The following is a 126,808-nucleotide window of genomic DNA, read 5'->3' as shown; positions in this document are numbered from 1 at the left end:
TCATCTGTCTTCCATTTCTTTAGACAAATATTTGCAATGATAACAAACCCTATTGTTCTAACCTTTGTTATCATGTTGGTTCCCTTTATTAATGAAGTTGCCAATGTCTGAGTCCTCTCTAGTTTCTTCTTGTCCTTCATACATTGGAGGTGCTCAAGTCTTTATAAGATATTACACATGTGGACTAACTAGTGACTTATAAATAGAGCATTTAGAACATATTCAACCCGTTCTCTACCAATGTACATACTTTCGCTACAACATATGTACCAGACCAGTACTAGATGCTATGGCAACATTTAATTATATAAAATTTTGCTTTCAAGATCCGGTTTAAAACTTTTACATAAAAACTAATCCTATTTGTTAGGCATGATCAGTCTCTTATAAAACCCTGTTGAGATTGTATCAATTTAGCTTTACAGTACATTTCAAAATTGCATTCCTTCACATAATTTACCCATGACAGAAGTCAGGCTCACAGTCTTTAAGTTCCTGGATTTGATTTCTTTCCTTTTTATATATATATACTGGTTCCACGTCTGCGTTCCAACAAACTGTGGTACTGACCCAGCTATAAGGGGGTCTATAAATATAAGAAATAGTGGTCTTTCAATAACTGAACTTAGTTCCTTTAGCTCACATGGGTGGCAATCATCTGTCTTAATCCCTTTTAGGCACAACTGCACCATCTCCTATATTAGGTCCTGCAGCATTTAATGTTGTGTAAAGGCTATTGCTACCTTGTTATTATATCTTGGAGATATGATAGGCTGCATACTGGTGCCAACCACAAAATGGCTGCCTCCACTGTGTTTAGATGACAGGTCTACCTTTAAGCTGTAAATTAAACTTTTTCCTGTATGTTTCTTACTATTTTTGTTTAACAAAAACAACTTCCCTTTCTATAAACATTGGTCAGGTCAGCTTTTTAACATTGTATATATCAGCTGTTCTCAGTATACGGCAATGAAGGGATGTGTGCTGTGCGTGCGAGTGCGATGTGAAAGTTCTGTTAGACAAAATTAAGTACAAAGACAGGTTAGAAAATAATATGTTGGATTCGCCATGTTAGTTTCTGCTCGGTATTTACCAGACGCAAATCTTCAAGACGCCTGCAAACTCGACTTGGTACAGGATTACCACAACTTGGAATAACTGCTAATGTATTTTACTTTTTGCACTGTACTAAAGATATTTCCCAATCTTGTGCTTCTTTGAACTGCAGATTCCTCAACCAGAACACCAGCACCTGCATAGAAGGGGGACCCAGCTGGAGATTTCTTCCAAACATCTCATGGATTTATATTACACGGAATACAGTGACGGGAGGGTCTGCTACTGAAACTGGTCTCATTTAGATAGGATTGTTTAGACAAGTGCTCACTGAGTTTTCTCTATCGTAAATACAGCAGTTATTTGTTTGGAGAAGCGGTAGAAACGTACATTCCCCAAAACAAGATTCAAGCCCCGAGAGCCTACTTTTCATACTGTTACCATAAAATCACTAAAGAGGACTCTGTTTCCCTGTCAGAACATTATCTTCCTGTTCTATGATCAGTCATGGTCTGATGGTCTGATGAATAGATTTACTGCTGCTGGCACCTTTTTAAATAGGGAAGACTTTCACTTTTTTCTTAAAGGGCAATTTCATCTTGAAATAATATCGGTAATAAAGCTGTGTCCCGGAAATGGAGTTTCTGTGAATCCTAGTAACGGTATCATGGTGGGATGAAAGCTATGTTTTCAATAATTGTGGAAAGAAACCACATCTACAAGCATGCGTTGCAGTATAACAGTATCGGGCATTGTACCGTGTCATAATCACCAAGTTGTTAGTGTTGAAAACTGTCTGCACAGAAGAGACAGTTGCAGAGAAGGAAATATAGGCTGAATTGTGAAAGAGGAGGGGGAGAACTCCAAACTAAGGCTGGATAATTGTCTATAAGGCTGGGTACTGTCACGAGCCGTAGCGGCTCCCCGGCGCCGCCGCGACTCTCTGCTCCAGCTTCCGTCACTTCCGGCTTGTCCCGGCCGTTGCCACGGTCGGGACGCTCTCAGTCTGTATCGCCCCGGCATCCAGGACAGCCGGGCACGTGCGCAAATTAAGTAATAGCCTCAGGTGGCTAATTATCCTCCTGTGGCCAAACGTTTTCATTGGTTCATACTAGTACTTAGGGCAGGAAGGGGCAAAGCCTCCCTACCGGTTATAGTCCCTGCTACCCTGCATACTTCTCCTGCTCTGTTGTTGCTCCTGTTATTTCTATTTATCGTTGCTGACCCCTTGCCTGGATACTGACACCGTTGTTTTGCCTGTGACCCTTGACCTCTTGCCTGGATACTGACGCTGCCGTATTGCCTGTGTCCTGTTTAACCCCTGGCCTGGACCTAGACGCTACTGTATTGCCGGCGACCCTCAAAACCTTTTCCGGGATCTTCACTCCACCTCTGTGTGAACACCTGCGGTACGTTCTCAGGTTATCAGCTCCTACTACTAGAGTACAAGACCTGGGGGCATCAGAGTACCTGTGAGCGCATCTAGCTCTATGGGAAAAGCGGCTCTTATAGGCGAAGACCTCTGAAGCAGTTCTAGGAGTTGATACCTGTGGCGTGAGCCGTAACAGGTACACACTACAGGTAATTTCTCCCAATGAGGTATCATTAGCGATTTGAATGCATAAACACTGCAGAATTGGAATGACATTGTTCCACCATTTTTAGTTCAGTTTAAAAATCAAAAAAAACGATATGATGAACTTTGAAACAATAATCAATAATTATTGCAGTATACACGCTAATGTGAAATAGGGGCAAACGGTCGTTTATCGTGTGATTTCCCGATAATCAGCTGAAAACCCTGTAGAGGTTACCCAGTCTTACCCAGGGTAAACAAACTCAACAGAATTACTCACTCTGTCGTGAGCTATGTAAAGCATTGTGAATAGACTACAGGTATCAGAATCATTGATTGCTGGATCAAACCAGCACCAGCTCAGACCAAAACCACAGAAAGACTGAGTTCCCATGAAATTAGGCCCCCGTCACGATTTGCTTATGCTTTTTCAGCAAACTTTAAATGCAAACGATGTACAAGATTAGCATAATTTCTAGATATGTAGACATACACAAGTAGGTAAAATTCCAGCGCAGCATATTTAAACAAATTGAAAATGTTATTTCTCATCCAAAGTTCTGTGCAGAACTCCAAAGTTGTAGCTTTTAAAATTATTATATCCTAAAATACAAGTTTCTTTATGTGAAAGAAAAATCTGCAACACGAATACGTTGTAGATTACTTAAGAGAATGACAGTTGATGCAAAATAGCTGGTGGTGGATTTGCTGTCCAAAAGCAGTTACTGTCAGATTGAGATGTAGTGGGAGCACTGAACGGAGTTCCCGGAACTATTTCAGTTTTCACGACTGTACTAGCCCGCGGGATCTGGCATTATCTTGCAAAAAAAAAACCAAAAATCCATTCACAGATGCACTGATGCCGGAAAGAGACGCACCCTATCAGATATTAGAAGGCTCTACTTTTGTCAAGGAACCCAATGTGTGCCACAATTAAACATCTCACACCATCACCTGTCTGTATGCAGTCCCAGACTTAGACCAAACCAATGTCTGTTCAATCCCCCTACAACTTCTAAGGTCAGAGGTTGCCAAACTCCATCGGTGACAAGGTATGACGGAGTTGTGCGTTCTGATATACTTCTTTCAGAACAACTGTTGAACCTGAATGTTATACGACGGATTATAACAACAATACGTTAGACCATACTATTACAATAATGTTCAAAATCTATACATGAAAACATTTTATACATCCAAAACTTGAAGATGCACTAAAATCTAAAATACTATAAGAGCAATAAATGTTCATCTGAAACAACCTGTTTGAGTGATTTCAGTAGTAAAATGTTGATCCCAGTTCAAACTTCTTCAAAATCGGTAGAATCCTCTCTAGGGGACATATTTAACAATAACGGTATTTTTGGCACAATCATTTTCATTCCTTATCGCAATGATAATAAATGAAATATCGTGGCCATTTATGAAAAATATTCTGCTAGATCAGCAGTCACGATAAACGGCTGTCCCAGCGCACACACAGTTTACCTACCTCCTCTATGGTCACTAGCCGCGAAGTGGCCATCTTTCCGATATTGACCAGAGGAGAGAGCAGGAAGATGTGGAGAGGGATCCGAAGATCCCTCTACCGCCATGCTCTTCCCCTAGGCTTCAATGGCCAATGCCATCTTCGGATGACGTTAGCCATATCTTTGATTTTTGGAACTTGGTAAAGTTATGCTAAAAAGCATTCCCCATGGGGACTGCTTTTGTGTATGATAACAGCCCCATAATTATAAATAGCTAGGATTCTTAGTATCGTGGTTGACCCCTCAAAACGGCAGTTTTCGCGGGATTAGGACCTTCTAAAATAGGCCGACGAGCTGAATTAGGTTGCAACGAAATTCTACTAACAATGGTACTGACTTGAAACAAAGTCGTATGAAGTAAATTAGAGGCTGTAATGACCACACAGTGGCTACCAGGAAATCAGCAGATGATATTTCCCATCACTTCGTGTCTGCAAGGATACAGGTTCCGCCCGGAGCAAACAAGGCCGACGCGTTTCGTCTGTCAGACTCTTTCATAGATCTTTAGTCGAAATGCGCCACTCTTGTTTGCTCCGAGTGGAACCTATATCCTTGCAGATACCAAGTGACTGAAAATATCATCTGATCATCCCTAGTATGGCCATATTACGCCATACTAACTATCTTATCTTTACATTTACTGTGCATATATTAATTGAGCTTTCAGCGCTGTATAATTATTATTCCTCAGATTATAACACTATGTTATTGTGCAGTTGCACCAGGCCAATCTTCTTCTGCGCTGGCTGGATTTTGTTAGTGTGGTTGTCTGTTGTCAATACACCAATGATACTAGTGTCCCGGGTTAGGTAGGTATTTCCTGTCTCGGCAGGACCTCACCTGGGATCACCCCTTGTACTGACCCACTGGATTCATCACTCGCCCACAACTGCCATGGGCCCCACACCACACCCAATCAGCGACAGGCAATAAGGCACCCTCCTTATTGGAGGGATTAGCTGCGAGGGTCTCGCAGACAGATCACTGCTACGCGGCCTGTGAGATTACAGACAGATGGAGCTTGGGTCTTCTGTCCTGCAGTGAACTCCCAGTGACAGATGAAAATCAGTGTAAGACGGAAAACAGATCTTTCAGCCAGTACAAGCGCAGGCTGATGTCTGCTGTGCAAACCAGCGGGAGGGAAAGTTCTATAAAAGCAGGTTTTAGGATGCAATGTATATAAAAGGATACATAAAAAATATTCTCTTGAATTGAGTAACTCAAATAACAGTATTTTATGATAAAGCAGCACATTACATCACTGCCTGTCTGGAGTTTCTATATAGAACATACTCTTGTCACACAGCAAAGGGAAAAACCGCAGAGAAGTGGAATTTTTTTTAGAGGTTAAATAGTCACAAAGCGCTGGTCTGTTAAATATATTGTGTATTCTATCTAACCACTTGATACATACACTCTCTAGTACAGATTATACAGCACTAACTTACCCTGGGGCTCCGGTTTACGGTGGTCTGGACTAGAGATGAGCGGGCTCGGATATCTGAAAATTGGAGCCCACCAGAACGTTGCCGATCCGAGCCGGATCCGAGACAGATCCGGGTATTCCCGCCAATTGCAAAACTGAAACCGAGGCTCTGAGTCATAATCCCGCTGTCAGATCTCGCTATACTCGGATTCTATAAATTCCCCGCTAGTCGCCGCCATCTTCACTCGGGCATTGATCAGGGTAGAGGGAGGTTGTATTAGGTGGTCCTCTGTCCTGCTATATATCTCGTGCTGTGCTGTGCTGTGTCCTTCTAAGGGCATTGATATTTCCCCATTATTCCCAAGTTATAACAAATGTAAAAAAATAAAAAAAAAATAATTATAAAAAAAAGAAATTAAAAAAAAATATCCAAAAACAATCCTGCAGCATAAGTCCATTGGTACTGCAATATTACAAAGTTCACTGATTCAGCAGTATAAGTCCAGTTGGACTAAAAACAATATTGTGAGGTGTTCAGAATAGACTGGGAATAAGTGGAAATGATTGTTATTGAATGTTATTGAGGTTAATAATAGCGTAGGAGTGAAAATAAACCAAAAAAACTTGATTTTAACACTTTTTATGTTTTTTTCAAAATAAATCCGAATCCAAAACCTTAAATCCGAACCAAAACCTTTCGTCAGGTGTTTTGCGAAACAAATCCGAACCCAAAACCTCAAGCAAATCCGAATCCAAAACACAAAACACAAGACACCAAAAGTGGCCGGTGCACATCCCTAGTCTGGACATACTGTTTTCTATCTACAACGGGCATTCTCCACGTGTCAGAATCCCGACGCCACTGTGTCCCAACGAAGCAGCATAAATTGATTTTCGTTCTACACTGTTCATAGCCGATGACACGGCTGTATAAATGGCTTGCAGGTAGAATAGGGTTTATATTTACAAAATCCGTCTTTTGTGTCTATTTTGCACATTGGACCCGTAAAAAGATACACATAGGTGAAGTTTTCCATTAAACAAAGACGTGAGAGCACATAACAATATCTAGTTTATTTAAATAGATTAATGACTGGGGAGAGGGCCACACAATGTGTAGAGAGAGCAAATGACTCATTCAGTATAAATAAAGAGGGATTTAAAATACACAAAACCAAATCTATACAGTGCTTAATAACGGTTCAGGATCACGATGAGCATGGTATTTAGAATAGAAATTAGAGCTCTAGATAAAGTTTTAGGAGTCAGAGCAGGGATCCGTTGTTCTATTTTGAATGAATGTCGCTTTTTCCTAATTGTAAAGTGAATTGTTGAGCCAAAAAGGAAAAGGCACGATGTTGCAGTACCACGAATGGGCACTAGGTGGTGACAGCGCTCACACATTCATCACGGTCACTGGGAGAACATTGCCGGTCTCACGTACACTTCGGAGTTCTTCTTTAAGATCGCATATTATTGTGTATTTGAGTAACATGTAAAAATATATTCATTTGGACTCAACAGTGGGTTCTTTATACCCCATTCCTGAAATCTGCATAGAAATGATCCGAAGGACAGGTACTTAGTAAACAAGTCTATTTTTTGTGACTTGTGTCATGGACTTTTCCACAAACATTCTCACCATAACACGTATTTTATTAACACTATAAACAGGTTACAAATGTACAGACTAAATGTAACACAAGACTTTGTATTCGGTCTCAGAGTTCCGGCCACAGGACTCGGCAACTTAACATCTACTTACAACATGGAACGGAATCATTGTCAACTTTCAACCAAGTGCAAAGCAAAGGTAAAAGAGAATCCTGTATAGTATAATAATATAAGAGTAGATTTCTATAAAGCTATTGCCAAAATAGAGATTTATTTTTATTTTCCCCTCGAATGACGAATAGTGAGGCCAGTTGGCGTTTGTTTTCATCGTGTTTGGAATTGTCCAAGAAGGAAAGTCAGAGAGAAGATTGTGGAAGATACTGTTGAAGTGAAGCAGTCATGAGAAAGATCTATGGAATACCCAACACAAACCACGTCCATTTCTCGCCACGTTGAGTCTATGAAGATTAAGTTTCCAGAAGAAGCAGATGTGGTATGATTTCCATTTACCAATGTCATCCATTCCTGAGCCACTTTTGCCAAGAAAGCTAAAACGTACACGCCCAACACAGTTCCTTCAGGTCTTTGAATTCCCACTCTCCTCTAGTGAGCAGTCTTTGTCCGCACAACACAACAACACTCTAACCCTCTTCTAATCTCCATTTCTGCGACTCTTCCTCCCGGACATCAGGTCGGATCTGATTGCGCATCCCGCCCAGCACGTTGGACGTGGCTTCTGTCGCCACTATTAGAGGTTTAACAACCGCAGGTGGAATTTGTCTGAGAACTCCACCCACTGCCCCGGTCACCCCCCTATTCTCGTGTTCCCGAGCTGCCGTCTCATAGATGGTTTGAGCCGTGTCCGTGATCCCCTGGAGGAAGAGAACAGGAGAGGAGGTTTGGAAGAGCTAAGTGAATCGGATGATGTTTCATTGCAGTTTAATTTCCGTAACATTATAAGTCAGGATTACAGGATGGGGACAGGTCTACGAACTACAATGCTCCCTCCTTATCCTCCCCCTTTATAACATTACCCTTGATTATCACCAGGTATATTCTCTACACAAAATCGCACTACAATTATTAAAATGATGTTATATCTCGGTCACTTTATAACATCACACTAGCTATGATGCCAGGTCAGTTCTCTGTTCTTAGGGGGTGGTATAAGAAATTTACACTGACATTCCCTTCAATAAGGGTTATGATCGCTTGTATGGGAGCTTCCAAGCTTCGATTTATTTATATAATTATATTAACAAAATATGAATAGCATCGATCCTGCTATTGAACATATGGACCTGAAAGGAGTTTAAGGGGCCTCTATAAAGCAACAATTTGCTGGGCCCCGTTCACATTTTACGGTAGAGAAGATGCACGTCTCCTTAGCAAATGCAAAATCATTGCTGCAAATCATCCCTGAGCTCAGAATAGCTGGACAGATACCGACAGTTGTATAAAATACATCACAGGTCGCTGCAGACACAGCGGCTCCAACTTTATAAAAAGAATCTGAGTATATACAGCAAGAAGGTTTATACAGAACAACTATTACACGTTTCAGGAAGGTGTCGGAATGTAAGATATGATAATGATGGGATTTATTATAATGCACTGTAGACTTTGTGTACTGCAGAGTAGGCGACTACGCCAATCAGTTCACACTTTGGAGCCACTTGCAATGACTTATGACAGAGGACGGATCTATTGCTAGTTGAAAAGAGCATAATCCTCTTATGGTATGGAAAACTTCACATATATATTTAAAAGTAATACTTGGAGTTTTTTCCTAGTTTGTAGCCTGTATTTTAGGGTGTTCCTGCATTGTGAACACAGTGACGTTATACAAGGTCAAGCATTTGTACTAGTACTGGTGCGTTACCTCTTTTACCACGCTGTAAGCTTTGGCCACGCCTTCTCGTAGGTCGAAAGGTTGATGCACCAATCGGTGATGAGAAAATCGCTTTGCTCTTCGTAACTCGACGGGACTTGTTCCCGGAGACACCATGTCATAGGCGGTCTCTGCCGCGGCCTAATACCCACAAGAAAAAAAAAAGTCACTACCGGAACAGTCAACAATGCGATTTCACATGACCGTTAAATATAACTATATATATTTCATGCATTATTTAATTCCCATATGGATGTAGCACAAACATAAGACAGGACGGCACAGGGATGAGATACCTGGATGGTTTGCACAACCCTGTTGGTCAGTTCTAGCGCAGCCATGGCGGTGGAGGTACCAAACGATGCAGCTCCTCTCTGGAAGCCGCGTACAATGCGACCATCTTTGTAGTACTGTTCTATGGGCAACCATACCAAATCCTTCAGACCCTGAACTGAAACAGGAGAAGAAATATGAGCGACACCCATCACCCCAAACATGGTCCATGAAACAATGTGTTTCTTGCACTTAAAATGAAGTTATTCTACGCCCAGAATTTCAAAGCAACGTTTCTTTAAGGCGGCAGCCATATTGTTTGGTCAAATTCTGAAACAAGCGTTTGCTGTTTACACTGATATACCGATGGTCTGCATAGCTTGTATACGCCTTCCATTCTAATACCTAATGGAACAGCGCCCCAAGTGGTTACCATGCCACATTGCTTCTGTTTACCAAGCATCTGTTAGGGAAGTTATTAAATAAAAGTTGGATACAGATAAAATAAAGTTAATTAAAGCTAAGATCAGGTCTGAAATCAGCACCAAAACATTCCAATATTAAGATAATTAATGTATTTTGTTCACAGTCAAAAGAAGAAAAAAAAAATGTTTGTTCTTTAAAAATTACCCATTTTATTATCAATTCCTCATCAAATCAACTCCACCTTTTTGAAAATAAATATTATTTTATACAGAACAACAATTTAACTCCATCGGAAGCCTGCCCTACTATTACTGAACCCTCCGTACCCAGCAAACGGTTATTCAAGAGTTCTACAAATACATTTATTCCTTAGAATGTTCTGTTAAAAAGAATGTGCAGTCTAAAGAGAGTCACCTAGTTGGACCAAAGAATGCATGGGCCCCACGCCTCCCAAAATCCCTGGCAGCTGATTCTTCTTAATGTCCGTCAGCCATTCGTTAATGGCATAAGAGAACAATTTATCCACACCTAATAGACTACGGGGGAGGGGAGAGGGAAACAAAAGAAGATGGTAACAGTTATTTAACAAGTTTATATCTAAATGCAGATTTAAAAACACAAACGTACATTTTTGGAAAATGTTTTAATCAACGCTAAATGGATGATGGAATCACATGGAGAACTGTCTATGCATCAGCAGATCTGATTGGCCAATTTGGATGGCTTTCAACTAAGTTGACCTCACACTGCTCAGAGTTTGAGCTTAAAACAGCTGGGTTGCACAATCAAAAGTGGAGTGGGATCTGTTGGATTTTGATTGGCTGGATAATCTGATCATCTACATGTAGGAAGGCCCACCAAGCTGGGCTGGCATGCATTGCTTCATTGTCCCTGTCTTTACACACAGCCTCCAATTTGGAAATAGACATTTAATTCAGACATTGGACTGTATTTTACCCATGCCGGTAGCAAAGTCTCTTCAGCTTTAATTCGGAGCTGTTCAGCTGAGCCAGTCCTATTAGTATTCCTGTTAGTGTACCCTAGAATACAGACAAACGGTTAGTGCGGACATGAATATAGGACCTGTAGCCTAGTGTATGAATGGTGCATTACACAAGAGCATTAATCAGCATATTTCCAAGCTCTGAGAACGAATAGACCTCAAAAGTCTTAAAATAAGCCGGAGAGCCCACTCACACCTGCAGAAACACACGTATTTATATAGATGCACATTGTAAGCCATGTGAATTTATTATTTATTATAATGGTTAAATATTCCCAGTTTACGGTTAATGCGCATCTGACAAGGCAATGCAATGTAGAACAAAGGTTTTTTAACAAACGTCCGGATTTAAAAGAAAAAATAATGTACATGTAACTATGAATATGCATGTTCACCCGTTCACTCCAATTTATAAAACCTGAATTCAGGCACAGGGGAAAGGTTTCTTTCCTGTAATCGGAGCAAAAGAGAAAAAATATTGTCTGTAGGAAGTACAACAAACTTCCACAAAATGTATCTGCAATGTATAAATAGTTTATTTTAAACAGCAACTTTAGGAAGGATGCGGAGGAAGACAAGAATCTGGCAAACACATAAACGAATACTCATTTTATGGAAGCCGTACACGTAATGCAGTCATATAACACACACACACACACACACACACACACATTAATCAAACCATAGTGTCAGCATAAGTGAAACTAAAACAGGCATCACGGATACTGTCAGCTCTTGTGTCTAGACCTTTTCACTGCCTGCTAACATTGTCAATGAATTTATTCCCTTCCTAACTATCTAAGAAAGTAAACCTCATTTTTATAGGATTGTATTCGTCACCATCCTGCTTGTCCGTTTCCTGTGAACATCAATAAACTACGGTCATTATTCTGCAAAACATATCTGCCAGATACCTGTTTCTTGGCAATCTATGTCCTATTCTGAGAATCTAAGAACTTCTTTAAAGTTACAACTTGAATGTTGGACAAATTATAATTCTGTGTTATTTTTCACGGTCACATATTTACTGGGACATATTCAAACATAATTTCTGACACCAACAAGTAACGTGTAAAAATATTTATGTAATGAGATATCTAGGAGCACTGTCGTATTTTGGAGGAATTGGGTTTTCTATGCAGGCTGGACTTCCCGTGTGAAGGACTACTGCTGAGAACTGCAAGTAGCCAATCCGGTACCTCTTATGGCCGATTAAGTTACATAATGGGCTGTCAAACAATTAAGTATAGAATATTTTACACATTTAAACTCACAAATATGTATTTTCTTCATAAAGCTCCGGCAGCAGAAACACTACTGAATAAATGGGGTCTTTAAGCTGTTGGTTAACCTGAATGACAACAGACTGTGCACGGAAGGAGCAGTCGGTAGATAGAACGTACCTGGTCCATTGAGACGTGTTTTCCGTGGTAATCCAGCCTTATTGGAACTTCAGAAGTAAACCGGAACTCCCTGAACCACAGACGGAGAAAAGTTAGATGTGATCAGTAGATATAACACGTGGGTAACACAAATGTTTGGTACGTACCGGAAAAACACAGGCTGGTCACTGAATGAGGAGACATTCTCCAAATTCTCCCTGTCGTCCCAGAACTCTGCAAAAATCACGTCGCCATTTCCGACAGGCTGGTTCTGTCCCAGAAATGAAATCACCGGGATTCGCTCTTGGGAGTTCAAGTGTTTTGGCAAACTGCAAGTCACATCCGAACCTGGAGCTCTCTTTACTGAAAATACAGATGCATTATATCAGTCAACAAGTCAATAAATCAATATTACAGCATCGCCCGGTTATAGAAATACACTACAAAAGGGGCCTTTTTTCATAAAAGGTCTAAAGGGCAAAACTGCAGGGGGGGGGGGGGAGTGTGACCATAATTATGAGTTTGCTATTATTGCATTTTCTGTTGTCAGCAGGGTTGAAGAAACATAGAATTTGGTGGCAGATAAGAACCGCTTGACCCATCTAGTCTGCCCATATATTAACCTATGTTAACCTTAAACCCTGTGTGTTCCTTTAATCTTTGTAAGGATAGCCTTAAGTCTATCCCAAGCATGTTTAAACTGCTCTACTGTATTATCCTCTACCACCTCTGATGGGAGCTATTCCACTTATCATCATCATCATTTATTTATATAGCGCCACTAATTCCGCAGCGCTGTACAGAGAACTCACTCACATCAGTCCCTGCCCCATTGGGGCTTACAGTCTAAATTCCCTAACAAACACACACACAGACAGACTAGGGTGAATTTGTTAGCAGCCAATTAACCTACCAGTATGTTTTTTGGAGTGTGGGAGGAAACCGGAGCACCCGGAGGAAACCCACGCAAACACGGGGAGAACATACAAACTCCTCACAGATAAGGCCATGGTCGGGAATTGAACTCATGACCCCAGTGCTGTAAGGCAGATGTGCTAACCACTATGCCACCGTGCTGCACTTATCCACTACCCTTTCTGTGAAGTAACTTCCTCTGAACCTACTTCCCCCCAGTCTCAGTAAATGTCCTCGTGTTCTAATACTTCTCATCCTTTCACTAATGTTTCCCTCCTGTACCTTGTTATAACCCTTGACATATGTGAAGGTTTCTATCATGTCCCCCCAGTTTCCTTCTCTGCTCCAAACTATACATAATAAGATCTTTTAGTCTTTCCATGTAAGTTTTGTGCTGTAGACCATGCACCATTTTAGTTGCCCTTCTTTGTACAGTCTGTAATGTATTTATATCCTTCTGGAGATACGGCCTCCAGAACTGAACACAGTATTCTAGATGAGGCCGTACCAATGACCTATACAGTGGTATTATTACTTCTTTCTTTCTGCTGCTGATTCCTCTCCCTATACAACCAAGCATCTGACTTACCTTCCTCATTCCTTTGTTACAATACTTACCTGCCTCTAAGTTACTTGACATAGTGACTTCCAGATCCCTTTCCTTCTCAGTAGTTTCCATTAAAGTGCCATTAATAGTGTATTTAGCCTTTGGGTTTTTGAGACCCAAGTGCAGGATTTTGCACTTTTTGGCATTAAACTGTAGTTGCCGCTCTCTTGACCATTCCTCTAGTCTACCTAGATCATCAGTCATGAAGGTTGACCTTGTCCAGGGTTATAGACGCTGCATTGACCATTGTGACTGAATCTGCCCTAAATTAGTAATTGTGATCCCACATGCTCTCACCCCACTATCCAATGCCCTATCTCCATTATTTTACTGGGAAATAGGTGGCTTGTAAAGAAACAGAGAAAAGATAAATAGAATGAAAAGAGGGACTTCTCTATGCTGCCCCGTGACAAGTGCCTAGTTGCCTAATTCAATACTTTTCAAATCATGTTTTAAACCAACACAAAGAAGAGCTTGATACATGCTGGACAGTTTGGGTGAACGTGCCTTCAGGATCCGGAGTCACCAATATTTCCACTTCTGCAGAAAGACTTGTGAAAAAATCCTTCAGGAAAAACAAGGCATCCTGCAAAAATTAAAGATCTGCATTAGTTATCCAAATTGATATACTTACACCTAACATTAACGTAGAGGAGCAGATTGACAGTGTTAGTCCTAAATGCGAAAGTCACATTACCCTATTAGTAAACAATATAATAAGGCAATGACGTGTCTTATGCACAAGAGAGAATGGTGTCTTAATAGTGTTATAAATAAATGCGAAAGATGCATTTTCCATACAAAATGTAATTAAATACAAACACCCCCTCACATCTGTCATTTATTGCTTTATGAATCAAATGGAAATCTTGACAAAGTGATGCAAAAAGACGGCACTGACTTTATATAATATAGCTGGGACTACATATACAGATGCAGTTTGGTGTTCTCGTGCAAGACACAAACAATCTCACGAGTTACAGTGCATATATTTAGCTTTATGAAACAATACATCTGCAGCAGCACTACTGCCCTCTACTGAAGACATTTATTTTTTCGAAAAAATCTATTGCTGTGTTGTACACGTTACTTCACCTGGTCGACGTTGAGCCGAAGCGGCATGAGCATCACCCGCAGACAACACTCCTGCGGGGAATGGGCAGACTCTGGACGCACGTGTAAGGCTTTGATTGTAAGCTGGAAAAAAAAAAAAAGATTTTGAAAAAAATAGTCTTAGTTCATCTGCTGTGTGGGAGGATAAAACCCATAAAACGGGGGTATTCAATTAGGTTTCCGGTCCGCGTTAACGCGTATTACCGTGAAAAGTGCGCAGTATTGACGGCAATACGTTGCAGCACTAACACGGATTTTCCTTCGCATCCCTATGGGGTGCACACAAAAATCCACGTTATTGCAGTACCGTGGATGGGCTTTGCGGCCCGCTTCGGCGCGTTACCGCGGACTGGAAACCTAATTGAATACCCCCCCCTAGAGTTATTTATACCATGAAAGAGAAAAAGCAGTTGTCTTTTATTTTCTGATGCACTTTGATGCAATTACTCCGGGTGTTGCAAGAAGAAAGGTTTTGCAGAAGCATAAAGTATTACTTCGGATGATAGGCTGATTCTGGAGTCCTGTAGGCAACTATGAACCAGGCACAGGGCTACTAGAGAGTGGAGACCCCATGGGTCCTCCTACTTTATACAGTGGTGCAAAAGATCACACTTTCTGTTGTTGCTGGTACATGTTATTTATGACATTGTTGGGTTTGTACAGTTCAAGGATAGAGGGGAGAAGAAAAGAAGAGCAAGGAAGAGGGGTAGAGGGAAGGGTACAGCGTTGGACAACCAATCGTACAAGACGCTGGCTGTATGTTGCAAGCAGGACAAAGTATTTCATATTACAAACTCCACAAATAGGACACATGTAATAAACACAGACCCTTGGCCACCTTACTCTCCCGAAGTTATCGATTCCTTAATGAGGTTCAAACAAGCAATTCATACACAGAAATCAGGAAACTTTTCATCTAATTAGCACAGAAATCCAGGTGGTAATGTTACCAGTGCTTAGAGCCGAGAAACCCCCTGTGCGACATCAGAGACAGAAGCCCACGAACGGCCAGTTCGATGCCCATTAGGGTGCGGAGCTCGTTGCAAAAGCAGCCGCAGCAATAAACAGTTTGCTCTGCCCCAATCTGACCCCTATTCTGTCTTTTTACAGTGTCAGCAATGATATACGAATGACGGCGGAGGAGCACAGCCTGGTGCATAATGCGTGAGCTAAACTGCAAGCTGCCTCTCTAGTGAATGGGGGGATGGTTATAGGGACAATCGGTGGGGTCTGTGCCCCCTGGTCTGAAGGAGAGAATCTAATATACACAACTCCCCCCCATCTCTGTGCTAAGTTCACTTTAAAAAAAAATGTCATAACACTAAAGATTTGGCCGCATGCATTACACAATAATAAGATAATGTGACTGATATAGAACAGATCTCCTGGTATTGCAGCTGTTTATGTGGTTTCCTATTTTACCCAACAAACGGATGAACACGGAGCCCACTTCCATATATCAGAGGAGAAGCTGTGGTTGAACATTTGGATTATTTTGGTTACAGATTAAATCTTCCCTTTCGCTACTGTTGTTTATCAGTTGCATAAACTTAGCTGGAAACTTAACAGGTCTGAACCATTAACGAGAGCAAAGCAAAAAAAAAAAAAGAAGTAACTTTGCACCTTGACAAAACCATGTTGCATCGGAGAGGGAGGCAAATTCAAGGGGTTAAACACCAATTATATCAGCAACAACTCTAAATAGCGTCGCAACCAGAATTGCACAGGGTGAGCAGACCACAGGACCGAACCCCCGAGAGACAGATGCTTGGTCTTACCATGTTGGAGTGCGCTTTCCTTGGCATCTCCTTACTGCTGTACAGGTGGAGGAATTTATTCATTTGAGAGGAGGCCAGGCGATCTCTGATCTCTAGATCCTGGACTATAAACACCTGCCGTGACACTGGCTGCTCCAGCAGCATAGGCTCCGTCTCCGGATTGGCCTGGGGGTAAACTTCGTGCTGGAACTTTACCTACGTGCACAGACAACAGAGCGATAAGAATCACCTTATACAGGGAAAATACTTATTTTACATTTATCAACATGGGCAGGGAATAGACAGGAAATTTGGAGGGTACAAAATATAAAAGCTAGAGATGAATGTGAAGCATCACAGAGTGAAATAGCACAGCTTATGTACAATATACGCACGATAATGATATATAGGAATCCTGACCTATTACAGCCTACAAGCTGCATTGTACAGTAAGGGCTCTGTATCCACCTAGTGGCAATAAATAGTACTGCTGTATTATCAACACTTTTTTTTTTTTTTAAACATACTTAGTATGTTTTCAACAATATTTACAGTGTGTGGTGTCTGGGATATTGGGCACCTTTAATTTCCTTGACCACTCCATTGATGAGATAAGCCACTTTCTTAATTGTCACACAAACTTTAATTGAACAGCTCCCTTATTGTCTAAATTGTCCTAAAATTCGATTTTTGTATTTAACGTTAAATCCTTCTCTCTGAGACCAATGGGGGACACTGAACACGCTGGGGTATAGAGTGCAGTCACAGGAACTAGGGCAGTTTTAAATTTGCCTCCAAAAAAACCTAAGCCCCTCCTCCTCTATATCCCAGAAGCCTAGTGGGAACTTCAGTCATTTTCAAACAAAGCCCGAGGACAAAACCAGGAACAAGAGGAAGAGGAGAGGATATGGTTCTTACCTTAAAACAACTGTATTAAGAACCTTAACAAGGCAAACCATAAAGAAAAATAAATTAATAAAGAGTAAAGGGTGGACGTCCCAAGCTGTCCCTAAGACAGAGTATGCTCAAAACTTGGGATGAACAGAACCTTCCTTCTAACTCCAGACCTTTGGATGCAAAAATGTAGCATTGGTAGAACTCATTGAACATGCGAATCAAAGACCAGGTGGTGGCCCGACTCCCCTGCACAGCTAGGGTCTCATACTGTGTCGCCCACAAAGCACCCACTGACCTAGTGGAATGTGCAGACACATTTAACTTGCCCCAAACAGGGGCCTGGCAAATTACCAAAGTAATCCACCTGGCAACGGTCTGCTTGGAGGCTGGTCAGCCTCAATAGGGGACATCCTATAAAGCTAAGAGGTCTTCCGTCCTGTACTCTGATCACGTCTCGAGAGTGAAGAGAGTCCTCTGCATCTGGAGACCTACCCTGATCTAAAGCCAGAAACACAATAACCTGAGTCAGATGGAACCGGAGAACCACCTTAGGCTGAAAGAAGGCTTAGTCCAGAGAACAGAGCCCCCGGGTCCAAAACTCTTCTAGCCTTCCTGGTAAGGAACTTTAACTCCACAGAATTCAATAGTTCGAAATGAAGAGTGCTGCAAGGCTGGCATGTTTGGAAGCTGCAAATGTATCGCTCCGGTAAAAATACAACTTTTTTCCACGGAATTAATTAATTAAAAATAATTAATGGCAAATTGAATAAAGACAACATGTCCTCAATAATTTTAGTTTATTTAGTTGGGCTACTCTTATTACCCAAGGCCACCCTTGCAAAAGTCAGATTGAGCAGACACTCGCTGGGACCATCATATCGCACATTTAAGCTGACTCCTACAGGCCTCCGTACTTCCACGTTCCACTTCATTCCATTCAAGTAAGGCAGGATGGACGGAGGGGGGTTTGAAGACCGGCTCACCAACATCATTGGAATGAATTAGTTAAAATGGTAAAATATTCTCGCTTTATATCTTCTTCAAATGATTGGAGACCTTCCTGTCACTAATCCCAATTGCCACTCAGAGGGAGAGGAGCTTAGGTTTTTGGAAGCAAATTTAAATGTGCCCAAGCTGTCACCTCACTCTATACCCAGTGTATGCAGTGTCCCCCATGGATGAAAGAGAAAATATTACAGTGCTCGCTTAGCTTTACTATTCAATAACTTTTACATTTTCAGGAAGACATGGTCTACAAGCCTCAGATGATTATTTCCGTCTCACCTCCAGTCTATGTTTTGACAGCATGGAAGAGTGACGGAAGCTCAGACAGATCACTGATCTCTATGGAGAAACGTTGGATGACAGAACACTTTCCGCTATTGTGAAACCACGTGGTGCGATTTTTGGACTCGTTCAAACAAAACAAACTGACACTCGCGATCCATCGATCTATCCTCGTAATATGAACTTCCAACGTTTCACTGTATTACAGTTTACGTTGCATTTATTGTTCTTGTGCATTCAACATATTTTATTGTATGCCGTACTATTTATATGAATAAGTGAGGACGAGATATCTGGGTTCAATTGGTATACGAATGGTTAATGCTATAAAATATCTCATGTTTAGCCAACCAGGTCATTGGGTCATGCCTCATCACTAACCGACCAATCATAACCTGGCTACCGCCCCTGGTCCGCCCACCAATAGCTCCACCTCCGTGGGAATATTGAAGAGTATATAACCTGTGTTTGAGAGTACTGAAGGGTGTTTGCGGATTAGTGATTAGGAACTGAGCTGCCGTCACCTGTGTATGCTCTACCTGTGAAGAATCATATCTGTCTGTATTGCCAACTACGCAATAAACTGCGTTTTGGTTGCAACAAACTGCCTAGGTGATTTTCCAAGAACCCACTAGGACGTGCGATCAAAACCAGAACGGAGGAGAAACGTAATTCGTTAATTAGCGTATACTGATTTTCAAGTGATGTTCGGGTATAAGACTCCTTTAATGTTATAGGAAGAGAAGACACAGCAGGTCTATGTGTGGTAACTGAATTCATCACAGAATATAACTTACTTTAGTTAGCTGGATTTCCATCAGCAAATCTTGATTTCTTCCACGGCCTCCACGGACCAGGCTACTGGCTCGCCTTGTGGGTGTACTGGACGGAGAGCTATGAGGGCTCCTTGAACATAACACAAACCGTCCACATATTACAAATAACATAATTTTTATAGTTACGTTAAAACCTTTTCTCCGATTCCACTTGAGATACAGAGGGCTTGTGCTGGAGTAGGCACTTAGATTGAATCTGTAAGCTCCCCTCCTTCTATGCCCCATATATCCTTCATTTACCATAGGACAATCAATTGTTTCTTACTAACAAAGTCCCATAGGATAGTACAGAAAGGATCAACCAACCCAAAATAACCGTCCCACAAAAGAGACACAATACTTAACTCAAGAGCGCAAAAAAGAAATGGTGGGAACATATGTGTCCCTCAAATAGAATCAGAGAAATGGATTTAAGGTAAGTATCAAAATCCTGTTTTCTCTTGTATCCAATTTGGGGGACACTGCTATCTTGGGGACAGTCCTAAGCTACCCTTAGGGGAGTGTAACCTCAGGCATAGATGTGCGCAAAGTCTTCTGTTCAAAACGGCTTTATTTGGAGGCAAATATAATAAAATTTTGTGAATGTATAGACAGAGGACCAGGTGACTGCCCGACACCAATGCTTGGCTAAGACTCCACGGCGCTCCACCCAAGAATCATTCGCCGATTTGGTTTAGTGGACTGTAATATTTTCTGGAACCGGCTCTCCAGCAGTGACATAAGCTTGTGGAATGATGGCCCTAAGCCCTTTTGTAATGGCCTGTTCTGTCTTTAGTCAGCCTCTTCACAGACCATCTTAAAGAACTAGAGGACTATCAGTTTTATGCAAGGATGTTCGATCAAGATAAACCTTCAAGGCTCTGACCACGTCTAAAAATAAAGAGACCCTTCTGTCAAATTTTGTCCTAGAGTTGGGACTTTTTTGCCCAAAATATAGCCAGAAGGAATGCCATTTTCTAGATAAGGAATCTAAAGTCAACATATTCTAATGGCTCAAATTCTGAAAGCTGCAGGGCCGAGAGGACGAAATATAGGTCCTAAGGAGCTACCATCGGGACATAATGCAGCTGAAGGTGCGAGTCTCTCTCTTTGTATGAAGGACAGGATCTCATGGATAGGGGAAAGTGGACCATGATGGAGACAAGTCTCAAAGTGCCAAGGCCACCTTGTAAAAAGGAATAAAGACGCGCGACGTTATAAGGAAGAGGGTGGACACTCTTTCTTTAACACCATGCAATGTAAGTCTTCTACGTTCTGTGATATCATGGTCTGCATTACCTCCTCGGAAAGACCCTTATCCCTATGGATCATAGCTTCAACATCCATGCCATTAAAGCCAGTCTATCTGAATCTTGGTTTTAAAAAAGGGGCTCTGACTTTGTTTCATAGAGGGAGCCTCCACGGCGGTTCTGTCACCATGTTTAGAACGTTGGTGTTCAAAGATCTTCTCGGCCAATCAGTTGCTACTAAGATTACGTCAGTAGTTCTATGGGTATGTTATGGCGTCCACCTTCAGGACCCTGGTTCTCGCGCAGTACAAGTCAACCTTGTGGATTAGCCATCATATCGACCTCCGGGTGACGGCATTTCTCCATTATCTGGCGGAAAATGTCCAGGTGGATTGACTTTTCCATCCAGTGTATAATCCTAATGGTCTCATCACTAGGGGGCTCTTACTGATCATTATGTATGTTACCAGCTGTGGCATTGTCCAACTGAATACGAATTGCACTGACCTTCAGGTGTGACTGTGCCCATAACAGAGCGTTTAACACCGTTCCGAGTTCGAGCACATTAATGGGGAGCTTTTTTTTCTCTTCCTGTGACCAAATCCCTAAAGCTGAAGATCCAGAGTCACCGCTCCCAAACCCTGTAGGGATCTGTGGTCACCAAAGTCCAGTCCCAGATGGAGAAGGGACAGCCCTTGTTGAGATTTTCCTTTCTCAGCCACCGCAAGACGGACTGATGGGTCTTAGGGACGCAATTTTTCACACGGGTACCAGAGTGTGTAATGGATCTGGAGCACTTGGCTAAAATTTCGCTCTAAACAATCCCGTGAATGGAAGTGCGCGAACTGCGCTGCTTCTAAAGTGGACACCACGTTCCCAGTGAGCCTCAGGTAAGGAGACCTGAAACCTGCTTGAGGATCTGATCTTCAGGTGAAAGGACTCTTTGAAGCTTGGTGTTCAAGAGGAGACCCAGAAAGATCCTGTGTGGGGCCCGAACCAGGTTCGACTTCGGATAGTTTATCAGCCATGGGATTCGAGCGTCTGGGCTGTTATCCGCCAGTAGATCAGAAGGAAAGATATGGATGCCACTTATCAGGAATTCAATGATCTAGAGGATCACACTATGGTAAAACTGAGGAGGCTCTGATGGCCCTCCCAACTTGGGATAAGAAGATATGTATATTTTATATTCAAGGCCAGAAATTCGCCTTACTCCATGCCATTGATGAATGATCATAGGGATTTCAGGCTAATGATGAGTCGAAAGGTCATGTAAGTCTTTTGCAGCAGAAACATATTTCAGTAAAAGCCTAGCCCCTTATGCTCTTTTGGGACTAAGACAATCGTTTCTCAGGAAACAAGACACTAGATAGATCCTGTCTCTTGGAAGAATCATGGAGAAGAACAACAGGGTGGTGGCCCCAATATGTATCCTTCCTGATACCGCTTACTCATATGTCTGAAGTGGATCTGACCAATAGGTGGGCACCCATTACAGACCTTGCTGGGTAGGGAGGAAACCAGTCATGTGGTCTCTTCTTCAGGAGGCTTGGGAGCAGGACGCTTGTCTGACCAAGCCTGCTTGCTTGATCCCCTGGGGGCCACCAATCATGGCAAGGGTGTGGCCCTGTGAGGAGGACACTAATTTTCCTGGAGAAACAAAAGAAACAAATTCTCTGGGAGCATTCACAGGAAGGAAAGAGCTCTTGCCAGTAGTGAGTTAAGTAATCATTTTGTCCAGTTTTGCTGTCCTTCAAGGTGGCAACATTCAGAATAGGAATTGTGGCAAACATGAAAGGCAGGTAAGGTGTCTCCATCCTTGGCTGGATTTCCTATTGGCTAGTATCCTCCTCAGGGAGAGAGTAGGAATTTGAAACCTGTGTTAAACACAAAGTTTTCTTTTAGGTTGAAGCCAGTCGTCATCCAAAAGTTCTAACAATTTTCTAGGAGGGAGGAATATAAATTGTGCGTTTCTTCTTCCTTTAGAATGAAGAAATATCAGAAACCACGGATCCCTCGGGTTCCTGAATAATAAGGTCCTGTTGAGCACCTGGCACTAGCTCATTGACACCGTGTTTGTTAAAGGACTCCTCCTCCCAACATGTTGGGTCCTAAAAATCAGAGTCCCTTGGGAACTCGCCTTCTTCGAGAGGGGAAGATTCAGATCCGGAGTCCTCGTAGGATTGAATGTTCTATTTTTCTGTTCCTAGTGAGGGGCTGCTGCTGTAGGAGCCCCCTCCAGACCTCTCCTGGAGATTAGGTGTTTTGCACTGCTCCCCTGATCGGGACCTGGTAGCTGGGGCTGACCACCGCAATCCCCATCGATCTGCCTTAAAAGGGAGAGACAAGGGCTTTACAGGAGAGGTGCTGCTGCCCCCAGGGTGCTGTCAGTCTTTACAGCGATGCGACCGAAGCCGCTTGTAACGGTCAAGTTCCTTGGTCACTGCTGATGGATGAAGTGACCAGGCTTCCCCTCCAGGATCCATCTCACGAAGGGAGCGGGGGGATCCGACTCCCGTCACCCAGCTCCTAATCTCAGCTGTGCACTGCAGCACTGTTGACACAGAGATTATACAGAAAAACTGTATAAAGCAATTAAAGAAGTATATTAAATGCTACTTCTGCCCTAGTGTAAGAACATCCTACTAATGAGCACTTGTGATTGTCCATTGGTAGAGGGGTACAGAAGAGGAGTATTTATAGATTTAAACAGATTTTAACAAGATGCAAACTAAATGTATACTCCAGGATGAGACCTCTATACCCCATGATAGCAGTGTCCCCCAAATTGGATGAAAGAGAAATTAAAAATAAATCATTCACAGGAGATATCTGTCCTTTAAAAACTTTTGTTAATTGTCTTCACTATGCTTCAATGTGGATGTAGGCAACTTGTGGCTCTCCAGGAATGAACCAGGATTCTTCACTAGACCATGGCTGATGGGACATGAAGGAATTGCTTGGAAAATTGAAGCACCTACACTGACAATAAGACCTTCTGTGCTTTCATGTGAAGGCAGTCACTCTCTATGGCTTCCCCTGGTTGTCATTCCCTGAGCCCGGAATTAGGGTGCCCGGGAAATCTATCCTTCTTTCCTTGCACAACTACAAATGACATTAGCATGGAATGGATGGACGGTTGCTGGATTTTTCCGCTAGTTAACCAATCTCTTACGACAAAGTGTTTTCTCTAGCAATCAGGGGAAGTCATCCTACCTTTCTAATCGCTCGTTCACTGTTAATTTCTCTGGGGCCACCTCTGCTCCTCTTCCATTATCATTTGGAGTACCACAAGGCTCAGTGCTAGGTCCTCTGCTATCTACACCACTTCTCTTGGAAAACTAATAAGTTCCTTTGGATTTCAGTATCATCTCTATGCGGATGATACCCAAATTTATCTATCCTCTCCTGATCTCTCGACATCTGTGTTGTCCCGTGTAACTGACTGTCTTTCTGCCATATCATCTTGGATGTCCTCTCGCCGACTCAAACTTAATCTTTCTAAAACAGAGTTAATAATATTCCCACCCACCAACAAGAGCATACCTGACATTTCTATCTCTGTTGATAACATGACCATAAATCCCACCCCACAAGCTCGCTGCCTAGGTGGAATCCTTGACTCACCCCTATCCTTTGTTCCCCACATTGACTGTATATGTAAATCATGTTACATACATCTAAAGAACATTTCCAGAATTCGCACATATCTCACGCAAGACAATGCAAAAACCTTAATTCATGCACTCATAATCTCCCGCATTGACTATTGTAATTCCCTCCTTACTGGTCTTCCCCAAAACAGACTCAAACCCCTACAATCTATTTTGCACGCTGCAGCAAATTGATTTTCCTTGCAAATTGTTATTCCTCTGTTGAATCACTGTGTATGTCTCTACACTGGTTGCCTGTTTTCTACCGAATCCAATATAAAATACTTTTACTAACCTACAAGGCCATCAACAAAGCTACACCGACATACATCTCCTCTCTTGTCTCAAAATATCTCCCAACTCGGCAACTCCATTCTGCACAAGATCTGTGTCTCTCATCCACCCTCATTGCATCCTCCCATTCCCGGTTACAGGACTTTTTTCGGGCTGCACCCACTCTATGGAATTCTCTCCCTCGCACAATAAGACTCTCCTCTGGTCTACAAGCTTTCAAGCGTTCTATGAAAACCCTCCTCTTCAGACAAGTTTATAATATTCCTCAACCACCCTCTTAACCTCACTACATTACCCTATTACCACCCGTTACACAATTTCACACAAGATAACTACCCCTTGACCAACATTGTTGTGCGACAGGATCATTTAGTTTATGAGTCACTTTTACCTTCGCATAATTTATTTTCCTCCCTCATGTGTCAAACTCCCATTGTCCCATAGATTGTAAGCTTGCCAGCAGGGCCTTCTCACCTCTTTGTCTGTTTTACCCAGTTTGTTTATTAGTTTACTGGTGTCCCCAATTGTAAAGTACTATGGAATATGTTGGTGCTATATAAATAAATGATGATGATGATAGAGAGTAGTGCTGGGCATCAATCACACAAGAGAGCAGAACGCCTGAATCTTGAGAATGGGGACACCAAAGTTCTTCTAGTATGAAGGGGCACATTATGACTTTGGGGCACATTATGACTTTGGGGCACAGTGAGGGCACTCAACAAAAGTTCTAAAAAGGTGAAGATCACACGTAGATTACCGTAGTTCTGCATATTTCATGTGGGCATCATTTAAATAAATGCCTATATGAATGTAAAGACAATACTTACATGTAATGTTTAGCGGGGGAAGTAGAAGGGTGGGTACTTCCGAAATCTTTACCCCCATATAGATGCCAAACGAGAGAGACCTCTTTTACCACATATCGAACGATGGGAACAGGGAAATGTAACGGGGCTTTACTGGTGTCGGCTTTTCTCTCAGGAGAACTGAAATAATTCTCGTTAATCAAGATTGCGTCATCAACAAGTTTTTTCACACATGGCTCCTCGTCCTTTTCCTAAAAAAACCCAAAACAGAAGTGTGACATAATAATGATGTCACTTCCTTGCCGATATCTTATTCTGTGATGTCATATCCTGTCGGGAACATACATAACAACCCCAAAGCCAGTTATTGTGGCAACACAACTTAATATGGCCATTAATTTGTACATTAGTCACTTGGTTGTAATAGGACTGGTAAAAGCCTTACTGAAACAGATGATTTAGGAGCATACAAAATGCAGAAGTCGTCGCTTTCCAGTGGAACATCGAGAATGGCGTCACTTATAAGATGGGTTGTAGCCGACGCAAACGTGGGGCTGGATTCTTCAGACACAGTTCCGCTTTCATCAGGAAAAAGGAAGAGGTCAGAGCAAGGGGCCTCATGGAGTCCAGATTTGCCATCACAATACCCTGGAGAAAACAGAAACAGTTTTGGTTACAGTTGCCCCATTCCCACCAATGTAAGTTCTGCTCACACAATCGCTGCCTCCCCTATGGGTAGGTGACAAGTACTCTTTAATTACTAAACAAGTGATGTAAAAAGATTTGCTGGAAACAAAATCTCAAATAATACATTTAGGGGGTGGGCAATTGACCTTAAGTGGAGGAAATGCCTAATCGTTTTTTCATTAAATATGTTCAATCATCAACCCTGCATACCTGGACTTTCCATAAAACGTTTAACATTTAAATACACAAATCCCATCATTTTATTTTCCCATGACATTTGCGTGAAACAAGTAAAGAAAGTACAGACAATACCCATCCCAACTCCATTGTTTTACTTATTGATTGCGTTTGCTCCTCTCTGTAATAACCCTGTCCTTCATTTGAAAACTAAGCCACTGTGCAAATGCAATTCAGTAAAATACATTTTTTAAATGAATTGGTATCTAAAAATAACAAAAAACACAATAAAAAACAATATAGAACTAAAAAACCCCAGCAACTATCTGTATAAAGGAAGCGGGCCCGATAACGAGCCCTCACACTCGGCACTACGTAGTACGTCCGATTACTGTTACCATTCAGCTGTGGTGTTACTGGCGCGGTGTCTAGGTAGGTGTCTGTATCCTCCATGGCGTCACTCATTAGATCGCGCAGTATTTTCTGCTCCGCCTCAGCCAGCAGGGGGCCGCGGGAGCTGGATCCTGTAGACGTGTCCGTCTGTAACATAACAGTTTTAAATGAAACCTATGATCATAAGTTATGTGACTGTAGCTATTATTGAAACCAATGACCTCAGCCTAACCCCACTTCTGCATGGTCTCCCTTCCCCCCTTTTACCTGTTCTCTAGTCCTCGAACCCCTTACCTTACTCCCTCTCCCCACATTACTAATAAAATGTCCATCCCCATCCCTTGCTTGTATTCATGTTTTGTTATTTCATGCTGCTAACCGGCATCCTGAGACCCTGGTGTAGGGACAAGCTATCCCCAATAAGGACAGTATTCTATGGATGGAGTAAATGGTGAATGACAGAGCAGAAGTCATTCTTCTGTCACTTCCTACCTTCTTGGTTTTCTTCTGAGCTCCGGGAGACGTCTGTGTCCTGGTTGGTGGGTGCAGATCACCGTAGCTGGCGATATACTGGATGAGGTTCATTAACGCAGCACAAGAGTCTGAGCACGTCCGGATGTGAATCACGTCACTAGAACAATACATCTCAAATCGGGGCTTGTTCTGCAGAACACAGGACATTAGCGTGACTCCCACCAATGAAACAAACATAATCAAACAGAATATTAAATGATTCTTGTATTATAGCAAGAGAATAGTTAATGGAACATGATTACTAAAAAACACCCCTAAATAGTTTTCAATTATTAAAGGGGTTGGGCATTTATGGACACACCCCATGCCTAAATTGTGTTTACCTGCAAACAGCTGAAGGGAAGCTGTAGGTGACAGCAGGAGAGAGCTGTCAGTTGCGGTGAACACATCCTAGTTATCCAGGAAGCTACCACAGGATGTGTGTAGTGTACGTGGTCACAGATTGGATTGGCCACGGCTCCTGTACAATTAGCTGTCACATACACTAACCACGTCGGTGCAGGAAATTTGAACAACACACCCAGTTGCACTGACAGCTCTCTTCCTGTTGAACAGCGGCTCAGGTGAGGGTCGGTGGAAATCCCCTCTCATTTTTTTATTTTGTCAGCGACTTTGTAAAACAGAATCGCTTATTATCGGTCTTTGAATGTCACTCAATAAAATTACCTTTTCTCCAAACTTTACGGCCAGTATAGTCAGTTCTAAAAGTCCCATGTCCAGGACACGAACATAATCTGGAAAATGACATTTCAATGTGGTCATTGGTTTTCAAAAACGTAAAAATATATATTTTAAACAATTAGAAATGACATTCAACTACTAATCACTTGGATTAAGTTTAACTTGTTTATATTGCGTTTGAAGTACTTTGAGATTTCCAAATTCATTAGTATCAATTTTTTCCTGTTCTTACCTCGGTTTAAATTAACAGACACCGCATTGCACTTGTCAGATAAATGCAGGGCAGCCTCATCCAAGATAATCCTGCACATGGGACCATAAAGAGATGCACAGAGTGATACAATGTATACAGAAACATCAAACTTTCAATGTGCTGCAAACAATACTGCCATCTGCTGTACAATTAGATTATAGAAACTATAAAGGTGATCAAGAAGATACATGAAAATAATGTGGGATTACCGGAGGCTGGAGGAGCATTTGTCCAAGGCGACGCTGCTGGAAATACTGAAGGTCTCCACAGTCAGGAGAGCTCTTATAGGTAAGAACAGAGGCCTGTGAATTAGGACAAGCATTGCTATGTTTAATTGTGATTAACATATTGGGCTGTATTCACCAATATATAATTCAAGTGGTAATGGGAAATCCTGTTGCTGCATACATCGAAAGCTCAGCTGAATATGAAAGGCCTACTAGCAGCATTCACAAATACTATAGTTATATAGACATTCCAGCCACTATGATATATACCGTGTTATCTGGGAGGAAGTAATGTGCACTAGAGATTATGTCTTGTTCTATTAGAGTGAAAAGTCACGTACACACAGCTGGCTTCATTTACACAGCGCAAAGCGGCTGAGGACCAGTCCTAAATCCTAGTTCCTGATGTTATGTACTTCAATTTGTCCCAGTGCACCCGAACTTCCACTCCCGGACATTGGTTTACAGAGGGACAGAAATTTGCGTCTGCCCATCAGAGAAGCTGGTTGAAGTTAAGGAGATCGCTGCTAAGCACGGAGTAGGCGCAGCATGCTATTTTGCAGAGCGAGATTAAATTAGATAAAGAGGGCACGTTATAGGGGTGTTTGTGGTGGGGTGCAGGGTCGAACAGACATTTTCACTCTGCAAAAACACATTTTGCACCAGTTCTGATCTTGGGTCTTGCCCTGTACTTTTATTGGTACAAATTTTGCCTCTTTCAGTCGCAGTTCGGCAGAAAAGAGCATTTGTAGATGCCCTTATCCTATATCTTCAAACATATAAAGTGCCACATAATAAAGACAGTCCTCTCTGTCTTATGATTAATTTAAGCCATAAAATAGGCTATTCGGAGCAATATTTTAGTAGGAACATGGAAACTAAAGGATTACATGGATGTTTACACGTTTGTGCATTTCCCCCCACACCTAGACCCACCACTGGTTTAGCTGGTCCACCATCTAGACGCATCAATGCAAAGCTTAAGCGATTTCTTTGTAAATGAGGTTCAATCGGAGCTGACGTTTTATTGGATAAACCTATGTTCATGTGCATTCAGCCAATCAAAATACGAGGACCAAGTGACATCACTAAGGCAAGAAGTGTGATTCCCTGTTCTGCCATGAACTGTTATAGAAGTGCAGCCAATCATTTTACTAGGAGCCAGCGTCAGAACTTCCAAAAGTCCAGCTTTAGCCGGCATGGTCACAATCTAAAAGACACCATTAAATGTATCATCTAATTTCTATGATAATAGCTCCAACATTACCTTAACTAAACTACATACAAATGTGATCATTTCAAAATAATGTTCATGTGTAATGTATTAGTATAATTCTAGTATAATATAGTATTCGTATAATACAGCATTCTATTCAACATCTGACTGGATATTGTATCTTACAAAACCAGTTACAAGTGATATGTTGGTTATTTTACATCCAGAATTACAAAGGACAGAAGTTGTTACCTGTAGTCCAGAGCGCAGCTCCACAGGTGAATGTGGAAAGTGGTGATGGAGGTTGGTGGGTTATAGCCTAAAACTGGCTCGTCTGATATATTTAAGAACTGCAATATCTACGTGTAGAAAGGAACAGCAAAAAAATACTTATAGACTGCAATAAATACAAGAAAATTAACCTATTAACCATCACAAATTATATACACACACAATATTATATATATATATATATATATATATATATATATATATATATATATATATATGTATATCTCTATAATATAAATGCTTAGTGGCGTGTGTTAGTCTGTCTGTCTGTGGAAAAAATAAAACCAAGCTGCAGCGCCACCTGCTGGGCGGAGTTATACACTGACCTACTAAATTCTTAGTGTGTGTGGGAAAAAAAATTCAGAAAGGGCTGAAATTTGGTATACTAAGATGTTTTTAATTTGTTAATTTAATTTGTTAATTGTTAAAAGTGTTTATAAAGATTTAAAAAATATATATATATATATTTCTTGAAGGAGAAGTGACAGTTGGGAGTGGTTGGTGGTTGCCGGGGGTGACAGTGGGGAGTGGTTGGTGGTTGCCGGGGGTGACAGTGGGGAGTGGTTGGTGGTTGCCGGGGTGACAGTGGGGAGTGGTTGGTGGTTGCCGGGGGTGACAGAGTGAGAGGAGTGTGATACTCAGGACCGCTGAGAGAGATCCCTGTGTCTGGATAGACATCTGGATAGATGTTGCGATGAAAATGAAGGATGAGGTGATGGAGAAGAATGATGAGGTGGTGACATGTGGACAAAACCACGTTAAAAAAGGGCGCTTACGTCGGGAAGTAACGCTCTTCCCCTGAGGAGGCCTGGGCTAGCCCCAAATGCATGACAAGAACCTTTTTAACACCTTAAGTAGCTTGATTTGACTAGAATGCATGAGTATCATGCACGGGTTAACATATATATATATATATATATATATATATATATATATATATATATATATATATATATATATATATATATATATACACACACACACGTATACATATACACACACACATACATAAAAAAAGTTCTATAGGAGATATATACAAATGTATACACACATACTACATACAGATATATTACCCACAGTGCCCCTGGCATTCCTTTCCTACTTAAATAGAATTACATTGCTTAGCAATGTTCCTCACAGTGACTGCTGGAAGAGACACTTGGTAATGTGTAATTTTCCCCAATATACTTATTTCTGATATTCTGATGAACAGATTTATGTATCTGTGAATGCTACTAGGTTTTTTTTGTATAAGTATTTTATAGTATCAGTAAAATAAATTTGCCTTTTCAAAGGGAAGGTATCATTTAAATGTTATATTCTACATTGTTTAACATTGAACAGAACTGAACCTGGCTACTTATTTCATTGCAGAAGTGATTTTAGCTTGGAGATCTCCCTAAAGAAACAGTTGTGTATAGAAAGCACCTGGTGGAATACAACGCGTGTCGCTTTCATAACAATGATACAACCTGTTCAATGACAACACAACAGCTGCACACAATAGGTAAGAAAGAGAGCTGGACCTGATCGTGCCAGGTGTGTTCGGACTGGAGTACGCGGTGCTGAAGTGTCGCCCCTCGCAGACCCACCGCCACCAGGAACTCCTGGAAGACAGAGAGTAACGCTCACCCTACAGAACACCAGGAAAGCTGTACACCTGTAGCGGACGCTCATGCTGAAACAAGACTCACAAACCATAACACACACGTGCCAGCATGAGGGCATCATTGCGAGGAACAGATTAGCGTTAGCATTTGCCCAGGAACACTTTGTGGTGAGAAATTAGGGTGACAATACAAATATAAATGGGTTTTCCTTTTAAAGGTAACCAAACCTCCTCCATTCTCAATATTAGCACCCCCTGGGGAGATTCTGTAAGGAATGATGGATAGTAAAATTAAAGCCACCTTTGTGTTATTTTCAGATTTATCGGTCTGGATTTTCACCGCCACGGTCAGCATGCTGAGGCTGTCCACGCCCACGCCGTTGCCATTCACGCGGTTACAAGTTCCGTCTTCCTCAGAGGAATAAATTGTCGGCTCTAACCAGTGTGGTCGCGGCATGCTGGGGAGTCTGAGGTCGGCGGGGAGAACAACGCCGTCCAAAACACCTGTGCATTAAATAATCTATGTTAAAAAAAAATATAAAGGTCATTGACTAAAGGGGATATTCACTCTCTGAACTTAGTCCTGCCCTAGAGTAGCGTACAAACCCCAATGGTCAATGCAGAGGCAATAGAAAAATGAAAGATATCTCCCTCTGCTGGTCACTTGAGGTAATGCAGTATTTTTCGCTAATAAGTCACAAATATTTCTTGGCTAGGGGGAAATCTAGACACCAAAAATTCCCAACTGAAGACATCTATGAAGGACGGAAGGGTGTACCTTGATGGTAGAGACTCAGACTGCTTGCATGAAGACATAAGTAGTGTTTGTCTTCAAATCCTTCGTATTTTGTCACAGTAAATAGAGATCCACTGTTAAATTCCAACCAGAACTCTCCGTGTTTGCCTTCCATCAACGTCCCTTCAGTCTGCTGCAAACAAACACAAGTCCTCAGATTTTAAGTTATGATCAAACTATTTTATTATTAAATCACTATAATATTACATAGATTTTTATTAAATCACTAGAATACTACATAAGGATTGAACTATGTAATTAATAAGACAAATATATATTTATAAATGTGTCAATGTTGCTATTGCTGTTCATAAAAACGTGTACTTATTTTTCGCTGTCTCCTACAGAGAGGCCATGTGTAAACCTCTCAACTCAGAACCACTGCAGTGCTTTGGTCTCTCCACCATCTTCCCAAAATAACAGTGGTTCTGGTTCTCAGAAGCAAAGCAAATACGGACATAGAGGAGGTGGGAGGCATCGGCGAGACCAGAGCACTGTCCAGCCTGATTCAATCATAGAGTCAAGAGATATTTGCGGGAGTTGCAGGTAAAAAAAAGAAAAAATAAAGTAGGTGATGTTATGTCAAGTACGTTTCCTTATAAAGAGGGGGCTGATATTACCTTGACGTCTGTAAACAGAGAGACCAGGCCCTGGTTAATGTTCACCAGGACAGACAGGAAGCTCTGGGACTGTTTGCTCTGACACTCCAGTCTTTTCTTTCTGCGACAATGATAGTTTGAATCCAGGATGTAATCGTACTGCAGGGTCTCCTCTTCTGAGCCACTGTCATCTTCTGCAAAGAGACACAACACACAAAGATGCCAAACAGACTCATTTATAGCTACAGTTACATCACCAATCAAAAGAGTCAAATAATACGACACGAAAATCCATTTAACTCCTACAACTGACAATCGGATAACGTGCAATTATTATTTTTCTGCTCCCGTACTGTAGAGATAAGGCACTTACTAAAGCTGTCTGTAACACATATGATTGCTTGGAGAAGAATGCAAATTACCTTTACTAAGTGAATGTGACGAGACTAGACTCCTATACTTTTAATGGGAGCTGATTAAACCTGTATGTTGCATTCCAGGCACAATCTGAGCAATGGTATAAGAAACGTCACACACAAAGCCTGTAATATAGACAGTCTAATATATTACTTTTATGAATCCAGAGAGTATGAGGACCAAGTTGGACATTATTTTAGGAGAAAATGTTTACTTGATTGAAAGGGGCGTTAAGAAAGGGGCAGGAGGCTGGACTTCAACTGTGATGTTTACACTTTTGAACAACGCTCCTTATGATTTTGTTCCATTTGGGCTGTAGCATAGGGGAGTGGACAAGGAGAACCAATGAAAGAGATAGAAGCTCCACCAAGGAGTTCAGCTTATTCAAAACGTGACAGAAACAGTGTGAAATAAAGTTTTATGAATTCAATCCTTTCCATAGTAATGTATAAGTGAGGACAGTAAAACGTTTCAGTGCACACATTATCTATAGACGTTACTGATATAAGCCTCACCATAATGAAGGGCGGATTTAAACACGCTGTTTGCGTCTTTACTGAAGGTGTTAATCAGCTGGCTGGCGACGGAGAGGCCAATTCCACAGGATAAGTTTTCAAACGTTTCCACCGGAGAGGGGGCGGTGGGTTCCCAGAGCAGCAAATCGTTACTTATTCTAAAAACAAAAGAAAATATTCAGCGGAGAATGGCTGCATATATTAATGTCAGAAGATCCGCTATCCCCTGCTCTCTCTTCTGGAAGAATCAAACACTGAACTTAGTACAGAACACCAGCAATATAAACGGATGGCATGTATTTATTTATAACATGTGATTTGCATCTGTTAAAGCTTTGGGCTTAGTTTACGAACAATGTGCAAAAGGATGAACATGCAGCAACCCCAAGAGAAGCAAAATCCACCAAACCAAAATATAGGAGGGAAATATGGAGGGGGGGTTAAACATCATCACCACCATTTATTTATATAGCGCCACTGATTCTGCAGCGCTGTACAGAGACCTCATTCACATCAGTCCCTGCCCCATTGGAGCTTACAGTCTAAATCCCCTAACATACACACACACAGACCGAGAGAGAGACTAAGGGCAGTTTAATAGCAGCCAATTAACCTACTAGTATGTTTTTGGAGTGTGGGAGGAAACCGGAGCACCTGGAGGAAACCCACGCAAACACGGGAAGAACATACAAACTCCACACAGATAAGGCCATGGTCGGGAATTGAGCTCATGACCCCAGTGCTGTGAGGCAGAAGTGCTAACTACTGAGCCACCGTGCTGCCCTACACATAAACTCATATCTTCCAATGAACACCCCTCGAAAATCTAAACAAAACACCAACATTCTTTTGATAAGGAAGTTTGGCAGTTAGCATTACTGGCAGTAACATCACTAACTGCACACTATATAATGAACTATGGCGCAAACCACATTGATTGTTGTCAAAGACCAATCACATGCTAAGTTACACAGACAACATGGAATGATCAGGCTGTTACACGCTCTCTCAAACCCTACCCATACACAGTCTTTCCACATTCTCTTACACCATGGTGTAAAGGCAAGTTTGCCTTTACAAGCCATCGCCGCTTTAAATTTCCGACGATTTGCAGAAATCGTAGGTTCATGCATTTACCCCCATGTCTCCTCACTTTCCCCCCACTCACTATCTTACTGTACCTACACTGTCTCACAGCCTGTCTCATTGTTCCTCCTACACCTGTCTTTCCATATTATCCATAGAAACCCCCGCGCGGATAGAGGTGCCAGAAAGATAGAATCGGACACTTGATAGTTGATATTGATATCAGCAAGTGAGGCAATCTTTCCGGCACTTCACAGCCGCGACTGCAATCATGCACGTGCCACAGGATTTTACCCACTCGTCGGCTGTCATTCTAACGGCGGGTGAATTCACACACCGATGCGGCATTAGACCGAGAGGATCACAGAAGGATCAGGACATCCGGAGCTCGCTCCTTCCTCCAGGGTAAGTGCACTGCCCCTTCTTCCATCTTTGATCACTATCTCTGGATCTTCCGCTACGAGCTTCTGCACCTAGAACCTTCATTCCAGTTTACAGATTTCATTTCATACGGCAGATACCGATAGGACTGTTATATCAGCCTCTGATTTCTGCGTATTTATATCCATCGTCTGCACCTATGTATTTTTAGTGGATGATGTACCATATCTACTGCATCTCTCTGTATGTATCCACAAATAGTTACCAGTCCGGTTCACCGACAGTTTTTCTGACAAGGCAGAAACTTCAATATACATTCGTTTGCTGCCTGTCTACATGTGACTGCGTCTAATGGATTTGCATACATAGTTACATTTTTTGTCCTCATTTAGCCGTTTGGCTCATTTGCGGATTTATATTCCCTAACTGCCGATTGATGGCAACAGTTTATATCTTGTCTGACCATCGGAAGTATTACATTTGAGTATATCTCAATATTCGCTTAATTAAGCCTATAGACTGCATTTACCACTTACCCCCTGTGGAACTCAGACCGCGTGGTTTCATGTGTTGACTTTACAATTAAGCCGGCTGGCTTACAACTATAAGTAATCCGATTTGTGCACAGACCTACGGCTTTCAACACTGTATATTGACTATTTGTTTCCTGCTGGATGCAGTGTTTCAGACTCATTTTGATATTAAGTTCACCTTATTGAATAAATACCAGTACGCCGGCTGGCCTACCTGCTCACATATCATTGCCTTTTAAGTTATTTGGCTTTGTACAATCCCCATCTCCCATTTCCATCTCCTCTATCCGCGCCGGAGTTTCTATGTATTGTTATCTCTAAGGGGTTGGGACCACACCCCTACACACCATCCCCTTGGCTGCCCACACACTTATTGGGAAGCACAGAAATTCAAACTTTGGTTTACTTATTTTTCCGTATTATCCCACTACCTGCTTCCTCGCTCTACCTACACTCTCACAACCTGTTCCCACACTCTCTAATTACCTACCCTTTAGTCTTCCGTCCCATGGCTTGCTCCCTGGCTCTTCTCATATGCACTCACAAACCACAATTCTTTTCACAATCCCCTGACCTATACACCTTTATATAAGTATCACCACCAGCCATTAATCAAAACTGTTGTTTTTTTTTTAATAGCTTCCCAGCCCTGCCTGCAACTAAACACATGAACAGACAGATACAAGACATTATCCTTCACTCACCTATTATACAATTTTTCATAGAAAACTTTGTTAGGTAGCATGACGTAAACACTGGGCAGTGACAGCTCTAATACGTAATGGGAATTGCTGATGGCTTTTTCCTGGAATTCGGTCATTTCTATGGCATCTCCGGGCATCACCATCTGCAAATGAAGATCAATCAAACCATTCATTAAGCAGTCCACAAATTAGCATTAGGCAACTTATGGCTCTGCACCTGTTATTAAACTACAATTCCCAGAATGCTCTGCTATGTGGGAGGAGTAAGACAATAACATTGATGGCAGGAAGCGTAATATGTTAACAGGTTAGTGTCCAAACCATATTACTTTGTAGTTGATGCCAGACTTCTTTCACCCACCTCTTCATTCTCAAACATGACTCTTCGAGAGGAGAACGGGGAAGGTTCAGGACGCCTGAAGTCGCAGACATCTTTCAGGGAGTGAGAGGTTCCTTCTTCATCATCCTGAAATCGGCCGTCGACCTCGTCATCCTCCTCGGCAGAAACTCGCTCGAGAATGGAGTGCACAGCGATGGGATTGATTTTCAACACAATCCTTGAGACACAAAACAGAACACATTCATTGAAAGGGATATTGTACGAACCTACTGCGGATTGTAAAAATTTGTTCCATTTAAATTTGCTAAAATCTTATTGCTAAATAAAACATAAGTACTCCCATGTATGATAGATGGTTATTCAGAATCTAATAAACATTAACGACAAAACGAGTATTTTACCATTATTAGATTACAAAAATATACAGTTCATGTGGCATTTTTTAAATTATTGCATCACCTCAGCCTCATCTACCCCTATAGGGTGCAGAAAATGACAAAAAGGGGCAAAGAGGATGGTTGGATGATAAAAGGGAAGTGAGACAGTGAGTGCTGGTAAAGTTCGTGAGTTTGCTATGAAATGAAGAAGGCAGAAAAAAGGATGGAAATTAGGAGTATTTTTACAGGAAGACAAACATTTTTTTTATAGAGAAGGACAAATAAAAATTAGAAATGTGCGGTAAAGGGTCAGATTGAGGTCAAAATGAAAAAGGACAATTATGGTAGAGAAGAAAAGTCACATTTCCCAAGTAGTATGGAATTGATACATTGATATGGAAGACTCTTGTTGCTCCATCTAGAACTGTGCATTGTCCATGTGAAATGCTTTTACCCTGCAACTGAATACATTTGTCTACACACCCTTTCTTTACTGGTTGCTTCTGAAGTTTTACCTATTTAAGGAAGAACATCTGCTTTACTCAGCATGGAGTCTGAATTCTTCAGAGACTTGGATAATAATATATATGTAACCCAACAAAAAATAATAATAATAATAATAATAATAATAATGGCAGTAAGATTGACACCTTGGCCAGTCAAAATTGTCTGAAGTAGTCATGTCTCCGTCCACTTCATTGCTTTTCTTCACTACCCTGAGGAACTGGATCTCTGGTCCATCGTTCTCCTCCTGGAAGGCCCCTGGAGAAGACAGAAGACACAGAACAGAACTCTTCTCAGTTATCCAGACTGATTTGGCGTAGCGAGCAGGATATTCTACTAGAGAAAACATACCGGTTAGCTCTTTAAATGTAAGCTCCAGTTTTAACTGCTCTGGGGAAGCACCGCCAAGGATCTCGGTCTTGAATGCGACATCTGTGAACTTTAAATGCAAGACTTCTTTCTGGAGGGATTTCTTGAACCAGGGACCTCGCTCCTGGTCTGATCGCAGGTCGGGAATTGGGAAGCGTACAGCGAGATGGAGTGAGGGCGCCGAAACCAGCACAGAAGTCCGGGTGTTTGCTGGAGACCGAGAGTCATCTAGGAGAACCTCTGGAAAATCTTTGTGCTAGGAAATGGCCAAAAGAAATATAACAGGCTGAGGCTCATTGTATTGGCCAACAGATAGTTGTAAACTTTGGAATAGATACAGCTAGTAAGCATTTATACACTGAGTGATAACAAAACTATAATATATGTAAAAGGAAACATTCACTTGTTGCAGATTAATGTCACGAATCAGCGGTGTGCTTTAGCCCTAAGACTTGAAGGGTTACTAACGTATTAAGAGATTCCTTAATTATAAATATAAACTATCACTCAAAATTAACATGTGAACATGTATGTGACCGTGATATTATCGTCGATGACCCACAATCCTAGTTTGCAATCACCCTTACGCATTTCTTTTCAGATCTAGTTATGAGGTTTTTAAAACCTTTCCAATGTTACTAATTCCACTTTAAATACTGTACAACACTCGATTGTATCCCTTCTACAGCTGATGCAATTGAGTATCCAGACACATTTTATTTCTTCAGTATGTTACACAGCATTGTATATGGACATGAATGCTTTAAAAATGCTACTTACCAAACTGATGTGCTTGTTGTAGGAGGTGAAGAGGTGAGAAGCCATCATCTCCACTGTGCCCAGCTTCTGCGCCTGCAGCAAGGAGTTCAGTCTGTCCACGATGGTGATGTCCAGCTCGCAGGAAGCGGACGTCACTTGGATTTGCAGCTCTGACCTCTGGGGGGCAGAACTCAGCCGCCCAGAACTGCCCTGTAGAGGAAATACAATTATTCTAACCAGGAATACACATTGGATTATATTCAAGATATCACACTGTACATTGGGATCGCGGAGAGTGACAAAAGACTGGGGCTTAAAGGAAAACTTACATAAAATAAGGATGTAGAATTGTTCTGCTGCCTTATAGAGGAAATCAAGCACTTACTACTGCTGTTATTACATATTTACTTGTCTGCTAACTCTGGCTGGTTTCCATAAACTTTAGTAGGTATCCAACTTTTTAAAATCAAAGCTGCTACTTTTAATCTCTGGAACACAAGGGGTAGCGTGGCTAGCATTTAGCATGACTTGTGTTTAGCATCTTGTTTGCCTCCGATTCCTCACCTGCGCCCCTCTGTTTTCCGAATGTTTATAGTGCAAGTGGACGCATGGTAACGATCGACTGTCCGGATCTTTATTCATATCAAATTTCAGCAACTAAAATAAAAGTAAAATATTATTGGCTTAAAAACAAATTGGATGGATGAACTCCCTCTAGTTGTGATAGTGTTTGTAGACAGTCGTAACTGGTTGTTTTTCTACATATAAGGAGTTAATAATTCCAGTAAGCTCGATGAATCGTTTCTCGAATACTTATAATTACAGGAACCAACTAAAGAAAATATATGTCTTCATTCTACAGGAGTTAGCGACTCCTGTGTGTTTAAACTCGGACCCCCAATTCAGCTGTTTTGAGACCACTGTGGCTCCAGACATCTTTACGGGGAATAACCAGTGAGATGTGCTTTCCCACGGATGCTCAAAAGAACAAAAGGATATAATCAGTATATATAACCACTTTCTTTCATGGAGCATCCCCTGGCCTCAGTGTGCTCCCTAATTATCGACAGTGATTCTACTGGAAGAATGAACATACTGCACATAAAACCTTAGTTCCTCGACCAGTTTATCCACTACAATTATTATCATACATACATCTTCAAGATTTCCCTAGTCAGATATTCTACTTAACTAGTGACAACATAGGAAACTGCCAGGACTAGGACAATGAGTGATATGTTCTGCTGGAGACCAGATTCTTACCATAGTGGTGAAGATAACACACATCGGTCAGGTCCAATCGTTAACCTTAGCCAACCTGCTGGAGAAGAGGTCCTTACCTCTGTGTACTGAGGAGGAATAGACCGTGAATCACTGGCGAAAAGGCACTCTAGGAGCTCTGTCTGTCCGATACATACATCCGTACTGAAACTCCGCAAGCCGGACCTCTGGCGCTGTTCGTGAGAGATTTTTATTTCTGTTCCTATGAATCTATCAAGAAAAAGGAGATCAGAATATTTTATTTAGAAAAATAATAAGATTCAGGATTTTTGTATAATTCAGGATTGACTGAATAAACTTAAAATCCGAGTGGGTCCAATCCGAAAAAGCATTTTGTAAGTTTCACAAATACAGATATGGGAACCAGGAAATTATAGACCTATGAGTCTGGCAAATTCTTTGAAGAGTTTCTTGGGAATGATATTGTGAAATATATGGTAATAAATGATTTGATATGGTTTCATAAGGGTCCAGCCATGTCTAATAAATACAATTAGTTTTTATGAGAGATGAGATTTAAACTGGATGTTGGTAGCACAATTGATACGAAATATTTGGAATTTGCAAAATAGTTTTATACTGTCTCACATAACAATCTAGGACATAAGAGTACGAGGTCTAGAAGAAAAGTATGTACATATGTAGAGAACTGGCTGAAGGCTAGAAGACTTTAAGAATAAAAACTATTTATGCTGGGTAGAAGTAATTAGTGGTGTACTACAGGGATCGGTATTGGGCTCTGTTCCCTATAATACTTTTATAAATGACCTTGTAGATGGCTTAGAATGTAAGGTGTCCATATTTCCTGATGACACTAGGCTATATAGAGTTATTGGCACAGAACAGGGTAGTAACTTGCTACAGAAAGTTTTTGACAAAATGGCAAACTGGACAACCATATGGCAGATGGAATTTAATGTAGATAAATGGATGGTTACGCATGTAGGCTGCGGTAATACCTGTGCTAGGTATACATGAAATGGATTACAAGTAGGGGAAACTGAGATTACGCAAGACAAGACAGAAAGCAGACTAGCAGTGCACAGTGTCAGGCAGCAGCTGCAAAAGCAAATAAGTACAGAGAGTGTAAAATTAGGTTTTAGGTGACCTAACTAATATATATATATATATCCAAGGTCAATACAGAGATTTGTCCAACAAGCTTTTCATACGGAGGACCACAGAAGGTGAATGAAAGATCATGAGCATAGGGAAAGATTCTTTACTGTAAGGGTAGAAAAGCTGTTTAATTCCTTACCAAGGTAGAGGGTGATGACAAATTCAGAAATGGAATTTAGAAATGATTTAGGTGCCTTTTTTACAAGCTATAATTACACGGGGAGAGACATTATGGGGTGATTTATCCAGGGAATTTATCCTGATGCTATTTTTAGGGTGAGGAAGGAATATAAACTAAACTTTCTGCATTTTTAGAGCAAGGGAACTTTCATAACAAATATCAAATTTGTCTTTTTAGATTAGATTACTGTAGGTTTTGTTGCTCTGTGACAATCATTTGAGCTTCATTAGGAGTGAGAATGAAACATCAACATGCAAACCACAAGTAAAACGTGATGAGGATTATTAATACCTAAGGTGATCATGTGTGCAGGCCTCCGCGAAAATCTTCCGTAAAGAGGTAAAGTCGTTCTGGGCAAAGGTCTGTGGATCCAGCAGGTCAATGCGGCTGAAGAAGCCAATCGACAGGGGTGTCAGAGGATTAGGGCTGGATGTGGTCTCCGTCGGTGGGAGGGGGTCGATGTGAAGAACGGAGATGGACAAGGAGCCCACGGCCAGTCTGAATACAAGCTCAGGTCTAGATTCATCCACACATACAGATCGGGCTGGTACAGCTGTAATGTAGACAGAATTCTAAGAATTATATCGTATATATAGTAGCATGTAATAAAACACCTCACTAATAGGCTTAGTCCAGGTGTTGTGGAACTACAAGTCACAGCTACTCTTACTAGTACGGTATGCTGGACAGTTACATTAAACATATTAAAAACAGGCTCATATAAACACATAGGACCTTATTCAAATCTGCATACAACTAGCGGATTAAAAAAAAAAAAAAAGTGGACGGAACTAGTAATTCCGCCCGTATTCAAATCTGAGCGGATCTCAAGATGCGTTTCGGTTTGAGTCTGGTTATAAGTACGCTCTGCCTTGACATTACTCTGCCTAAACATTACTTGCCGTATGTTAACAGACGGAACAGAGTGCAGGATACACACATGCATATTTGCAATGTAATATCACATCAGATTGCATACAAAAAAAAATATGTTACAAAATAAGCAAACAACTAATAATACTATAATCATTAACAACAATATGTGTTTAAATGTGTCAGGTTTTTTTGTCTGCTTTTTAACATTAAATACATAAAGCAGGATGTACTTACACTCCCCTTTCCTTTACTGTTTTCCACCCATTTGTTTCTTGTGCCTACGTATCATACCCATTTTCTCCATGGCTGTTTTTTAGTTTTATATTTCAGATTTAGTTTCTTTTCACATTTTTAACAAACTGTTAAAACCAGTTTAACTTGTTGACTTGTGTTGTTTCATTTTGAAACTAGAACTTAATTTATCATAGCTGGAAATAGGCATTGCTACGTCTAGTGCACTAACCCAGTAAACAAAAAACAAACAATTAAATATATGTGACTTACAGGTTCTTCTTAAGCAGCTTTGGTTGACGCTGGGTTTGAATGAAGCTCCTCGTACAACTGGCTCTTCCAGTCGTAGATGTTCGTGATAGTCGCCCCACGCGATCTGCAAAAAAGAAAAAGAAACAACACTGGTACGAGTCTGGAATCAAACATGGTTAAAGGCACTCAAGCAAAGAAAGCTTTTGTGGTTAAACTGTGAGTAATATAGAACAATGCACATACTATCATCATCACCATTTATTTATATAGCGCCACTAATTCCGCTGCGCTGTACAGAGAACTCACTCACATCAGTCCCTGCGCCATTGGGGCTTACAGTCTAAATTCCCTAACACACACACACACACACACACACACACACACACACAGACTAGGGTCAATTTGTCAGCAGCCAATTAACTTACCAGTATGTTTTTGGAGTGTGGAAGGAAACCAGAGCACCCGGAGGAACCCCACGCAAACACGGGGAGAACATACAAACTCCTCATAGATAAGGCCATGGTCGGGGAAGGCTTGATCATACCTGATTAGGCCTGACAGGAAGGCTTTTGGAGGAGGGGGTTCAGCAGACAGATATATAAACAGCAGCTATCTATTAATTGATAACCTCTAGTTCTGCAAAGTTACCAGCATCTTAACTACTGCAATGAAAATAATAACAATTTTACATGAATGCAATATTCTTTTCCATTACATCTGTATGCCAGAACCACCGAGAGAGAGATCACAAAGATTATTATTTAAGGAGGGACTATACTCTGCAAGCCAAATCCTAGATAGACAAGAGAACCCCATTATAATGCTTGGTATAGATAGTAAAACTGGACCAAGTTACCGCCCTGCAAAACTGTTCCATGGTGGCTTTTTGCCTAACACCTTGATACTGCTGTGGTGGAAAAATCCCTATTTCCCTTTGAAATCTTAATTATAATATTTGGAATATCGCAATTTTTATTTGAATTGTTGGCAAAACTGTGGGCAAAACTCTCTCCTCATCCTTTTGTCTAGGATATCATCCAACTCTGCCCTTAGAACAAGAGTACTTTATCTGGGGTCTTGATTTGGCTTTGGCATCACTGGATTTTAGCCATATTGTCCTGCTATTATAGAGAGCTGCTGCCTCGTTGATAATGGAGTAAAGGAGCAGGAGATGTTAATGATTACAACAGATAGAGTCAATAAGGACCCATATGACCGGCGCACTTGGATCTCAACATATGTGCGACATTAAATCTAGCGTATAGATGCGGCCAGGGCAAAGACGCAACATACATCTACTCCTAAACTTGCGCCCAGTTTCTGCAGGTAACATACGTTGACAATAAATGAACACAGCCTGATGAGAACAGTTCAGTAGGCAGAAAGAGGCAACAGAACGCAAACGTTCTTATATGTTATACGCTAAAGTCCAAGTTCACAGCGTATAACTCACGAGCCCTAATTAGCATGCGCGCAGTGCGTCAATTTTGCATCAAAATTCTTTACATTTTGTAGATGCACTTCCGTAATAACTACAAAACAGGCTCATGTCATCAAACAAATATTGTATTGGCAGAACAAGCTGGACATACCACAGCGCCTCCTTGTGGCGATCCAACAGGAGAATTAGTATATGTGCTACTTAGTGACAGGTCTAAATCCACGGTTGGTGGCTCTCCAAGAGGGGGGAGAGAAGAAAGGCTGTGGGACATGTCCATGTCTGCCATCGAGAAGAAGACTTCTTCATCTAGACCGGAAGAAAAACGGTTTTAAAATTCTGATACAACATAAGAAAAAAAAAAAACATAGCACAAAAACATAAAAAGTGATATATATATATATATATATATATATATAGTCCCAATGTTTCCTCGCTCGTATGATTCATTGGAGATAAACTGAGCACTAGCTTCGAAGAAAAGTTGCAATTAATGAAGGAATTAATAAAGTGTTTTTCCAGCCAGACCCACAAGGTTATATAATCATATGCTATATGTGTTATTATAATTTGAGAGCTGTAAACGACCTTTGCTGTATATAGTGTAATTAAAGCAGAGTTATTTTAGGACAACAAAATGCATGGTCCAGTCCGGGATTTAAGAGATTGTTTTTTGAGGGAATTTTTATAGCCAGTTAAGTTTTGTCTTCCATGTCAATCAATGTATCATCATCATCATCAACATTTATTTATATAGCGCCAGCAAATTCCGTAGCGCTTTACAATTGGGAACAAACATTAATAAGACAATACTGGGTAATACATACATACAGAGAGGCAAGAGAACACTTTATAAATACGTTGTATTCTGTGAGTGGCTTCTACCTCCAGTCTATAAGTACACACAGATAGAATGATGCAACAGGTAAGTACGTTAAGTGTTTCTTGTTTCAGGCAAAATAGCAGTTCGAAGCCAATTGTTTACACTGTACTATTATATATTATGTCAGTCGGTGGTCTGGACACCTGGTCACTGTCATGGCAGCATCCAACTGGTCTAGAGAATGGATTAGGGGGTAAAAAATAAAATAAAATAACAAAGGAAATGTAAGCCAGAATGTATCCCCTTATACAATATTCTACAGACACATTTTGGCTTTAGCTCTCCTTTAATGGTTTATGGCACCAGTGATGGCTAACCTGTGACACTCCAGGTGTTGTGAAACTACAAGTCCCAGCATGCTTTGCCAGAAAATAACTAGCTGATAGCTGGCAAAGCATGCTGGGGCTTGTAGTTCCACAACACCTGGAGTGTCACAGGTTAGCCATCACTGGTTTATGCCATCTACAAACCTACAGGACCACGGGAAAAGAAACGGGTCATTATTCAGAAGATCTATTTAGTAATGTCTCCGGATACAACGTGGTCATGGCAGGACACGGTGGGCAATGGTCAGCTGAAACCTTCACATGTACAAGTGCCGCGCTGTGGTCCTTACCGTGGCTAGAAGGGGTTTTTGCCGTATCGCTCTCATAGAAGCTGTGATCGGCCGACACCCCCCCAGACAAGTCCTCCTTTTTCAAATACCGTTTCAACTCCATCTGGAGCCGAAACTCATCCTCCTGTTGCATTGGGCGGCTCTTCCGGTCTTTCCTGGACATTCCTACCCGGCTGGAGGTTTCTGAAAGCGGCAAATGTCATTCGGGTTACATGGATATATTACATCACATATTTATAAAATATATGGTGCAGGTGGCATCTAATTATATAGGGTAAGCCAAATGTACCGACGCTGATATGTTACTACACACCATTTAGCATATGTGTTGGGGTTTTGATCAGTTTAATTTATTTGCCTATCCTAGATCATAATTTTAATGTGCGTCTGACAGACTCAGAGCATCATTTTGTTATTCTCTATCGCCTGCTCCAAGTTTTGAACCAGTAGGGGTGAGAACAACCTGTGGCCAACCAGAGCACTGGAATATCCAAAGCAGCATGGAGTATTTCAGGAAAACAGCGATCTGTTATGGAAGGAAGTAGTGCGTTTTAGCTGGAACGCCATTACCAAATCATAATGGTCCCTTGCAGCTAATACACCATAAGAAGATTAGAAAATATACAATTGAACAGTAGTGATCTACACATGACAGGGGCAGCGACATGATGTGAGGAGGGGAATGGAGGCAGCAGGAAGCCACAGACTGAAAGTTATATAGTGGAAGGAGCAGGGTCCCCAACAGTACAGAGTATATCAGGAGATGAGTGATGTGTCAGTGAGGACAGGGCTGCATGTGACAGGGACAGTGACATGATGTGAGGAGGGGAATGGAGGCAGCAGGAAGCCACAGACTGAGGGGTATATAGTGGAAGGAGCAGGGTCCCCAGCAGCACAGAGTATATCAGGAGATGAGTGATGTGTCAGTGAGGATAGGGCTGCATGTGACAGGGGCAGTGACATGATGTGAGGAGGGGAATGGAGGCAGCAGGAACTCACACACCGAGAGTAATATAGTGGAAGGAGCAGGGTCCCCAGCAGCACAGAGTATATCAGGAGATGATTGATGTGTTAGTGAGGACAGGGCTGCATGTGACAGGGGCAGTGACATGATGTGAGGTGGGGAATGGAGGCAGTAAGAAGCCACAGACTGAGAGTTATATAGTGGAAGGAGCAGGGTCTCCAGCAGCACAGAGTATATCAGGAGATGAGTGATGTGTTAGTGAGGACAGGGCTGCATGTGACAGGGGCAGTGACATGATGTGAGGAGGGGAATGGACGCAGCAGGAAGCCACAGACTGAGGGGTATATAGTGGAAGGAGGAGGGTCCCCCAGCAGCACAGAGTGGTAGTGTCAAATGCACCTTATGTAAATATATATTTGAAAAATGCATTTATAAACTTTATAAATGCATTTTTTAAATATATATTTACATAGAATGTTTGATCTACGCCTCTTATGGAAAACCTAAGACATGAAAGGACCCATAAGGCTCAGCGATTTGTCCAGAGGTAACAGCTGTGTGATACAGGCAGCCTGACATATGTTGACCCCGCACCTATTATCACCTTTACATTTATTTTAGTGTATATTAGTGTGCACTTATTGAGAAGGGCCGTTTTCATAAATACAAATCAGATGTAGACATTTATTCCAAGAATAATGAAAGCTTAATTTAAAAACGGCATAAAAAAAAAATTATTCTACAAAAGAATGTGTTTAAATTTAAATGAAATTATACAAGTTTGCATAGATTCCCATTATGAAACATACATTAATGTTTCAAAAATAATACGTTTTAGCTAGAACGCCATTACCAAATCATAATGGTCCCCTGCAGCTAACACACCATAAGAAGATTAGAGAATATACAAGTGAACAGATGTTTTGGGGAGGGTCAACTAAAGGACAGGGCTGAAATAACAATGTCAAGGAGTGATTTATCCCACAGCCCCCTGAGCGAGGTCTGAGCTACCAAGGAACATTACAGACACGAAACGCTCTCCGTACCTGGCCCGGCAATTGCTGACAACATATCCAGCAAGAGATGAACTTGTCTCGGAGAAAGAAAGACATGAAAGGAATCCACACGGCCATCCACGTCCAGCTAAAAGAAATATATAATCGTTTTTTACAGCAACAAAGCTCTCAAATAAACCACTGTAGCCTAAAAGTTGGCCACAACCTCTTGTAAGGTCTGATTTCTGGATAACCAGATATATGTGTAATTTGTCTACACGTGTGTATGTTCAGGATGCATAGATGCGATGTTCTGCGAATGGTTCATATGATCGGAAAACATGGGGCTCAATCAGTGTTGTCAGCCCAAACTGGCCCTAAGTCCCCACGTAAGACCAAAACAACCCCATTCCTGATCAACATTTGTTCAAAACCAATCAGAATTCAATTTGGACTGGCGGAAAACTTAGGTTATGACGGTAATTTTACTGTGTCAATTGCCAACTGGACTAAATGAGCATTAGGGGATCCAGCCACATGGGAAAAGCGTGCCAACCACATCACACCGGCTGTTGGCAATCTAACGGTTTAACCCACAGTATTATTTATGACAAAGTATTTATTGTAAATGTGCAGAGTATAAAAGGAACTGACCTTTGCCCCAGGGAGTACTTCATTCTGTTTCAGAATCAGTCCCAGCTCAATCCTACCAACTAGTGTAGCGATCTGCACAGGGTCCGAGGGAGTGACTTCAGTTACACTTCTAGTGAACTGTGGATGTGGCTCAAACACCGGTTTGGGGTTCCAGCTGGGTGACAGTTTTGGCTCAGTTTCCTTGCAAAAAAAATAAATAAAATGCAAAAAACAGTAAGTTTTAGTAATAGAATTTTCAGAATCCCTACAGTGTCCAAATGCTCCAATACTAATATTATCAATAGAACTTTAGGTTAGTACAAATGAATCACATTCAGTCTTTGAACACACATTAAAGAGCAGTGGGGTCAAATGCAACAATAGAGATCACCAAGTGAGAGCGTCTTACTAAGCGAGACAGACGGAACTGTACAGACAGCGATTTCAAATCAGTGAAGCAGAGAAAAAACCCTTAACTTGATATTTCATTTTTTGTACAATGATCTCAGGACACTGTCCTTTATTTAAAAGTATAGAAGGCAAAATTCAAAAAATAAAATAAAAAGCACAATGCTAGTTTAACCCTTTCACGCAGGACGTAACCATATGTCCGACTGTGTGATGTCTTCCGCACCAGGCAGTGCAGTAATATCTTACAAAGGAACTGCTCACTGATTAATAGTCAGGAACGATAATAAGTGCTTCCCTCCTGTTATATTACACCTGCACCGCATTCACTATAGACACAAAATCTCCCCCCCTAAGGGATTTAAACATAAAAGTGTGTAAAAAATAATAATAATAAGTTTTAAAAAAATTGAAGTAACATACTTAGCCAGCATAAATGTCTAATGAAGCACACGAATTAGATATCCTTACTAATGTCCTGCTACTCCTTAAGAAGTAAATTTAGCAATATATTTGAGGAGCTACACTAATTGCGTAAAAATTCTGGCTAATATGGGCAATTTTCCCTGTAATAACGAAAAATACATTTATCCCTTTACACTATCAAAAGGAAGTGCAAGGGACTGTGAAAGTCACATGCATGGGTTACAAACTGACACACGTTATTCCTGGGATTGTGATCTAAATCATTTAGAAACAAAACAAAAAAAAAACGGCTTTGTCTTTATTACCACTTTTGAGGTTGAACAAACGGGGGAGGATTTAGCAGATGCCAGGAATTCATCCCAGAAGAAAGAAACGCCACTTAGTTCCAGAACTTTGTGAGCAAACGCTGAGGGTCTGTGCACGTTGATCCCCGAATGCTCGTCCACGGTCTCATCGGAGTACACAGTCCTGCGAGAGAACAGTCCACAGACAGCGAGTCACTCACCTGTCTGCACGGGATCACCCATCCCTACATGTACAAAGGTCGCAGCTCTTACCTTCTGATTCGAATTTCAAGTGCGGTTCCTGTTTTAGAGTTTTCCGGTATGTTTTCTATTCTAAATACGGTATCAATAAACGTGACTCTGACACGTCTCAGAACTGCAACAGAAAAATGACAACGTTAATTGAAATTGGTCAATAATAATTTTCAAGTTACTTGAGATGCGGAGACAGGATTCAGATAAATATGGGTTTTGGCAGATGTGTAGCATCTGACCAACAGAATTCAAATCCTGGCTGACCTGTGATTTTCAGGCTTATGACCCAGAGTTGTTGCTTCCTAAAGCTAAAATTAACTATATAATTATATCACCTGGGCCCCTGATGCTTAATAACAATATGCAAAACATTTTGAAATCACAACCCGCAGATCCACGCGCAAAAAAAATAGCACTTGACGTTGTACATATTCACCCTGACTACCTTGTAAATGTTTCTACTAGAACAGAATTTTATTAGCTTCATGTGGAAATCGCATAAAACTTGATATGTTGTCAATCCAAGTAAAATACATTTTTGTTAAGTATTCTAGACATGTAAAGCTTTCTGCTCTCTCCTTTTCACAACATCTGAGCTGTAGCATTACATCCCCCATCAGATTAAGGTCTTACCGGTTTCTATGGTTTCTGCAAACTTCTCAAGCCCCTCAAACGGTTGGGATGACTCCTGGTCATCAGTCTGGCTTAAACACTCCCTGGCCAGCTGCATACTACTAGTCATAAAGCTGGACCAATACATTGGCTCTGAGGCGGAACCTGTAAAACAAAGTCACTCTCAAAACACAATACAAGATGCAAAAATGCAAATACTAAATGAAAACAATAAGGCCCACAGTTCTGCAAATCTGTTATCACTGCCATTCTAACAGGTACTTGTTTAATGTTATTATAAGATGAACTGCTGAAAATATTCTCAATTACAGTACGTCATCATCTGACCGCATCCATTGATGAGAGGAAGGCCAGTCTTGCCGCTGCATTTAGGATGGACTATTTTTATAGACAGACCGAGGAGAGGAGAGCCAAATGTGGAGGGTTAAAATGATCTGGCCACTTAGGCCGACAGTTAAACACCCGGATCTCAGCCAATTTAAGTACCTATGTATGTGGCCAGTGACTCCCAGTGGCAGGATCGCCCCTTATGTGACCAACTTTAGGCATCTCTATGTTGGCCATAACATTTTTGTCACTTTTTATAATGAAGTTAGCTAAACTGGTGCCAGCTAGCACTACATGATTCCTTCCTATCTTGAACATTGCAGCAAACTCACAACGCAGGTAGCTCGCTAGGGAACACCTGCAGACAGAAGCACATCAGAGCTTATTGAATGACACTTGGATACAATAACACAACTGAAGGTGGGGGGGCTCCCTCCCCGAAACCATGTGCATCTTGATGTCCACAGGTCACTCAAACTAACTCTATTGAGCTTCTGAAACAACGCCTGTCTGCAGAGGTGATAACTAACGCTCTACAAGCTACCTCTGTTGCTTTTTCTCACATAACAAGGGTAAGGAGATACCGTGTGATAAGCAAAGCTTATCATCTACTGCTGCACGCTACACATCAGTTATGATAACAAACAAAAAACAATCCTTTATTCGGGGGGGGAATCTCTATTCATCATAGCGACAGATCTCATGTGAAAACAAAAAACGTTGCATTTCCGTGAGCTTTACATACGTAGTCGCGGCCTTGGTCTGAACACCATCTCCAGCCCTTTCACCTCCAGGGCACAGTTTTCCTGCAGTAAGGAGCCCCAAGGTACAGACAGGGTGATGGTCTGTATAAACCCATCAGTCACTTCCAACGGGGCATCGGCCGACTCCAGTATTTCGTTAAGACTCTGCAGACATGAGAAATATGTGAAGAAGCTGGTTAATCACACCTCGAAAGGAGAATTGTATCATACAAGACAGAGGATGTAGAAGAAAAAAAAGCAGGTGCCACAAAAACAAATTATTTACAAACTTTCAATATGCAAAGAATAAGAATTTTGTATGGAATAAAAGTTAGTTTGTAAAACAGCAATCAGACATTACAGTAGTTTATACCAAGACATGTGAAAACAGAGTTCATCTTTAAACCTAAAATAAATATGTCTATTTTACTTGATTATGGAATGAGAAGGGGAAGAGGTACGTGCACAGAAGCATAAATATTCAATACTGATTGGGAGACTTGACACAGTGCAGTCAATATGTCAAGTATGAAAGAGCTTTTTATTCTCTGCTATTTAAATTGTATAACCAATATCAGCCATAAAATAAATCTGTATATAAACTGGTGCTTCAATATCTGCATGTACGTACAAATACCCAATAATAGATTTATGTCAAAAAATCCATCAATTAAATCCATAAATCTTCAACTTTAGTTTGTCAGTATTTTAGCTAATGGCTGTAAAAAAAAAAAAAAAGATGTATGTTTTGTTTAAATCAATTACATAACTACAGAGAAAACCAAATGTTTACTTTCTAACTTTAGTTTGTTTATAAAAGGACTATACTGTGAAGATAAATTATTCTCTTTTCACTATTTTGTATTATAAGAAATAAAGTAACAATATACACTCAGGAAGATAATGATGAAACCGGCCCTTATTGTCGGAGCTTACGTTATATTCATAAGAGGAAAATGGTCAGTTAAGTTTGAATTTTACCTAAGGTACACTTAAAAAAGTGTACCTTGATAACTACTGTCGTTAAATGTCATTAAATAATGCCGTCACACACACTTGGTAAATCATTTAGAAGTTGCTCCCTGCTTGCTGTAATATTTCCGTGAAAGTCTAACACTCACTCATAGTTCTAACTCAGAACATTCAATAACACTGTAGTTTTTTTTATTCTAACCTCCTTTATTGGTTCACAGTGAGAGTCTACTGTATATTTCTGGGATGAGATCAATGTGTAGGCAAATTTAAAATGCTCATAGAGCTAAAACAACCTGCAGACAATCAGAAAATGCATAACAAAAGTTACTGACTAATACAACAAAACTATAGTGAGTTAAACCTGTTACCTCACAACCTGTGGATTGAGTATCTACAATATGTAGGAATAGTATCAATTATAATAGTAATTGCTGTAATATATTTCAGAGTAAAACAATTGACCTCCACTTTCAGTGAAAAATCAATAGAAATCTACTTGTGGTTAATCATATTTATGTGTTGTCTGCTATCTAATATATATTTACTTTCTGATAAAAGTTTGGACATTTTCATTCCCTTCAAAACCAGTGGTAAATGGCTGCAGCTGAGGGTATCTCACCCTGATAGATTTAATGCCAAGTAAGGGTAAGAAGAGATAGGAGAAACAGATGGCAGCTGGCAGAGGTGACATGAGTTTACCACCCACAGAAATGTGTTACTTTCCATGTATAAATAAACTATTGATTACAAATACACTTTATATAATGGTCTTATATCCGCTTAGTGCAAAGGTAGTTTTACAGTGGAATAAACTCAGTATATTTGTAAATCCTGTATGGTCAGGTTTTTGTGCTGATCAATCAGTTGAAACCAATTCCCATGGTATCTTTCAACCATCGTCTTGATCAGTAAAACAGGACATGCCGTCTTCTTCTGCTGAAACCTTTATTATTACAAAGCTACAAACAACTAGATGCATATGCTATAATTCCAGATAAATGATAACTAGAATCTGATTGGGTGCTATGGGCAACACCTCCTTTTCCTTTTATGAAGGATTCATAAATCTAACCCAAAGTATATACATTTATTTTCACCTGTCTTTAGCACAGACACACATCTGATAGAATTATGAATTTTCTACAGATAAATTGTATCAGTACACACCACCTCCCTCTGTACAGGCATATATCAGTATCTAAAACCTATTAAAATAGGTATTTATGATCCATAAACAGTGGTGTTAGAAATACATCTTCAATGCAGAATATTAACTCATGTTAAGTCTATGTAAAATAAAAAAAACTCCGTACCAAATGAGACTGTATATATTTGAGTTTTCCCATTTTCACTTGCGTTATGCTTTAGTGCTTTATTTTTAACACGTCTTTTCCAAATTTAGTGCGTCTGACACACGTCAACTCAGTTAAAAACTTTGCATACATCTAAATAGCAGCACATTGCGAACGCTTGCCTTGACTTGAACAAGATAACTTCCTGGTTTGTCGCAGACACGCGTTTAAAAAGTACAGATTAAACACATCTAAAAGCTTATCATACACCTATTAAATTCATACATCGAGGGAATGTGGTTTAAACATGATCTTTCAAAACCGCATTGCAAGTGTCAGTATGTACATAGCCTTACACACAAAACATATTCAGCTGTACGGTGTGCACACTGTCACAGCCAACAGAATCATGTGATCTCCGCGCCAAACCCGGGAATAAAGTACAGAAACTAGTGTGACCTATGTATTCACAAACATTCCTCTACTACATTTTTATTTACATAGTAAAGTGCTGTGGAATAGGCTGGAACTATACAACTAAATGCTGATAACAATACAAACAGTTGACACTATACAGATCATATACTACAAGATAAATCAGGTCAGCAGCAAAATGATCCATGATTTGCTTGTTATTTATAAGTACGCTATGCTAGCACAGTGATATCAGAACAGCTCGGATGAGAGAATATTAGTAGAGTGCAAATTCACTTGTGCAAGAAGACGACAGCTGGCCTACGACTGCCTGTTGCCAATCACTGCTCTGCAACCACGATCATAGCAATTATTATTTGTAGTTCTTACAATCTGTAAACATATATGTTTAACACATTTGTGACTTTTGTTATGAAAACCTTAGATAGCATTAAACAAGCATAAATTATATGCATCGCACTGAGGACAGAAGATAATACATTACACTAATAATAATTCAGGCATATTTTTATCTATTTTACAACTCTTCACTACTAAGGTAGAATACATCTAGTAGAAATACACATTTCTTAGCATGTCTGTATTTATAAATAGCATATTAAATGCTAGCTCTGTCATCTTAAAATACATATATGATGTATTCAGACCTGCTACCTGTACATGGAGAATACTTTTCCTCTTCTTTCTCTAAATTGTAAGCTCTTCTAAGCAGAGCATTCTCTACTACATGTACGGCTCTGCATTATGACATGACAACCTGGTTAACAAATTATAATACAGTATTATGGCACAATATAAATTATAATAATCTAAATGTAGATAATTATGTATATATCTTAGCTTTTAGCATACATACATCTCCACAAATAACATGACCATAATTAAGTCTCAACTTTGCAGTGTATAGCTCCGTTACAGTACAAAATATATAGAGTATAAAGCGTTATTTTCTCTGCATGACAGCAATAACAGAATACAGTATTGCACAATCTATTGGCATTTCATAGTGACAGTGAAAAATGACAGTAATAATAACACTACTGATAAGACATATTTACTAAAGAACCAATAACTGAACCCAGCTATTGATTGGCCACATATCACAGACCTACCCATTTATCCAGGGGAACCTTTGACAGGGAGCCGGTGCCTTGGTACAAATCCAGGGTGAGCTGCTCCAGGCTGAGTTTCTCCTGCAGGAAGTGGCCCAGGTATCTCTGCAGCAGGTACCTGCAGGCCCTTTTCTTGATGGACTCTGAGAAGGGCCAAGGCATGGTCGCAGCTGGTGTGGGCTCTCGGAGCCCCACTTAGTATGTTACAAAGCCAGCCTGTCAGTCATAAAGTCAGGCAGACACCGTCAGTTACTCTATTGTACACAGTCAGACATTTAGTTATACAGGTAACGTGACAGCTGGTCTCTTGGGAGGCCGGTTATTAGCCAGACACTGTCCCAATCTGTCACCGACACAGAAACAGTTGTACACAAAGAGATCATCAAAGAACAGTCATACAATAATACAGCCCACTCACACTCAGTAACACATTCACACACAATCAGTGTCAGTCATACAATGATACAGTCAGTGACACATTGGCATAGTTTGTGACAGTCATTAAGTGGCAAACACACAGAGTGACAGTAATATAATGATACAGTCCACTCACACTCAGAAACACACTCACACACAGTCAGTGTCAATCATGCAATGATACAGGCCACTCACACTCAGAAATACACTCACACACAGTCAGTGGCACAATCAGTGTCAGTCATACAATGATAGTCAGTGACACATAGTTTGTGACAGTCATTAAGTGGCACACACACACAGTGACAGTAATACAATGATACAGGCCACTCACACACAGTCAGTGTCAATCATGCAATGATACAGGCCACTCACACTCAGAAACACACTTACACAGTTAGAGTTAGTCATGCAATGAAACAGGCCACTCACACTCAGTAACACACTCACAGGCAGTGTTAGTCATACAATGATACAGTCAGTGACACACTGACACAATATGTGACAGTCGTACTCTGCCTGACACAGCAGTCACGATGTGCTCTGGGCCTATCCGTGCAGCTCAGCCCCTCACCCGGCGATGCTGTCAGTCTCCCAGGGGTCAGACGGTCCGGGACCCCGGTCCTGCATGTGCCCACTGTAAGCAGCCGTGAGCTGGCCCCGGTGTCTCCTAACGCTCCGGTACCGGCTCAGCTCGTTGTGGTCTCTGGACATAAACAATGACGTCACTTTTCTGACAGAAATCGGGGTATGGCAGAATCCGCCATCTTTGTTTCTGGCACCTTCTGGTCCCGTCATATAACATGTACCATAATACTGCTCAGCTCGCAGGCAGCTTGTAAGGAGCAATTAGTTATTTATCGGCAACATTTATTAGATGATACAGTATGAACATAACACCACAGACATGATGCACAGGGAGCTGTCACTGGACGCCGCAGTCCTGTTACTCCACAGACCGCGCTGACTCCGCTGTCAGCCATTTTATTGGAGTCAATTCCGTACTGTCACTGTCATATTAATCTTCAAGAAAATGGCCGCCGACAGAGATATCTGAGGAGAAGGTTGGAGACACTGTTATTTCGACTCGTCTGCGGAAGTGTCGTTGGGAAACGTTATGAGATTACCGGAAGGGCTGTACAGTGTACTCAGTCTGCGCAGTTGTCTTGGGATTTGTCAGGTAAATATCCGCGGAATCCGAGGTCTTGTGTCTGTTTCCAGTGGGGGGTGATAGAGTGTGACCCGGGGGTCTCAGCCTGAACGGGGGTTGAGAGTCTGGGGCCTCTGTATTATTTTTTGTGTTTCAATGGGAATAGTTTCTCAGGTATCCTGGATTTCTCTTTGTCAGTGGGGGAAGGGGGTTTTCTCCGTGCATGCTTTTTTAAATTGTTTAGGGGTTCCCCTCTGTCTTTGGGGAAGGGGGATCCCCTCTGCGTTTGGGGAAGGGGGTTCCCCTCTGTCCTTTGGGCAAGGGGGATCCCCTCTGCCTTTGGGGAAGGGGGATCCCCTCTGTCCTTTGGGCAAGGGGGATCCCCTCTGTCCTTTGGGCAAGGGGGATCCCCTCTGTCTTTTGGGCAAGGGGGATCCCCTCTGTCTTTTGGGCAAGGGGGATCCCCTCTGTCTTTTGGGCAAGGGGGATCCCCTCTGTCCTTTGGGGAAAGGGGATCCCCTCTGTCCTTTGGGGAAGGGGGGTCCCCTCTGTCCTTTGGGGAAGGGGGGTCCCCACTGTCCTTTGGGGAAGGGGGATCCCCTCTGTCCTTTGGGGAAGGGGGATCCCCTCTGTCCTTTGGGGAAGGGGGATCCCCTCTGTCCTTTGGGGAAGGGGGATCCCCTCTGTCCTTTTGGGAAGGGGCTTTTCTCCGTGCATGCATTTTTTAAATTGTATGCGTGGTCGTCTTAACATTGTTTTTCTATTAATAAACTTAGTAGAGATTCACTCTCTGATGCTGTCCTCATGCAACTGAATTTTTCTCACGACTGACATCTTATGGCTCAGATGATGACTGGACTTTGTAGTCTTTTCATGGGGGGCTCATATATTACACAATTTCTGACCAATTAGGTCAAAATCATGTGTGGACACCTTAATTATGACTTAAATATTATGGGATTTCAGAAGGATTGGGTTGTATCAGAGTAAAATAAATAGACAACATGGTTAATGGGGAGCTATGCTTCTTGCCCACGTGTTCCGAGTTGTCAGACATTTTGCAGAATGTCCAAAGCATAACTTTTGTCCAGCTTTTGGCAGTATTTTTAACTCTATCAAATGATACCCGAATAGATTAAAAAGTAGTGATTAACTCAGTTTGTAAATTGTTTTATCTGTATAAAAGTCATTGACCTCTATTAATGGTCACAATGGGATAACCTAGAAAAAAATATTTATATTTACATAGATTGATTCATGTGTCTGTGATTACTTTTTATCTTAACAAATAACTTGCATATTCATGAAAGTTGATTTCATTGTTTTCCTCCAGAAAATGGAAGTAGATTACAATCCTGTGGACTTGCCAATTAACGCTGTTTATGCTCAAGATTCTGAATTCCGAGATCTGGAAGGGTCAGAGGGAAAAGACATGAGGCTGGAAGCTGAAGCTGTTGTGAACGACGTCTTATTTGCCGTCGCCAACATGTTTGTCTCTAAGAACTTACCTTGCGCTCTGGACATGGCCTATATCAATGTGGAGATAAAGGAAGGGCCCAGATACTGTGTTGAACTCACGGATGCCGGCCTAAGGGTAATAAATCATTAATGGCATTAAATGCATTTCAGTTGTAACAGGACATGCAGACTTGTGTTTCTCCTTTGGGTAATCCACCTTCCAGTAACTTTAATTTATTAGCCTGTTCAAGTACTATAGCTCTATTTACTAATTAATTGCTTTATCTTTGTGGCTTCTGTCTGCACTATTCTGCCTTCTCATATAACGACATTGCTGAAAAAAGGAAAAAGAAACTAAAAATGAAAAAAAAAAAAATTACTTTTGTAAATGTTGCAGGAGGGCACCCACCAGGATAAAGTTATTTAAAGGTGCTGCTTCCAATGTGCACCCTATATCAGACTATGCATTCCTTCTGTAATCTTTCTGCTTGGTGGTCGGGTATTTTACCATAGTATTTGCATTTTAATTGTTGCAAATTGTGACACTCTCCTGAAATATATAATGATACGTTGTTACATTATCTCGGTTTATTATAGTTTATAAGTAATAGGTTTCCTGGCGACCTGAAGTCCATAGACTTCTAGTAAGAAGATTGCATCTCTGCAGAAATCTGGGGGAAGGATGTATTGGGACTATGTAATCTGTACGGAGACATATATAAACCCTTATTACCAGTGGTTCCCAAACTGGGTGCTGCGTCGACCTCCCTGGGGTGCCGCGGCCAGGGCTGGTTGTAAGTAAGGTGGATGACTACTTGGTAATTATTTTGGCTTAGGGGTGCCTTGAAAAAATTATGGAGACCCTAAGGGTACCTCGAACTTATTACTGTACAGTGTTGCCTAATCTTTAAGATTATCTTTTGTTTTTTGCTTGTCCTGTAATATGGTTTTTGTATTTCTGCCCCCTCAGGTGGTGGGTTGTGCGTTTGACCAGGTTGACGAAGGGTACCACAGCCAGTACCACGAGACCATCTACTCCTTGCTGGACTCTATAAGTCCTGCGTATCGGGATGCGTTTGGCAATGCTCTGCTGCGGAGGCTGGAGGCCCTGAAAAGAGATGGACAGTCATGATTGTAAATTGCCTGTGGAACCAACAATCCCATTCTGCATCTTGTTTTTAATGCTCCTGTCTCCGCACACGCTTATGACGCCCTCACAGTATCTTGCATTTGGAAATGTACATAGCTTTGCCATATAGACCGCTACATTGGGAAACATAGTAACCAGATATCTGCAGTCTGGCTCCCTAACAGAAGTACCATCTCTTCTATATTTGGTGATTAACGTCCAAATGTTTAAATTTTAACTTTGTGCCACGCTTTCCTGTAATGGAGAAAATATTTTTTATCCAAGACATTTGTCGTATATGAGTTAGAAAATGAATACTGTTAATATTAGTTTGGCACCTTTGTATAATGCAATATTGATGACTCTAAAAGTATTTATTGGGTGAGTTTCATTGAGTGAAACCCAGAATGGACAAGTATTGGGGTTTAGATTTGGGAACTACATAATATAGTTGTTTTACTGGGGGTACAGCTTGACCATCGGGTGCTTAGTATTAAAAACACACTTCGACCCTTCTTAACTTTTAAAGGGATCCTTTTTAAATAATAAAAATGTTTTTAAATGAGTTCTCTTAATCAGGGAATCCATGTTTTTATTCTTTTGCTAATGAATATAACAATAAATCATTGTACTAAGGTCACCTTCACACAGTGGACATATCCTATTGGTGGGCTTTACTGGTAAGCAGCGTATAAATCAGACTCTGATCGAAACCTCTTTTACTCAGAAGGGAAGGGGTTAACTGCGCTGTGAGCGACCATAAAGTGAGAATCTGGAGACGCTGCAACAATCTTTTTATCTTGGAAAAACAATGGTTTACTGAATGTTTTTATTATTCCCCAAAATATTTTCATAATCTTATATACAGAGGTAACTGAACAAGTTTGTTTTAGTCTATTTATAGGATTAATTCTCATGAAACCACCCATAGAATGTATTAAATTTGTTATAATGTCCACCTAATATAATCTACAATGTTCTTGCAAGTCTTTCAGTAGGGTGTGTGTAAGAGCAGAGACTTTGTAGACTGTCAGCTGGGGGTCACAATGTTTGTGGGGGGGGGGGGGGGGGTTTTAAACACTCCGTAAGTGTCTGAGCTCTGCAGTCTAATTTGAATGACTGAGACTAAAAATCACAAGTAGCTATGCACATAAAATGAAAAAGAAGGTAAAATATATGTTTGAGAGAGATGATGGCCTGTTCTTGCTGCAAGCTAGCCAGAAGGGTCGTCTTATAACAACAGGGTAGATCGCCTGTGACTCTTGTCTGTTGCTGAACTATAACTCCCAGAATGCTCTGGCAGCCAGTGATTAACCAACATTAAACATCAACTGAACAATCCCAGATTTCCTGCTCCTGATGCAGTTAATGTATTTTTGCATGAGGCTGTCGTTTGTGTGTGAATAAATACAACATAAGTATCACCAAGCAGAGTAACATCTGATTTATAAATGCATTTATTTACATATGTATTTGTTTTCTGATTATTTTCAATTGGGATACATTTAGGTCATACGTTGTTTGCAGATTAGAGTTTAGTGGCTTGCAGAGTGTTTCTTGACTACTTCTTTTAAATTTAATTTTGCACGTGGCAGCTCTTATTCCTTATGTACTGTAAAGGCCTAACGCAGGTCACTGGTTGGTCACTAAATACTTCTTTTATGCTATGAGAGCCTTGCAGGTCAACCTGGGGAACATCCACAGTGTCAATTAAATGCACATCAATTGGGAAACATTAAATAGATTGTGACAAATCTAAAGACCTATCTAGAGTGCATAGTTTTCAAAGGGGCTTTGTGTTGTAGTAATAAAGTAGTTTATTCCATAATAAAAAAAAAATCTCTATAGCCTCACCAAAATGACAACAGTTAAATAATAATAAAAACATTTGTATACTAACAAGTGTACTACTTAATTTGTTGTAAGGGAACAAACAACTATGCATGATTGGCACATTTAACATACATATTTGTTTTGATTTCTTTCTGTCATTTTACCCAGCAGGAGGCATGCAGTTAATTGCACAGTGATTGTTTTTTTTACTGTTTGTATGTCTGACTAATTTTAGTATATTTATTATCTATCTACATGCATGTATTTTATTTCTGTGCATCCGTTCCACTGCACTTGCTTAGTGGTGAATAATATATTCATGCAGATATTTCATTGTAAGAATTTAATGCAACTTAACCAAAGTTGTATGTTGGAATGGATAATACATCTGGCTTTTTTCTGAAATTGTAACCGTGTTTGCAAAATGAAAAAATAAATATATTTATGCAAAGTTGTTTTATTCAATTATTTTCTGTAACTTCTATATAGAAGTACAGTAACTAACATAAGACGATGAGTAGGACATTATTGTAAATAAAATCGCCCTTAGGTGTAGATTTATTAATCCTTCTAAAAAGAAAAAAATGGAGATGTTGCCTATAGTAGCCAATCAGAATTCTAGTTATCATTTATTTAGTACATTCTACAAAATGATAACTAGATTCTGATTGGTTACTATAGGCAACTTCTCCACTTTTTAAACCCGATGTTAACTGCAGCTTCATACATTTACCCCTTGTAGTTAGTATTATAAAACGTCACATTTGGGACTTATGAGACAGCGCTGTATGTGACATGGTTACGAGGCATCTGTCCCGCAGCAACATGTCCTTACACATGATGTTACAATGTTGGTGTCTACATAGAGCATTCTTAACAGCATTATAGGCCCCCAGGCGAAGCAGTGCACTGAGGCCCTACCTGCACAACCACTTGCAGGAATAAACATTTAAATTATCCATAAAATTAAGCTTATATTTATTAGTACCTTTACCAAAATCAGTGTTTAAACATTTAAAAACATGCTGTACAGCAGAGATTAGTCCACCCAAATGTTTGGACAATATAACATGAGTCTATAGGCAACATCTCCACTTTTTCAAACCTGCAGTTTAGTAAATATACCCCTTAAAGGTGAAGAAGAAAGAAATTCACCATAAAAATGGTACTCAGTTGGTAAATCATAGAGACGCAGATGGCACAGTACGAAATTACTATTATTTATTAATCAAGTGTTCAACACAAAATTTGTGAAATTTCTTTGCAGAGAATTTCTTCAAAAATTGTGTGTTGATTTTGTCTTGTTTATGTACAGTTAGTACAAGTACGTTGTTTTCGTCAAGGTGAAGATATGTGTTTGCAACAGCAAGATCGCATGTACAGATAAGAGCTGAAACTGAGGTGATTAGTCCACCTAAACGTTCTAATAAAGAGGGTTTGAAGGCTCTGACTAAATCTCTGGGAATAATGTACTGAAAAGTTGGCAAGCCTATGGGTCCCTATGCTCCATGGGCACCCGGGCAACTGCCCAGTATGCTCATACATTAACACAGCTCTGTGTTTACATATCCTACACTTTCTACATGGAGGCTGCTATGACTGTCTAGAAACCTTGAAAAACTTTCAGAAAATGTTACACAACTCCGCCATATCATCTTTAACACAGAAGTTTGGTTTATTTATTAAAATTGGGGTATGTGCAAAACTACTGTGCCCCATAGCAACCGTTCAGATCCCCCCTCTCCCCTCGTAAACAGTGATGGGCAACATGATACACCCCAGGGGCTGCACGGTGAGGACCTCTAACCTTTAAAAGGGTTGCACATTCCCCCCCCCAATCTCAGTAATAAGGTAAAATAACACAAACATCTGACAAAGCAAGAAGGAGCTGGGGCTCGGAGGGACGCCTATTGCCCATCACTGCCCTAAAGTCTGCTAAAAAAAAAAAGACAACTAGAATCTGATTGGTTGCTATGGGATACAGCACATTTGTGCAAATTACGCCATGTTATTAAACAGTCCGTAGTGGTTAGGTTACAGACACCCATGGGACACTGTGTAGTTTGGTGGTTAGGGGGCACATTGTGGATACCTTGGTGGTTGCACAGTTATAGGGGCACAATGGGCCAAGATGGCAGTCACAGGGAGGGGACACTGGCTAATTTGGTGGCTGGGGGCACTGTGTGGCTAGTTTAGCGGTTGGGGGGCACTGTGGTTAGTTTGGTTGGTGGGGGCACTATGTGGTTAGTGTGATGGTTAGGGGGCACTTTGTGGTTAGTTTGGTGGTTGGGGGCACAGTGTGGGTGGTTAGGGGACACAGTGGGGTTAGTTTGGTGGTTGGGGGGCACTGTGTGGTTAGTTTGGTGGTTGGGGGCACTGTGTGGTTAGTTTGGTGGTGGGGGGGCACTGTTTGGTTAGTTTGATGGTTGGGGGGGCACTGTGTGGTTAGTTTGATGGTTGGGGGGCACTGAGGTTATACACAGTAAGGGGCACTGTTTGGTGGTGGGGGGGCACTGTTTGGTTAGTTTGATGGTTGGGGGGCACTGTGTGGTTAGTTTGATGGTTGGGGGGCACTGAGGTTATACACAGTAAGGGGCACTGTGTGGTTAGTTTGATGCTGGGGGGGCACTGTGTGGTTAGTTTGGTGGTGGGGGGGGCACTGTGTGGTTAGTTTGATGGTGGGGGGGCACTGTGTGGTCAGTTTGGTGGTTGGGGGGGCACTGTGTGGTCAGTTTGGTGGTTGGGGGGCACTGTGGTTATACACATTAAGGGGCACTGTGTGGTTAGTTTGGTGGTTGGGGGGGCACTGTGGTTACACACAGTAAGGGGCACTGTGTGGTTAGTTTGATGGTTGGGGGGGGCACTGTGTGGTCAGTTTGGTGGTTGGGGGGCACTGTGTGGTTTGATGGTTGGGGGGCACTGTGGTTACACACAGTAAGGGGCACTGTGTGGTTAGTTTGATGGTTGGGGGGCACTGTGTTGTTAGTTTGATGGTGGGGGGGGCACTGTGTGGTCAGTTTGGTGGTTGGGGGGCACTGTGTGGTTTGATGGTTGGGGGGCACTGTGGTTATACACATTAAGGGGCACTGTGTGGTTAGTTTGATGGTTGGGCGCACTGTGTGATGGTTGGGGGGCACTGTGGTTACACAGTAAGGGGCACTGTGTGGTTAGTTTGGTTGGGGGGCACTGTGTGGTTAGTTTGATGGTGGGGGGGCACTGTGTGGTTAGTTTGATGGTTGGGGGGCACTGTGGTTACACACAGTAAGGGGCACTGTGTGGTTAGTTTGATGGTGAGGGGCACTGTGTGGTGGTTGGGGGGCACTGTGGTTACACACAGTAAGGGGCACTGTGTGGTTAGTTTGATGGTGGGGGGCACTGTGGTTACACACAGTAAGGGGCACTGTGTGGTTAGTTTGGTGGGGGGGGCACTGTGTGGTTAGTTTAATGGTGGGGGGCACTGTGGTTACACACAGTAAGGGGCACTGTGTGGTTAGTTTGGTGGGGGGGCACTGTGTGGTTAGTTTGATGGTTGGGGGGCACTGTGGTTACACACAGTAAGGGGCACTGTGTGGTTAGTTTGATGGTGGGGAGGCACTGTGTGGTCAGTTTGGTGGTTGGGGGGCACTGTGTGGTTAGTTTGATGGTTGGGGGGCACTGTGGTTATACACATTAAGGGGCACTGTGTGGTTAGTTTGATGGTTGGGGGCACTGAGTGATGGTTGGGGGGGCACTGTGGTTACACACAGTAAGGGGCACTGTGGTTAGTTTGGTTGGGGGGCACTGTGTGGTCAGTTTGGTGGTTGTGGGGGCACTGTGTGGTCAGTTTGGTGGTTGGGGGGGCACTGTGTGGTTAGTTTGATGGTTGGGGGGCACTGTGGTTACACACAGTAAGGGGCACTGTGTGGTTAGTTTGATGGTGGGGAGGCACTGTGTGGTCAGTTTGGTGGTTGGGGGGCACTGTGTGGTTAGTTTGATGGTTGGGGGGCACTGTGGTTATACACATTAAGGGGCACTGTGTGGTTAGTTTGATGGTTGGGGGCACTGTGTGATGGTTGGGGGGGCACTGTGGTTACACACAGTAAGGGGCACTGTGGTTAGTTTGGTTGGGGGGCACTGTGTGGTCAGTTTGGTGGTTGTGGGGGCACTGTGTGGTCAGTTTGGTGGTTGGGGGGGCACTGTGTGGTTAGTTTGATGGTTGGGGGGCACTGTGGTTACACACAGTAAGGGGCACTGTGTGGTTAGTTTGGTGGTTGGGGGCACTGTGTGGTGGTTGGGGGGCACTGTGGTTACACACAGTAAGGGGCACTGTGTGGTTAGTTTGGTTGGGGGGCACTGTGTGGTTAGTTTGGTGGTTGGGGGCACTGTGTGATGGTTGGGGGGCACTGTGGTTACACACAGTAAGGGGCCCTGTGTGTGGATATGATCAGCAGACACTGACACACTGACACCATCTGTCAGTACTATGAGCAGCTTTAGGTGTCCTGGCCGGTGCCTGTTGTGGAAGGACCCCTCCTAACAACCACATCGTTACCTTAGCAACCCGCGGCCATTTTCCTATCAGCGACTGAGGACCTCCCCTAGCAACCGCTGTGTGACCCTAGTAACCAGCTGACATGGCCGAGGAGGGGGACAGGACCGTGAGACCCAAACGCATCTTCATCAACAGCATCGACTCGTTCACTGCCAGGAACCTCGGCAAGGTGAGGTGACGGCGGGACTGGCAGCTGCTGCAGAACCTCTTGGGGGAGAGACCCCTCACGTCCTGCCTGTCTATGGCTGATTTGGGGGCTGCTCTGTGTATTAGATTTGTGTTCTGTAACTTTGCATCCAAAAGTGATGCAACAAATAGATTTGTACATAAATATAATACACGGTGCATCTGATTACATGGCTGATGGTGACACCAGGCTCCTGTCAGTTATCTGCACATATCCATGTAATGCAGTAATGCAGTGTATGTATCTATGTACATATCATATTATTCTGTGCACAGAGATAGTTCCAGATAGCAGACTGTGCAATTACTGCAATATGGTGCAAACTATTATACTATTATACTATTATACTATTATACTGCAAATAAGAGGAAAGGAGACAGATAAAACCTTTACACACCTGGATTAGAAAATGAGCCACTTGGATTTTATGAGCTATTATTTTAGTATAAGGCCAAATGGTTTATATTATTCCATAGGTGCAGCAATTCCGCACAATGCATTTTACATCAGTGTCCTCGATTAGTCGGATGATCTGGTGATCTTACCCAGGGCTGCCATCAGAAACCACGGGGCCCACTACTAATTAATCTGGCAGGCCCCCCCCCTCCCCATACATTTGCCCCCCTCCCTCTTCGCCACACATGCGCAACCTATCGCTCATCAGAGTAAATGTTCCACCCCCCAAAAGAATATGTTCCCCTCTCCCCCCCAATAACAGTTAATGCCCCCCTCCCCCCCAATCACAGTTAATATCTCCCTCTCCCCCTCCACAATTAAGGTCCGACTCTCCCCACTCCCTCCACAGTTAAGGTCCCCCTCTCCCCCCAATCACAGTTAAGGTCCCCCTCCCCCCTCCAATCACAATTAAGGTCCCCCTCTCCCCACCCCTCCACAGTTAAGATCCCCCTCTCTCCCTCCCCCACAGTTAATGTCCCCTCTCTCCCCGCCCCCACAGTTAAGGTCCCCACTCTCCCCCTACAGTTAAGGTCCCCTCTCTCCCCCCACAGTTAAGGTCCCCTCTCTACCCGCCCCCACAATTAAGGTCCCCCTCTCCCCACCCCTCCACAGTTAAGATCCCCCTCTCTCCCCGCCCCCACAGTTAAGGTCCCCACTCTCCCCCTACAGTTAAGGTCCCCTCTCTCCCCCCACAGTTAAGGTCCCCTCTCTCCCTCCCCCACAGTTAAGGTCCCCTCTCTACCCGCCCCCACAGTTAAGGTCCCCACTCTCCCCCCACAGTTAAGGTCCCCTCTCTCCCCCCACAGTTAAGATCCCCTCTCTCCCTCCCCCACAGTTAATGTCCCCCTCTCTCCCCCCCCCCCCCCACAGTAAATGACCCATTCTCCCCCGCTCCCAGCCTATCAGAGCCTGGGAGGCGGAGCTGCAGCATCGCTGACAAGGGGCAGCACGATCAGTCTGTGAGAGGCCCGAACAGTTCAGGGTGCCTGGACACACGGAGAGGTCTGTCTGGGGCCCTTACTCTGTCCGGGCCCCTCACAGCAGTACTGGCCGTACCCCCCTGATGGCGGCCTTGATCTTACACTAAGACTTTATAGAATTCTGCAGGGGCAAACGCAGGATTTGTAGAGGGGGTTTCCACACCACGCCGCCAGTGGGCGTGACCAGCATGCATGGGGGCGTGGCTATGATTTTAGACAGTGTTTGGCTGTTCTCCAACTCTTCCTATCCCCATAATATACATGGGCAACGCTGCGTGCACTACTGTTAAGTGCACTCAGCTCTCCCTTTTCAACTAGAGCCGTGTGAAGCGGGGGCAGGGTTCAGCCACCTCAATTATACAGTGCCCCAGGCTTGGAGGGGGGTTTCCAGACACTAGGAACCCCCCCCCCCCCCCTCGGTTTGCCTATGTTCTGGGCAATGTTTAGTGCATGTGCCTGTGTCCCGTAATGCTGGTTTTATTTGGGAAAGCGCTGGTATTGGAGACGTTTCTCCTCATTTTTCAGTATTTGTCTGTCTGCATCGCTGGAGCTTCCCTGGAAGAAGCTGAAGAAGGAACTGAGGAAGATGAGAACCAGGCTGGGCCAGAGGACGGAGCCAAAATTAAACAGAAACAGGGACTCTTCCAGATCGTGGGGACTCTGTCCAATCCTCAGGGAAAGAAGCTGAATTTTCCTGTAGAAACTTATACGGTAAAGTTTTGTTTTGTTTTCTAATGTTAAAATGTAAAATAATGATATTTTTTTTTAAAAAATCAACTTTAATGTGTAATCTTTCCAGTTACCTTAGTGTTAAATATCTTAAAATGTGTTTATTTTGGGTCTTGTATGTTTAAAGTGATTTTTTTAAAAAACATTTGTTAGCTTAACTCACTGCGATTGGAACGTAAGTAGGATTAATGGGAGCGGATCGTTGTTTACTGGGTGGTGTGAGAAGCAGCTGACACACTGACCATCAACTAAGTTATTTTTAAAGGGGTTTATCACCCCATTGTTAATATAAGCGACAGTGTTATCAAATCCACAGTACAGATTTAGACAGGGTTATGATGTTTTGGGTGTTGGAGATCTGACATTGGATGGTGCTGCAAATAACCAATTGTGTACCTCTGCCACCTGTTACATCACACCCCCTTTTCCATCTCTGGCTAGAACTCAATAGGCAAACCCAGGTTTTCGTTAGGAGGGGGGGGGGGGGTATCATCATCATCACCATTTATTTATATAGCGCCACTGATTCCGCAGCGCTGTACAGAGAACTCACACACACACAGAGAGAGAGACTAGGGTCAATTTTGATAGCAGCCAATTAACCTACCAGTATGTTTTTGGAGTGTGGGAGGAAACCGGAGCACCCGGAGGAAACCCACGCAAACACGGGGAGAACATACAAACTCCATACAGATAATGCCATGGTTGGAAATTGAACTCATGACCCCAGCGCTGTGAGGCAGAAGTGCTAACCACTGAGCCACCGTGCTGCCCTATATATGCTAAATTTCACATTGGTCACGTTCATTTCTGTGATTCACAGCCCTGGAAACTTTTATCAGGAATGTTTGTGGCTTTGGTTTTTCAGAAAAGGATTTTGTTTGCTGTAATTTGAAGCAACATATCCCTGGCCTACCGCTCCTTATTAAACTGTGCTCCACATAGTGACTATAGAAGGAAACACTCAGTGATCATATTAGTGTGTATGACATAACTACGGGAAACAAATTATTTTCTGAGTTGATTTTCCTGAACTCTCTGAATAACAATTTTCTAGATATGCTATTTAAAAATAAATATTGCAAAATGATGCAATAAAAATAAATACATAAATAAATGCTATTTAAAATGTTCCTAAAATGTTAGCAAATAACAAATAATAACAAATATTTATAAATAAATAAATGCTGTTAGAAAAAAACAACAAAATGACTTTTACCTTTTGCTTAATCTCCTATAGATAAATTTTAATGAACACGACCTCGTCACCTTCTGTTTATTAATGTATTATTTTTTTGTTAATGCTGTTCTCTGATTGTCCAGCACCATGTAATACTGTGGCAGTAGTGAACTAAAGGATGATAATATTATTATTAATAATAATAATAATAATATAATGAATGGAGTTGCTGTATAATCTACAGAGCACTACCTGTTTGTAGTCTTGGCATAAATGGCTTTTTAGTGCAGTGAGAGTATACTTGCTGACTGTGGGAATGTTCAAAAACTACAGCTGGGTACACACCTATGTAATCTTACTGCAGATGCGATTTCTGTAACGATTTTACCAGTGACTGATAGTCCTGATGATCATGCAGATTCCTGTGTACACTACTACACCATTTACCATCAGATCTGTGATCTTCATCTGTCATAACTTTCTGCTGAAAAAATGGTGATATCTGCCTACGCTACTGGTGGTGAGTGCGTACACACTTCCATATTTGCCCAACATCATTCCATCGCTGATTGTGAGTTTTAGGACGTTTATAAAACCAAATCATACGATGCGATGTGGTTTGGTACGGTAAAACATAATCATGGGAGCGTACACACTCTAGTAATATCTGACCATACGGTCGTGAATCGTGTGATCTGCACAATAATTGCATAATGTGTACCAAGCTTTACGAAATAGTGGGTGATCACTTGGGCTCCCAAGCGAGTCTGGCAATCTATCTGAAGTCGGGCCGTGATAACGCTTCGCCCAACCTGCGACAGTGATGCGATTTTGGTCATGACATTTCACCTAAAGCAGCATGTTGGCGCCGTGTGCATCTTGGGCTGCGGTGATTGAAGAGCGTCATGATGCAAAGCGTGTCGGAGCAGAATGAATTGACCATAGTATTCCCAGCTCTATTTATAGACTATACATTTTGCTAGGTGCATATTTACAAATAAAGAGCAGAATGGTGAAACAAAAGTGAAAATCAAAGATGTGTCGCCAGAGCGCCGCGCTTCCGCCAAACTGTCTGTTCTGGCGCAAAATGAATTTCTGTGAAATGTCGCCACTCTCTAGACATCAGGAACGTTACAGTCTTCTGCTTTATTTTTAGATCTCCAATAGAGACGAATTATTGAGCCATCTTCTGGAGAGTGATGTCATCGTTTACAACATTACCGAGGACCCGTCCCAAATTGATGACGCTTCGTGGGCAGCATCTGGTTGGTGGATCTCTCATTCTGCCTAAGTCAGCTCATGCAGAGGAATTTACAGTGGTTTTAACTATTTGTTAAAATGTCATATTTTGGGGGGGAAACTTATTTGGTTTAAAAATCGGATTTAGGCGTGGTTTAAAAAATGTAAACAATTATGAGAGATTAACATTTAAAAAAAAAAAAAAAAAATAGTGTAAGAATGTACAAGTTGGTTTATGAACTTCATTTCTTATAGGGGTGCGTTTGACAACACGATTTTGCTGTACCAGCGTGATAAAAGCTTCTTATCACTTTTGTGTGCTGGTAGGAGGACCCTGCTCAGTATATTAGGAGAAAACTGAAAAGTTTTAGGGGTATATTTACTAAACTGCGGGTTTGAAAAAGTGGAGATGTTGCCTATAGCAGCCAATCAGATTCTAGCTGTTGTTTTGTAGAATGTACTAAATATGTACTTAAAGTGGTGGGAGTGTGTTATGATCCAACTCTCTGAGCCTGCGTGAAATGTGTGTGACAAAGGGTTAATCAAAACCACCTATGTTTAAAATGATTAAAACTTTCTCTGTCTATGCCACACACTAACTTTGCCTTACCAATTATGTCACCACCAAGGTTTTTTGTGAAGAGCTGACACTCTTACCCAGGAAACATTCAGTTCTCCCTTTAAACTAATCTATCACAATTTACTTTTCGTCAGAGTTGTCATAAACCAAATGACCTCCCCTGACCTAGAGACTAGAGTTATCATAAACCAAATGATCTCCTCTGTTTCAGCTATGGAGCATTCTAATACCAAGCTAAGTCTGACACGTGAATTCGTAAGGAAACACAGAGACCTGAACTTATTAAGTGTAATTTAATATAGAAAATAAATCCACAATGTTTAAGATGAAAACAATTATCAAAATTGTGTACAAAGATATAATACAATAGTTTCTTGTTAAAGAAACCAAGAAAATGGTAAACGCACAAATGATGCTTTTTGTGCTTGCTGGGAGAATAGGAATAACGGTACAATTCTGAATATGAAATTGACTCCCAAAAGTGGACTTTTGGTGGTAAATGTATAAAGCTGAGAGTTTTCTGGCGGGTTTAAAAAGTGAATATGTTGCCTATAGCAACAAATCAGATTCTAGCTGTCATTTTGCAGAATGTACTAAATAAATGATAGTGAGAATCTGATTGGTCTTTCAAACCCGCTTGATATATTATCTCGGCTTGATATATTTACCCCTTGGTGTGACTTTTGCACAGTTCATCTAGTCTGGGGAGGAATTTCCAGAGAGGGGACAGAAGACGTGCACCGTAATATGAGCTGACCAGCAAATACGCTGATGCATCTAACGTGTTTTCCACTGCGCTTTTTAAATGAGGTCCTCTGTGATCCGATTGCATGTGATTCATAATCGTTCCTATGAATTTCCTATCACTTATAATTTATAATGGCATTTTTTTTCATCTTTCTTCAGCGCTTCACACAGAGATTGAAAACTTTGAGAGTCAGAAAATATTTATATTGTTATCGCCCGTTATGACCTGGGCAAGAAGCAAGCCCTTGGATCCGGTACGTGACTTATAGTCCTGTGTCTAATCGTATCAATAATGAATTATATCATCTTCTGTTAGAAGAATGGAGCATATGTGTTGTTCATGGCGATCGCTACAAGTAAATACACTATTTACCAATTACTGACAAGGTCATTTTGTTTACAGGATGATCCTGAAATCCCTTTCACTGAAGATGACTATCGGAGAAGGAGGTGCCACTCAAACTTTAAAGATCACTTAAGCGCTGAAAAGCTTGTTATAAAGTTGGGGAAATCGGTGAGTATTTTGATTTTTATTAAAGCATGCTACGCATATATAAAGTTGTTGTTTTTGTTTAATAAATTGTGATGGTGGAATCGGCGTCATTCAAAGTCCTGGACGTACCACAAACATCGAATCATTGTATTGTCCTTGTTATCAGGACGTTTAGGAAAAGATAATATTGTCATCTAGTGGTGGTGAGCGGAATCGTTCCTCTAAAAGAACAGTAAGGTTCTGTACACAATGCATAATGTTCTATAACTACGGCAGTACATATGGTTTATTGACATTTTGAATAAAGAAAAATCATTACCTGTTTTATAGGGAACAATTTTTCTTTTCTGTTGAATGAACACCCTAATGTGCACTTTGCATGTATGTAATTAAGCCTGATGAGCTACTGCCTGTATTTATTTTAAAAATAAAATGTTTAGCATCTTTGCTTTAGCTCTATTGTAATGGGCAGCCAAGACTTTTATAAAAACTGTGAGGTGTGGATGATGATTTAGAGAGATGTTCCCTCCATAATCTTTTATACTCACTGGGCCTGATTGATTAAGGAAAGTTAAGCAAAAAATTTAGTAATTTTTCTTACTCAAGTTTTCTGGTGCAAATTAGTTTCTTATTTTGCACATAAGTAAAATACTGTCTTTTTTCATATAGCACACAAATACTTGATAGCTTATTTGTACACTGAAAGTTAAAGTTGATCTAGGACATGTCCTACCCCAATTATAAATCTGTCATCACATTTTAAATTTACCTCCCCCTCCAATGCAACGTGGTTTTGCCTTACTTACTTACTTTTGCTTAACTTTCCTTAATGAATCAGGCCATCTGTCTCCTCCATTATTGCTTAATTTTATTTATCTCAAAAATGAAGGTAGAGAGGAACCAGCCGATACTTTAATTCCTTTACTGAATAGAGCACAAAATGAAAGCAAATTACATTTTAATAGACGGCTGCCATAATCTCCATACTGACATTTTACTTTTAAATATAGTATCACCATTGTCGTTTCCAATGTTGGTTTAGTAGGCAGTTAAAAAACTATAATGTAATTCTTACGCCGCTTGTTTCTACCTGCGTCCCGGCTGTTGTCATGAGAACGACTGAGGCGTCACTTCCGCTTCCTGTGTCCCTCCGTTGTCAGGGAAACGGCCGGGACGCCGTTCTAGGTCAGCCCCACGTTCTGGCAATGCTGAAAGCCGGGCGCGAGCGCCCTAACTCCTGTGGGCTAATTAGCCCATTTATCAATCTACTTCTGGGGTCAATTACCCTATTCCACATCTCCCTGCTGATTTGTCCTTTTCAGTATTTAAGGCAGGGAGGGCTTAGCCTTCCTGCCGGTTATAGCGTTCCCAGTCCTGTACTGTTGCTGACTTGCTGTTGGATTCCTGTCTACCTGATCTTCCGTTGTGACCTTTGCCTGTACCTTGGACCTTGCCTGTTTGCCTGTGACCCTGACCTTTTGGCATGTATTCTGGACTTCGCTGTTTGCCTGTGACCCTGACCTTTGGCTTGTATTCTGGACTTCGCTGTTTGCCTGTGACCCTGACCTTTGGCATGTATTCTGGACTTCGCTGTTTGCCTGTGACCCTGACCTTTTGGCATGTATTCTGGACTTCGCTGTTTGCCTGTGACCCTGACCTTTGGCTTGTATTCTGGACTTCGCTGTTTGCCTGTGACCCTGACCTTTGGCTTGTATTCTGGACTTCGCTGTTTGCCTGTGACTTTAACCCTTTGGCGTGTATTCTGGACTTCGCTGTTTGGCTACGGACCTCTGACCTCGGCCTGCCTTTCACCACCCGCTCCAGTCTGGGATAGCGCCCCCGCCCCGGTTCCATCTGCGCTACGTCCATCTTTGATGAGCTTTTACTATTCTGAGCTTAAGACCTGGGGGAATCTGAGTACCTGTGAGCACATAAAGCTCTATGGGAAAGGCGGCTGCTAAAGGGTGAACATCTCTTACTGTTCTAAAAGCTCATCTTGGTGGTCGTGAGGCCTAACAGTATTGTATCTTATTAGAGTTCAACTAATCAGTTGATATAACACATGGGTTAAGCTCAAGATTTCTCCTCCTTATAACATCTCCCTCTCCACATTATACAAACCAACATAAATATATCTCATACTGCAGTGTAATCTTAGTTTTATCTTATTTACTGTTACTCTATTGGGGCAGAGAAACCCTCTTATTATAGACCAGGGTCAGCAAGAAGATCTCTTGTTGTTTTATTTAGTTTACTACAGATTGCAGACGGTCAAATGCGACAGGTCAACCTCATTAAACCACCGCTGAATGTACTTTTAACCATATAATACATGTTCTTGTTAAACTATTTAAAAGGGAAAAAGAAAACATGAATCTTTTTTCTTTCACAGAACAAGGGCAAGTTCTCTACTTACGTGATTGCCTCTGGTCTTCCGTACGGGGCAGAAGAGGGCATCCTTCATACGTTCTTCAAAGTAAGTGACTCCAACACAAACCTGAATTCTGTCACAGATATCTCCCTATGTGCAGAGAGGGTCATGGGAATAATATGTAACAGGGGTCTGGCTTCTCTTGTAGTGACTATAGTGATAGCGCTCAGCGGCTAACTGCATGTTTGGCCAGGAAAGTATAAAATTCAGACGCGGTTTATCGTTTTCGGACATCTTTAATTGTCACTGGAGCCCCGCACAAGTTGGGCCAATTAGGACCTTCAGTCGGCAGCTTGAGTGGCATAAACTGTCCTTCATTAACTAACATAAATAAATGGGAGTATAGGTGCCAACATAACAGCGCTCATGATGTATTCTTGTTTCATACGTGAAGGAAGCATGGCTGGGAGCAACTCCTGCATTACCCGTCTTTGGAGATGGCCAGAACATATTCCCGTTGATTCACATCACTGATTTAGCAGGGTAAATCATGAAACTGTCTCCTTTTCTACTTATACTAGCAGTGACTGATAATAGTGGACCTGAAGGATAGATGTTTGTATAATTATAAAACAAATGTGTGAATTTTTATGGGCAACTATGGACCAGAGTGTAAATGAAACCAGTTTTGATTGATAGAGACTATGTGTGGTTGGGTGTGGACTTCAGGTTCTCGATCCCCGGAACCTTTCCAAGACGGAGAGCCATAGATCTATGCACTTTGGACCCCAGGGTAACATGACCCCCCAGCCTTGCGGAGAATGGGGGTCTGAAAACTCTTGTCCCTATGTGATCCATTAGAGTTTTAACTAAAAGGTCCCTTTTCTTTTGGGAAAGTATGTAAGATTGCCTACTGTAACACTTGGGCAATTTTGGTTGATCCTATGGTTCCTCAGCCAAATACTTTGGGCTGTTTTTGTTATTATACTTTGATTTGCGTAGCTTAGGATCTGTCCTTTATATTTCTACAATTCTAGAATGCTTGATAGTTACTGTTTTTAGCATCACCGGATTGCCTAACTGTGCTAGTAATGATTTTTGGTTATAACCGAATGTAGAGTGATACAGAGCATTGTGGACCAGAGGCCAAGGACTCACTACCTGGTTGCAGTAGATGATTCTATGCACACACTGGAGGAAATCGTCAAGGTATAATTATTGTTTATTGACAATGAAACAATTATAATTATCCTTTCAGATTTGGAAATGTTTTTCCGCTAAAATTGATTCCGGGTTTGTGTTGTTTGGCAGTGTATCAGCACCCACCTCGGGCCTGGAAAGGTGCAGAAAGTATCTAAGGAGATGGCGTTCCTGGATAAAGAGCTAACAGTTCGTAATCATTCTTTCTATAATATCTATTACAGATGTCTGTTATATAAGGGTCTAGAATTACATGTAGTATACAATGTTTCCAAAGATAGAAATGGCTTCACCCAGAATCTCTTCTACTTTTGGATAGGATTATTTACATATTTATTTTACAAAGATTATATCTTAGAATAGTTCTTATCTCTATAGTTTGTCATATAGTGACAGTACACCCTGCCATTGGACCGACAAGGCCAAACTAAGATCATCTGTCTTAGGGGTTGGAAGTTGCCTTACTACGGTCCTCTCGCAAGGTGCGATGTGCCCGAAAATCATCTGGGAGAGTAGTGACCCCATGGTTGGGTTGCGAACAAGAGGGTATGGAAGACTCTTGACCCTGTGAGAGTCTGTTGGCCCAGGGGTTTGGGACTAAAGGGCCATTGTCCTTTGGGAAAGGAATAGAACAACTGCACCCTTGTGCGGATTGGATGCCCACTGCATTCACCAGTGCGCCTAGATTAATCTTTACCCAGCGCATATACAGACCTACAGTACTTCGATTTTAGTTATACCTCTGAAAACTAGCACTACAGCTAGATTTTTGGGGGCGCAAGTATATACAGAGACGTCAAATCAAATATTGCTGACTTTATTGTGAATGAATCATGAGAGTAGTTTTGTATTGAATCTGGTGAGTGTATTATGTTCATCTATACAGTTCCTTTATAGAGCCTGGAAATGTTATAATTCATATACTTTGCTATAATAGATCAGTCTTCTCATAGTATCTATTCATACGACCTGTGTGTGTTTTGTTTTAGCAATTGGAGATTGACCATTTATTGGTGAACCTGCGGATGGAAGCCGTGTTCTTAAAAGAGAATTTCAATATTAACTGGGTGTCTCAGACTGGCCTTATAGAGAATATAGAATCTGTCATCAAAGACTATAAGCAAAGCCGAGGACTCCTGGTAAGTGTAATGTTACAGTAGATTCAGGAGGAAATATAAATAATTTATATACAGTAATATATTGTTCTCTTGCAAGTTGGAAAGGGATGTAGGTGTTGCATGATCCATGCTGTTCCCTCTTGTTTAGCCCATACGTATCTGCATCCTGGGCCCTCCAGCTGTAGGAAAAACAACGGTCTCAAAGTTACTGTGCAAACACTACAAACTGCATCACATCCATGTCAAAGATGTTATCACAGATGCCATTGCAAATCTGGTAAGCTCACTAACACATCACTCATCTTCTGATATACTCTGTACTGCTGGAGACCCTGCTCCTTCCACTATATAACTCTCAGTCTGTGACTTCCTGCCGCCTCCATTCCCCTCCTCACATCATGTCACTGCCCCTGTCATATGCAGCCTTGTCCTCACTAACACATCACTCATCTCCTGATATACTCTGTGCTGCTGGAGACCCTGCTCCTTCCACTATATAACTCTCAGTCTGTGGCTTCCTGCTGCCTCCATTCCCCTCCTCACATCATGTCACTGCCCCTGTCACATGCAGCCCTGTCCTCACTAACACATCACTCATCTCCTGATATACTCTGTGCTGCTGGAGGACCCTGCTCCTTCCACTATATAACTCTCAGTCTGTGGCTTCCTGCAGCCTCCACTCCATTAATAACATCCTGCAAAGTTCTGTCCTTGTTCTTGTCCCTCTGCTTCTCTGCATAGTTACCTGCTGTGCGGATGGCAGTAGTACCTTCATGTAGACAGCTCCCATAGGTATCTCTTAGACATCTCGCCATCATTTCTAAATCAAGTCTTTCCAGTGCTCAGTATAATGTTATCCCCATGCTGTCTCCCATCCATTCCATCATAGAACACGTTACAGGAGTCATGTGAAGAGGTCAGTGACAGCTGTATCTTGGGTCCATAGTGACCAATAAAACAGATTGCTCAGATAAGCGACATCTGAAGTTGAGTTAGATTTCTCTACACTTCGACACTTTCATCAGTATAATATCTCGAGAGCCACTGAAACTCCGTAGTAGTCTGGCCGTCCTCTGCACCGGTAACGTTCACCTCCTGCTCCTTTTCAGTTTCCTATTTCCCTTACCACATTCTCCAAGTGCCACTTTAAAGCGAAACACGTCTAACCCGCACCTATCATTTCCTCTCTGCGTAAAGGAAAGTCTGCTGAAATCCCCACCAGAAGAGGAAGAGGAGGGCGAGGAAGGCCCAGAGACATGGCAGGAACTGCTGGACTCTGTGAAAGAGAACATGGACCAAAATGGAGGTATTGGCCTAATATATTTTTGTTTGTATTTGCAATGTACATATGAGGGGCGGGGGTATTGTTCCTAACAGTGCTTCCAGCGTTGAACGCAGAAGTGATGATGACCATTGTTATAAATCATAGTGTTTACTTCCATGTGAGTCTGTGATCATCTCAAGTCTCAGAGATGCCTTCAGACATCGTTGTCGTCTGCGTTAGGGTTCCTGTCGAGCTCTGTGACAATCTTCACATTGTTTCTCTGTGCAGTTACATTGTTACCAGCCTGCATTAATCTATGTTCCAAAACAATTTATCATGTATGTAACACAGGGAACCTGGATGACAGCTACGTGATCAGGTTCGTGAAGGAGAAATTAAGGTCTCTGCCTTGTCAGAACCAGGGTTACGTCCTGGACGGATATCCTACGACCTATGAACAAGCAAAGGAGCTCTTCCACTGTACGTAAGAGACCCGTGGGCAGGCGGGATTACCGCTTGTTTGGTATTTTTGGACATTATCATTTGTATATGTATAATATGAAATTTGGCCTCAATTTTGGCTCTGTGTTGTTCTTAGCGGAGGAAGGTGAAGAAGAGGAGGAGAGTAGAAGCAAAGCTCCACAGTTTGATAAAACTATCACCCCAGGTGTGTGTCCTGTGCTCATATATTTAATATTTTGTGGTTTCTAAATGTACTTTAATTATTTATGTATAAGTGTCTTTAACTTCCATTTGTATACATGGGTTTTTTCACTCTTGGCTGATACATGTGGGAACTTACAAAATCTTGCTATGGTGCCCACAAATGTCTGGTTACACCCCTGCTCCCAATATTCTAGATTTAAGAAAATTCTGGACAACATTTGACCGTGCCACAATCTGCCCAGCCGCTACCATATTGTACCAAAATATCCAAGCCGTTACGAGTCATGCCAGCTGGGACTACAGGCTAGTGTACATACGGCTGGGTTTTACCGATAAATGCACAATGTTAATTACCTAAGAGTGTATTAAGGTAATGGCATGCCAGTGGAAAAACACAAACTAAATATGGTAATTTTTCATATTTTTAATTAAAAATATACAGTTTTAAATTAATAACTTTCATGTGTGTGATTTGACTGTTATAAAGCTTTGGCAGCATATCCCAAAAACACCAATTCAGATTTAGAGAGAATGCATGAATACCTACCCACATGTATCACTCACGATAACGCCACCACAAAAATATATAATAATAAACAAATAATAAATAATTATAGGAAAGAATCACCGTGATAGTAGGGAGGGGTTTATTAAACGGAGTTGAAGGAAACTGGGGGGTCAGGCCTAGGGGTATATTTACTAAACTGCGGGTTTGAAAAAGTGGAGATGTTGCCTATAGCAACCAATCAGATTCTAGCTGTCATATTGTAGAATGCACTAAATAAATGATAATTAGAATCTGATTGGTTGCTATAGACAACATCTCCACTTTTTCAAACCCACAGTTCAGTAAATCTAGCCCCTAGACTCATTCCATAAAATAATTTGGACTGACTTTTGCTTACGACTTTCCCTATTTTGTCTGTCTATAGAGCACGTTATTTCATTGGATGCGTCTGACGAATTCCTTAAAAACCGCGTGATTAACCTCCCAGAGGGTGTAGTTGCCGGAACAGATTACGCTCAGGATCGGTTTCTGAGAGCTCTCGCCATGTTCCGCGAATTAAACACTGAAGACGAAACCGTCCTCAACTATTTTGATGAGGCTGAAATCCACCCTCTGCATGTCGGTAAGTCTCATTACTAACACCAGCATACCTATTACCTCCACTCAGCTGAGTATAGGCAGTGTTCTGCACTGATGGATTGTGTTCTGTTTCCAAAAGAAAAGTTGTGTTAAGAGCACCCAACAAAGGAAGTAATAAAGGGGTGTTTTTTTCTAATATTTAAAGTGTAATCGCATATCAATTTACATGTGAATTATTGTTCATGTTACTTGGTATATAACACTTCGCTATATTGGTTATGGTTTAGAGAGTATACAGGTGATTTACAACCTGCAAAAAGTGCAAATCAAGTTGCATAAACTCTTCATGGTCCATGGAAACACCCCGTAAATTCAATCTGCACATACATTAGCAGGCTGAGATACTCTGGAAAATGCACCTGGTGGAAGCAGTAAAAATATCAAATCAAAATCCTACTGTAAGACCACCGGCTTCATTAATTTAAACATTTATCTATTTCTGCTAAAATACTGCTCAGTTTAGCAACATGTCTTAAATCAATCTCGAGCGTGAAGAGCTATCGGGACTATATTTAATTATTACGTGCCACCTTTGTGAATGTTTTATTACATTCAGTGCATTGATAGCTGCAGAAGTGTCACTGGACGATGCAATATGCATCATTTTAAAAATATAGGAATAAGACCTGGAATTATATTTCCTAAACTGCGGGTTTGAAAAAGTGGAGATGTTGCCTATAGCAACCAATCAGATTCTAGCTGTCATTTTGTAGAATGTACTAGATAAATGATAGCCAGAATCTGATTGGTTGCTATAGACAACTTCTCCACCCCTTCAAACCCGCAGTTTAGTAAATGTACCCCTTGATCACACCAGAATTTGGTCTTCACAGACGTCTCTAAAGATGACGACCCGCTGTACAGAGACATCTTAAAGGAAATCATTAAGGCTGCTGGGGAACCTCGGAACTACGGTCTGACAGCAGAAGAGATGGCGGAGCTGGAACTCCGAGATGCAGAGAAAAGTCTTGCCCTCCAAGCAGAGAGAAAGGCGGAACAGGAGCGGATGGAGGCGGAGGAGGAAGTGGAGAGGATTGCGCGTTGGGAGGAGTGGGTAGGTTGTGCGGATTCATCACCCGCAGATAGGAGAGCACTAAACAACTTATTATATATTCATAAGTCCTCACAGTCAGGTCTTCCTATAAAGTTGTCGTCTTGCTGACTCCTTATCACCCACTACTCTAATATATTCTGCTGCCAGCTCTGAGCTCCATGTTATGTCTTTTCCATGTTACTATTTAGACATCTAGAATCCATTAGTCATGGTTTCCAGCTACCAGGTTTAACACTGTGCTGAATAGGTCGGACAGTCACCGGATAGGACTTCGACCAGATCCCTAAGTTCCAATAAGTAGATAAATCGCTATCATCATCTAACTAGAGCTGTGATATCTCTGAAATGACATCAAGCGATATGATCTTCTTATCAAATATTACAGAACAGCTGCCACGAAGAGGTAAAACGGCAAGAACAAGAATTACTGGAAGCCCAGTCCATCCCTTTAAGAAATTATTTAATGAAGAACGTCATGCCGACACTGATAGAGGGGCTGAACGAGTGCTGTAAAGTCAGACCGGACGACCCTGTTGATTATCTGGTGAGATACGTTTCTAATCTTCGGTCTCTAAGATTTGTATAGAGAAGATGTTATCGGGATTCATTAAGGAAAGGAAAGTCAAAAAAATGAGTAACTTTGCACCTTGGCAAAACCATGTTGCATTGGGGGGGATTTAAATTTAAGATGTGATGGCAGATTTATAGTTGGGGTAGGACATGTCCTAGATCAACTTTAAGTTTCAGTGTAAAAATAAAGCTATCAAGTATTTGTGTGCTACATGAAAAACAGCCAGTATTAAACTTATGTACAAAGTAATAAACTAATTTGCACCCCTTGTATTGTGACATGGTTTGTCCAGGAGAAAACTTACTAATTTTTTGCCTTATTTTCCTTAATGAATCAGACCCATAGGGAAGAGCACCCTGGGCCTGGGTCATTAAGGCATGCATACTGGGTATGCCCTTACTGCACATTGACTACGGGCAAACGCCCCTTCTCTGCCCCGTTCCCTCTCCGAAATCTTAGGATGTAGTAAGTGTCCTTTCCGTATGAAGATATAGACAGGGCTGCGCTTTCTGGCACAGGGGCTGGTTGTGGGCCTACGATACATTCAAAATCGACAGATGTAATAGTGGCGTGCCAGCTGCTGTTAGATCCAAGTTACACCGAATCTATCAGTGCTGGTAAAAGGTAAGGTCTGAGACAGACTGTGATAAACTAAAGAGAATATACCTTTATATCTGCGTCCTACAATTCCATCATACTTTACGTAACATACATGTATTTGGTATCACAAGTGTTTAATAAATGAATCTGGCACTGGATAATCTAATCTGTTATCATGATAAATGCTAAATATATTTCTGTGTTTACTTCTGTTACAGGCAGAATATCTGTTCAAGAACAGCCCCCAGGTAGAGTGAAGACGAGTTCTAAATATAGTTGTTTATTCAATAAAATACTGTTTATTAAAACCAAAGTCTGTTTCTTCTATACAAACATCAGGAGGGGGGAGGGAGGTTATCGTTCCTCCAGGATAGAGCTGCTGCCATTTTGTGTATTCAAGAAGATATTTTGTTTTACCTCGACGCAGCGTGACCCACCGATATTCCCAGGACTGTTAGTTGACTGGAATGGAGGAGTTTCCAACAACAGGCGCTTCTACTTAAGCACAGCCAACCAGTGCTTAAGTGACTGCGTCTGCTGATTCGCTACTTTGTTGGTTTATATTTGTGCAGCAAATTTCATAGATACCACTGAAGGTACACTAAATATCACACAGTATGTGGACACCCCTTCTAATTAATGTATTTGGCCATTTCACCCACACCCATTGTAACAGATGCACATAATGAAGCATACAGTCATGTGATCTCCGTAGTCAGACATTAGCGGTGGAATTAGTCATACTGTAGAGCTCAGTGACTTTCAACGTGGCGTTGTCATGGGGTGCCACCTACCCAACAAGTCAAATTTCTGTCCTCCTAGAGCTCTCCTGTCACATGTAAGTGTTGTTATTGTGAAGTGGAAACGTCTAGGAGTTTCAACAGCTCAGCCGTAGTGGCAGGCCAAACAAGCTCGCCAAACAGAACCGCTAATGTAGTGTGATAGTCCCGTCCGTACTGTTACCAGATGACAGAAACAATAGATTTTTCTCTTAATATACTGCTCACTCACATAGGCAAACCGAGGGGGGGGGGGGGAGGGTGGTTCCTAGTGCCTGGAAACCCACCCACCCCCTCTCAGCCTGGGGTACCGTATGCTTGAGGTGGCTGGACCCCGCCCCGGGACCAGCTTGTGTGCAGATCGTTTCTGTCTGCACTGTTCACAGCCATCTCTCCCCAACAAGTATTGAAAGCAGCAAGAACAGGTAGGAGAGAGCAGGACAGTCTGTCAACTGTTCTGACACACTCAGTCAGGACTTTGTCCTGATTGTAGGGACAGTTGGGAGGTATGTCCCGCTTCACACGGCTCTGCTCGAAAAGAGAGAGCTGTGTGCCCCTAACAGTAGTACACGCAGCATTGCCTGTGTATATGATGGGGATAGGAAGAGTTGGAGAGCAGCCAAGCACCGTCTAATATTATAGCCACGCCCCCATGCATGCTGGCCACGCCCACTGATGGTGTGACATGGAAACCCCTCTCTACAAATCCTGCGTTTGCCCCTGACTCAAGACTCCTTTATGTGTTACATTAATCACGAGAGTGAGAGGATTACATGACTGTTTTTATAATATGCAGTGCTAACAGTTTTATTACACTGGTCAAAATGCGCTTTCCTGTATAAAGTTCCTCTATAATGTCCCTGACAAGCTGTGGCCCGTTGACTAAGGAACGCCCCCCCCCCCAAAAAAAATGCACCCACTCTATCCTTTTAATCTTATTTTAGTATCTCATCCAACAAAACTAAATCTTGTGTGCAATACTGTGTACACCAATACACCTAGTCCGTAGTTACCAGCCAATGCCCTGACGTGTGCAGCTCCTTGCATCAGAATATATTACATATTACACCTCCGCAGATGTCGACATCCTTGGCTGAAACTATATACTCTTTCCTGTATAAATGGGCACATTTACCAAAAATAGGTGTGTGATGTCATAAAACAATTTGTGTCCCACATCTGCAAGTGCCCCACCTTTTGGGGTCGCCCCGTTATGTACAGTGTGTGTTCCCATGGACGGAGTAATAATATTAATTTTTCTGCAAAACCTACACACAACATGGCAAGAAAACAGAGTCTTGGTGGAAGCAAAGTGGCTCAGTGGTTAGCACTTCTGCCTCACAGCACTGGGGTCATGAGTTCGATTCCTGACCATGGCCTTATCTGTGAGGAGTTTGTATGTTCTCCCCGTGTTTGCATGGGTTTCCTCCGGGTGCTCCGGTTTCCTCCCACACTCCAAAAACATACTAGTAGGCTAATTGTCTGCTATCAAATTGACCCTAGTCTGTGTGTGTGTGTTAGGGAGTTTAGACTGTAAGCCCCATTGGGGCAGGGACTGATGTGAGAATTAGTGGCGCTGTATAAATAAATGAAGACAATAAACATCAGGCATACAGTTCTATATATGTTTTAGTCACTTAATCTATGCTTTATAAACTGTACATCGAAATACAAATTACAGGAATAAATCACTTTGCTTCACAATTGCTCTGATATCTCCTAAATGGAGACACCCCAATAGTCAAAATTACAAATTAAATATTAGGATTCAAAAACACAGTTAAGTGACCGGCAATTGTAAAATAGAAGTTGCTTGCAAAAAAATAATAGACTTTCTTTTTTTAAAATACAGTCCAGAAAAAGGGGACGCACTGAGGGGACACACAACTGGTATGTGAGTAATAGGAAGATTAAACTTAGAGGTTTCCTTCCTGCTCACCTGCATGCTTAGCACTGCAACAGAAAGTGGGCATGACAGGGAGGAATAAGAAGGGTAATTGCCAGTGTCCAGCTTTGTCATCACTGTTTCAGCCAATACAAATAGGAGCGGGGCCACAATGACGCGTACACGGCACCACTAAGCCCTGCCCCCTCCATTTAATTTGCAGAGCCGCCGGGAATCGGGAGAATTCCCTGCTCTCCCGGGAGTCCAGGAGACAGACCCGAATTTCGAGAGCCTCCCGGACATTCCGGGGGAGAGTTGGCAAGTATGATCTAAACCTGGCTGCAATGCTCTGCAGACTGTAAGAAATATGTTAGATTATCCTGTATATATTTACGATTTACTGTTCTATGATGTTTTTGTTTTAAACAGTAGCGAAACAGACATTGCTGGTAAAATGCTAGAAAATGCATCTGCCTGCTCCATACATTACACAGAACGTGATCACATTATACCACTGATGAACGATTGCTTCCTGCTATTGCTGCAGTTACTGATCACTAGAGACAGTCGTCTGATCTGCTTTCTTTTCTAATTTGTACAGAACATCTTTTCACCGACAGTTCAGTATTACACAGCTTTTATCACTAGTGTAAATTCTTCCTAATTGACTTTGAGAGCTCGAACACAAAGCAAATTGGTGCAAGGAGCACATTTTCCACAAGATGGCGCTCATTGACTAGGTTATTGGCGGAGGTTTGCTTTTGCAGAAAAATTGTCTATGCCCTAGAAAGGTCTGAGCCAAGTTTCGTCAAGTTTGTTCATTGAAGAGATTGGCGGGCTCAGAGGAAATGAAAGACAGATGGAACAGTTCTTTCAACCCCTCCCCTTTGGATTGTAAGCTCTCTTGAGCAAGGTCCTTCCTCATCTTGTATCCACCCCTATCACCCAGCCCTCCATCCCTTCTTGTTCCCCTGCCCTCATGTCCCAAGCTCAATACTTTGTTTACGTCCCATTCACAGTATTTTGCTTTTATTCTTCAGTCTTGTATCTGTTTACCCATTTATTTAGTTGGGTTTTTATGCTCTACCACCCTGTAATGTCCTCTCCATGTCTGCACTGAACTTTGTAACCTCTGCACCCCTGCAGTTCTGTGCTTGGCCCTGCTCTTTCCACTATATAACTCTCAGTCTGTGGCTTCCTGCTGCCTCCATTCCCCTCCTCACATCATGTCACTGCCCCTGTCACATGCAGCCCTGTCCTCACTAACACATCACTCATGTGGACAGGTCGCTGTCTCCCTCATGATCAGCTCATCTCCTGCTGCCGAGGCCTTTATGATGATCTGATTGGCTACAGATGGTTCTATCCCCGCCTACTACAAGATCGGGAACATCCCAGATGATGTAGATGGAATATTACGGTGTTCGGACTCTGGTCAAACGCACTTTAAAAACTTGATGCAAAATAAAAGAAAGTTGGTGAAAAACAACCAGAAAAAAATGAAATGCAAAAATAAATTTTAAAAAACAGAGCTTTTATGCTCCGTGTTATTTTGGCTGCCACCAGCCAGCTGGCGGCTTGTTGGAAATGAAAAGCTCCCCTCTCTCTTTTGCTGTAGTTTTTAAAAGAATACGGTATGTATCCCGTATGGAATACACGACCACCATTTTTAATAATTCGGCAACATCTTTCACACAAAAATCCATCTACCTTTCATGTCCTAAACTTTTCCTTTTATAATACACTTTATTTTTATATAACCATTTCACTATTTCCACTTACCTTCATATGTTTATGTTATTATAGATTTTCTGATACATTTTAATGTCCAAATGTTATTGTAAGATTCATCAACCTTATAATAAAGTTTAAAAACAAAACAAAAGCAAACAAACAAACAGTGCTTTTCATGCAGTAATACAGAACATATTAGTCATCTGTGAGTACCTATTTTTAGGTGTCTTTTATTTCCCTTTAGGTCTTTGTAATAATTACTCTCAGCCATCGCCTCTGCTCATAATATGACCTTCACTCGCCCATATACAAGTACAAGGTTTAGTTTGTGCACACAACAGGGGATTTTGTCTACAGCTTTATAGCATCTGAAACATTCTTCAGACAAATGGGCTCATTCACTAACAATTGATTTAGGTGCAACTTAGCAACCAATTAGCAATTAGTTTTTATTTGTTTAGTGCAGGGGTACGCCGACGTTACCCCCTTGATTTGAAAGGAAGGAAATCATATATTATTATTGGAATTCAACATTTTATTGAATCTATTCAAAATTTCTTTGAAAGCTTCAACTTCAGAACTTCAGGTTTTGGAGAAATGATGTTGCTTCATTTTTGATAAGAGAGCATCAATATTGGGGCATTTTGATGTTAGAGCAATTTGGATACAGTCTTCAGCGTCCAATCGATTTCTCTGCTTTGTTTTTATGTTCGTTAAGAGTGGAAAATCCTTGTTCGCAAAGGTAGGTTGTTGCAAAAGGCAGCAACTTTTTGACTGCCTCCTCATGTGCAATTTTGATGCCTTTGCAACTGTTGACATCCAAAAATATGACAGATCTGCTTTGTTTGCAAATGCAATACGTGCTTCATTATTGTATCGAAGCTCAAGAAATGTCTCTGCCAACCCTGGAGGCTCTTCTGGTACAACAGCAATTTCACATTTAAAGGGGTCTACAATCCAACTGACAGCACGTGAATCTGCAGCATTACCCCCAGGAATTTCATTTTCACCCCATTTGGGGTAATTTACACCTGTTCCCTGACCACTGGTCTAGTGCAAGTTACACAATGAAAGATTTGAGCAGACGGGCTAGCCTTCGCTGCCGACGCGCATCAATGAGCCTGTCGCCGGTTCACCGGTTGTCCTTCCTTGGACCACATTTGGAAGGTACTGACCACTGCATACCGGGAACACCCCACAAGACCTGCCGTTTTGGAGATGCTCTGACCCAGTCATCTAGCCATCACAATTTAGCCCTTGTCAAAGTCGCTCAGATCCTTACGCTTGCCCATTTTTCCTGCTTCCAACACATCAACTTTAAGAACTGACTGTTTACTTGCTGCCTAATATATCCCACCTCTTGACAGGTGCCATTGTGACCAGATAATTAATGTTATTCACCCCACTTGTCAGTTGTTTTAATGTTGTGGCTCAATGGTGTATAACTATTGTTAACTCATTCCTTCCAACATTGCCAGTTCTTGAATTGGGACACATGGGGGTGTAGTTACAGTGAGAGTGTGTTTGGCTGCACATCATAATTCTCTGTAGCTAGCAGTGAGACGTTGGGATTGGCTACACATGGACACACAGGAGTTAGCGAAGCTGAAACACTCTGTGCCACTGTTAACATTCTAATGCTCTGGTTAAATGCTGTCCCAGCTACGCCAATTTCATAGGTATTGAAGACAGAATACGATAGGTGTTCTGTCCCGAGCCAAAGACGCTTCAATTAAGCCATGTGATCCTATTGACAGGTCCACTATAACGGGTCGGTGATATCGCCAAAAAAACGCTTTTACTTAAGGATTTTAAAGAGAGAAAATGTCTGGCCTGAAATCGTTCGTTCACCTGTTCTAATACAGGACCACATCCTGGTGTGTAAATTGTACTTTTAGTTTTGGTTTTCTGTTTTAGTTTAAATTTTAGTTTTCTGTTTGTGCAAAGTTCAAACTGCAAATTATAAACAAACTCAGGTTCCTGATTGGCTCTGAATGATCACATGGTATTGCATAAGAACCACCCACACTATCAGCTAATTTGCATATCAGAATATCAGGAAGAGAGAACGAGAAACGCAATTTTGCAATGGGAAGAATGTATATGTTAATAAGAATTACAGTACAAATAGCTGAATTTATTATAGTAAATATATTTTGTTTGTGGTTTTATGCTGATATATATATATAATTACTGGTTATTTATAAAGTATTACATTGCAAACAAATAAACAGTGAACCAAGATTTATCTGCCCATTCTCTTATGAGCTTCTAATCTTAAATCTATTTATTTTATTGTTTCCAAGTACAATTTCCAGTCCTTTGTAATGGAGAAAGGTAAGTGACTCCAGAGGAATTTTCTTAAACCATTGTTTGTCCCCTGATCCAAGTATCTGGTAATCAGAGACAATTATCACAATATTATACCCAGCTCTCTCTGGGAATAATGTGCATTCCTAAGGCATTTAAAACATATAAAATACTTCTTTTTTTGTGTGCATAAAGTACCTGAATTATTAAAGTTAAGTGGTATATTAGATCATGTATCCCTGACTAATATGATTTTTTTTTTCAAAATGAGTTTGATGCTGGAATGGATTGGAGGGCTGGGAGGGGGGGCAGTTTGAGAACTTTCTTTCAGAGCAAGTTTTAAAATTGATTTTTCAGAATCAGCTGGAGCCTTGGATTATTCCTAAATTAAGGCCCCAGGCTGCAGAAAATGGATATTCTAATAAAGATACTAAAAAAGAGAATAAAAGAGAAATAAAACGCTCTCCCTTCATTTCCTTAAAGTCTTGTCTAATCTGGCACGTCCCTGGCTGGATTTAACATCGCCTGGTACCCTGTGCGTTCCAGAAATTTTGGCACCGGCAATAAGACCTTGTTTGCATTCTCTGTCTGCATTGAAGCTGTTAATAATGAGATTGATGATAAAGTTGTTGGAAAGAGACAGTTGGAGAGGGCTGCTCTCCATGAGTGACAGAGGGCATGCCCCGTTTTCACAGCCAAGAACGCCACCTCCAGCAGAGCGCCGACAGCGCCCGGTCACCGTGCCAAGACTGTTAGAAGGAGCAGGAGGAACGACAAGCCCTCAGTATCTCTATTAATACCCAGCTTCTGGGTTCATAAATAATCATTCACAGCCCCCCCCCCCCCCCCTTGTTCTCTGTACGTTCCGGACAAACCTACGTTAAGCCTACACCTAGAGATGCCTTCACATGGGTTAATCAAGCATGCCAAAACTTGCACTCTCCTATTTCATCCACCACTGACATTGTGCGCGCATTTGTTAGACTGTTGCCATAAGTCCATTAAAAAAATAAAATGTAAAAAAAAATCTTGGGATGACAAGGGTTGGAATAAGAGAGATTCCCAGATGGACGGAGGCGTTCAGTATTCTAGCCACAGGTCTGGCTGATAATTTTATTCAGCCACAATCAAGGAATGGAACAGCGTCAGCTTCTTGCAGTCCATATGCCACTGCTGTCTATGTATTCCTTCCAACTGACTCTCTGGCCATGTGCTGTCTAGAGCTGTATGTAATCCACACGTATACATATGGATATTTTAGGACAAATTTCTTAAAGCGACATTTAATCAATTAATGACAAAACAACTTGCACTCTTGTCTAAATATTAATGTGTCGCTATGTTATACTTCGGAGCAGATTTGGGGGTTGATAGTTGGGTACTATGGACATATTTATGAACAGGCTGACACTGGTGACATTTGAGGCTCTACCCTACACATTTGTTATCACCTGCTAACATTTCTAAAAAAATAAATAAATGGTAACTTAATATATTTACCCAAATGTATTTTTCTTTGTAGGAAATTAGATTTTTTTCAAAGTTTATTTTCACAAAAACTGGAGAGGTGTTGGGTAATTTGCAAACTAATCAAATGCTTGATACTCAGGGGGAGTAGGGCATGTTCTGGAGGTATTGGGAGGTTAAGCATTCCACGGATCCCAAATTTTGTGAAAGGAGGTAACCTTGTTATTCTGGAAGCTGGATTATATTCTGGAAACTGACCATATGTGGATTATAAGCGCTTGGCGGGAAAGGGGGGAATACAGTTTTTGAAATTTGAGCTATTTGAAATTTGGCAGCATAGGAGGTGTGTAAGATTAGTTTGTCAATGTATTTATCAATGATGGGGGTGGGAACGCAGAGAAGCAAATTGGTGATGGATACATGGAGGGTGAGCCCAGTAACATCCGCAATAAGGGCCATGATGTCAGTCCAAAAGGCAGCGATGACCGGGCAGGAACACCAAATGTGTTTGAAATCGCTCGGCTGGCCGTATGCACTACAACACCTATCAGAAGTGTTTGGGAAGATTATGTATAAACGAGTGGGGATCAGATACCACCTGGTACAGACTTTTTAGGAATTTTCCTTTACGGCAACACTGATGGAGCCTAAAAGTTTGATATGCATTTTAACGCAAGTCAAAAGCTTATAAATAGATGTAAAACTAAAAATCCTTGTAATTTGGGATTCAGCGTTCCCAGTCCTATGTTATCCCCATCACATAGCAGAATAAATTGACGGTAATAGTTCTAGGTCTATATCGCAGGAACTTCACAACTCTGCAAAATTTGAATTTATTCAAAGTTTCACCGGGTTTGCTCATCTCTAGTGCGTACTTTACAAAGAGAATGTAACAGTGTAATCTATACTCCACTGACCAATAGCAAAGGTATTCCTCTCTGTATATGTATCTCAATGATGCATTAGAAACATAAGTAATAAGTAATCAAAGCCTTTGTCATTTCATAAAATAGTCTTATATAGTCTAAAGAGTCTTGACTAGGAAGTTACCATACCTGGCTCTGATAGAATTGATTATTCTTTTCTCCTATTTCTGTATGGCCTATTCTCTGAGATTAGTGCAGTAGGGAGGGGTCTCACTGGCACTCACTCCTATTGGCTCCCCTCGCTACTTAAGGCAGTGAGGACAGAGCCTCATTGCCAGTTATAGCTCCCTGTGTAGCTAGGCTCCTTGTTCCTGTTTCTGCTCCTTGATTGTTTATTCTAGACCTGATCTCCCGTGTATGACCCTTGGCTTGTTTCTGGACCTTGTTGTATTGCCTGCGACCTCTGACCTCGGCTTGCTTTTGGATTCGTAGTCTGCTGCCGGCCTCTGACCCTTGCCTGGATATCACTCTGCTGTTTGTTTCTACACTCCTTTGCTGGGGTCTCTCCAGTCGGTGCTCATCTCCCGACCCTCTGTTGTCTGCGGTCAAGTCTGTCCCCACCACTAGGGGCTCCAGTGAACACCTGACTTCAGAGCAGACTCCGGGTTTTGAAGTTCCGGCTGGAGGGGTTCCTAACAACAGGTTCATATAACACATATAGTAGTTGTTAAAGAATTTCTAATTAAAATACAACTAAGCTCAAACATGTTGGATGTATGAACTTTGAGGTGCATTTGATACAATTTTCCAGCACCAGTTTGACAAGAGCCTCAAATTATTCTCTGGGCTGTTACCAATTAGATGCTGGGATTGGCTACATGTTGGCCTAACCACTCCCACTTAAAACTCGCCAATGCCATGGATATACAGGAGTAGAAATGATGTGCTGCAATTCACATTCTTATGCTCTGATTGGTTACTGGTTGTTCTGTTCCCACCCACTTCCTCTCCTGCTCATCTGTTTGTATCCAATAATGCAGAACATATCTGTGTGTGTTGAAGAATGAATATAATAGGTGATCTCACCCTAGTCAAAATGTAATACTTGTGTAAAAGACATTTATTTAAACGTAATACTGACACCCACCAGGATGACGAAAGTCCAGCTCTTAGAAGCAGTTGTGATCAGCTGAACCCTATAGACCACCATGGTAGACAGTACTGGAAGATCATGATAAGGTTTGGGGACAGCTCCATAAATCTTAAGGTTCAAGGCACCATATCTATCATTTTGGTGATATATATAGATTATCTCATTGCAGATAGATAATTTATGTCCTTCATATAGATGGGGGAACCTGATTCACAGATAGGTCACCGATGTCCTTCACTTTTACAGGAGGACCTGGCAGATGCTCTCCTCACAGATAGGTCACCGATGTCCTTCACTTTTACAGGAGGACCTGGCAGATGCTCTCCTCACAGATAGGTCACCGATGTCCTTCCCATTGACAGGAGGACCTGGCAGATGCTCTCCTCACAGATAGGTCACCGATGTCCTTCACTTTTACAGGAGGACCTGGCAGATGCTCTCCTCACAGATAGGTCACCGATGTCCTTCACATTGACAGGAGGACCTGGCAGATGCTCTCCTCACAGATAGGTCACCGATGTCCTTCACTTTTACAGGAGGACCTGGCAGATGCTCTCCTCACAGATAGGTCACCGATGTCCTTCACATTGACAGGAGGACCTGGCAGATGCTCTCCTCACAGAAAGGTCACCGATGTCCTTCACATTGACAGTAGGACCTGGCAGATGCTCTCCTCACAGATAGGTCACCGATGTCCTTCACTTTTACAGGAGGACCTGGCAGATGCTCTCCTCACAGATAGGTCACCGATGTCCTTCACTTTTACAGGAGGACCTGGCAGATGCTCTCCTCACAGATAGGTCACCGATGTCCTTCACATTGACAGGAGGACCTGGCAGATGCTCTCCTCACAGAAAGGTCACCGATGTCCTTCACATTGACAGTAGGACCTGGCAGATGCTCTCCTCACAGATAGGTCACCGATGTCCTTCACTTTTACAGGAGGACCTGTAGATGCTCTCCTCACAGATAGGTCACCGATGTCCTTCACATGGACAGGAGGACCTGGCAGATGCTCTCCTCACAGATAGGTCACCGATGTCCTTCACATTGACAGTAGGACCTGGCAGATGCTCTCCTCACAGATAGGTCACCGATGTCCTTCACTTTTACAGGAGGACCTGGCAGATGCTCTCCTCACAGATAGGTCACCGATGTCCTTCACATTGACAGGAGGACCCGGCAGATGCTCTCCTCACAGATAGGTCACCGATGTCCTTCACTTTAACAGGAGGACCTGGCAGATGCTCTCCTCACAGATAGGTCACCGATGTCCTTCACATGGACAGGAGGACCTGTAGATGCTCTCCTCACAGATAGGTCACCGATGTCCTTCACATGGACAGGAGGACCTGTAGATGCTCTCTTCACAGATAGGTCACTGATGTCCTTCACATTGACAGGAGGACCTGGCAGATTCTCCAACACAGATAGGTCACCGATGTCCTTCACATTGACAGGAGGACCTGTAGATGCTCTCCTCACAGATAGGTCACCGATGTCCTTCACATTGACAGGAGGACCTGGCAGATTCTCCAACACAGATAGGTCACCGATGTCCTTCACATTGACAGGAGGACCTGTAGATGCTCTCCTCACAGATAGGTCACCGATGTCCTTCACATTGACAGGAGTACCTGGCAGATTCTCCAACACAGATAGGTCACCGATGTCCTTCAGATTAGCAGGAGAACCTGATAGAGCATGCATGTCCTTCACTGTGACAGAAGCCATAGTGAAAATAATGACAAGTTCTAGCTCAATCCAACAACTGCCTGTTGTCTGTCCAAGTAAATCACTCCAAACTAAAACTTTGTTTGCAAATTTTGCAACTTGTAATTTCTAAAAAAAATTGCCAGAGGGAAACTACATGCTTTCCAGGGGACAATAAAATCAGGAAAAGCTGACCCTGAGACCTGCCCAGTCACACACACATTTCACTGAAATGCCACAAAGCAGCAAACTCCACTGTCTTCCCGATCTTCAAGGGAAGTTTGGTAACAAGAAGATCTGCACATTTAAAGACATTTTATTATGCTTCTGAATATGCTAATAGCAAAGTCTTCACTGGATCTTCTTCGGCTGCTGTCTGTCATATTTCCAGACTTCCGTGTCTGGCCAATCCCGCAGTGACATCAAATCACGCCCCAAATAAAATAAAACCCACCCAGTGTCACTAGGCCACGCCTCCAGACTGTTATATTATCACACACATCCATAAGATTGACAGGAGGAATTCTGAAACAAGCAAAAGCAATAGCATCCTGCACACAGTGTTTAGTTTACCTAGTTCTAGTAAAACCTTTATAGAAATATAATTTTAGTATATCGCTATCTTGATACTTGCATTGTTAAATAGAAAGAAAACATGGATTAATATGCCTTTAATCTTACATATACACACATATATATATATATATATATATATATATATATATATATATCATTTATTATTTTTTTTACATTAATCCCGTTGACAACCAGGAACTAGATGGGTCTCCGATAAGGTCGCTCCGTTTTATTTTCCACGCTTTAAATTTTGCGAACAGGTGCTTGACAATGGGGTTTGTTTTGTTTTAACTATTCAGTTCTGGTAGACTTAATAGCCTTGTGGCGAAATTGAGACTATAAAGCTTATCTTGTATATATTTAGAGAAAAGTTCATTTAGGGATTAGGGAATGTGCCTTATACATGCGCCATTAAGCTTGGCACATCTGCCACTGAGCTGGGATCCAGGAGAACTTACAAAGGAATCTTTTTTTTTTGTTCATTCAGAGAGGCTGAACATAAAGGAATTTGCATACTGCAGGGAACATATCTTAGCTTAATAAAAATAAAAAAAACTACAGTAAAACTACAGGTTAAAGTTTTTTGTTTTTTTTTAATTAATAATAAAAAACTCCACACAATTTTACCTTTCAGCTTTTATCAGAGTCTAAAAGTGGGTCAGTACCGTGAATGATACAAACTCAGAGACGTTATGGAAAAGAGAATGTATCATCCGTACGTTCCTTATAAAACTTTCCATGGGGTGCACGGAGCTCTGATTTTCACAGGTAAAGTATGAAAGGAGAGAAAGCAAGAAAAAGTACGTTTGCTAAATCAAACAAGACAATCTTCCAATTAAAACAATGTTACCTCACTTTGCTCTCGAACCGAAAGAGATCTTAAAAATTTTATAAGTAAAGATTTTTTTATGACAATGTAAATTTGCTCTCTTGAATATATGAAAAGTCACAAATCAGGGTTTGCTCCCAAAACTATGAAATTACGGAATGGTGTCTGAGACTAACAATGTCTTGTACAATGATGGCTTGTAGATAAAAAATGGAGGGGGGGCTTCACTGCACCCCGTGCATACTCAGAAGAGCAGAGCATTGAGAGGGCTTTAGCCAATTAATCCTATGGGGAGAGCTTTGTGGCAGAGGGATCTTCAGACACTGTTCACAGATGCGCTATGCAGCGGTTATCATTACATCCTCACAGCGCTGGGGTCATGAGATCGATTCCCGACCATGTCCTTATCTGTGTGGAGTTTGTATATTCTCCCCGTGTTTGTGTGGGTTTCCTCCGGGTGCTCTGGTTTCCTCCCACATCCCAAAAACTTACTATTAGGTTAATGGGCTTCTGACTAAAATGAACCCTAGACTCAAAGAGTGTTTGCTAAATCTTTAGACTGTAAGTTCCAATGGGGCAGATATGAATGATAATAGTTCTCTGTTCTCTGCTATATAACTAAATAGTAAAAAATAAATACCATAGCAGCCATACCAGATGTGGGACATACAATGATATACACTGTACATAATAATTTCCCTTCAGCCACTTACACATAGATTCTGCTATACATTCTTGCAGTACGATTAGATAATACAAATGACCCATTATAGGGACAATTATACTTATATCACATTACACACAAATGTATTTTCATCTGAGATGTTATATATGCTCGTACAATAAGTAAAAAAAATAGTGAAGTAAATTCTTTGTTTCCCCCTAATGTGATTCAACAACAGGTGGCGTACCAAAGAATAAATGAAGAAGAGCTTATTTGGATTGTGGAGTTTTGAGGTAGGGATATCCTCTTCAGTCTTTTAATGGTGTGTCCATAAATGGAATACCTCAAAATTCCACAATTCAGGTAACTTCTTTGTTGAGTTTTTCTTTGGTGATAACAAGGTGATACTCCCATTCTAATAACGGCCATGATGGGGAGATCGAGACTCTTTCAGAGAGATCCAACATCCTTGGACACCAAACGGCAGATGGAATTGCCCACTCTCGTCTCAGATCTTTTAACAGGCTATGAATCCTGCAAAATACGGAATTTACAAATGCAATGGAATTTTATTTTTACATTTATTTTTTTTGTAGAATGGTGAACAAAATGCAAAACTCAAATATCTTGTGCGAAATAATCTCTTGTGCAGTGAAATTCCTTTGCTTTGCTCATCTCTACCATCCAATACACAGGCTGCGCAGAATATGTACAGGAGAAGGAGAAATGCCAAGGCAGTTTGTCCTTTTGGGCTCGGTGCAACAAAATAAAAAACATCTCTTGGAGTTTCCTGTTCAACTTCAGAAAGTTACGTTTATTATACAAAGCAACGTTTTTTGTGTTTTGGTTTTCAGCCAGTAATTTTGTTAAACTGCAGGTGTCAGTGTTCGATGTAAAATAAAGAGTTTAGGTGTTATAATCAATGACTAGTATCCCCTGTTATCTGCAGTTACAGATATAAATGCGGGTTTTCGATCTCCTTCTTGACCGGTCAATGTACGACTGATGTTTGGTGTCATCATACTGGAGATTTTCCATGTCTGTCATATTGAGAGAGACTGCAAAATCAGAGGAACTACATCCAATATAAAATATTCCAATTCTTATTCGTATGAGTGTCTAAAGATGGTATAGTTGTGCAGACCTTTTGGGGTAAATTTATCGAACTTTCTAAAAGAGAAAAGTGGATGCTTTGCCCATAGCAACCAATCAGATTCTTGTCATGTTCTAGGATGTACTAGATAAACGATAGCTGGAATCTGATTGGTTGCTAAGGGCAACATCTCCACTTCACTTCTTAGAAAGTTACTCATAACTTTACTAACAGTTGGGATCAACATTAAAATTGGATACTATACCCCCATATAACTGGAAACAATATTAGAAGTCAGCTAGTAGGTTTTATGATCATATAAACGCACTAAGCAATAGCTTGACACGGAAGACAGGGATTACATAATATCCCTATATTTACAGTATATGGTATGTTATTTCTGGTATCAGAAATTCATAAGGGAAAATGGAATGATAACTACTTCTTGCCGCTTACATAGATAATAGTTACAGAATGTTATATATGAGATAATATTATAAATTATAACCTAGTCGGTCCAAGTGACCATATATCCATTATGGGCCTGCAGCCCCCAGCTAATTCGTGCTTTACAATCAGATATGTTACAGTTTAAACATACTTGCCCAATATCCCAGAACTTCCGGAAGGCTCCCGAATTTCGGGGAGTCCTCCCGGATTCTATAAAATGCAAAAATGGATGGCATTGAATAACATGGGGGGGCACTTAATTACGTCATTAAGCCCTGCGTCCCTCTATTCAATACCTTATAATAATTTAAGTGGAGGCGGGGCTATAGTGATGCAATAAGGTCACCACGCCCCCCTCCAACCCTCTGTCACATGACCTGTACTCCGGAGTACAGATTTAAAAAGTAGACAAGTATGGTATAAAATACATTCTGATAGATTATTACAGATAGGTGCCTCTCTCTTCGATTAGAGCTATTGTTGTATCTTATTACTGATACTAAGGGTTATGTGTGGCCGCTTTAGAGGTTAGAGGGCCACACTATGTGGCCCCTATAGTGTATCATCACCCCTCAATCTTTAATTCAAGCAATGACATCAGATCTCACCGCTTCTACAGGTCATTTACAAGAGTCTATACTTATATTAGGATCACTTGTGAACTGTGCCAGAAGTAGTTCCGTCTGTGCATTATACAGCATATAATTGATGATGCATCGCAAAGTCTGTGCCACGGACCACGGTGTTGGATTTATTAACGTTTTCATTGCAACTTTCAAGTTTCTTTCCTAAATAATGACTAGGGCGATCTGTATTATTCTTCTGTTCACTCGCGACTGCCTCTGTTGGGATTCCAATCCTCAAACATATCAGCCACCCTTTATTTAAGGCAGGGAGCAGTCTGTAGTGCTCTTAACGACTCGCTTTATAACATAATTATGTTTAGCAGGCGGCAGTACGAGTAAATCTCATATGAAGTCAAACGTCGTCTTTTTACTGCTTTTTCCAATCAAACCCAGGAGCTGAGCGGAGGCCGAGCAGGTGTACACGAAAATGCTGATGTGCTCCATCAGATGATAAGCATAAGGGACTATTCACAGTTATTTGCAATTAGCTTGAATATCATGGTGTACAAGCAGTCGCCATGCTCAGCACACGGGAAAATCAGACTCTCACTTTTCTGTCTATTTAACTCTTATCTCTGCAGATCCAAACTGGTTAAAACTATATTTAAAGTGTACCTGTTACCTACACACTGTGGGGGCGGCCATAGCGTCAGTTTAGCCTATACTCACAACAATGCAGCCTATCAATTCACTAGATACTGGCGACATCACCGAGACACCAGGTGACCAGGTGGATTAGCGAATGTCCAGTATATGACTAGTAAGAATAGGTCTCTGTGGCAATGTTACTAATATTGCAGACACATAAAGGAGATAACAAGGCCGGCTCATGCCCACGGCAGCCCAGAGTAACCTCGGAGCTTGACGTGGTTTCTTCTTGGGACCCTACCCCAGGTTGCAATGCCAGCTTAGGCTAAAGTTGGTAGTGCCCACACAGCATGGACCAAAATGAAGCCTTTGGTTCATGCAGCCACTTTCCCCTGCCTATAATAACATAGCACCATCCCTCTCTGCTATAAACCACAACCCTCGAAAAGTGGATGTGGACATTCAACACACACGAGGGGGGGGGGGGGGTGGTGGCTAAGTTAAGTAGGGTCTGTGCCCTCTTGCTGTGCAATGAGTGCCAGGGGAACACGCCTCCCAACCGTCCTAACTAATGGAACAAAAGTCCTGACCAAGGCAACTATCCTACCTCATACCTGCCAACTCTTCAATGTTGGCTTCTGGGAGATCCCAGGAGGAAAGAGGACGTGCGGGGACGGGGTTCGAGAATGGCATCACTTTTGTAACCCTACCCCCCAGCGATGCAATAATGCTAACACGTCATTTTACCTCAGGGGGGGGCAAAATGATGCAATTCTCCAAAACTGTGCCATGGGGGCTCCAAATGCTGTCCCCTTCACTAGAATGTGGGCAGATGTGGGAACTGAGAGACCTACCCTGAATTCAGAAGTCTACCGGAGAGTTGGCAAGTATGTGCTACCTGGTCAGTGGGTGCCCACAGTGGATGAATATTGGTCCCACCAACAAAATGGCTGCCTCCTCTGCAGGTGACAGGTCTACTTTCATTTTCACATGTAAATAAAGAGCACTTGCATTTTAAAACAACATCACATTTACTCATTCAAAAATTCTACTATCCTATTCCAGTCTAGTAATAACATGTTACATTTTTTTTCCCCATGGCGAGATATTTTTAGCCGCATACAATATCCTCATTAAACACCAATCTTTGCATCTAGATATTCCCCACCTGTATAAAAGGACTTCAAAGCTTGCTTCCTGGTAGATGACACTGATTAGCGCGCTATGTTAACATTTACGATACTCTGCGGATTTTCTTTTGATGCTTAATGCAAACACCACGTTTTCACAATTATAAACAATCTCTGGATTCTGAAATGCTACATACTGATTAATTCATGTCATCTTTTATTTCTTCTTCTCCTTATTCTGTGCCCGATGGTCATTTGCATCTCCTTCAAGAAAAAAAAACCAAATAAACATCTATAGTTCATATTAATTAAAAAATGCAGTAAATGAAGTATATTTTCATAGCGCAGAATATTGCAATCTGTTTTACAATAAAATTTTCAGCTGCAGATCCGGTGAATGAATTGAGCCATTAAATGAATTGAATACTATGTGACTGAGTAGGAACTATTCTAACCCAGAAATTTCGGCATTTGCTGAGGCAGAGATTAGTAACAAAGTAATTAACAGCCCTCAATGGGGGGCAGGAATTATCATGTCAGGTATTAAGTAATTTAACAACTGTCATCATAAACCTTACCCCCACCACACATGTCAAACCTTGCCTCTGTTTGGCAAGGGCCGAAGTCTCTGGGTCAGTATTTGCCACCAATAACACGACAAATATTTCTTCCCCAAAAAATTATTTGATTTATGGCTTCCATCAATTAAGAGCCAAAGACTGCCAACAGGAAAGTATTTCAGTTCTTTCCTACATGATTAAACTCTTGTGTGGATTTAAAAAACAAGTAAATCCACTGTGATATAAATACGTACCCAAAGCTGTATATTACTGATCTGAATAATAAGCCCACAATAATTGCAATGTTTACACTGAAGTAAACTTACTATCCTGCTTCCTTTGATTCTTTACAACAGGCTACAGTGTAAGGAAGGCGGAACAGTGGAGGTCAGGTGACAAGCTTGAAGACTTTCTCTGCACATATACACAGTGTAGATTCCTACACAAGGGGCGGGGCCGGTGATGTCACAGCAGCCTAACTGACTGAAACATAATTTTTCCTATGTATGTAATGAAGTGGGAAGGTAACACTGTATTAAACTTTTAGGGCCTGATGCACGCATTATTAAAAAATACATTTATGAGGATGCTCTTAATGTCTACTGAACATACAATACATTTTTACAATTGCTCCTGTTTGCAAACACATGTTGTAGAATGCATATGAGACTGTCATCGCTAGTAATTACGATTTAGGGCTAGATTTACTATGCTGCGGGTTTGAAAAAGTGAGGATGTTGCCTATGGCAACCAATCAGATTCTAGCTGTCATTTTGTAGAAGGTACTAAATAAATGAAGGCTAGAATCTGATTGGTTGCTATAGGCAACATCCCCATTCTTTCAAACCCGCAGCTTAGTACATCTAGCCCTTAGACTTTTAGACTAGCCCTGTGGCTGGAGCAACGGCAGAAAAAAAAGTAACTTTGCGAAGCCCAGAGATTGATCCGTACATGGCTTGTACACTTGAGTTTGGCACACCCTTGCTATAAATTAAGTAGAGATAAACGTCCCTTCCCCTCCTCGTTCCCTCCCTGAAATCGTAGGGGTATGCACAGAGCAATTTTGCGTACGATATGCTCAAAATTGAATCAGGTCCTTACTGTTGCAGTGGAAATTGAGGGTAACACTGGACAGTATATTTAACCTTCATGACATTATAACTACATCAAACTCTCCCTTTTCATTTTATCTCCATTAAAATGAATGGGTATATTTTGCTGGCACTCTTATCATTCTAGGTAGAATACCCGTCATTCATTCTACTCAAGTCTTTTATCTCTAAACACCCTCCTCCCTGTGTGATGCCAGATTCTGCTGTGCAGCACGAAAAGTGTTTTAGAAGACGTTGAATAATAATCAGGTAAAATACAGAAATATAAATTTTATTTAGATCTGTCCTGCAGATTTTTACCATACCGAACCACTGAGCAGTTGTATCCACATTGCATGGTAAAGCCTGGTAATTCTATCAACTGAATACCCACTAGGGTTGCATGAGAGTGATTGCTTTAAAGACATAGCTGCCCGATTGAACCAGTTACTTGGGCTGTATACTGTACTTTATTCTGGCTATGGTCGATTTAACAGATTATTTGCTTAATCAGCCACATCTGAATATCCAGTTTACAAAACTTAGGATACGCTGCCTCCAGTATCTGACTGAATAATTAGCTGAGAAGACTGAACGGTTATTTTAATAAGCAGTTACATAAATACACTTTTACTGACAAATCAAACAGTAACATTCAAATGTCGAATTTCATTATAAATTCATACTGAATAATCTGCTCATGTCTAAGTAATATATATCTGTAGAATGTCATCTTACTAATGGCATAGACAATAGGGAGTGGTGGGGAGGAAGGGTCATACAATCAACATATTTGGCCCAAACATAGATTTTTTTCAAAACAACCTGGAAATTTTGAGATTCAGTTTAGAGTAATCAGCAATGACTGACTAATATTGTCCACTTTATTTCCAGACACTGATGTGCAGCCTTGGAACTGCCTGGGATGCAGGCTTAAAGGTTTTGATCAAAATATGAACCAACATCTCATGTTTTCATTTTGCTATATACACACATATATGCAGTGTTAAGGATAAGCACTGACAACAACTGTGAAACTGCCTGGCCTACTCTCAACCGCTTCAAACTCCGGTTAACACCCCCTTGCACTAGCTAAAGGGGGTATCTATAAACTGTTGGTGTATATATCACTTGCTTCTTCATGCACAGTTCCACCACCAAATCTTCTTAGTCTGGGTATGTATGGACATGGATGTAATTACCAGGGGCGACTTAGGGACCCCTGGTAACCACACACACTTTGCACAGCTCTGACACACAATAAGATTGTTCTTTTATATAAAAATATTTACTTTAAAAATATATATTTTCAATATATGTACAATTAGGGAGTTTGGAAGCTTTAGTATCTAGACAAGTTTGATATTATGTTTACTATTTCTAATAGACTACAAAATTCTATTTATAAACTCATCCTAATTCAATATAAAGTATGTCTAACACCTATGTATCGATCATATCACAATAAATTACTTTAGAATGGCCTAAGAATAATACTATATTACTCTCTTCACTTAGATTAAATGTTAACTCATTAATATTATAACACACTTATAAATGAACAGTTCACAGTATTTATTATTGAATTATCCCTCACTTCCAGGCCAGGCTGTTGTTGGTGCACTTATAATACCGTTGGTAGCTTCTCCTTTAGTTATATGTAGATTTTATTTTCTTCAGATTTGTATATGAATTCCTTTTCACTAATGATGTAGATGATGTAATTAAATGATATATATCACAGTCTCTGAAACAAATATTTATACTGATGAATATGATATATTGAATGGATTTAAAACCCAGTCTTTTAATTTCCTGACACAGATGCTAACTCTATAGTTTCCTTCCACGTCAGGTTTATGTTACATAATTATATGATAATTTCTCAGGTTTACTCACAAGCACCAGGGTTTGACGATACATTTACTGCCTTTCTCATTGTTTTTGCTCCCAGAGGTTTTTTTTCACAATGATGTTTCTCCTCACAGCTGCTTTGTCTTCATAGATAATTCTCTTTACATATATATTTCTATTATTAGATGTTTTCCTCATAAATGCTGCTCTCTGCAAATACAGACTTTAACTTATACATCGCTTAATAGATCAATCTCAATAATATATATATATATATATATATATATATATATATATATATATATATATATATTTGTCTACTCACAGATCTGTCTGCCTATGCTTGGAAGAGGTCCCTCTTTTGAGAGAAGAGTGGGGGAGGAGTGGGAACCTAGGAGGAGAAGGGTGACCTGTCATTACCAGGTCTCCTTCATCTCAAAGCCTCATAGCAGCTACACCTCCTGCGGGGCTGGAAGTTCCTCTACTGGGTTTGACTTATTTTATAAGGTAAAGGTTCCTAGTGAATTGATAATCTGCCCTCACAAGGATATCAGTTTAACCCATAAAATGGCAGATTCCGCTATGTGTAGATAACAAGAGAACTTTAACGCTGACAACCCAGAAACTGTAACATACCTACTGCCCAATATACTGATCTTCCAGCTCTGGAAAACCAGAATGTAACTGTTGTAATTACATTATCTATTATCTAAGAGGAGCTATCTTTCTTTACACACTAATGGAATGTGCGATGAGTCTATCTCCCAACTCTCATTCTGGACACTTAAAATAAATAAAAGGTATCTGGTATAATTAATATCCCTGTTGCAAAGATTTTTTTTTCTCTTCTTTTTTTTCGCTATATGCCAGAGAATCCGAAAATATTAATTCACAGTGAAGGGTGCACTTTAAGGAAGAATTAAAATGTCCCGCGTACAACGACCTGCGGGCAAATGCAAATCCTTGTTTTTTAAACTCTCAATCAAGGAATTACAGCAGAATCTCAGAGCGCTTTGCTGAATATTCATAGGCAGGAACAGCGCCGGCAATCCTTAAGGTTCAGGTGTGATGGATTCTCTCCGAATCTCTCTCTCTGTTCAGATCACAAAGTGTTAAGGGACTTTAAGATGAAAGCGGGGAAGAAAAGCAGAAGACACCATCCACAAAGACCATTTTAGTGTCAAGTTAAATGCACACAAATAACAGAGGATGATCTTTTTCATTGGCCTAACATTTATCCGGTAATATCCACACGCTTTTTAAACCATTGAGACCTCCTCTTCAGGTGTTCATTTGAATAGAAATCGCTGAGTGAGTGTTTTTATAATTGATCCCTCGAGTGCTCGTGTCTACTCCTCTACAACCATCATTTTCCCAACGCTGATTTTTTTTTTCTTACATTGCTGCTCTGCAAAATTAGAGTTTTATGCAGTTTTTCTCTGAATGTTAACCCTTTATTTGCAAGAGGTCTTTAATGGTAACGGCAAGAACCAATCAGCACAAGGGTGTATTCTGTCTGCTCTATCCGATATAAAAAAAAAATGCCTCTATCATCACCAAACAACCTGCTTTAATGTACACTAATTAAAAAAAAAAACTTTTGGTGCTAAATTACCCATTACTGAGGGTTTTTTTTTTGCACTTTTCTTGTATCTGTGTTCTGAAAATAATGATCTCTGCCTGTGCTCCTCACATGACAGAAACAGCCCAATGCAGTAATCATCAGCTTATTTCTGAAGGCAGCGAGCAGAGTGATGGACACTGCTGGAAGTACAATATGGAATGTACACAGTTCTAATAGATGTTGTATGATCATGTCCAGTGGTCAGGTCATGTTGGAGGTGTAGTGTCCTATGTCTGTATACAGTGTAATAGAATTGTATTATGATCATGTCCAGTGGTCAGGTCATATTGGAGGTGTAGTGTCCTATGTCTGTATATAGTGTAATAGAATTGTATCATGATCACGTCCAGTGGTCAGGTCATGTTGGGGGTGTAGTGTCCTATGTCTGTATAGAGTGTAATAGAATTGTATTATGATCATGTCCAGTGGTCAGGTCATGTTGGAGGTGTAGTGTCCTATGTCTGTATACAGTGTAATAGAATTGTATTATGATCATGTCCAGTGGTCAGGTCATGTTGGGGGTGTCCTATGACTGTATAGAACGCAATATAACGTTTTTGGTAGTATTAATGAGTTTATTATTCAAATCAAGTAATATAAACAATTAAGCAAAACTTAAATACAATGATTTCTGATAAGTTTTAAGGCTGAATTCTCAATCATATCATTGGCTCCAGTCACGATGGTTAGACAATCAGTTGTTATGTTAGATGACCACACTGAAACTCTAACAGGTCTATTTACTAAGAAATTGGTGATAGAGTCGGAATACTAAACTGCGGGTTTGAAAAAGTGGAGATGTTGCCTATAGCAACCAATCAGATTCTAGCTGTCATTTTGCAGACTGTACTAAATTAATGATAACTAGAATCTGATTGGTTGCAATAGGCAACATCTTCACTTTTTAAAACCCGCAGTTTAGTAAATCTAGCCCCGTTTCTACCTGAGACGGAGCTTTTCTGAGTTTGATAAATCTACCCATAGAGTCATTTACGACCCGCAAAAGTGCAAACTACTGCGCACAAATGCTTGTTTATGTCGGCACAGACCTATTATATCCAGCTTTGTGTGTAGGCCCTTGGTACTGATTAACCAGCTGAGTGCACCTACTTTTGAGCCACCATGTGGAAACAAGTTTTAATTTTGCATGATGGGAAAGGAATAAATGTTTTGCATGTATTTCATGTTTCCTGTTCTTCACAACCTTTTTCTCCCGCACAAAAGAAGTTGAATTTTCCCGCCACCTTATAATTGAACGTATTTTTTACCTTTCAGTTGCACTTCCACTTGTTTAAGCCCACAATAATGGCCACATGTAATAGAGACATTCCTGATGTCACCTCACACATGATTAATGTGAGACATAAATCACGCTGAACTAAGCAGTGTTTTAGAAAAACGTAAATGTTGAAATTGATGAAGGGGGTGGTTGGAAGGAGGAGGGGAAGACGGTTTGAACTGGTGCGGAACTGTGGCTTTGTAAATGACCTTACTGTCATGAAGTCCTAGGGAAATCTGTTTCTACATCAGATACAGTCCACCGAACCTCATCGTCACATCTGCATGTGCTGCAGTTCGATTTTCTGAGAGAATGGAGCAAGGATTAGATGAAGATAAAACAGTTGGTATTTCTCAGTCAGGTCTGTCCTAGGTTTGGCTAATGGCAGCAGCTGAAGTTTCTCTACCAACGCCTGTTCTGTCTGGATGAAGTGTCTGGAGGAGCGCTCTCTCTCCAGGGGTACCGCAGGGGTTGGCAAGTGGGTGCCCCCATCGCAACCCTCAGTAACATGGCCGAGACTTGCTCTCACTTGTACATATTACCCACTGTAGGTTTAGTTACAATTAGTTACAATTACTATTAGAGTGCTCATTTTCTACTTGTGTATAGGCTTTTTCCTAATCTTTGGACTTTAATTGAATTCTTCACTCTTGACTTTTCCTTTGTTTGACCTTGACTTAACCCTTTGACTTTGTGCTGCTGCTGCTCTCTGGTTGCTTCTGCTGGTTTTTTAGACTTTGCTGATTCTGTATTGCTGCGGATCTGGCTCCTGACCTTGGTTCTTTTTCATCTTATCTTCCCTGTACATTGTCTGTTCTCAATATCTGAGTAATCAACACCAATATCTCTGTGCAGAAGTCCTGTGGGCAACAGAGTACTGGTAAGCATATCTAGCTGCAAGTTACAGAGACTGCAATAGGCGAAAATTACCATTCACGATTTGTGAATATTCACAAATCGTGGATGGAGAATTAGGTGTTTGGACTGTCCAGGCTCAGTCCTCAATGAAAAAGTTGTTTCAAGTTCCACACATAGAGGGTTCTGGTTGGGCATTGACCACAGAGCCCCAGCATTGGGATGCAGCAATGCTAAACACTGTGCCACCGTGCTGCCCCATGAAGCTGATTGGCTGCTGTTTGCAATAAATGCATGTGGGAATAATGTGCAAACTAATTCTTCCACTTCTTCTCCATCACCTTGATCATCACGATGGGCGTTTGTAAATATCATAAAGAGAAAGGACCAGATCCTCACTGTCGCCCCCTTGTGGTCAAGAAGACCATAGTTTTCTCAGGGAGAACATTGAAGGGCATTCAATGAGCTTCAGCCCTTCTGTATGATTTATCCTGCAGCTATGAACAGTCACTGGATATTTCTAAATTCAAGGGACAGTGCCAGGTTTTAAAGATTTGTCCCTGTTTTTCAATACTGAGGTGTGAGCAAAAATAAGCAAAAATTCTTACGTTCAACATCCCGTAGAGACGCATCGTGCAAGGTTCCTATGGGAACTTGCGACTAATTGAATCAGCCCCTAAGACACAACATTAGAAAACATAAGTTATCACAGAGAAGCATAGACTGATACCGACCATCACGTGGCAGCATGTATTGAGCAACCTTAAGTAAATCAGGTGATCACATGTCAACATATGGTTTTCATATTTCTCAACATTGCTGAATAAAACAATGCAACAAAATTGATCATATCCCCTATCTGCCTGGGTCACATCTCGGAGTGGCTGAGATACACTCAGTCTGTGCTGCCACGCCCACAATGTGTTGCAGCCACACCCATTCCAATAGCCAATGACTCTTTTGTCATTTAGACTTTAGACATATGGGCATCACTGAGCAGTGTACGGTATTTACACAAGAGTATACAAGGACATAACAAGAAAATATCATCATCATCATCATTTATTTATATAGCGCCACTAATTCCGCAGCGCTGTACAGAGAACTCACTCACATCAGTCCCTGCCCATAGGAGCTTACAATCTAAAGTCCCTAACATACACACACACACACACACACACACAGACAGACACACAGACTAGGGTCAATTTGTTAGCAGTCAATTAACCTACCAGTATGTTTTTGGAGTGTGGGAGGAAACCGGAGCACCTGGAGGAAACCCACGCAAACACGGGGAGAACATACAAACTCCTCACAGATAAGTATATGTTGTTACTGCATTATATATTTGTACTATATAATTGATACTATATAATTGCTATTATTTAAGGATATTTTAAGCCACCTTGTGAGTTCCATGACCATGGAAAGGTCCAAAAGCCGCCGGCTAATTTTTGTTTTATATTGGTGACACATATCCAAGGTTCTATATATTTATATTTATATTGATATATCTATATTATATCTTTTTATATCTATTTATACTAGGGCAGAGATGTTCCTGACAATATAGAAGTTTTCCTAATGAACTCGTCAGAACTCACCAATTATACAGATAGTATTTACAGGAATTTTTTCCAAATAATTGTGTATTTTATAGTGATATAAGCTTTAATGGGATAATATATATTATGCATCAGCCATACATTCTGCAACAGAGCAGAAACCTTGGTAAATGGCTAATATGAGGGAGTGAAGTGTCTATTAAAGTGTTTATTTCTTTCTTGATAAATAATACTTCAGCCAGGAGATTAAATAACAGACTGTAAACGAGGGGTTAAGGTGGAGGCACTCGCTCACCGGCTCCCCGCTTCGTTCGGCATCGTTCATATTTCACACTGATTGAGCTGTCCGGCTGACTGGAAAGGGTTGACAGCCAAGAGGGGTCTTGGTCAGAGGAGAGGAGGTCCCCGGCCAGCTGGTAAGGGAACAGTTACGAGCCAGGTAATTATTGCTCAGTGCATAAGACTAAAGCCTCAGAGACAACGGTATACTAATGAAACACAAATGGGACATCTGTGCTCAGGAGTTCAGTTAAGCATTGAAAACAGAACTTTGCCAAGAGTTTATGCACTTGTGTAAGCAAATAGACGCCTTTAAAGGACGCTGGTCACACGGCAGAGAAACCCTGTTCAGCAAATTACTCTGTGTTCTGTGTTTTTGTTGCAAATTTAAATCTTTTATTCTTTTAAATACAATATTGTGAGATTCTGCAGCTCAAAGATCTTGTGCAAGGTTTTCCCCATTCTTTTTAGAATGGAGCTCACTTTGAAATGGTTAATATATATTAGTTTTTATTTGTACTTTAAAGGACAGAACCATTTACTGATGAGCGTAAGCAGGCTTTTCGTGAAGCATATAGTGGCGGAAATCCATTATCTGAATTTATAACTGAATGCAACCTATCAAATCAGTAGGAAGCGGTGAGATCACAGAAGCACTACCTTAGAAGCACAGAGGATGAAGTTATTTGGTAGGAGGGACCAATATTTAAATGTAACACAATCTCACTCGCTTGAAATGTCTTTCTACACTGGAACTTCTTTTGCCCAATATCTTCAACCCTTGGCAACACCAGACAGCCACTGATGAGTTATATACTACCAGACAATGGCCTCAATACAGAAACTGGGGAAGAAGTCTAGAGAAGTAGAGAAACCTTTATTAAATACTTGGCAAGCAGGTTTCAGTGAGAAACTAATGTTGGCATCACTTCCTCATGGCAAATCCTAAGTTGCCTGGATCGAAGGTGCCCAAACACAAGGATATTGGGCCTCTAAGGCTACCAGCCAAGCAACTGGACCTACGTCGACAACCACACACAAATGAATGTCCTCTTCTTACTGGTCCCAGTTAGTGTGTGCATCCAAACGCAACAACAGGTTTTATTCATTGTTCAACCACAGTTTTCAACACTTCCGGATGACTTCTGATAACGTGTTGGTCATGACTAGATGTAGTCTTGGGCCACTTTGGTATAAAACAAAAAATTACCAAACTGGCCTTTGCATTCTAAATATATGGGAATAAAACAAGTTCCATGATGTCTATATAGTAGAGTTCTTCTGGATGGATCCATGGAGCTTAAAATTAGGGACCTGAATTAAAAGAGGGTAGTGTCCATTCCCAAATCCATGACCAGATACTTTCAATCTTTTCATATTCTGTAGACCATGGACTCCATTTACTAGGCAGGGGGCATGGAACGCTCTTCTTTGCACCATCGACTATGGATGTTCTTCCTTTTGGGAAGATGTCCATACAAACAGCCCACCTGCGAGATAGCAACCTCAGGAACAGCTGACAGCTGAGCTACATTTTGGTTGGAGGCCAAAACTGAATCTCTTCCACTGGGACCATAGTCAAAGCTGTGACACACTTCCACTCACTTCCTTATTAGATTGGAACTATGTTAGATCAATATCTTCAATACCTGGCCACCACTGGGCTGGAGCTGATGAGTGACCTTCATACAACCATCCAAGGGGCCTCAAGACATAAACGGTGGAAGAAGTCTAGTTGGATGTACTCATGAGACTAAGTACTCCCAAGAGCTGGAAACCTAAAAGACGATCAGGTCTACACAACCGTAACAATACACGTAAGTCTTGTGTTGCGTCACGTTCTCCTTTATTATTCAGTGTATCTAACGGAAGATTATTACCCATTGACTATGCTTTAGATTTTGCTCTTTAAACCCTTTTGAGTTCACTTACTTGTAGCATGATAAAGAAAGTGATGTAAAAGATTTGAAGGTCCACCTCTAATCTGAAATGAAAGAAAAATGAGCAAGAAGAGGATTTTAACACAGGGGAAAATTTCCAATGCACACTGTATAGTAGAATGATAAAATATCAAAGGGGCACACATAGAAATCCATGGGCACCATTGTACCCTTCATTTTTTCTGCATGCATTCTATCCTAAAATAGCCTGCAAACTATATTGTACAATAAATAGTTAGCATTAAATGCCTCCTAGTGGTCATAAGTAGCACTGCAGCATTTTTTAACTTTCATAGCATAGACAATGTAACTTAGCCAAGGGGGGGGGGGGGGGGTGGTGTTGCGGGCACCAGTATTGTCCCCTCTAAACATGGGTAATTCAACAAAAAAGATCAACAAAAAAGTTACTTTTGGGATAATTGCTCGAATTGATATTTGCAGTGTGGACTGGATGTTCTCTAATTACCACTAGTTTCTAGGTGTGGACAACTTGTAGAGCCACTTCAGGTAAGACGAGAGGAGCATGGTTCATGGGTTGGAAGGTGCGGAGATGTTTCAGACATTATTGTGGTTTCTTAATACATAGAGTCTTCCCGCCAGCTATATGTTTAAATGACCATTCAAAGGTTAATTCTGACACAACATTTGGGAGCAGGTGAAGATGTAATATATTTTGCATCAACATAAGTACATTTTTTATCAGCGTATTTCTGTTTATTTTCATTTTCCGCTGCCTGGCCTGCCCCGTGACGGCCGCCATATGTCCCTTTGTTTAGAGAGCCGGTAAGATCCGTGTCTTTCCTTTAATATGAAGAGGGACAAGGACACTCACTGAAGACGGTTTGCAGTAATTAGACCAATCTCCCTGAGCAAAAGGTCTGTTTATGTCACCAGGCATCGGGTTCTGAGAATAATTAGCTGTTGAATTTACGCCAGACAAACTGTGATATTTCATGATTAAGGATTCATTTTTCATTTTAATAAAAAAAAACAAAAAAAAAAAAAAACACCTAAAGGATGTCTCCAGCGTAAAGTTCATAATTTGAGTTATTTCTTTTGATTCCTAGCAAAAAAAAAAGATTAACTTGTCACAAAGCACTGAGGGTAATTACCATTTAACTGAAAGAGGATATCTTCCACGAGTTCTCTATACACTTGATTGTATGATAGTATGCGGCCAACGTAGCCTGTCTCAATTATACTATTACTGAGGGAATGTCAGGTAATCAGGAAATGAGGCCATTGCCTCATTTGGGACATGGTAAGACAAAACCCTATAGTCGATCATCAGTATTAGAATCGGCCATTGATTCATCCTTGTGTTCTCGTATGTCTTGGGTTTGGTCACCAGTGAGGAGCGATATTACTTTTTTATGAAGAGTTATCACTTGGTAGGTCTTGTAGACACTTCTCACCAGTCAAGAGTTGAGCCCTCGGTCTCTTCTAATAAATGGTCTTCACTGCAGACCAGAACTAGACTACTGGTGAACAAGTATTGGTGAGACAGCCAACGAGAAGAAGAAGCAAGTAATTGGCCCCAGAGAATGAGGATGAAGGTGTTGATACGAGAACGTTGAGATTTATTGTGTTCATCGGCCTTTGTAAGTCTAACTCATGCATAGAGGGTCATCTATTTTGGTTTATGTTGTTGGAGAGTTAGTGTACTGTGATTTTTGTAGGGATATCTGGTACCAACTGACTTTAAAGGCCATGGCCTCACTTGCCCCCATGGTCACTTGGCCTCAATAGCTCCCTGCTGTCTCTCTCGTTCTGCTGGGCGCCCTTTTCGTCCCATTGTACAAACTTTCATAAATATTTGCATATGAGTTGTGAGCATTTTAATAGACAGATGTTGTCATTGTAAGTCAAAGATACACATCACTGATTAGTACAGAGGACAACGTTGTAACATTTCAAAGATTGTTAAAGATGTAAGGTTTGGGGAGGACCAACAAGGGATATGACTATGTAAAACAGTGGGTGTGGTAATAATAGAAGAGAAGTTTTTGTAAATTTTTTTTAACAGAAGTATCCATTTAAAATTTTGCAAACTTGCACTGTATAGAATAATAACTTAGCATTGACCAGGAAACTATGGTAAAAAGTACGTGTATAGTACAGCAAACAAGGACATATTTAGTATGGAATGCATAGCACAAAGCACGGTACGGTGACATAGTTAACAGTTATCAAGTGTGGCATGGGAAATATAAATATACTTAGTGTGTCGTGCCACAGTACAGCAATACGTTCTTAGCATCCACAGAATGGAAAAATAAATCAGTGCTGTGCATGCAATCCCAATGCACAACATATATGAACTTACTGGTAGGTTAATTGGTTCTGGCAAATTGGGAGTTAGTGTGGCAGGTACTGATATTGACTATAAACATCTTCATTAAAATGCTGTGGAAAATGTGAAAAAGAATAATGTCCAATGTACACACCTATGGAATCACTCTAAAGACTGAGACAGCCTTGAGTGCTTATTTCCAACAGTGAAAGGTTCTGGTGGCTGGTGGTTCTGTAATGTGGATACAAGGTCAATGTCACATAATGGTACAGAGTGATTATCTTTACCCAATGTTGCCGTATTTATCTTCTGATGGGATGGGCATGTTCCAGGTCAACAATGCCTGATTAATCATCATAACACTGATATTGTCCATAGATCTCAACCAGAATCGGGCATTGATCAGATATAAACTGCTGAGAAAGGGTTTTCCCCCAACATCACAGTTGAGTCTTATGGAAGACCAGTGCCGTACTCCAGACATTGGTAGACTATGGCACATGCAGGTCGCACATCCTAATAACTTTATACTGATGATGATGCTTCTTCTGCTTCGCTTGTTAGCCTGGATGGGATCCCACTTGTGTACTAAACAACTGAGAGAACTGCAATTTTCCAATAACCTTTAGTCAAAGTGCAACAAAAATTGAGGCTGATGTTAGAAAAGCAGAGTTGCTTGCTTTTTTGGACCCCCCCTCCAGGGGGCTTGAGAGCGTGATTCACTTCATCACGAGCCCCCCCACCCCCCGTTGCATCATAGAAGTACAATCAACTATGAGCGATGTTTCCTACCTTCTTAATCCAGGTAGCAGCTGCCATTCCTACAATTGACTTCAACTGATCTATCCCTTAAATGTTTTTCCACTTAGAGAATGTTCCAAAATCTTGTAATACATTGTATTTGGTCTTTGAGTTGAGAAGCAAAGACTGTTTTAGATAGGCCTTTCTCAATGCCATCAACCAACCTGGTGTAACCTCGAAGGTATCCAAATAAATCCTTACAATTTAATCCAGGAACTTCCCATCACTGCTGATAGAGCACCTTGATGCAAGTTCATTGAGTTAGTGGAGGGTGAGCTTTTTCTCAATGACATCAACCAGCCTTGTGCACCATCCGTGGGGATTTGAACAAGGACATCCACAGTCTTGGTTATTAAAGTATCTTGCTACAAGAGCTCTATTGGATTGTTGTACAATGCTTTTTGTTAGTGGGGAGACCTTTGTCAATGTCAACATCCAACCTACTAAAAAGATGTCTGCCTGTTTCAAACCAGAAGATCCACCATTACTGCCAGGAGCGCACCCGCCTACTAGTTGACTGTGCCAGCTCATCCTTTATTAATGTCATCAACCAGCCTGGAGCAACATCCAACATACTGAAAAGGAAGCGTGTCTGGTCATTCATTCAAACCATGGCCTCCACCATTGCTACCAGCTACGAGTTAACTAAGTCAATGTATCCTTTATGTAAGTCGGAAGACTTTTCTCAATAATGACAACCATCCTGGTGCAACATTCAAGGTATAAAAAAGGTCTTCTTGGGAATTCGAACCAAAGACTCCACCTTCACTGCCAGTAGAGAATTGGCCAATAGTCCTCAGAGACAAGGTGTGCTTTAGGTATGGAGATGTTTCTCAATGTTGTAAACCAGGCTATTGCAATATCCAAGATTCTTAAAGGAAACCTGTGTGGGGATTTGGACCAGTACCTCCACCGTCTACCACCATAGATCACCTGGATACTAGTCCACTTAGATAACTCATGCCATAAGCTAGTGCAGAGATCATTCAAAATATCACTAATCAGTCTGGTGAAACAAATTAATCCCTTTTGGATATTTAAACCAGGTCCTTCACCGTCCTGGCTACAAGTTGACTGAGAAAGATTATGCTGTTGATTAATGGAGTGACTTATATCAACTATATCACTTTAATTACTCTCCATCCTATATCCACAACCAGACCCACATCCGTCCATTCCACTTTAATTTCTCCTCCTCTTCCTACTTCTTTCTAAATACATCCTCTTTTGATTTCCACCAACTTATCATCTTTCTCGTGACTCATCTTTTTTCCAGCTCCACCCTTCAACAGCTATATGGACCAACGACTACGCCATCTACAAGATATCAAGACATCACACACGGTCGAAAATTAAGCAACACTTGAAAATTTGTATTGTTTTACCCTTAATTGTATGTTATTCTTGTATCTTTTGTTTGTTTAATTTGATAAGAAGACCACATACTTTTATATCTAATCTACTAGCTCACATAGTACTATAAAGGTATGTATGTGTACATGCTCTGTATAAGTTAAAAGTTTTGGTGTTGGCATAACTTATTTTGCAACTTTCCAAAGAAACACAAATTATAAAACTGCACATTGTGTCTGAAGTCAAGGATAATCCGCCTAGTTCTGAAGATATATCACAGAGTAGAGGGCTCAAGTCAAAAAGACAGCATTAGACACGATATAAACACGTCTGAGCGCTAGCTCTGGGGAACTAGGTCACGGCTAATGACTGCACGCTGCTCGCTGCCCTCCACATTGTTTTACAAATGTATCAAACTTCCTATCCGTGTTATTTTTATTTTTAATTTTTGCCTGTCTGTTAGTTCTGGAGTTCAAACAGAAAAGAATTCACAAGTTGCCACTTCTAATTGAGAACAATTTGTAGATTTAAACGAAGGTTTAACTTGGTGATATGCAGATGTATTTAACGAGACGATTGCTTTTTCAATAATGACGGGAGAATAATAAAACTGCAGAAGTTGACTACGAGATGATTACCAGTAAATGTAAAAGAAAAAAAAAATTAGTAGAGAATTAATTTCATTACCAGCTCGCATTACATTTAAACACCTTTTTAACCACAAAGGCAAATTTAAAACTAATAGGATTCATCTATAATTACATAGTTAAGTAAAATTTATGTATAAAGGAATTAAGCATTTTCCCTCTGGGCAAAATGAGACTGGGAACAGGCATTACCATTTAACCCTTTCAAATATGCTTTGGTGTTGCTGTTTGAAAACTCTTCGCTAATCCGGCTTGTCAGTCAAATCGCCAGCCCCATTGATTCATGGGTAAAATGACTGTACACTCTTTTTACGTACTATTCAGAACTGTGAAGCATTTGCAAATTATTAGCTCACTGGCGGAGGTTTTGTCATAAATTGCCAACATATCTCTTAGTGATACATATATATACTTATATCTATCTGTGTGCTGTTTGTATGTTCTCCATGGGGTAAATGTATCAAGCTGAGAGTTTTCCTGTGGGTTTGAAAAGTGGAGATGTTGCTTATAGCAACCAATCAGATTCTAGCTGTCATTTTGTAGACTGTACTAAATAAATGATAGCTAGAATCTGATTGGTTTTTCAAACTCTCATCTTGATACATTTATCCCCAAGTGTTTGTATGAATTCCCTACGAATGCTCCGTTTTTTTCCCCGTAGTCTAAAGACATAAAGGTAGGCATGATGTGTGTGTGTGTGTGTGTGTGTGTGTGTGTGTGTGTGTGTAAGAGTCAGTTAGATTGTAAGCTTCATTGGTGCAGGAATTCATGATTCTGAAGTCCTCTGATTTTACAGTGCATCAAAACATGCTGGGGCTATATAGATAACAGAATGACGATGACAATACTACTTATACTAATAATAATATCTTGTATATCATGCTTGTAAACCAGTGATGCTTCCAAAATAAAAAATAATTAATTAGTTTTTAAAAAGAACTTTTTTCTTGCACACGAGTCGTTACATTTATTCCCGTCCGTCGCCCATTACTGGCATCTCCAGGAATTGGGACTCATTTCAAACCAGGGTGGGTGGTATATCGATGGCATCACAGTTAGAACAGGTTCGAGTCACAGAAGTTTATTTACCGATCCTCGCACACTACCATTGGCATATCCCTGCTATCTTTGGAATCAGAAACTTGAACAGCTTGCCCGCACCTCTCCGTTCGGACATTAAATCAACATGGCTTTATTAGTGGACCTAGGATGCCAGCTGAGCCATCTCTAAGCCTGTCACCGTGATGTCTTCATCAGTAACCAAAGCAGACGTGAGTTTCTGGCAGCTTCAAGAGGTGACATCAAATCCAATTAGCTCCTCTCCATGGTGCCACAATACTAGTGAGAAATGGCCTGATGGGGAGGCGACTCAAATACCCAGCACAGTAGGGCACATCCGTCAAAAAAACATAAAATAAAAATAAAAATAAAAAATAAAAATAAATAAATGTATTAAAAAAACAAAAAACACAGCTCTTAATTGCCAGAGCAACAATTCGGCACAAGTGTTTAAACCCCACGATCAGTACAGACAAATCTGATTAGAGGGGTGAGGTAAAGGACCACAGCTAGCAATCCAGAATGCTACATTTATATACAAACAAAAGAAAGCATTCTAAATGATAGCGAGCTCTCTTTAATAAAACAGCAATAATGAGGGGTCTTTGGTGCCCGTAGGTGGTAACCGCAGCATGTTTCTTTTGGCAGTCAGCGAAGCCAACAACAGCCTTGAAACAGACTTTTTTTTCGCTTGGATCGTGGAACAAGAAAAGTTGCTGGATCCAAGCAGTCTACAGACATGATTCACAGCGCACAGATTATGTGCAAGATCTGCAGTCGGTTTGTTGTTTCATATTTGCATTTTTCCCTGTATACAGTATAAAATGTTCTACTTCCATACACAGCTGACTATTTACAAGCCTGTTTTGTTTCTGCAGATTACAGAGGGTGAGCAAAGCAATAGCTTTTAGCGCAGTGGTCAAAGTGGTGGTAAGGTGGGTAGCACTGTGGCTCAGTGGTTAGCACTTCTGCCTCACAGCACTGGGGTCATGAGTTCAATTCCCAACCATGACCTTATCTGTTTGGAGTTTGCATGTTCTCCCCGTTTTTGCGTGGGTTTCCTCCGGGTGCTCCGGTTTCCTCCCACACTCCAAAAACATACTGGTAGGTTAATTGGCTGCTAACAAATTGACCATAGTCTGTCTGTGTGTGTGTGTGCCAGGTAAATTAGACTGTAAGCCCCAATGGGGCAGGGACTTATGTGAGTGAGTTCTCTGTACAGCGCTGCGGATTTAGTGGCGCTATATAAATAAATGGTAATAATAATAATACCATTGTATACACCCCCTCTACCACTGGGAATCGTATGTGACTCTTGAACCCTTAAATAGCCTCATGCTCTCTTTCACCCACTTGCAGAAGCTTGCTCTGTTAGAAGGAAACTAACTTAGCAGATAGAGTGTGACTGGCAAGCTTGTAGTCTTGCTCTGCAGGAATGCATTGTGAGGATTTGTAGACTCATGCTCAGGAACAGGGCTAATGATGATACAGCAGCTTAACCTTTGAAATTTCAACTTTTTGAACAATATTACATCTCATTAGGACAATGTGGAGGGCTGAGGTAAAAATGTACTACACATAGATAGCTCAGCAGTCTTATCACAGATTTTACCAAAGGTTTTCCCGGAGATTAAAAAGTCATAACCATAGTTATCCCGCAGGACGGCATGGCTGCTGGGCATGCAGGGGAGGGCTGGCAGATTTTAGCCTGGGGGGTGAGACTCCTATTAGGAATTTTTTAAAGGAAACAAATGCAGGTATGGAGGTAGCCCAGTGACCCAGCCCAAGGTAGGCTACTAGGCTACCGTAACATTGCCAATTTACCTGTGTTTGACCCATGGAACTTCTCTCTATTAAAGGAATTCTGACTGTTATGGGGATGTTGGATGTTATCCCTGTAAAACCAGCAGTTGGATAAACATACAGTAAAGCTGCAGGAACAGGACAGGAACTTGCTGCAAATCCAGTCTTATAATGTTATACTGTAGTGTCAATTTAGGGCATACATGCCCACTTTTAAGATTTCTCCCCCGGATCTCCCCAGTCATGTTACATGGGGCAGGAGGACATTTCACATCACCACAGCCCCGTCCCCACCATAAAAAGCCGAAATTCATGGCAATGAATGGAAGGAGCGGAGCTTAATGACACGATTAAGCCCCACCCCTCCATTCACTGCCGTTAATTTCACCAAATTTCGGGAGTTTTGCCTACTCTTCCGGGAGTCCGTGAGGACTCCCTGAAATTCGGGAGCCTCCCAGGAATTCCGGGAGAATAGGCAGGTATGATTTAGGGCAGTGATGGGCGGCCTGATACACTTTAGGGGCCACACAGACCATTCTCCAAGCTTCAAAAGATGCCACATCTCAGTAATAAGTTAAAACAATACATTTAATCAAAGAAGCAGACACCTGTCTGTAATAACATACCAGCAGCATTTTACATAAGTGTTACACTGTATAACACACACATCTGACAATAAAGCAGGAAAGAGCTGGGGGCCACAGGTTCGAAGGCCTTAATGTGGCCCCCAGCCCTTCCTATTGCCCATGGCTGCTTTAAGGGAACAGACTGGGACAGGGTTACTTATGAAACTATTTGCAGGAAGTTAGGAGAATTCCCCCATTGTAAATTGAATATCTAACTGTCTGTGAACAGGGAGCTCAGCAATGTTCTACAGACCTCTAAAGACTTATACAATCATGACTTGCAACATTAAAAGTCAGATTTTATAGGTGATCAATGAACTGACCTGGTACCTCTTGTATAAGACATTTTCTTGTGTGCACAGATGGAGCAGATTTTATTGTAGCTCACCATGGCTAAGGGTCAATCGGTAAATCTGTGCTACCTCGTTACAGATCTCTTATTAGTTTAGCTGTGAATATCTTGGAATATTTCAGTTAATTTGCAAAAACATGCCGTGCCGTGACCAGGGCCGGATTAAAGGAATGTAGGCACCTGGGCTAAGGGGGCCTCCATTCCCCCGTGAGGCCCCCCCTGTGAGCCGCAACCCCCGCCCCCGTGATCCGCCCGCCACCCCCCGCCCCAAGCGCTGACCTCTTTCTGTCTGCTGTCACCGTAGTCCGTCCGCGGCGCGCTGTAAGCTCCTTACTGAGGAGATCTCGTGAGAGGAGACTCATGAGATCTCCTCAGTGAAGGAGACTACTGAGCGCCACGGAAAGACTACAGCGACAGTGCTCAGCAGCATTGATCGGGCCGATCAGTAATCTGAGCACTGTCAAGGGCCCCCTGGATGCACGAGGCCCCTGGGCTGTAGCCCAGCTAGACCTCTGGTTAATCCGGCCCTGGCCGTGACACACCCTTCACTTCAATAAACTCTGCTCCATCTGCACCGATAAGAAACAACCTAATTGCACCGTTGCTGCATCAAGCTCGGAACATCCCTCTGTGACATTTATTGTAAAGGTAACAAAAATACGAACTCTGCAGAACAAGGGTTAAACCTCTGTAGCTCCTTATTTATAAATCTCAGATAAAAGCAGAGAACACCCACTCAGGGGAATGCAGATAGAACGATTTCTCTCTGATTTCCATGTAGTGTTGGATGAAGACAATATGCTGTGTAATCTAGAGGCATTTCAACATATTCTCCTGTCCCCTCGCAGTGAAGTGGGAGTTTGCTCTGAATCATACACCCATCACTCCAGTCAATGGATAATAACCGACATTGTATAATTAAGCTGTCAGAAATCCAATGGCAGCATTGTCTGCCGCTATATCCTGGTGGTACACTGTGGGCACTAACTGCAAAGCAGGAAGAAGGGCTGGGATTGAAGAGATAATGACTGGGATCATTTTCACTGAAGCAGGTTGTACATGTGGATGCATAAAGTTACCGGCCAACTCATTGCAGGCTAATTGGGCACACCATCTAGGCCTGCGGCTGCTTTGCTTAGCTGCCCAAAAATCTGATATACACCAGCCTGGACCTATTGGACTTTCTGTGGCCAAGTCTCTCCACTGTACTGTGCACAATTGTTACAACAAAGATTGCAGTATGTTTGATGTGTCGCTCTCGGAATTCTCTGAATCAATGTTACAGATACAATGTTGCAATGTTAAGTCTGAGCGTGTACAGAAAATAGATTCTGCAAAAGTTGTTTTTCTCTCCTCCAAATAACGTTGTGTATAGAATATTTACCTGCATTTCAAAGAATATTTATATTATCTATATAACTGTCTCATTTGGCTCAGTGGCTAAGGAGCAGAGGTAGGTAGGAGATGTCCCCTTAATTTTTTAAAATGTTTATTCCCCAATTGATATTAAGATGATCTGCAAAAAGTTGTACCTATTTTTCTCTTGGTTTACGTAAGGACACAACACATAGGATTCTTTGCATCTGCTGAGGGTTGACAGTTGTGAAGCTGCAACATTGTTTCAACAAACTAACACAACTAACTGAATTGATACATGTCAGCTGAAGTTTCCAGTTTCCAGTATTTAGTTGACAAACTACATGAATAGGTATTTGTTCTTTACAACCACATGGCAGCAGAAAATGAAATAACAAAAAATTGCAAATCATGTTAGTTAAACAAATGTCACTTGACACGGGGGATATAGTCAGAAATAGGGGGTCCCCCGGGACCAGGTACTCGAAAGGGATGTCAGCGGAGGCACATGTGGCTCCTTGTCCCGGACCAGTCACCTTCCTTCATGCGGCCACAGATCTTATGATTTGTTGCTCCCTCCCTTCCTGAAAGTGCAGCTGCCTCTTATCCACGTCACTGACAAGTCACATGGGAGGCGCACCACATGACAGGCGGCGTCCAATGTGTGCAGAGGTACAAGAGAGGCAGACAGAAGAGATTACTTCTGCAACACAGCGTGGATGGAACAAGGTAAGTGTAAGGGAAAAGAGGGGGTATTTTAATATAATGTGTGAGGGAAAGGATGGGGTATCTTAATATAATGTGTGAGGGAAGGGAGGAGTTCTTATTATAATGTGTAAGAGAAGGGAGGAGGTCTTATTATAATGTGTAAGAGAAGGGAGGAGGTCTTAATATAATGTGTAAGCGAAGGGAGGAGGTCTTATTATAATGTGTAAGGAAAGAGAGGAGTTCTTATTATAATGTGTAAGGGAAGGGAGGAGATCTTAATATAATGTGTAAGGGAAGGGAGGAGGTCTTAATATAATGTGTAAGTGAAGGGAGAAGGTCTTAATATAATGTGTAAGGGAAGGAAGAAGGTCTTATTATAATGTGTAAGAGAAGGGAGGAGGTCTTAATATAATGTGTGAGAGAACTTTGGGATTTTAATATAATGTGTGAGGTGAAACAAAGGAGGACTTAATATATTGTGGGTGAGAGGCAGGCTATTCATTTAATGGTGGACTGTGGGTGGGGGCTAATTATTTAATGGGTGCTATTTTATTTATGGGGTGATGGTGGAGCTATTTAATTTAATTGTGGGGCTTATTAATTTAAGATGGGGAGATGGGACCTTTAATTTAATGCTGGGGTAGTTGGGGGCTATTAATTGAATCTGGGGCTTAGTTTGGGGAAGAGGTCTATTTATTAAAGGTGAATATAAATTATATAAAGCCAGGGATGGTTGTGGGAAATTGTTATATTTATTAAACATAAATACTATTAATGTATTGCTGGGGCTGTTTGGAGGGAGGGAAATAGGTTTATTTATTTATTAAATGTGAGTACTATTATTTAAATGTTGGGACTGGAGGGAGGCCTAATTATTAAACGTGGCTTGAATTAACAATGTAAATGTATCAAGCTGAGAATTTTCCGGCGGGTTTGAAAGACCAATCAGATTCTAGCTATCATTTATTTAGTACATTCTACAAAATTATAGCTAGAATCTGATTGGTTGCTATAGGCAACATATCCACTTTTCAAACCCGACAGAAAACTCTCAGCTTGCTACATTTACCCCCTGGGGCTGGTTGGGATTTTTTTAAATTTCATGTACCCATTTTTTTTTCCGAATAGGGCCTCCAACATTCCAGAATCCAGACAACCAGCAACTGGTCTAAAGACACCAGCAGCCACAGGTGTTGAAAGTGACAAGAACAGGTAGGAGAGAGCAGGACAGTCTGCCAAATGTCCTGAATCTGGTGGGACAGTCCCGAATTTGGTTGACTGTCTCTCTTAGTCAAGATTGGTCCGACTACAAGGACAGTTGGGAGGTATGTCCCGCTTCACACTGTACTGCTTGTGAAACTAACAGTAGTGCACACAGTATTGTCTGTGTATTGTTAAAATTTGACTAAAATGATAACCATGTTACATCATAGTGGCCCCCTCTGTCTTAAGTACCCCAGGCCCCCCGAGACTTAATCCAGCTCAAGGCAGAGGATAAGCTGTGCAGGGATAAGTTGACTGAGTGTCTCACAAACCAGCAAGATGCTCCTCTGACCCATCTCGTCCTCACCGGTGCTGTAATCTGGGGTTACTTTTCTCAGCAACGGGGCTGAAGCCTTGTGGTTACCGCTTTTTGGGTCCGATTGATTAGTGGCAGCTGCTGCCGGGAGCAGATAACTGTCAGGATCCTCTAGTTTTACCCTGTCCTCTGCTATGTTATTTACAAGGTCCTTAAACCGCTGGTGGTCCGTGGAGCAGCGGGTCTCAGTAGTGTGAAACACCAAGTGGCAGCAGTCGTGGTGCGTTACAAGGTCTCATATAATAGCCGTGTAATCTGCCCAGCAAACCTGCGTTCAAATCTCCTACTTTCAAACAGCGGTTCAACTGGAAGCAGCGCTGGTGAGTTAATGAGGTGCCCGTCTAATTACCAATACTGCAAATGTATAGAATTTCCTTATATCATACTGTAAATTAATTATTCTCTATAACTGAGATGAAAGATATGAAATAACCTATGTGTTTATAGATCACCATATATGTAGTTTGTTATCTATCGAGTAATATCCCATAAACAATAAATATCTGCTTAGTGGAATGGTGCTTCTCTACCTTACATCACTCTAACAAGCCCCTGAATCTGAGTGACTTGCTTGAAGTCTCCTAGGTAACAGAACCACTATGTAACGACATACAGCAGCAGCGGTGTCGCAATTGGCATGCTATATTATGATATTTAAGCTTGGGATATGTATACACTGGAACATGCTGAGTGCCCGGTCTATGTCCTTCGTGATCTGTGTTCCCTGCAGCTTCAATAGTGGTTTAAATGCATATCATTAATCACCTAGCGTAAATGTCACACTACACAGCCATAATATTCCAAAAGTAGAATTATCGTGCTAGATTGTCAGTCTTTCTGAAAACTGTCACTGTGTATTGGTAGCATGTTCAATGTGCAGACCAATGATCTACTCAGACCATTACCCCAAACCGCCTGGCAAGGGGGGTACACATTTCTTTTTGAATAAGTAATATATTAAATATTTTGTGACACGTCCGGCTATATCCCCACCTCCTATCCACTAGATGAGTGTTTCCTCCGCCCCAACAACCCCCCCCCCTCCAGTTCTCTCTGCTCTCCTCCCCTCTCTGTCTCTCCCCTCCAGTACTCTTTCCTCAACACCATCCCCTGATTATTTTCCTGCAGCTCTTACCAAGGCAACGGCAGCTCTTCTCTGGAAAGCAGCTCCGCAGCTTCCCTTTTAAGTACCGCGGAAATAATAATGTCCCAACGCTGAAAGTGGAAGCTGCAGGTCTTCAATTTTTTATTATAGTGGGTTAGCGGTATTGCCATAGTACCAGCAGGACTCTAGGGCCGATGTGAACGCGCCGGAGGTGTTAAGCACTGGACCCTCTTCCCCCCCCATAAGTCGTCCCTGCCTTGTACATAAGGAAAGAGGATCTGCCGTAGAGGTGACAGGTCCTCTTTAATAACTAGGGGTATTTAGAACCTCATTGACCAGTAGAATTTTCACATATTTGGGATTTATGAGGTTCGGTACAAATAACACTTTCCTTTACTCTAATCACAGTACATTTTTGTATTGTTTTTGGGTGTGGGACAGATAATAATTTCATTTAAAACATATTGGGACAAAAATCTTTTACACTTTACATGTAACATACAGGAAAACATAGGAAAAAAAACACTTTGCCAGGCTCCTGCCAAAAGTTACTTCCATGCAATTAATGCAATCAGAGTGATTTACCCTAGGCACTAATTAGATACTTCTTCCAGGATATTCAATATGTGAGCTTAATAGAAAAAATTGGCACATTTGTAGATCCATAAACAAGGATAACATTGTGATATTCACATGTTTGCTACATTGTAATTTTAATATTCTTTGTCATCAGAGGAGTCAATATTGGCAGCGTTAGTGGCCTCAGAGTAGACGGATCTAATAGTAACTGACATTATATTGTCAGTTACTATTAGCATTTAGCACAATCGGTGCAGAATGGCAGAAACATTGACCTCTGGCGCTTGGATATGTTCCCATGTTACAGAAGACGTAACATTAAAGCAACAGAAAGTAGGGATCATAGATTCTCAGGGAGGAGCGGTCACAACTTTTTCTTTCTTATTTTTTTTCTTGTAGCATCTACAGGCAGATAGTAACTCTGCTGGTACAAGTAGCGGAGCTATAGATGTATCCAACATAAGTGGTGGCTCTGAGGACAGGAAGGAAGCATTTACTAGTGTATCCGTGATTACTCTTCATAGGAAATTCATGATCAGAGCCGCTTGTCCACCACAAGACTGCAGTGAGGGTCACGGTATGAGGCGGGGTAGTGAACAACGGTTTGGGTATCACTTTCTTTTTAAAGTTTATTTTAAAATGGTGTTTATTTAGTTTTATTCCTGGCACTCTTGTTACAGCAGATGGCCCACACACCCCAGGGGGGTCAGGAAGAGCCTCAGTGCTTTCAGCGTGGAGCTGTTATCCTCTCGGATTTGGGGGGTTTGGTATTTTTTTGCAACCATGACCCAGATCTGACCAGCCTGGGGCAGAATACTATAGTGCACCAGCATCAGGAGAGTCACAGGGTACTATAGTGCACCAGCATCAGGAGAGTCACAGGGTACTATAGTGCACCAGCATCAGGAGAGTCACAGGGTACTATAGTGTACCAGCATCAGGAGAGTCACAGGGTACTATAGTGCACCAGCATCAGGAGAGTCACAGGGTACTATAGTGCACCAGCAACAGGAGAGTCACAGGGTACTATAGTGCACCAGCATCAGGAGAGTCACAGGGTACTATAGTGCACCAGCATCAGGAGAGTCACAGGGTACTATAGTGCACCAGCATCAGGAGAGTCACAGGGTACTATAGTGCACCAGCATCAGGAGAGT

The 126,808-nt window shown here is 41.4% G+C and overlaps 3 protein-coding genes and 1 long non-coding RNA gene across 5 annotated transcripts in view; 2 read left to right on the top strand and 2 right to left on the bottom strand.

Moving 5' to 3' along the window:
* Nucleotides 1-7,222: 7,222 nt before the first annotated feature.
* Nucleotides 7,223-56,680, bottom strand: ATG2B (autophagy related 2B). 2 transcript variants are annotated; one of them, XM_075193615.1, is made up of 43 exons: nucleotides 56,372-56,680; nucleotides 55,381-55,596; nucleotides 51,569-51,731; nucleotides 50,497-50,640; nucleotides 49,882-49,984; nucleotides 49,630-49,792; nucleotides 48,512-48,691; nucleotides 47,909-48,005; nucleotides 45,899-46,081; nucleotides 44,554-44,708; nucleotides 42,983-43,085; nucleotides 41,894-42,155; nucleotides 40,362-40,512; nucleotides 39,586-39,678; nucleotides 39,043-39,231; nucleotides 38,245-38,518; nucleotides 38,040-38,151; nucleotides 37,034-37,229; nucleotides 36,673-36,815; nucleotides 33,969-34,126; nucleotides 33,058-33,230; nucleotides 32,420-32,570; nucleotides 31,943-32,145; nucleotides 31,559-31,639; nucleotides 29,994-30,100; nucleotides 28,508-28,600; nucleotides 28,278-28,348; nucleotides 28,031-28,098; nucleotides 27,323-27,493; nucleotides 26,836-26,977; nucleotides 26,019-26,221; nucleotides 25,595-25,824; nucleotides 19,550-19,658; nucleotides 16,590-16,784; nucleotides 14,794-14,895; nucleotides 14,206-14,284; nucleotides 12,344-12,539; nucleotides 12,198-12,267; nucleotides 10,749-10,831; nucleotides 10,206-10,327; nucleotides 9,389-9,543; nucleotides 9,084-9,233; nucleotides 7,223-8,073 (listed from the first exon to the last, which is right to left on the bottom strand). In XM_075193615.1, exons 2-43 carry the CDS (start codon nucleotides 55,540-55,542, stop codon nucleotides 7,843-7,845), a joined length of 6,216 nt encoding a protein of 2,071 aa, XP_075049716.1. In that variant the 5' UTR covers nucleotides 55,543-55,596; nucleotides 56,372-56,680; the 3' UTR covers nucleotides 7,223-7,842. The 2 variants fall into 2 exon arrangements, with proteins under 2 accessions (XP_075049716.1, XP_075049717.1); XM_075193616.1 differs by having other exon boundaries at nucleotides 32,420-32,567.
* A 200-nt stretch (nucleotides 56,681-56,880) lies between these two features.
* GSKIP (GSK3B interacting protein) lies at nucleotides 56,881-60,592 on the top strand. Its single transcript, XM_075193617.1, has 3 exons — nucleotides 56,881-56,977; nucleotides 58,281-58,541; nucleotides 59,376-60,592. Exons 1-3 carry the CDS (start codon nucleotides 56,915-56,917, stop codon nucleotides 59,535-59,537), a joined length of 486 nt encoding a protein of 161 aa, XP_075049718.1. The 5' UTR covers nucleotides 56,881-56,914; the 3' UTR covers nucleotides 59,538-60,592.
* A 5,334-nt stretch (nucleotides 60,593-65,926) lies between these two features.
* AK7 (adenylate kinase 7) lies at nucleotides 65,927-82,793 on the top strand. The gene is made up of 18 exons (XM_075191834.1): nucleotides 65,927-66,067; nucleotides 68,047-68,232; nucleotides 70,587-70,695; nucleotides 72,156-72,250; nucleotides 72,400-72,510; nucleotides 74,882-74,965; nucleotides 75,315-75,403; nucleotides 75,979-76,069; nucleotides 76,172-76,249; nucleotides 77,050-77,199; nucleotides 77,327-77,455; nucleotides 78,376-78,484; nucleotides 78,794-78,922; nucleotides 79,041-79,109; nucleotides 80,041-80,238; nucleotides 81,089-81,309; nucleotides 81,695-81,853; nucleotides 82,699-82,793. Exons 1-18 carry the CDS (start codon nucleotides 65,981-65,983, stop codon nucleotides 82,735-82,737), a joined length of 2,133 nt encoding a protein of 710 aa, XP_075047935.1. The 5' UTR covers nucleotides 65,927-65,980; the 3' UTR covers nucleotides 82,738-82,793.
* Nucleotides 82,794-100,252: 17,459 nt separating this feature from the next.
* LOC142109170 (uncharacterized) overlaps nucleotides 100,253-126,808 on the bottom strand; it is an 81,030-nt gene continuing 54,474 nt past the window's right edge. Inside the window, exons 4-5 of the long non-coding RNA XR_012680300.1 lie at nucleotides 111,383-111,434; nucleotides 100,253-100,607 (exon numbers count right to left, since the gene is read on the bottom strand). This is a non-coding gene — a long non-coding RNA (uncharacterized LOC142109170). The remainder of the gene's footprint in view (nucleotides 100,608-111,382; nucleotides 111,435-126,808) is intronic.

The sequence above is a fragment of the Mixophyes fleayi genome, chromosome 12 (genome assembly GCF_038048845.1).
Source record: "Mixophyes fleayi isolate aMixFle1 chromosome 12, aMixFle1.hap1, whole genome shotgun sequence".
NCBI classification, from domain to species: Eukaryota; Metazoa; Chordata; class Amphibia; order Anura; family Limnodynastidae; genus Mixophyes; species Mixophyes fleayi.
This window is presented reverse-complemented; position numbering and strand designations above follow the sequence as displayed.

What these genes read in the sequence shown, in the direction of transcription:
- ATG2B (XM_075193615.1), bottom strand. Translation starts at nt 55,542, where the DNA reads ATGCCTTGGCCCTTCTCAGAGTCCATCAAGAAAAGGGCCTGCAGGTAC. An exon ending in TATGAAAAATTGTATAATAG is followed by an intron (nt 34,127 to 36,672) that starts GTGAGTGAAGGA and finishes TTTTGTTTTTAG; the next exon opens with AATAAGTAACGATTTGCTGC. An exon ending in GCATTCTTTGGTCCAACTAG is followed by an intron (nt 9,544 to 10,205) that starts GTGACTCTCTTT and finishes CTCCTGTTTCAG; the next exon opens with TTCAGGGTCTGAAGGATTTG.
- GSKIP (XM_075193617.1), top strand. Translation starts at nt 56,915, where the DNA reads ATGAGATTACCGGAAGGGCTGTACAGTGTACTCAGTCTGCGCAGTTGT. An exon ending in GTTGTCTTGGGATTTGTCAG is followed by an intron (nt 56,978 to 58,280) that starts GTAAATATCCGC and finishes GTTTTCCTCCAG; the next exon opens with AAAATGGAAGTAGATTACAA. An exon ending in TCACGGATGCCGGCCTAAGG is followed by an intron (nt 58,542 to 59,375) that starts GTAATAAATCAT and finishes CTGCCCCCTCAG; the next exon opens with GTGGTGGGTTGTGCGTTTGA.
- AK7 (XM_075191834.1), top strand. Translation starts at nt 65,981, where the DNA reads ATGGCCGAGGAGGGGGACAGGACCGTGAGACCCAAACGCATCTTCATC. An exon ending in CTGCCAGGAACCTCGGCAAG is followed by an intron (nt 66,068 to 68,046) that starts GTGAGGTGACGG and finishes CTCATTTTTCAG; the next exon opens with TATTTGTCTGTCTGCATCGC. An exon ending in TCCTTCATACGTTCTTCAAA is followed by an intron (nt 74,966 to 75,314) that starts GTAAGTGACTCC and finishes TCATACGTGAAG; the next exon opens with GAAGCATGGCTGGGAGCAAC.